The sequence below is a fragment of the Pelecanus crispus genome, chromosome 18 (genome assembly GCF_030463565.1).
Source record: "Pelecanus crispus isolate bPelCri1 chromosome 18, bPelCri1.pri, whole genome shotgun sequence".
NCBI classification, from domain to species: Eukaryota; Metazoa; Chordata; class Aves; order Pelecaniformes; family Pelecanidae; genus Pelecanus; species Pelecanus crispus.
Window position 1 is genome coordinate 21969 of NC_134660.1, and position 123699 is coordinate 145667.

General features: G+C 47.9%; 7 protein-coding genes across 20 annotated transcripts; 3 read left to right on the forward strand and 4 right to left on the reverse strand.

Annotated features, from left to right (window-relative positions):
• Positions 1 to 34972: 34972 nt before the first annotated feature.
• LIMD2 (LIM domain containing 2) lies at positions 34973 to 47763 on the reverse strand. 2 transcript variants are annotated; one of them, XM_075722769.1, is made up of 5 exons: positions 47641 to 47763; positions 39568 to 39704; positions 36881 to 36925; positions 36483 to 36622; positions 34973 to 35957 (listed from the first exon to the last, which is right to left on the reverse strand). In XM_075722769.1, exons 2-5 carry the CDS (start codon positions 39607 to 39609, stop codon positions 35798 to 35800), a joined length of 387 nt encoding a protein of 128 aa, XP_075578884.1. In that variant the 5' UTR covers positions 39610 to 39704; positions 47641 to 47763; the 3' UTR covers positions 34973 to 35797. The 2 variants fall into 2 exon arrangements, with proteins under 2 accessions (XP_075578884.1, XP_075578883.1); XM_075722768.1 differs by lacking the exon at positions 47641 to 47763 and adding an exon at positions 41803 to 41884.
• Positions 47764 to 50458: 2695 nt separating this feature from the next.
• On the forward strand, positions 50459 to 56519 carry LOC104027164 (E3 ubiquitin-protein ligase RNF113A). The gene is made up of 10 exons (XM_075722755.1): positions 50459 to 50558; positions 50905 to 50981; positions 51106 to 51210; positions 52634 to 52741; positions 53014 to 53123; positions 53328 to 53434; positions 54018 to 54107; positions 54998 to 55091; positions 55767 to 55873; positions 56396 to 56519. The coding sequence occupies exons 1-10, from the start codon at positions 50459 to 50461 to the stop codon at positions 56479 to 56481; spliced, it is 984 nt and encodes a 327-aa protein (XP_075578870.1). The 3' UTR covers positions 56482 to 56519.
• Positions 56520 to 57657: 1138 nt separating this feature from the next.
• STRADA (STE20 related adaptor alpha) lies at positions 57658 to 70191 on the reverse strand. 4 transcript variants are annotated; one of them, XM_075722811.1, is made up of 13 exons: positions 70161 to 70191; positions 69901 to 69985; positions 68523 to 68580; positions 67619 to 67647; positions 63908 to 64010; positions 63277 to 63398; positions 63056 to 63164; positions 62812 to 62935; positions 61728 to 61899; positions 60936 to 61040; positions 60531 to 60772; positions 59826 to 59868; positions 58938 to 59134 (listed from the first exon to the last, which is right to left on the reverse strand). In XM_075722811.1, exons 2-13 carry the CDS (start codon positions 69934 to 69936, stop codon positions 58982 to 58984), a joined length of 1296 nt encoding a protein of 431 aa, XP_075578926.1. In that variant the 5' UTR covers positions 69937 to 69985; positions 70161 to 70191; the 3' UTR covers positions 58938 to 58981. The 4 variants fall into 4 exon arrangements, with proteins under 4 accessions (XP_075578928.1, XP_075578927.1, XP_075578929.1 ...); XM_075722813.1 differs by lacking the exons at positions 59826 to 59868; positions 67619 to 67647; positions 69901 to 69985; positions 70161 to 70191 and having other exon boundaries at positions 57658 to 59134; positions 68523 to 68560; XM_075722812.1 differs by lacking the exons at positions 59826 to 59868; positions 67619 to 67647; positions 68523 to 68580; positions 69901 to 69985; positions 70161 to 70191 and adding an exon at positions 66818 to 66835 and having other exon boundaries at positions 57658 to 59134.
• Positions 70192 to 72167: 1976 nt separating this feature from the next.
• Positions 72168 to 83527, reverse strand: CCDC47 (coiled-coil domain containing 47). Of its 3 annotated transcripts, none has more exons than XM_075722645.1 (14): positions 82954 to 82993; positions 81395 to 81502; positions 80937 to 81202; positions 80721 to 80828; positions 79175 to 79349; positions 78731 to 78852; positions 78040 to 78105; positions 77033 to 77134; positions 76044 to 76154; positions 75377 to 75462; positions 73984 to 74042; positions 73159 to 73268; positions 72817 to 72984; positions 72168 to 72509 (listed from the first exon to the last, which is right to left on the reverse strand). In XM_075722645.1, the coding sequence occupies exons 3-14, from the start codon at positions 81195 to 81197 to the stop codon at positions 72429 to 72431; spliced, it is 1449 nt and encodes a 482-aa protein (XP_075578760.1). In that variant the 5' UTR covers positions 81198 to 81202; positions 81395 to 81502; positions 82954 to 82993; the 3' UTR covers positions 72168 to 72428. The 3 variants fall into 3 exon arrangements, with proteins under 3 accessions (XP_075578760.1, XP_075578761.1, XP_075578762.1); XM_075722646.1 differs by lacking the exon at positions 82954 to 82993 and adding an exon at positions 81694 to 81704; XM_075722647.1 differs by lacking the exons at positions 81395 to 81502; positions 82954 to 82993 and adding an exon at positions 83487 to 83527.
• A 359-nt stretch (positions 83528 to 83886) lies between these two features.
• Positions 83887 to 106073, forward strand: DDX42 (DEAD-box helicase 42). Of its 8 annotated transcripts, none has more exons than XR_012831717.1 (20): positions 83887 to 83965; positions 84811 to 84962; positions 85908 to 86144; positions 86979 to 87129; positions 87739 to 87800; positions 88829 to 88865; positions 90346 to 90495; positions 90777 to 90881; positions 91482 to 91601; positions 92697 to 92873; positions 93380 to 93508; positions 94374 to 94473; positions 95178 to 95225; positions 95772 to 95869; positions 97234 to 97510; positions 98184 to 98410; positions 99716 to 99826; positions 100614 to 100715; positions 101381 to 102597; positions 105888 to 106073. XR_012831717.1 is itself a non-coding variant. In XM_075722638.1 (19 exons), exons 3-19 carry the CDS (start codon positions 85924 to 85926, stop codon positions 102143 to 102145), a joined length of 2880 nt encoding a protein of 959 aa, XP_075578753.1. In that variant the 5' UTR covers positions 83887 to 83965; positions 84811 to 84962; positions 85908 to 85923; the 3' UTR covers positions 102146 to 104127. The 8 variants fall into 8 exon arrangements, 6 of the variants coding, with proteins under 6 accessions (XP_075578753.1, XP_075578754.1, XP_075578755.1 ...); XR_012831716.1 differs by lacking the exon at positions 105888 to 106073 and adding an exon at positions 103308 to 104127; XM_075722638.1 differs by lacking the exon at positions 105888 to 106073 and having other exon boundaries at positions 101381 to 104127.
• Positions 106074 to 106078: 5 nt separating this feature from the next.
• Positions 106079 to 112812, reverse strand: LOC104033364 (parathyroid hormone/parathyroid hormone-related peptide receptor). The gene is made up of 13 exons (XM_075722648.1): positions 112729 to 112812; positions 110927 to 111032; positions 110340 to 110450; positions 110094 to 110218; positions 109785 to 109879; positions 109215 to 109401; positions 108606 to 108759; positions 108383 to 108443; positions 107733 to 107799; positions 107336 to 107434; positions 106813 to 106950; positions 106680 to 106721; positions 106079 to 106438 (listed from the first exon to the last, which is right to left on the reverse strand). The coding sequence occupies exons 1-13, from the start codon at positions 112804 to 112806 to the stop codon at positions 106079 to 106081; spliced, it is 1623 nt and encodes a 540-aa protein (XP_075578763.1). The 5' UTR covers positions 112807 to 112812.
• Positions 112813 to 113016: 204 nt separating this feature from the next.
• Positions 113017 to 121441, forward strand: LOC104033362 (myosin light chain, embryonic). Its single transcript, XM_009485981.2, has 8 exons — positions 113017 to 113048; positions 116301 to 116555; positions 117418 to 117445; positions 117974 to 118123; positions 118691 to 118864; positions 119281 to 119358; positions 120046 to 120089; positions 121239 to 121441. Exons 2-7 carry the CDS (start codon positions 116457 to 116459, stop codon positions 120072 to 120074), a joined length of 558 nt encoding a protein of 185 aa, XP_009484256.1. The 5' UTR covers positions 113017 to 113048; positions 116301 to 116456; the 3' UTR covers positions 120075 to 120089; positions 121239 to 121441.
• Positions 121442 to 123699: the final 2258 nt, after the last annotated feature.

Sequence of the window (123699 nt, forward strand, 5' to 3'; positions counted from 1 at the left end):
ACACACACACACACACACAAACAGCGCCGGTCAGCCAGCATCGCATCGGCCAACGCGGACCTTTCCCGCAACATCCCCCAACTCGGACGCACCGCGGCGTTCCGCTCCCGTGCTCCACGCCCATTCCAGACTCGGAGGCTCCCGCTGCCATCGCTTGAGGCACCTAGGATACCAAGAGACACAGATACCATTGCGCTTGGCAAGAAGTCACTGGCCCTGGGCTGCTCCTCTCTACTACCCAGCTCACCTCAAATGCTCCTCCAGTCCAAAGGCAGCCCCCACAGAACCTGCAAAATGAACAACAGAAACACTTCAACCGACTTGCCATATAATAACACCACGCTATCAGAGTCCACCCCGGCCCATGACTGCCTCACCTTCTCGGACCGCTCGTCAGCATGCGGTGTCGCCCCTCCGAGCCTGTGTGCTGCACCTGCAAGAAGCCAAGCAAAAAGGAACATGCTGAGACACCGCTGGCAACATGAGCCCACCCGCACTGATCCCCATTTCGGCCTCCTTTACCTCCACAGCTCGCCCAGCCTCCGTCAGGTTGGGTGGCCGCATCGAGGCTTGCGCACCACCTGCGAGACCCAAACAACAGGGGTTGCCGAGAACTTCACCGGTAACACAACACCAGGAAAGAGAGCCACCGCTTCACACCACCAATTGCAGCTCACCTCACCCGAGTCTGCTCCGGTGCCCTCGTCGCACCTCACTTTGGACCTGCAAGTAAGAAAAAAAAATATCCATCCTGTAGTCCCATAGCCAGCAGTCACCTCTGCCCTCTAATACCATGCAACGACCCACCTTCTTACAGCACATCGCTCGGCTCTCCTGCATCGCCCCTTGGTGCCCACCTCATCGCTCCGCATCTGCAAAGCCAAGAATATACGAAACGCGTCACCCAGATGCAGAGCAATACATTGACCGTTCCAGAGGTCTTGTTCCCATTTCAAAATGCCATCTAGAGCCCAACTAGAGCCTGCCATTAAACAAACCAAAACAAAACCCTCATTGAGGCACAACACAGAAAAATGCCTTACCACCTTTGAGGTGGCACCTACTTCACTAGCCCCAAGCAGCCCCTCCCCACATGGCTCTCTAAAGAGCTGCCCGCACAAGCTGCTAATGGCTACTCGATCCTAGATGACCGTACAACCTTTGCCTCAACAGTCTTGGCAAAGTGACATACTAATCCTCAACTCTCACGGCTATTCCACCCGCCCCCGACTCTGCACCCCTGGGCAGGGCGGCTCCAAGCCAAACACACACACACAGCCCGACCGACACTCCACGGAACGCTACAAGCAACGCGGCTCAAGGGCGAGAGAAAACTCTCGGCAAGAAGGATGACAACCGAACGGAAGGCGCCGTCAGGCAAGCTGAACTGCGGGACCTTGATGCGAGGGGGCTCTACGGTGAGCCCCCACAGAGAACAGAACGTCACGGCCCGTGACAAGACCTTACTCCCAGAAGTACTGAGAAGACGGACACGCACAAAGCCTGGCATCAAGACCTAAGAACGTAACGACGCAGGGAACAAATCCCGCTCCGCAGAAACGGGTGCCTGCGGAGCAGAACTGCTCACGCAGCCGGGAACGATGCCGCAGAAGAGGACCATCCGGAAACTTCCGACACGCAAGAGCAACCCACGTTTTAACCTCGTAGCGCAGGAAAAGCGGCACCGGAGGGGTGCTATGGCAATGACTGCAGGGGTTCAAGACCCTAGGGGTGGCTTCTGAGGGGTGTGCCACACCCCTCAAGCACAAGCAGGATGCCAGGAGGCGAGGCAAGGCAAGTCTAAGACTCAGAAGACAGACCACACAAGTGACACAGACAGGCTGGAACCGCCCTGCCCAGCACCCCCTAACATCACGCTGGACGGGTAAGCCGCTGCTCCCTTGACCTGCCCAAAGGGGACCATCCTTGGACATCCCCCTCCCCTACACTCTCTTTGAAACCCCTCCCCTGCAATTGCCAACCTCACCACACACCCCCCCCACTGACCCCTCTCTTCTCCAGCCCCGGTGCCTCAACTTAGCTTTCAGACAGCCGGGAGTCCACATCCATCCTCGACAGCAACAGCCACAGTCAGCCCACTGGATTAATCCTCCCGTCGCCAGGCTCCTCTCCATCTTCTGCAAGGCAAAACCAAGCCACACACACACACACACACAAACAGCACCGGTCAGCCAGCATCGCATCGGCCAACGCGGACCTTTCCCGCAACATCCCCCAACTCGGACACACCTTGGATCTCCGCTCCGATTCCAGAGTTTGACACTGTCGCTGTTGTCACTTGAGGTGCCTAGGATACCAAGAGACAAAATTAACATTGTGCTTGCAATAAGTCACCGGCCCCCCGCTCCTCATCGCTACTACACAACTCACCTCACAGGCTCACCCATTTCCAAAGGCAGCTCCCAAAGAACCTACAAAACCAGAGATAAACTCTTCAACCAAAAGCCCTAATTACCTACAAAGCCCCTTATGGAATTACCGAGCCTGTCATCCAACAGGAAAATCACCATGGCATGACATGCGGGCTCAAATATCTAAGATAGACACCTTACAACTACAAAAACTGACAATAAAAACACAATAGAGGAATAAGGACCATAGAACATAACTGCCATTACTGACACTAGAGCAGACGTCATGGGGCACTTGGAGAGAAAAGAATGTCAGGGTAATAGAAAAAGCTCACGTGCCCAGGACTGTAATAAGAGATGAACCCCTGGGTGGAGACTGTTACCAGGCACTTAAGATACATCTTCTTAGAGAAATACCAGGTAAGACAGTGACACAAGCCTGCACAGAAAAAATATGCCTAGTCGATGCCTGTAAGTAGCAATGACCGTGACACAGGGACCAACAGTGAAGGGATGGACAGGAAAATTAAATCAGGAAGTGAAATAGCCAAGAGGCAGAGAAACATAGACCTCAGTTCTGGAGGATATATCTTATCATACCTTAATGCAGCTAATGCTTTCCGAGATGAGCCTCATCCAACACTCAGAGCCACGTGAAGCTACGCAGTGGCCCAGGCAGTTCACACCGTGTCTCACATGAATGCAGTCACACCTGCCATCAGCTGTGGCAAGACTGAAATAGAACAGGCCTCACTGACACCCAAAACTAACTGTGAAACTCGTCTGAGAAATGCTGATGAGCCCGCCTCCCTTTCCCAACTGTCCCCCGGTCCCAAAATTTCAGAAGCCCCTTCTCCTCTCCTGAACTGTCAAGGAAGGAAGGCTGCTCCTGCCCAACAACTCCTGCCCTGTATTTGCACCCCTAAACCCCCTTTATCAAGTGCTCCTTAGGAGCTGTTCTTCAAATCCCTATCCCACATGCTGTGACCACCTCCCATCTTATATCTTCCCATAGACTCTGGGCTCTGTCACAAGCCTGCAAAATAAGCAAAGTCCCAACACCTACAATATAAGTAAAATCTGCTATGAACCATAAAGATTCCAACAGTCAATTAGTACTCTGTGGACAATTGGGAAAGATAGTAAGCTGTTCCCTATGCTGAAAAGCATTATGGCTTACATCCCTGCCGCTTTCCTGAGAAATGCTTAAACTCTATATAAAGATATGTATAAGAGGCTCATCTGAACCCATAACTAAGTCATTTCACTAACAGTCCTATTAAGACATAATATCAGTAACTTACATGGTATACAGCAAAACCAACTAATTAACAAAGTTATGCCTTGAACAAAGTCAGGAAGTCCAGCAAAACACAAAGTACTTACAATTAGAAAAAACATAATTACTGTTAAGCCAACTAGCCACCCCTAAAAACCCAATACAAAATTATCAAACTGAGAAAGAAAAAAAAGACAGATGTAAACATACTTTCTATTATATATGAAGCTGAACATCAACAGGCCCTGAGTTCATTACCTCAAACAAACACCTCTGCTTCTTTAAACCTCAAAAGATACCTGCCCAAACACATAAAAAAGCCAAAAAAATCCTATTAAGGGAAAAAACAGGGGAATACTGATACTGCAGAAGCCCAGGAACAGAATGAGCTCCCTGAGCTGAGGCTGTGGCTTAAATACCCCAGGCCCCGCCCACCACCCCACCCACAATCACCTGGGAGAGGGGAGGGGCAAAACACCAGAAGGCATAAAGGCTGTCGGAGGAGCAACAGGGATTGCCTTACCTGCCATGAGATAACAGCATGCAAAGCGCTGAAGAGAGGAAGCGGCCCTCGCCAGAAACAACAATATCTGCTGGTTTACCACATCTACGGCATCAGCAATGTGACCGGGTAGGAAATTAAACTTCATTTATCTAGGGTATAAATAGAAAATGATAGATGCTATACTAAGCTATGTAGGAAAACAGCTTCTTACACGCAATAACAATGTTGCTATTGAAAATTATGTGCTTTAGCGTCCTATCAAAAAAGACCAAAATGCTATAGGGTTGGGCTTCATTTCTAGCAATACCACAGGTGCTATCTAACTGTGCTGGTTTCGCTAGTATAGCAAAATCTACTACTTAAAGGCAACATTTCCCCCCTTTAGAAGTTTCAAAATCTTCTTTTGAGACTTCTACCTCTCCTACAAAACCCAACTACACATTGAATAATAATATAAATGAACACTAACAAAATCACTACAACTATTATTAATCCAATTAGTTTCTTAATTAACAAAGATAAATCCGGAATCCAGGAAGTTAACCATTTCCAAACTTACCCAAACCCTAAGGACGTGTCGTCTTTCTGAATTTCATGAAAAACCCAAGTTTGTTCCCAAATCTTATTCAAATCCGTGGTTATCCTTCCCAATTGGTTGATATAGGTACAACAACTGCTGTTAATAATGGTACATGCTTCTCCTTGAGAGGCTAATATCATATCTAGTACCGTTCTATTCTGTATTGTAATAGTAGCTAGGCCTAAGGTAACCCAAGTTTGTTTACAGTCTGGTTCAAAGTAAAATACCCACAAACTCCATGTTCGATTCATGAATTGTTCTTTTTAAATGTTAACCGCAGAGAGCTTTCACTTGGTTTTTCCACAGTCCACTTATCTGGTGGAAGTCCCTTCTTAATCCGGGTGTAATGAATCCACGGTCCTATTCTGTCAGGCTTGACTGCAGTATACGTAGTCAGGAGCACTTGAAAGGGTCCTTTCCAATGTTCTTCTAAAGGTTCATGATTCCAGGTTCTCGGATAGACACGGTCTCTTGGTTGAATCTTATGGACTGCGGTATCTAAGTTCAAAGTTGTTCTCGACTGTAGGTACCTGTAGAGAGAAGGCAAAACCTTTCCTAGAGAGATCAAATATTCCTTAAGGTACTATTTTCCCATTAATTCTATAGATCCTGGCTCATGGTTTATACTTTGGTAAGGTTTCCCATATAATATTTCAAAAGGGCTAACCTTTTCTCTAGATCTCGGTGTAATCCTTGCTCTCAACAATGCCAATGGGAGAGCATCTGGCCACTTCAATTGTGCCTCCTGACAAATTTTATTGAGTTGTCTTTTAATTGTTTGATTCATTTTTTTCTACCTGTCCGCTAGACTGCAGCCTCCACGGTGGATGTAAATCCCATTTTATTTTGAATATTTTTGCTAATGTTTGAAGTACCTTTGCTACAAAATGTGGTCCTCGATCCGAGGACGTGCCAATTGGAATCCCAAAATGAGGTATCGTTTCTTTCAATAATACCTTAACTACCTCTCTAACCTGGTTGGTGGGACAGGGAAAAGCTTCTGGCCACCTGGAAAATGTATCCACCGATACCAATAGATACCGATACCAATAGATGCTGATACCCGCTTTGCCTGGGAAGTTCTGAGAAATCTATTTGCCAATACTTGCCTGGTGTATTTCCCTTTTTAGTTTTCCCAGGCGGAGGTCTAAGTTGTGTTTGCGGATTGTTTCGCTGACAGATTTCACGCTTCTGAATGATGCTCTTGGCTACATTTCCCATCCCTATGCTTAGAACATAAAGTTTAACGTTGTCCATAACAGCTTCTATTCCCCAACGTGTTTTCTTATGCTCTTCTTCCACGAATCCCTCTCATAACAGTTGGGGTCGCTACCGCTCAGTCATCGTTTGTAATCAACAATCCATCTCGATTCTTTTCTGCATTAAGCAATTTAGCTAACTGATTGTCCTCCTTATTATAGTTTGGTGGTCCCTCCAGGTTTTCGTATTTTTCAGGCCATATCCCAAGGACCTGTTCTGCTGCTGCTCTCTTAGCCGCCAAATCCACTTGTTGATTTCCGGCTACTTCAGGAGCATTCCAAAATTGATGAGCTTTACAATGCATAACTGCCACTCGCTTGGGCAGTTTGATAACTGGCAACAATTTTCCTATTAAGTATCCATAATTAACGGGTGTACCTTGTGATGAAAGGAGACCTCTCTCTTTCCATATGGCCCCGTGTGCAGGAACAACCCCAAATGCATACGTAGAGTCTGTCCATATATTCACAATCTTTGCTTCAGCAAGTTCTAGGGCTCTTATTAGGGCTACTAGCTCTGCCTTCTGGGCTGATGTATTAGCCGGGAGAGCTTTAGCTTCTAATTCTTGTATTTCCTTTCCTCCAATCACGATAGCATATCCTGCTCTCTGAACTCCATCGATAGCTTGACTACTTCCCTTATTTTTCACTTGCTCTAAAGCGAGACTATTAGAGTCCTTAACAACTAACCCGCATTCCTTCCAACTTTTCCAATTATTTCTTAGGGTAAAGAACAAATCCACATATGGCACTTCATCCCATTTTCTTTCTCATCTACAGAACAGCATCAACTCTAATACAGTATTATATTTCAAAGTTCCATTCTTTGGCCACTTTTCCTGATCCTCTAACGCATAGACAGGCCACCGCTGATTACAATATTCTATCAATTTATTTCGTGTCAGCGGATCCCCTCCAAACTTGTTCCAATTCTTTAAAATACAACCTAATGGGGAAGCCTTAGGTATTCCCCCTTCCTGGGAGGATAGCACATTTCCCATTCTTACAAACAGTACAATACAGCTTTAACGAAAATTACACAAAGTTACACAAAAGAGCTCTTACTTATTCAAACGATTATATACGATAATACAACCAATACCGATGCCACTGCGCACAGTAATACAACCAATACCAGCGCCGCTCGCTCCGGTCGTCACCGTATTAACGCAAATAGCCTTATGCAGCTGCAATACCAATAAAACCAATACCAATATTCCACCAACACGTGCTCCGATCGTCACGATTTACTTGGGGAACTGTTCAATATTAAGCAATATCTCTTAATTTCAGCTACGGCGTATTACTCACCGCTCCGGGGAATCGCTCGGGGAAGTCCCTGGATAAATAGTTCCGGTGCGCGCTGGAGTTCCCGCCGCAATCCCCGGTCATGGGTGCGAGCCACAGAAGTCGAAGACTCAGGGTCCCATCTGGGTTGCCAAAACCGTTACCTGGAAATAAAGTTCCCGAAACCAAAAATGGTTTTGCAAGGAGATATTGCTTTATTCTGCACAGGGTGCAAGGTGGAAGAATTCCACAAATCAAGCACACCAAGTTTGGATTCTATGCCCTTACTTATACATTGAACATACAATCTCCACACCTTTCTAATACATAATCATTAACCTGTCTTTGTGCGCTCATCTTCATTGGTTAACAGTTTACTCACATAGTCTGCGCTTGCGCAGGAGGAGTGTGTGTGGGGGTACTTGCTTCAGTCCTTAATTGGGTCTGTGGTCACAATCTCTCCCCTGCCCGAATTACCTCTTAGCCAGTTTCTCCTATTTTGTGCATGCCCGTTTGTTTTACCGTGCCCTTATCTTTGAAGGTCAGCAACCAGCCGCTTAGCCATCCTCCCTTCCTCCTTCAGTGTAGCAAAATATGCATTACTTCACTACTACTGTGGTGGTACATCCCCCCCCCTTCATTCTTCCGTTCTGTTTTTCCTCCTCACTTCGGCTGCTTTACAATCTCAGGAACTCCAGGCCGCAGCTTTTGTGTAGCGAGTTGGTCAGTTAATTGTACCAGAAACTCCTACATGGCTGAAGCAGAGAGCACCCCTGTCCCTATCAAGATCTTCATATTATGGCTAACGAGGGGAACGAGAACAGCTACCCCAGACAACCTTGAAACAGAGCGGTATCATCGCTGCTGGAATTCCAACAACAAGCCGACCCGAATTGTGGCTCGGATGGAAATTTACTGGTGATTAAAGTCAATCATCTCACAATCCGATAAACAGCAGTCCTAAGCGAGGCCCTTTGACGTGTCCTGGACTGCCACAGGCTGCACCAGCATCTCCCTCCAATCGAAACGTCTCTCAGAGTCAGAGAAAACTAGCAGACTCCAAAAGTCTGCTGCAACCAGAACTCCATTGCCGCAGGTCAACAGCGGAGCCTGGGTTGCTGAAATCCTTCACTCCTCGAGGCTCTACTCTCGCCCGTTGAGAAATGCCAAGGCATTAGACGTGAGTATTTCACTAAACTCAAGGGGGATTTTGAACAGGTATACCATTTTCATATATACATTCATATTTGTGAGTGTGCATGCATGAATCAATTTAAGTAGTCTGTAGATGTATGATTTAATTTTAAAGGCAGTTGTATACTGCTGCATTATTCTTATGGCATTACTGTCATAAACTGTTGACCAAGTCTGAGACTAAGAGTGGGCCCAGCCGCACCTAGACTCCTCTCTGAGAAGGAGTTTAGAAAGCAAGGGGGTCTATTCTGAACCTCGTGACTCAACGGGAGGGTTTCTGTATCCCCTACATACGATTTCTCCCCCCCTCTCTCTCTTGTGTAACCCAATTTCCTTTATACACTTTCCCTATGTACTAGATATACATATATATATATTATCCTTATTCCTATAAACCGTTGACCAAGTCTGAGACTAAGATTAGACCTAGCCGCACCTAGACTCCTCTCTGAGAAGGAGAATAGAAAGCAAGGGCGTCTCTTCTGAACCTCGTGACTCAACGGGAGGGTCCTCCTTATTCCCTATATACGCAATCCCTTTATGAATCATTCTAACTCAGCGTGATTTAATTTTCTTTTATGCGCTTCCGTGTAGTAATAGAGTGAACCTTGCCATCTTCGAATCTGTAACTAAGTCACTGTTTTGATCAATTTTGTCTAATCACTTTATGAATCATTGATGATTGAGTGCTATCAAAAATAGGGGGTGTCTCGTGAGAGCTCGGCAAGGGGAGCGCACAAGTTCTGAGGGGGCCCGAGAGACTAAAGAAGCCTCAGAGATAACAATGAGGAACTCCAAAGGGGATTTCAACAATGTACAGGTATGGTCAGGGGGCCGGGGGCTGAATGAAACTTTAAAAGTAACAGTGAATAAAGAAATAAGGAAAAAAATTAAAAAGTAGTGATAGTGAACTAAAACAAAGATGTAGAAAGAAAACTTTATAAGCAAAGGGATTAAGAACAGAGAGGAAAAAAGTAACAATGAGGGTCACCAAACTAAATAAATGAAGACATTGAAACAAAATTTAAAAAGTGATGAAGTAGAGGACAGGGAGGATAAAACCATGGAACTGGATAAATGGAGACACAGAGAGAAAATTTAGAAAGCAATGGGGTACTGGCCATACGGGTAAGAAGTTCTCCCTCAGGAGAGGGAGACTGATAGACAGCCACAGGCAAAGGACATTGGAAGAGCGACGGGCGCAGAGCAGAGGGAGTAACCGAAAAGAGAGACAAGTCACTGGTAGAGGGAGACCTAGAAATACAATTTTCACAAGCAACAGGGACAACGGCAGTGCGGGAAGAATGAAATAACAGAGGGTGGGGAGCTGGAAAGAGAGAGGCACAGAAAGGAAACGTAGGAGGTGACTGTGTACAGGGCAGTGCTAGCAGAAGAGCAAAAAGCTTTGGGGAGCTGGGCAGCCTGAAAGGGAAATGGAAGCAGGGGGAGATCTGAAGAAGCACGGCAGGATGGGCGCGGACACACAGAAGGGGACACGCGACTCACCGCAGCTCCTGGCGCCATCGGAAGACCTTCGCTGCCCCAAGGCTTCTCTCTCTGCCTCCGTCCCTTCCTCCTCCGCAGTGCCAGCTGTCAGACCCTCGCCCGCTCAGGAGCGGGCGGCGGGTGCCTCGATGCTCATCTCACAGCGAGGCTTCCCGGATGCACGGCGGCTCACGCGTGCGGCCAACTGAGGCACTGGGCTCCCGGTGCTGTGTGCTGGTGGTGCGCTCTGTCTGGGATGGCTGGGAGGGATCCTTCCTCGCTGTGGGGACCGGCCATTCCTTGCTGGAGGCAGCAGCCTCTGGAAGTTCCTTTGTTTCACACCTCAGCCAGCTCCAGCAGGCAGGCAGGCTCAGGCAGCCCCCTCCGCAGCAGGGCAATCCTCATCCTCAACAGCTGCTCCTGGGGCTGCCCAGACCTGCAGCCTTTTTAAAGCCTTGTCCCAGCCCTATTGTGACATCATGAGTCCCACCTGGAGCCCATTGGGAACAGAAGGCCATAACCCCAGCCCCACATCAACATGACTCCCTCCCCTGGACCCAACCACAGCTGGAAACGGATCCAGGATCCCAAAGGAGGCAACGAAGGACTGTTCCTTCAAGTGCATCTGAAATCCCAGCAGTGAGTCGGCTATGAGGCTCGGTACCCAAGGGCAGCAGGACAAAGGGAAAAGAGGGAAGAGGAAAGCAGGAGGAAGGATAGAGGAGGCGGAGAAGAGGTGTGGGACAGGGAGCCAGAAAACGGGATACTGTGAACAAGAGAGGGACGGGGAACCGCACAAGGGTGTCGAGAGATAAATGGAGGGCAACGAGGAGGAGATGGAGTAGAGAGCCACAGGAACAGAGAGATGGACCAATAAATAAGAGCGTGGAGGCAGGGGAGAGAGATGGAAGGGACTGAGCGGGACAATAGGAACAGCAGAGAGGGACAAGGAGAATGAGACACGCAGGCAGGACACAGGAGATGGAGACACAGGGGGTTTAAAACAATCGGGAACTGGATAGAGGGAGCCAGAAATCAAGCTACAAAAGGAGAACAAAGCAGAAAATTAAAAAAAAAAGACAGGAAGCTGGATACAGGCAGTCATACAAAGAGAAATTAAAAAGCGACAAACACAGCAAAGAATTAAAAAAATAGAGAACGTAAGATGGATAGAGCGAGAAATAGAAAGGGAACAGGACAGAGGCAGGCAATTTTAAAAATTGTTAGAGGGACCTATGTATACAGAGATTCAAAAGAGAAAATAAAAAGTGATGGGCTACAGGAAACACGAGAAAGAAAAAACGGGACAGGGAACTAGGTAAATGGAGACATAGAAATAAAATTTTAAAAGCAGCATGGTACATGACAGGAAACTATTAAAAACGAGGGAAAGGGAACTAGATAAATGGAGACATAAAAAGAAAATTTAAAAAGTGACAGAGTAAGGAAAACAGGAAAAAAATTAAAAATAGGGAGAGCAAACTGAATAAAAGATGAGAAAGAAAAAATCAAAAGCGATGGGACAGGAAAGAATTAAAAAATAGGGATGGGAGCTTGACAAAAGTAGACATAGAAGGAAACTAGAAAATGCAAAGAGGCATGGGACAGTCAGCAGAGAACTAAAAATAGGAACAGCAAACTAGATTACCGCTACATATAGAAACAAAATTTTAAAAGCCAAGGGATTAAGAGAGGAAAAAATAGAGATGGCGATCTAAATAAATGGAGGCATACGAAGAAAACGTACAAAGTGAAATGCAGGCTGCAGGACAGAAGGAATTAAAAATAAACACACTGGATAGGATAATAGTAGACATAGGGGGAAAAAAGTCAAATCTATTGGGAAACACAAGAAAAAAAACTACAAAATAAAGAAAGGGTGACAAAGAGAGACACATACAAAGTAAATGTAAAAAGCAACAGGGTACACGACAGACTGAAAACTATTAAAAAATAAGGATAGGGAGCTTGACTAAAGTAGACATAGAAAGAAAATTTCAAAAGCAACTGGGTAGAGGACAAACAGGGAAAAAAAAACAAACACAGAGGCAGCAAACAAGGTAAAAGTAGACATAGAAACAAAATTTTTAAAGCCAAGGGACTAAGACAGGAAAGAATTAAAGAATAACAACAGCAAACTAAACAAATGAAGACAAACAGAGATTGTAAAAACGACCACGCTAAGGAAAGATGAGCACTAATTAAAAAATAAAGATAGTGAACCAGATAAAGGTTGACAGAAAAATTTTAAAAGCAACAGGGTTTAGGGAAATAGAGGAAAAAAGTAAAAAATAGGGACAGCGGAAACAAAATTTAAAAGGCAAGGGCATTAAGGAAAGGAAAGAAATAATTAAAAATGAAGACATTGAAGGGAAAAACGTAGACATTGAAAGAACATTTAAAAAGTAACAGGGATTAGGGAAATAAAGGGAAAAATTTAAAAAGTAGTGACAGCAAACTCAAAGAGATGGAGAAAGACAATTTAAAAAGAGAGGGCACTAAGGAAAGAAGAAATTATTAAAAGAAAAAACAGCAAAATAAAGACAACAAATAGGATAAAAGTAGACAAAATTTTGGAAGCAAATAGGATTAAGGAAATAAAAAAGTTACATAATAGGGACATTAAACTACAACAGAGAAGTAGAAAGAAATGGAAATTCTAAAAAGCAATGGCAAAGAAGCAAGAGAAGAAATAATTTTAAGACGACAGCAAAGGGAAAGAAAGTAGGCATAGAAAGAACTTCTTAAAAGCGAGGAGGATTCAGGAAATAAAGGGGAAAAAACTAAGAAATAGGGACAGCACACTAAAACCGAGATGGAGAAAGAAAATTTTAAAAGTGACGGCACTCAGGAAAAGCGAGAAATACTTGAAAAATAAAAGGTTGACAAATAAAGACTGTGAATGGGATAAAAGTAGACAAAACAGCAAAGGTGATTAAGGAAATAAGGAAAACATTAAAAAATAGCAGTGGCAAACTAAAGAAACATAGAAAGAAAATTTTAAAAGGATGGCACTAAAGAAAAAAGAAAAAATAATTAAAAAACAAAGGCAGCAAACGAGATTAAAGTAGAAAATATTAACAGGCAAGGGATTAAGAGAGGAAAAAACTAAAAAATAGCAAGAGCAAAATAAAATGCCAACAATTTTAAAAGTAGTGGCACTAACAAAACGGAAGAAATCATTAAAAAGTAAAGGTACTGAAGGTACTAAAAGTAGGTGTAGAAAGAACATCTGAAAAGGGGGGAATTAGGGAAATAAAGAGAAAAAAAAATATAGGGACAGCAAGGTAAAACAGATAAAGAAAGAAAATCTAAAAAGCAAAGGCACTAAAGAAAGGCAAGAAGCAATTAAAAGAAAAGACTATGTAACAAAGACTGGGAAGGGGATGAAAGTAGATGTCAAAAAGTGACAGGGATTAGGGAAATAAATGGAAAAAAAATAAGAAGTGACAAAAAACTAAAAGGGAGACCTAGAAAGAAAATCTAAAATGTTATGGCACAGAAGAAAGAGAAGAAATAGCTAAAAAATAAAGACAGCGAACAGGATAACAGTAGGCATAGAAAGAAAACTTAAAAAGCGATGATCATTAGGGAACTAAAGGAAAAAAATTCTGAAATAGGGAAAGCAAACTAAACCAGAGAAGCAGAAAGAAAATTTGAAAAGCAACGGCACTAAGGAAAGACAAGAAATAATTTAAAAAATAAAGACAGCAAAAGAAAGACAGCAAGTGGGGGGAAAAGGCGAGAGAAAATTTTAAAAGCAACAGTGATTAAGGAAATAATGAAAAAAAAATTTTAAAAGCATCGGTGAACTAAAATGGACACGCAGAAAGAAAATTTAAAAAGCGAGGTCACTAAGGAAAGAGAAGAAATAGTTAAAAAAATAAAGACAGTAAAATAAACACAGGGAATAGGATAAAAGTAGAAAACAAATAGTCACGGGGAGTAGGGCAATGAAGACAAAAAATTTAAAAACAGGGAGAGCAAACTAAAACAGATGTAGAAAGAAGATTGAAAAAACAAAGGTACTAATGTAGACAAGAAATAATAAAATCAGCAAACACAATAAAAGTAAACAGAAAATTTTAGGAGCAAATAGGATTAAGGAAATAAGGAAAAAAATAATAAATAGCGACGGCAAACTAAAACAGAGGCATAGAAAAAAACTTTAAAAGCGAGGGCACTAAGGAAAGACAAGAAAGGATTAAAAATAAATACATCAAGGGGAAAAAGTAGACATAGAAAATTTAAAAAGCAATGGGTATTAGGGAAATAAGAGGAAAAATTAAAAAATAGGGACAGCAAACTAAAAGAGATGGAGAAAGAAAATTAGGAATTTTTTAAATTTAAAACACATGGGAATATAAAAGTGACAGGGTATACAACACAGGAATTAAAAAATAAGGATAGGGAGCTTGATAAAAGTAGACACAATGAAAACTGAAAAAGCAACGGGGTTCAGGACAGACAGGAAAAAAATTTTAAAATAAAGACAGTGAATTGGTTAAAGTAGAAAATTTTAAAAGCAACTGGGTAAAGGGCAAGCAGGAAAAAGATTTTTAAATGGGGACAGAAAACTGGATAAAAGTTGACACAGAAAGAATATTTAGAAAGCAAAAGCATTAAAGGAAAGACAAGAAAGAAATTTAATAATAAGGGTAGGGTGATAGAGACATAGGAAGAAAATTATAAAAGCGGAGACATTAAGGAAAGACAAGAGGAAGTTACAAAATAAGAATAGGGAGAAAAACAGAGACACGTAGGAAGAAAATGTTAAAAGCAAGGAGGTACAGGACAGACGAGAAACAAAAAAGACAGACAGTGAACTGGTTAAAGTAGACACGGAAAGAAAATTTCAAAAGCGACAGGCTACAAGAAACACAGGCAAGAATTAAAAAATCAGAACAGGAATGAGAATAGAAGGAAACATTAGAAGAAAATTTTAAAAGTGTGGGAGAGTATATGGAAGAAAGGGAGGAATTAAAATTTAGGAAAAGGGAGCCAGAGAAAAGGAATTATTGGAAGATAAACAGCAATGGGGCACAAGAAATATAGGGAAGAATTTAAAAAAAAAAAAAAATCAAGAAAGGCAGCTGGATAGACGGAGACTTAGAAGGAATTTTATAAAGCAACTGAGTACAAGAATTATAGACAAGAATTAAAACATTGGACAGGGAGATGGATAGAGGACAACGTAGACAGAAAATTTAACTATGATCAGGTACAACACACACAGGAATATTAAAAAACCAGGGACAGGGAGATGGATAGAAGGAACCATAGAAAGAAAACATTTAAAGCAATGGGGTACAGGACAGAGGGAGGAAGTAAAAAATAGGGACAGGGCACCAGAGAAAGGGAAATGTAGAAATAGAAATTCAAATGCGATGGGGTACAGAAAACACAGGAAATCGTTAAAAAGTAGGGACTGGGAGCCATAAAGAGGGAAACATAGGAAAAAAATGAATAAGTGAAGTGGTACAGGGCAGAGTTGGCAGGAGCGTAACAAGTTTTTGGGAGCCAGACAAGTAGGTGGGCTGGCAGAGAGGGAGACAGAGGCGGGTACAGGCAGGGAGGCATGCAGAGATCTGGGGAAGGGTGGCACAGACAGACCGGGACACACACGAGAGAACACACGACTCACCGTGGCTCCTGGCACCGGCAGGAGGCTTTCATGGCCCCAAAGCTTTTCTCTCCGCCTCAGGGGCGGATGCTGCCGCCTCCACCACGAGGCTTCCCGGCGGCTCGCACGTGCGGCCGATGGAGGCGCCGAGCTCCCGGCACCGCATGCTGGCGGTGCGCTCCAGCGGGGATGGCTCGGAGGGGCCCTTCCTTGCTGCAGGCACTGGCTGCTCCTTGCTGCAGGCACCTAGCCCGCAGGGCCCCCTTGGATTGCCTCCTTGGACGGTTCCCCTTCATCAGCTCCCTCGGGCAGGTGCGCCTGGACAGACCCTGCCCTGGCTAAGGGGAAGCATTAAAAAATAGGGACAGTGAGACGGATAGAGGGAGACAGAAAACTTAAAAAGCAACAGGGTACAGGATGGATAGGAAAATATTAAGAAATAATGACAGGGAGATGGATGGGGGATACATAGAAACTAGAAAGCAGCGGGGTACAGGAAAGACTTTTAAAGTAGGGACAGGTGGAAGACAGAGGGAGAAACAGAGAATTCAAAAAGTGACAGGGTACAACTCACATAGGCAAAAATTAAAAAATAAGGCCAGGGAGCTGGCAAGAGAGAGAAATATGTATAAAGAAAATTTTAAAACCTACAGGGTAAAGGAAAGACTGAGAAAAAAATTTAAAATAGGAAGAGGGAGGCATAGAAAGAAAGTTTGAAAAGCAATGGGGTGCAGAGCAAAGGGAGGTGTTAAAGAATAGGCTTATGGAGCCAGATAGGGGAGATAGAGAAATTAAATTTTAAAAGTAATGGGGTACAAGGTAGTGCAGAAAAACTAAAAAAATAGGGAGCGGGAGCCAGTTAGAGACACACGTAGAAAAAAATTAAAAGGCAATGGGGTACTGGGCAGAGTTGGCAGAGGAATAACAAGTTTTGGGGAGCCATACAGGTAAGTAGATGGGCAGCGAGGGAGACGGAGGAAGGGAGGCAGACATCTGGAGAAGAGCAGCAGAAATGGGCCAGGATGCAGAGGAGAGGACGTGTGACTCACCGCAGCTCCTGGTGCCGGCAGGAGACCTTCTTCGGTCTCCGAGACCCGGAGAGAAGTCCCGATGCTTCTCTCTCTGCCTCTCCCCTTTCCTCCTCTGCAGGGCCCACCCGCCTGACCCTCACCCATTCAGTAGCACGCAGCGAACACCTCGATGCTCCTCATCTGCAAGACTTCCTCGATACGTGGCAGCTTAGATCAACAGAGGCACCGAGCTCCCAGCACTGCGTGCTGGCATCTGCTCTGTTGGGAATGGCTCAGAGGGATCCTTCCTCAACGCAGGGACTGGCTGTTCCTTGCTGGAGGCACCTGCCTGCAGGATTCCCTCCTCAGCCCCTTCCCCTTCATCAGCTTCCTCCAGCAGGTGTGCCCAGGCAGCCCCCTTTTTAGCTAGAGCCCCGTCGCACAGAGGGGTGGGCCGCATCCTCAGCCTCACTGGCTGCACCTGGGACAGCCCCAGGTACGGCCCCACCTGGAGGCCACTGGAAACAGGTGCTGTTGCCAAAGCCTGTGGTGCTCCAGCCCCTCCCCTGCACCTGTCCACAGCTCCCTGCCCAGGGACAGAGAGAAGGTAGGAAAAGTTTATTCATTAATGCACCTCAGAAATCCCAGAAGTGAGTTGGCTACAATGCTCAGTGCCCAAACGCAGCAAGAAAGAGGGATAAAGGATAGAGACACATAGAGATGTGGGATGCCATGAATAAGGGGGGCAGGGGGGACAGACAGGACAACCGCATAGCCAAAGGAGACCAGAGAGATTGCACAAAAAAAATCAGGGACAGAGAGATGGAGAAAGATGTAAGATAGGTGGGGGGCATGAGAGAGGTGGAAGGGACGAGCAGGACAACAAGACAGAGACGAGACAAAAGACATGAAAAAATTTTAGCATGATAGGGGAAAAGAAACATAGGCAAGAACTACAAAAACAGGAACAGGGAGCCAGATAAAGGTACACATAGAAATAAAATTTCAAAAAGCGACAGGGTACGAGAAATATATGCGAGAACTAACAAATAGGGACATAGAAAGAGGGAGAAGTAGAAAGAAAGTGTAAACAGTGACAGGGTAGAGGACAGAGAGGGAAGGAATAAGAAGAGACAGGGAGATGGATAGACGTAGAACAAAAATTTTTCAAAGCAACAGGAATACAAACATCATACACAAGAATTAAAAAAGATATGCAGAGGCCCATAGAGGGAGATGTAGGAGGAAAATCTGAAAAGGGACGGGGAACACCACACACTGGCAAGAAGCTAAAATTAGGTCAGGGAGACAGAGAGAGGGAAAGGTAGCAAAAAAAAAAAAAAGCAACTGGGCTTAAGAAATACATGCAAGAATTAAAAAAAGATAGGGACAGCGAGCTAAAAAGAAAGTTTCAAAAGCCATGGGGTGCAAGAAACGTAAGCAGGACTTAAAAAATTAGGGACAGGGAGCCTGATAAAAAAGCTGCAGTGGGTTGACATTGAACAGCCACCGGATGCCCACTGAGCTGCTCTATTGCTCCCCCTCCTCGACAAGACGGAGACAGAAAATAGAACAGAAAAGCTTGTAGGTCAAGATAAGGATAAAGAGAGCGCTCACAAATTACTATCACAGGCAAAACAAATTAAACTCAGGGATATTAATTTAATTTATTGTCAATCAAAAGCAGACTAGGTTTATAACAAATAAGAACAAATCTAAAGAAAAACCTTCCACCCACCCTGCTCTTTTGTCCTCATCTTCACTCGTGACTTCTCTACATCATACCCCCGAGCAATGAGGGGGACAAGGAGTGGGGGTTGCGGTCAAATCATCGCACGTTGACTGTGCTGCTCCTTTCTCCTCACACTCTTCTGCTCCACAGCAGGGTCCCTCCCATGGAGCCACAGGTCCCACGAGGACCCCGCTCCAGCGTGAGCTCCTCTCCACGGGGCCGCAGGTACCGTGCTCCAGTGCAATCCCTCGATGGAGTTGCAGCTTCCTTCAGGCATGTCCACCTGCTGGAACTTAGGGTCCTCCATGGACCACGGTCCGTGCCTGCACCACTGTGGACCTCCACGGGCTGCAGGGGGACAACCTGCATCACCATGATCTTTACCATAGCCTGTCCCTCCTTCTCTGCTGACCTTGGTGTCTGCAGGGCTGTTTCACACGTTTTCTGTATCACAGCTTCTGTGCAGCACTTTTTACCCCTTCTTATATATTCATTACAGGGGCACGAGCAGCATTGCTGAGGAACTCAGCCTAGACCAGCCACAGACACATCTTGCAGCTGGAACTGGCTGTGCCCAACACGGCAGCAACTAGTGGTATGTTCTCACAGAACCCACCCCTGCAGACCTTATGCACACCCCCACCCCATCTAACAAAACCTTGCCATTAAACCCAATACAACAGCCATGGCCTACAGGGCAAAGAATGAGGATGGAAAAAGAGGGACAGGAAACCACAGAGAGAGGGGCATGGGGGCGGGGGAGTAGCAATGGGCTACAGGCCAGAGAAAGAGATGAAGAAAAACAAAGAATAGTGATGGGCCACAGGGCAGAGAGATGATTTTTAAAAGACAATACTGAGGTGGACAGAGAGAAACTGAGAAATCCCAAAAAACATTGGTGAGTTGAAGGGGGTGGCAGGGAGAGGAATTAAAGACTCAGCATGGGTAGCCAGACAGAGAGAGAACACTAAATGCAAAAATGGGCTAAGGGACAGAGAGGGAAGAAATTAAAACATAGGGACAGGGACCTGGAACAAGATAACCTAAGAAAGAAAAACTATATCTAGAACACATGGCAGAGTGTCATGGTTTAGCCCCAGCCAGCAGCTAAGCACCACGCAGCCGCTCGCTCACTCCCTCTACCCCGATGGAATGGGGCAGAGAATCGGAGGAGTAAGAGTGAGAAACACTCCTGGGGTGAGATAAGAACAGTTTAATAATTGAAATAAAGTAAATTAGTAATGATAATAGTAACAATATAATAATGATAATAATATACAAAGCAAGTGATGCACAATGCAATTGCTCACCGCCCGCCGACCGATACCCAGCCAGCTCCCGAGCAGCGATCGCTGCCCCCCCAGCCAACCCCCCCCCCCCAGTTTATATACTGAGCATGACATCATATGGTATGGAATAGCCCTTTGGGCAGTTTGGATCAACTATTCTGGCTGTGCCCCCTCCCAGTTTTCTTGTGCGCCTGGCAGAGCATGGGAAGCTGAAAAGTCCTTGACTGGCATAAGCAGTACTCGGCAACAACTAAAAACATCAGTGTGTTATCAACATTCTTCTCCTACTAAATCCAAAACACAGCACTGTGCCTGCTACTAGGAAGAAAATTAACTCTATCCCAGCCGAAACCAGGACACAGAGAGAGAGGAATTTAAATATAGGAACACAGAGCCAGACAGAAAGACTGGGCATGGGGGGTAATTGTAAGAGGCTAAAGGTCAGACAGGGAGTAATTTTAAAAATTGGCAGAGGAAGACAGATAAACAGAGAAACACAAAAATAGCAATAGGCTGCAAGACAGAGGATGAAAAAAAAAGGAACACAGGGAACAGGGCAGAAACACATAGAGAAAAAGAAAACAGAACACCAGAGAAACAGGGGGACTCGGAGAACAAGAGGAAGGGGGGGAGGGGGGGGCGCAAAACAGAAACACAGCAGCACTTAGAGAAAAACAAGGGGAAGACAGGGAAGGACCGGGATGCAGAACAGGAATGACACAGTCTCAAGGATCCAGGACTCACCACAGCTCCCGCTCTCAAAGCTGGTGGAAGAATTTGACAGTTCGGACACATGTCTATCTCTGTCTCTCTCCATCTCCCTCAATCTCCCTCTCCCCTGCCCCATGCAGCTCCTGACACTTGATTGTCATCCACTTAAGATAATAGATTGCTGCCTTATACCTCTTACAATATGAGGCTTCCCAAATCCATAGTGTAACATGCACACTTTCTACAGGGCTGCATTGTGCTTTCCAGTTACACATACAGACCCTGTGGTGCACCCTGGACATCAGATCTGCTAGACTACTACACAGAGGGATCCTTCCTCACCCGCAGAGGCAGGCTCTCTCTGCCCTGCAGTGGGAGGCAGCTGCCGGCTGGTTCCTCTTTATTTTATTCCTCAGCTGCTTTACCTGTCTCTGGCCACAGCACCTCCCGTCCACAGCCAGGAAGTGCTCCACCTGTCCCTTTTAGCCCCATGCCACGAGGAGACTATGCCACACTGCATGCACTCCAGGGCAATTCGGCTGCCCTGCAGCAAATTCTGCAAAAACTACACCACCCAGCATGCACTGGCAAACACATCATGGCCACCCGGCAGCCGACTGCAGGAACAGTACACCTCCCGGCATCCTCCAGGGACCTAACATGGATGGCCAGAAGCCCCACACCACAGAACTACAGCTGCTGGCATGCTCTGGGAAACAAACAGATGAGTGGAAGCCCTATGCCAGAGAACTACAGCACCCAGCATGCTCCGAGGGACCAACATGGATGCCTGGAAGCTCCTTGCCACCGGACTACCGCTCCCAGCATGCTCCGGGGAACGAACATGGACGACCAGAAGCCCCGTGCCACAGGACTACGGCTCCCGGCATACCACGAGAGGCAGCCTTCCCCGTTTTCTCATCTTGCGGGAACACCGTTCCCCGCAATCGCCGACACGCACGGAAGCCCTGCAGAGACCCCAGCACAGCCCCGTGCTCCCCAGGCCCCCCGGCCGCCTGGCTCCACCTCCGGTCAGCCCCCGCCGCCAGCTCTGACGGCACAGCACCCTCCCAAACCCACCGCTCCATGCCTGCGACATGCACCCTGCTGGCCTGGCCGCCCCCCCGCAGGCACCGCAGCCCTCCTCGGGCTTTGCCAGAGACCCAGCAGTCGATCGCCTGGCCCCGACTCACCTTCTCCCTTGGTGCACTCCGCTCCTCCCTTGGCTCACACCGGACCCTCAGGGCAGGGCAGCACCAGCCCCTCCACCGGCAGCCACCCCTTTACAGGGAGGGGCCCTGGCCATCAGCCTCACTGCCCGCACCTGGGGCTCCTCCAGCCCCAGCCCACAGCTGGAGCCCAGCAGGAACAGGGGGCCATCGCCTGACCCCCACAGCGTGTCACCTCCTACGCTGGGCCCCATCACAGCCCCTTGCGTGGTGCAAAGGGAGCGCAGTCGCAGCCATGAGGGCAAAGAAAAAGGCAAGTGTTTATTCAGTCACACACACGTAACAGGTCCCGGGAGCAAGTCTGCTCCGCAGCTCGGGACCCCCAACGCTCACCCTGCCCCTGGGACACCTCGGCAGTTGTTCCCGAAGCCACACTTGCTGGTTCAGCGGGGAACAGACGGACAATCGGCTGGCTCCCAGAGCGATGGGCTGCTGGGCAGAGGTGTACACTGACAAAAATGAGAAGCAGGGCACAGGACACTAAAAGAGAAGCGAAAAGTGGCAGCTGGGGACAGCACAAGGCAGGGAATGGGACAGCGAGAGAACGACGGGGGGGCCATCACCTGACCCCCACAGCGTGTCACCTCCTACCTTGGGCCCAGTCACAGCCCGGTGCAAAGGGAGCACAAATGCAGCCAGCGAGTGTTTATTCAGCATTCTTCGGTGATTCCCGCCCCCCTTCGGAACTCCCCTCCTGCCTTCGGCGATTCCCGCCTCCCTTCGGCACTTCCCTCCTGCCTTCGGCAATTCCCGGCACTCTTCGGCACTCCCCGACTCCCTTCGGCGATTCCCGCGGCTCTTAGGCAATTATCGCCTCCCTTCGGCACTTCCCTCCTTGCCTTCGGCAATTCCCGGCACTCTTCGGCACTCCCCGACTCCCTTCGGCGACTCCCGCCTACCTTCGGCACTCCCCGCCGCCCTTCGGCAATTCATGGCACTCTTCGGCAATTCCCGGCACTCTTCGGCAATTCCGTCCTGCCTTCGGCGATTCCCGGCACTCTTCGGCACTCCCCTCCTCCCTTCGGCGATTCCCGCCGCCCTTCGGCGACTCCCGGCACTCTTCGGCGATCCCCGCCGCCCTTCGGCGATCGCCGCCGCCCTTCGGCGACTCCCCGCCGCCCTTCGTTAATTCCCGGCACTCTTCGGCGATCCCCGCCGCCCTTCGGCGACTCCCGGCACTCTTCGGCGACTCCCCGCCTCCCTTCGGCGACTCCCGGCACTCTTCGGCGATCCCCGCCGCCCTTCGGCGACTCCCGGCACTCTTCGGCGATTCCCGGCACTCTTCGGCACTCCGCGCGGCCCTTCGGCACTCTCCGCCACCCTTCGTTAATTCCCGCCGCCCTTCGGCCATTCCCGCCGCCCTTCGGCACTTCCATCCTGCCTTCGGCAATTCCCGGCGCCCTTCGGCGATTCCCGCCCCCCTTCGGCACTCTCCGCCGCCCTTCGTTAATTCCCGGCACTCTTCGGCGCTCCCCGCCGCCCTTCGGCGATTCCCGGCACTCTTCGGCGACTCCCCGCCGCCCTTCGGCGATTCCCGGCACTCTTCGGCACTCCCCGCCAACCTTCGGCGATCGAGCGGGGCTGGGGCTGCAGTACCAATTATTGGTCACCGGGCGGCAGCACCGAGCCACGGGAAAGAGCCCCACTGCGCATGCGCGGAGCCGGAGCTCCACGACCGCATTCGCACACCACGTGGCAGCACAGAGCGCGGCAAAGCCCATGCGCGGGGCTGCCGCTGCGGGACCCGCTTTGGAGTGCCGGGCGGCCGCAGCGTCTTCAAAATTCTTTTCTGATTATTCCGCAGAATGAGAAATGGCTGCTACCTCAGTCCCGTTTAGACCACCCAAAGGCGGCAGCTACTGACTGCGGGGGGCCCAAGAGCAGGGCTTGTATTGCTCTGCCCGCTTCCCACTCGCGGCCCATGCGGCACGGTGTGCGCTGCTTCCGCTGCCAGAAGCATCCCAGGGCTCGACTATGGCAGCCCCGAGCAGCATCCGGCTGCTCCGAAAGCCTGGGTGCTCTTTCTGTCTGTGCCCCCTACATCCCATTACCTTGGAAGCAGAAGCAGCACAAGGAACCGCTAACGGGTTTTCTTTTTTCCCTTGGCAGTAAGCACCCGGGATCGCTGTATTGGTCTGCACGTACAATCCGCGTCGCGAGAGCGGCAGCAGCGAGCCAACAGATGCTGCAGAAAGGTTAAAGCAAAACGAAACAAAGCAGCAACACACATGGCATCCTCAAGGCAGGCAAGAAGAGACGAAAGCTGCTTTGTGTCAGAGGGGCAGATATGTTCATCGGGAAACAGCACGCCCAAGCAGACCGGATGCGAATGAGCAACACGCTGGGGAGGCCTGGGCCTCGCTGTTTTCTTTGCACCTGTCCTCACCTCTGCGCTGTCGGAACTCTGCTCTCCTCATCCCGCCTACACACAAGGAAGGCTTCCTGTGCAGGGCTTGTCAGTTAGCTAAGAACACGACGTCGTGTAGTCCGGAACGGCCCTTTAGTCAGCTGGGGTCAGCTGTCCCGCCCGTGTCCCCTCCCAACCCCTCGTGCCCACCAGCCCACTCAGCAGCGGGGCGGTACGAGGAGCCGAAAAAGCTTCGACTCTGTGCAAACGCTGCTCGGTGGTCGCTAAAACACCAGTGTGTCATCAACGCCGTTCCCAGCACAAATCCAAAACAGCGGAGGAGGGAGATGGGGGTGGGAGCGGGGTGCAGGGAAGCATCTGGGGGGCTGCAAGCAGCGCCCTGAGGGCCCAGAAGCAGAGGGGTTATGGGGGGCGGTGCCCAGTATGGTGGGGCGGAGGCGGGGGCACGTCCCCAGGGAAAAAATAACTCACCTGGGGGAAAACCTCGTGCAGGGGGACGCTCGGGTGGAAAGCGTTCGGGAGGGCAGGGAGACACATAGAGGGTGACGGGGAGGAGGAGGAGGCCACTGACGGACAGAGGGGTACGTGCGGGTGAAAAGGTGCACGGGGGGACACGTGTGGGGATGACCTACGCCAGGGGGTCCGCCCGGGGTAATCCACAGCCGATAACTCACCTGGGACAACCCGCAGCAGGCGATCCGCTCCGCGTAACTGACCCACACCAGATCCACGCTGGATAACGCTCAGCGGTGCTCCTCAAACTGCCAGCATTTCACCCCACATTTAGCCCAAATTAGGGGCTGGGGTTGGTTTGGGTTTTGTTGTGGTTTTTTCCTTTTTTTCTTTTTGGCTTTTCCACAATGGAAAACTGGCATTTGTTTGCTTTTTCCAAACATATTCAATTCTGGGGTTTTTCAGTGCTTTTCCACAACATAAAAATCGGTGATTCTTGCTTTTGGTTTCATTCTTGAAAAAGAGGGGTTCTTTTGGGCTTTTGGTGGGGGTTTTTTTTGGTTGGGTGTCGTCCCCCCTCCCCTTTCTTTCCGCCTGCACAACTCCAGGTGCCTTTGGCTTTCCCGAGAGCAGCAACGGCTTCAGAAATATTTAGACCAGGAACAAGGGAGAAAAATAAACCAGCTTCATCTCACGCACAGGAAAGCAGCAGACAAAGGGTCGGCATTTAGAGCCTTTACAGAAAACAGGCATTCTCCTTCCGTTCCTCAACCCATCTGTTAGGTCAAAATATTGCAACACTACTATGGCAGTATTGAGAGCAGGGAACAACGGCCCCGCCACTGCACAGCCTATCCTCCGATGCTATTTACATAGCAGGACGCACAGACAGAGGGACATATTTTTTTACACACACGACCCTGGATCTCCCGAAAAATTTATGCTTACCAAAAATAGCCATTTGGAACATACTGCCAAACAACATTTCGCAATAAAACTTGGATGTCTTTGACACATGCAAATTTCTGGTAACTTGCTATTTGCTTCTTGTTACTGCTGTTCTTCCTTCAGAAATTCTACTTGTAGCCAAGTGACTCGCTACTGGTTCAAGCATTTACCTTCCTGGTATTACCACCACATGGACACAGGCAAGTAACTTAACTGCTCTTCTAAAATTATCCAAATGAAAATTACAGCCACAAAAGAGGAGGGAAAGAGAAGAAAAGGAGAGGTCAAGCAGCAACAGAGCTCTCCAGGCTGCCACCAGTCAACACTGCACTCTTTTTAAAAAAAACAAACAAAAACCCCAAAAAAACCCAAAACACACCAAACATCAAAACCCAACACACAAAAAACAAGCAACAACAAAACCAAACCATGACATTGTATCTTTTTTTCTTTCAGAGCTCATCCCTGTCTCACCATATTGTCTTGTCAGAGCATGAAGCACAGGTGATGTGTATCCCCATGGCATTTGTATGTGATCAATACATGTTCAGAAAGAGTCCAGATCTCTGTGACTGGTATCATCCTTGTGGTTTTAATAACCATAACTCAGTTTTATTGACCAATGCATTTGTGAGGAAACTAATTAACTTCTAAACGTAGCCTCTCCTTGGGGGGGGGGGGTGGGGGGGGGAAGTGTTGGAGATGGAAAAAAAATTATGATTCAGAGCTCCCAACCATGAGGGAGCAGTGGGGAAATTAATGAAAGTGAAGACAAACAGCAGCAACATTAAGTGAAATTTGGCTTCAATTTTGATCATGTACTTTAGAGACTCTCCAGGTCTACACCTCAATCCTATGAATGACCAGTCCTTTTTTGGAAGGGCAAACTTTTTTTTACCTAGAAGTCCTAGATTGAAGGTTCCATGGAACGGAATGTGAATTGAGCCACAGGACAACATGCCAGCAACATTCTAATGAAAACAAACAAAAAAAAAAATCAAATGAAAGTCAAGTTCAAGCATCAGTTTGCATCACATTTCATTCATTACGCTTCTACTGGCATCTAGGTGCTCAAAAGTTAACCATACTGACACCACATGTTCCTAAAAATTTAGCTATGCATAAAAAAATAAAAGGCTATTTCCAACTTGCCCATAAAACTAGTATGAACAAACAGAAGAGAAACACTTGACCCTAACGAAAGTAACAGGTATATCTTTAATTTATTGCGAATGAAAGTTCGTTCTTTTACCTGAAAGGAAAACATTCGAGACTCCCAAGGGACCAATGCAGGAACGAGGCATGCTCCGTTAACTGCAATTTTTCATCAGCTTTTCTGCACTGGCAGCAGATTTGCCTTTTCTCTGGGTTTGACGTGGAGTATCTGTAGCGTTCTCGAACTCACAAAGGTTTCTCAGCCCGACTTGCGCCGAGAGCAGCAGAGGCTGCCCAGCCCCAGCAAGGAGCAGCCGGGGATGGGATGGGATGGGATGGGACGGGACGGGACGGGACGGGGCTGCCTCTGCTCACCCAGGCCGGGCAGGGGTTCGGCCCCAAAACCCCTCAACGACCCCAGTGCAGCGTTTGTCCCAGGGCCGCTTCCGCCCCCGCCGGCCCTGCAGAGAGATGGAGCAAGAAAACGTAGGGTCCATGAGCAGGACGGAGGGATAGAGAGATGGGGCGGGGGGAAGAAGAGGAAGAAGAAAGGAGGGACAAAGACAGTGACAGGACACAGGACACAGGACACAGAGACAGACAGAGAAACAGGACCGGGAGCAGGACAAAGGGATTGAGATATAAAGAAATGGTCAGATCTAGACAAAGAGACCAAGAAGGAAAAATTAAAACCACACCAGCAACGGACTAGAGAACAGAGATGGTGGAAGACAATAAAAGGGCCAGGGAGCAGGACAGAGGAGGAGAGAAAAGGAAAAAAGGGAGAGCCGGCTGCATGGGGAGGTATGGCAAGAAAGGACCGGACAGGCGGCAGGACAGAAAGATAAAGACAGAAAAGATGGGACAGGAAGCAAGACAAAGAGACAGTGAGAGGAAACAAGGGGCAGGGAGCAGAACAGAGGTGGAGAAAGCAGCATTGGGGCAGAAGGATAGAAAGAGAAAAAAGACAGGCAGAAGGATAGGAGATGGGAGGTTGGGGAAGAAGGTCAAGGAGGAGGACACAGATTATCAGAGAAAGACAGGGAGCAAGACAAGGTGATACAGAGAGAGAAAAAAAGGGACAGGAAGGCAGGACAAAGTGAAAGACGGGCAAAAGTTAGAGACAGGAAGCAGGACAGAGGGGAAAAAGCCTAGAATGGGTAGCAGGGCAGATAGATGGAGAGGGGAAAAAAAACCCAGCACTGGGCTGCAAGAATTAAGAAACAGACACAGGGGGCATGACAGAATGACAGAGAGAGAGAAAAGGGATGGAGAGTAGGACAGCATTGGAGGAAAAAAACAACTGGGATGGGCAGTGGGACAGAGAGATATGGAGAAAGAAAAAAAACTGAGAAAGAGAGAAAGGAAAGAAGGGACAGCCAGCTGGACAGGGGGATACAGTTAGAAAGAATGGAAGAGGGAATGGGGCAGAGAGAGAAAGACAGAAAAGATAGTGAGAGGAAGCAGGGCAGAGGGACAGCAAGAGGGAAAAAAGAAAGGGACAGAGAGCCGGACAGAGATGGAGAAAAAAGCAGCAGGGACAGAGGACAAGAGACAGAAAAAGCAACAGGGAGCAGGGCAGAAAAGAAAAAAAATATCAGGGCAGCGGCAGGATGGAGATGGAGAAAAAAAAACCTGGGACGGTCAACAGGACAGAGATGAATGTGAATATGGGCAGGGTGTGGGACAAAGGAATATAGCGAGAAACGATGGGATAGGAAGCAAGACAGAACTACAGACAAGAATCATGACAACGAGAAAGAGAAAGACCGAGAGAAGGAGGACCAAAAACAGTGGGGCAGGGAGCAGAGGGTGAGACACAGAATGAAAAAATCCAGTGACAGTGAGCAAGACAAAGGGACAGAGAGAGAAAGAGAAGGACGGAAGGAGAGCGATAGGAAGGCAGAGACACAGAGTGGCACGTACGGGCGCAGAGAGGAAGAGAACGCCAGGGAACAGGCTGGAGAAATTGGGGGGCGGGAAGAAACGGACGCAGATCGGGACAAAGAGATGGAAAAGGAAAAAACAGCGAGGGGCTGCAGGACTGAGAGGGAGGATGAAACAGGACAAGAGCACAGACAGAAAAGGGACTGGTAGAGCAAGTGAGATAAAGGGAGAGAGGAAGAGGGAGCAGGAGAGAAGAACAGAGAGGCAAGGAGAGGTACAGGAAAGAGAAGGGACGGAGAGGCGGGGAAAACAAAACATCGCAGCAGCAGCAGCATGGGAAAGAGAGGGGGCTAGGGGAGGGGCAGGGAGGGACCAGGACACACAAGAGGGAAGACAGGGCCCCGAGTGCCCAGGACTCACCACAGCTCTTGCTCTCAACGCTGCCAGGAGAATTTGCCAGTTCAGACACTTCCTTCTCCTTCTCTCCTCCCTTCCTCTTCTGTAACTCTGGTTGCTTGGCTGTCCTCCATCTAAGAGAATGCACCGGTGTCTTACTCCTCTTACGAGACAAGGCTTCCTAGACACGTAGCCTCACTCACTCATGCACTATGAGGCCATGCCGTGCTTTGGGTTACGCATGCAGACCCTGCGGTGCACACTGGGGGTCTGGTCTGCTGCGGACTACGAAGAGGGATTGATCCTTCCTCACCCAGAGAGGCAGGCTCTCTCTTGCCTGCAGCAGGAGGCAGCTGTCAGGCAGATAGCCTTTGATTTCTTCTTCTTTACCTTTCTCTGGCCTCTCCAGCTTCAGCCATGGCAGCTCCTGTCCACAGCCAGTAAGTGCTCCGCCTGTCCCTTTTCACCCCCACACTGCAAGGAGAGCGAGGCCAGGCAGAGACAACCCATGCAAGCCTGAGGCGGGTGCAGTCAATGGCATCCCCAGGGGAGGAACAGACAGCCACGTCCTTAGCGTGGCCTCTGGGAGAGGGAAAGAAGCAGCAATGACCACTATTAGTGTAGATCTCCCCCAGCTGAAGCCTCTCCTTTCACAGGGGCTTCTGGAGACACCGCTCTTTCACATTCGAGGGCCAGCTTGCAGCCTTCACAGCAGGGCTTGGGAGTGATGTGGGGCTACAGGACAGGCTTCAGGGGAGGTGCTGGAGCTGGGGGCAGGTGCATGGGGCGAGCAGGGCCGGGAGAGGCTCAGGAGGAGCTCTGGCGAGCTGGGGAGGCGCCCGGCATCTGCGCCTGGGGTATGTCCTCCTTCTTCCCCTCTTCCCCTCTATCAGGTCTCAGGTAACTCCCTGGGGCTGCCCTGACCCCGCTCGCCCCCAGCAGCCCGGCAGCCTGCCGCAGCGGGTGGCTTGAAGCTTCCCGTCCCGCCACCCCCGGGCGGCCAGCAGGCAGGACACACCCCTGCAGCCACCAAAGGGGCTCGCTCGCCTCACCGGTGGTCCTGGCCGTCACCCACCACCGCGAATCACGCCCAGGACACCGCCGTGCTGCGGCAGCAGCAAAAGCGGCGGCACTGCTGCTACACCGCGCTTCGGCCACGAGACGGCAGCAGCAGCGAGCACCAGGCGGGACGCGTGTGCCCAGGGGCGGCACCAGCGCTGCAGTTCCATGTTTTGCGCGCCAAGTGCCCGCCAAGAGCGCGCCCGTGGGGTGGCAGAGGGGTTTCCTTACCGGGAGGCAGCAACGAGCTCGGCAGCATCACCCGGCAGGCACCGCAGTACCGCATCGCTTTTACTGGCGCACAGCAGCGCGGGCCACGGGGACGCACCCGCGCATGCGCGGCTCCCGAGCTGCAGCATCCACTTCCGGTCGCCGGGCGAGCAGCGGCAAAGGCTGCAATGCGCATGCGCAGCTCGCGGGCTGCAGTACCGGTTTCTCGTCGCCGGCCGGCAGCATCATCCTAATGGTCCTGTCTCGCCAGCAGCGTTTATACCGCGCCGAGACAGTGACCTACCGGGGGTGCAGGGCTTCTATTTCCCTGCCCTCTTCCCACTCGCAGCCCAGGCAGCACCATTCATTGCCTCTGTACCAAAAAGCATCCTGGTGTCAGAGTTGGGGTGGAGGCAATGGGCAGGGGGCTGCGTGCAGGCAGCAGCGCGGGGGGCGAGAAGCAGAGGGGTCCGGGGAGGGCGGTGCCGAGGACGGGGGCGTGGAGCAGGGATGGGGAGGGGAGGGGAGGGGCAGCGGGGCACGCGATAGGAGGGCAGGGGATGCGGCGTCACGGCACGGGGAAGACTCCCAGTGACGGAAAGCCTCACGCAGTGTGACGTTTCCGCGGAAAACGCTTGGGAGGGCAGAGAGGCACGCAGAGGCGGACGGCGAGGAGACGGACACGGACAGATGGGGGGTGGGTAGACAGCTGCATGGGGGGACACGCGTAGGGGTGACCGACACCAGGGCGTCCACCCGGGGGAATCCACAGCGGCAGCGAGCTCGCCGGGCATGGCCGGAGCGGAGCTGCCGGTGGGTCAGGTACCCACAGCGGGTAACCCCCAGCAGCGCCCTTCACACTGCCGGCGTTTCACGCCAAATTTCCCCCAAATTGCTGAGGGGTTTTGGTTTGGGGTTTTTTTCCCCCCCCCCTCTTTTCCATAATATACAAATTGGGTTTTGTTTTTTCTTTTCCATAATATTAATTTCGGGGGGGGGGGGGGGGGGGGGGGGTTGCGCTTTTCTACAACATAAAAACTGGTGATTTTTCCTTTTGTTTTTGTGTATTTTTTGCTTTCCGGCTGCACAAATCCAGGCTGATTTGTCTTTCCCAGGAGCCCCAAATTGGGGGGGTGTTCCCCCCAAACTGGGGGTGGGCTGGGTCCCCATTGCAGACCCAGAATCAGGGTTTGGGGGTATTTTTGTGCTGTGGCAGCAGCTCCCGCTCTGCGTGCGCAGCCCCACAGGGTTAGGTCCCCATTTGGGGGAATCGGCCCCAAATCAGGATGGGAAAAGGAGAAGGGGCAGCTTTTGAAAATGCTTTTATATCTTCAATAGAGATCAGAGTTGGGATCGAGTTTTTAAATCTTTTCTATAAATAGGGTTTCTTTGCGTTTTAAAAACCTTATGTAGCACAGACATTTACATATACATGTTTAGGGAATATATATTTTATATATAATCTATTTACACTTATATATAATCTCTGTTTAGACTTATATTTACACTTTTATATATTTACACATATTTATTGAGACTATGTCTGTTTACACTTATAAACATCTATTTAGGCTAGCTGTTTAGACATATATTTTGACACTTTAATATCTTTTTAGATATTTAGACTTAGATACCTACTTACGATTATATCTACTTAGACTTAGTTATCCATTTACACTAACATATAAACCCTATCTAGATTACATATATCTACCCAAGACTTACTATGTAACACAGAGTAAGTGTACATAGCTCTATCTATTCAGACTTTTTTCTATTTTAAATTCCTTCATATATATCATCTTTGATTTGCATTTTAAACTCATTTTTTAATTTATATATACAAGTTATTTTTGTATCTTAAAACCCTATATATCTCTATTTGGAATTTTTTTACATTCATATAATATAGTAGATACAGGTTTTTATTTTGAAGTCCTTTTATATATAAAAATGAATATTATTTTTCAATATATATAAAAATGAGAGATTTTTCTCTACTTCAATGCCTCACACCCATATTTACAGTTTTTAATATTTTTTTAACACCCCACACACCCCCACCCCCAAATTTTCAGGCATTTTGGGGCTGTGACACACACACCCCTTTTTTGGGGGGCCCCAACAGGGACCACCAGGTCACGGCTTGAAAGGAACTTGAAGTAGCTCATCTCAGCACAACAGGGTGCAAGCTCTGTGCGGCATTCTTGAGTAGGTTGCAGGCAGTATCTATCCCCATGGCTCTTGCTTTGCTTGCCAGATGCTGCAAGCTTCTCTCTGAACCCATCTGTCTGGACAGCTTCTGTCTCGATACCACTTTGAAACATCTTTGTCCCATGGCATGGGGTGCTGCTGTGTAGTGCTGCTCAGCCTCACCACAGGGAGCACAGAAAGCTTCCCCTCACCACTCAAAGTTGATGGCTGGCTTCTGGCCACTCAGAAATTTTGAATAAAAAGCTGTTATAATGATTGGCAGCTATATATGCTGAGAACCTGCGGTCCTTCTCTTCATGGGCATTTACACTGTTAAATCTTACCGCCAACTGTGGGGTCTGAACATGCTGAATCCTGGTAACTCCATACATACAGATTGCTGGTTTAGACTGCCGTCAAGGGAGGCTGCTGGCAGCTGGAATGAGAAAAAGACAGCCCTTGTGCTTAAAGATGGAGATTTGAAGCGACAGCATTGCAATAAGAAGTCACAGCATCTGCTCAGAAAAGGATATTTGTACGTGTTGCCCAAAAGGTATGCTAAGGGTGTGGGTGATGCAGAAAGGAGGTTTCCAGTCCCAGTGGGGTAAGGCTAGCTCTCATCATAAAATCAGCTGGATTTTAGCTAACATTAGGGACAAAGAGACAACTGTTTGGGCATCTTTTTTTTAAGCTGTTTTACAGAAACCTCACAGTCAGAGACAGTTTAACCTGGGGTTTCTGTAGCGCTGCTTCTTCCGGTACACCCTGGGAAAGCATGCACTTTTGTTTGTGCAGTGAAATGTACCAGCCAGATAAGATAAGCTCGAAGTGTTTAAAACGTCTTCCCACATGTGTTACCACTAGGGTTTCCCTGTGTGCAGAGCCTGGCATGTTAATCGGAGAAGCAAGAGTTTGCTGTTCACTGCTTTGTGTGCAGCAGCCATTCTGTGAAATGCAGCTGTATCGAATGTCTCTCTCCCTGAACATGAATCTGATGCTTATCAGATTCGCTTCCCGCCCCTGAACTGTGGTGCCGGCGTCAGGTTGCTGCAGCCTGTTTCAGTGATACATAGCCTGGTCATTGGTTCCTGCTCTCAAAATCAGAAAAAGGGGCTGTGCAGAAAACGATCAGATAGCAGGCTGAAGATCTCGCACCTCTTCTGCTTGCACATGCTCTCTCCATTCCTGATACGTCAATGAGAATTTTCTGTGCCCATATGAGAAGGGGGTAGGTAGAAAATGGTGAGTGCTACTGTCTTTAGGCAAAATCCCAAACTTTAATTTTTGGGAGGGAAGGAGAGAAATGGACCATCCTTGTTCTTTTTGCTTAATGTTCTCTTTTTAACTGAAAGCCCAACATTTAAAAGCTGGGGGTCTTTTTCTCCTTCCCCTACAGCAAAATCATCTGGTATAGTTAAAAATGCTTTGTATCTGGTTGGCCTGCTGTCTGATGAGGTGAGGAAATTGGGAAGCAAGGCCAGCAAGAAACAGGAAGTAAAACCAAGGAGTTTGCTTTCATTTTCTAAGCCAACCTTAGGAAGGAAGGGGCCACAACCCAAACAGCATTGCAAGACCCTCGCCACAGAGCAGCAACCGCTTGGTTTCTGTTTTATGACAATGAATGCTGCAGGGCTGCTCAGGAAGCAGCTTTTGTCACGGTGTAAATCTGTTGCCTGCATGGTGGTGTGAGGAGGAGTCCGCAGCACCTGCATGATGGGGACAGTTAAAGCACTTGGTGAGGCTGAAACTCACTTGGAGCCTTGCCAGGGTCTCTGTTTGCATGCAGTCCCTGCTGTGCTGGCAGTGTAAATCCCCAGGCAGTCCCCACCCAGAAGAGCTGACAGACTTGCCCTTTAAAAAGCTCTTAACTAAGAAGGAGGAATAACTTGTCCAACAGGAGGGACCTCAGGTTCATCCAACAGGTATCTTCCCCAGGGTCAGGTGTGACTGCAGCCAGCTTTGGCAGCAAAGGAGAGCTGCGGAGATGCTGCCTGGCTGCTGGTGCACATCTAGATCCCCAGAGGAACTTGTATTGAGGGAGGAGTACCACAGTGACCTAGGTTAAGAACACATCTCTATACATACCATCTGTTCTTCTGGGGACTCCCTATGGACTACCCGTATCCATCTTTTTCCCCCTTCAATCCTTAGCTCCTGTTTTCATGGCTGCGTCTGGATTTTCCCAGACAGGATGTGCTCAGCGGCAGCTGATGTTATCTGTCAGTGATGGAACAGGGGCTCTTGCTGTTCATAGCAAAGGCTGTTGCTCTGCTATGTGGGCTCTAAAAAGCCTGATTCCCGTAGCATTTGAAAGACATGGGGTTCCCAAATTCTTACTCTTTCAAGCTAGTCTTAAAAATCATGTGTGGAGGAAGGAGGTAAATAGTAACTAAAGCCAGACTCACCTGCTTTCCCTGGTTTCGCTGCATTAGGCTCTCCAGCCTGGCAGGAGAGCTCTCACGTTGCGCTCATTCACTTGTATGGACTATACTGTCCAAACATCACAGCTCAGCAGATGGTCCAAACCAGACCTTGTGTTGCACCAGTCAGCCCAGCTCTGATGCCTGTCCTGCCCAGTGTGCTGGCTGCAGAGTGAATTGAGCCAGCACCTGCTTGCAGAGGCAGGGCACAATGTTTATTGATAGGGAGGGGGAAGCGAGTAAGCCACAAAATGTGTGCAGGGCAAAGGGGTGGATCTAATTCTCAAGACGGTGAATTCCCTTTGAGGGTGGTCTGGGCTCCATGTGGAAGCTGGCATGCAGTTACAGCTGGGGTGTGTAGCTCACAGGGTAGTAATGCTGGTGCACAATTTGAAATCCTGAGTTCGATCCCTAAAGGGGATCCCCAGTCTGCCTCCGTCATAACATTACACACGCGTATCCAGGAATTCTTTCTTGATCCTGCACGGGCAGAGGCTCTTTCCACAGTAACTGGGCAGTAAGAGGCAGACCCGACTGCTACGCCCACCTCCCCAAACCCCTGGGAACACAGGACAAGACAGGGAAGGCTCGGAAACCTTGTATTACAAAAATAAAAGAGCGCATGGCGCAGTGTCACACGTGAAGCTGCCGTGCCAGGCTCCAGCACAGAACGTACCGATCGAAGGCAAATATAAAAAAGACAGACACTGTTAAACAGTCACAGGGCAACATCCTTAAGGCTGAACAATCCCAGCTGAACTGAGCTGATGTAAACCAAGGACCCTCCTTATTCGGAGCCCCAGCAAGGCAAGATTGGTGTGGCAGGAGCTGGGAGCTCTGCTGTGACTTACAGGCTAGGTAAAGCCTCCAGATAGTCTCCTCCTCCATGGTGGCAGGCCTGAAACGTACGAACAGGAGCCTGCAGAGGGACAGCTTCCAGTCTGGGGGCTCTACCCTGGTCACCTCTGCCCTGGCCTTATGGCCTGTAGGACCCCCCTAAGCATCCTGCAAAGAAGGCTGGGCTCCCTCCCTTCGCTCACCACCCCACAGGCCCTTGGGTCCCCTTTGCTTTACATCAGCTCAGTTAGCCCCTGGCTCAGCACTGCTCCGTGCCGTCTCTGCTGGGCTCCAGGGAAGGGTGGGCTGGCCCCACTCACGCTGACTTGGTGCCGCTCTCTACCTCCTTGTGCACCCACAGCTCCTTGTGCTGCTTGCGCCCGAAGCCCTCGTCGTAGTTGCCTTTACTCTTGAAGAGCTGCTGGAAGTGGGGCTTGCAGTAGAATTCCCCGTGGAGCGCCGCATAGCTGCCCAGGCTGGGGAAGGAAGGCAGGGTTAGCTGGGCACAGGGACTCAGCTGCAGGCTGGCAGGGAGCATGTGAGGCTTGGGGGCACTGGGACAGGGGAGGAAGGAGGCGGGAACACGCAACAGGGGGGACCCTTAGAAAGGGCCAACTGCTCCCTCCAGCCAGCTCAGGATGTTAGGGGCTGCTGTGAGCAGCATTAAAGGTCTGTACAGAAGGGGTCCCGCAGGGCAAGCTCAGCCTTGGCTCTGTGTCATCTAGGAGGAAGCTGTGGCTCAGCTCTGTGTTACCTTGGAGGTCTCTCCCTGCTTTTGAGGGATAAAACTCTTTTTCATACCAGGTGGGCAGATAAGCCCTTTTTTGCTGTGATGAGTGGGCTGGGGGCCTTTAGCTACCCCAGAAGAGGAGGAAGACCTGTGATGGGTGGGTGGGTGTGCTATTTGGAAGGGCCTCCCCCACCCAGGCTAGGCAGAGCCACAGTGACACCTATCCACCTTGCCATCAGCAAGCACCGCAGCAGCCTCCCAGGCCACTCACCTGAGCTTGGTGTGGCAGTGCTTGCAGCAGAAGCAGGCATTGTGGAAGACGAATTTATCCGCCACCAGCCGCTCCATGGGATAGACGGTTTTCTGACAGGCAGTGCACATCTCCTTCACTTGTGCCTTCAGGCTGAAGGACTGGGCAAGGGGAGACCAGAGGGAGGGAGGATGAGCAAGGGGTTTGGGATATCCTGTGCCTGGCTCCCACCACAGCCCTCTTCCCTAACATTCATGCTGCCATTTGTTGGAGCATTGGTTAGCGTGAGGCAACCCCATCTCCCCTCGCCCTCCCTGTACCGCTCCACTGAAGCTGGGCTGGACCGGTGCTTGGCCTTTAGGCTTTAGGTCCTTCCCCCCTCGCTGTGAATCAGTAGGATGCGGTAAGATTGCAGGTACCTTGGAGCGCTGCACCGTGCTGCCTCCTGAGTTGTTCTTTGCCTCCTAAGAAGGGAAGAAGAGAAATCAAAATGAGAGCCTGGACTGACAAGCCTGGCACCGGGTTGCACTGAAGGAGGAGCAGCAGAGGATCAGTACGGTCAGCTGAGCTGCAGGACCTTGGGGCATGCCAGCGGCCTCTGCCTGGCTGTCACAGGCACACGGTGACCATCTCTGAACTCACTTGCGCAGAAGCCATGACCTCTGTCAGGTCCTCATGTGCAAGCTATTTCCTGTGCTGTGGTGCTCTTCCCAAAGAGAGGAGAAGGAAGAGAGGAAAATACAAGAAGAGTAAAAAGCATGTACATATTGCAGAGAAGGAACTCTGGGCACCAGGAGGCTCTGGTACTTGCCCGGGGCTGTGGGGGCAGAGCAGCCAGCTCTCTCATCCAGCACTGCTCACTGAGGCCTCTGTCTCAGACATAGGAGCATGGCACAGCTTTGCTTCTTCCATGGCCAAGGTATAGCAGACCTCTTCGGTGGTGGTAGCACCCAAGCACAGATCCAGGAGATGTCACAGTGTAGGCATTGCAGAGCACAGCCCAAGGGTAACAACTCTCCCACTGATGAGCAGCTCTCACCATCTGCAGGCATCAGTTACTGTCCTTGGCTACCCTGGCATTACCCCCCAAGGAATAAGAGCAGCAAAGCAGAGGAGCCCTGCTTCCACATCCCTGGGGGACAGTTTGGTCCTGTGGCAGGCAGAGAGGGGGAAAGGGCTTGCTGAGCTGCTGCAGCACAAGCCCCTGGCAAAACGCTCTCTGTGATGACCTGCACTGGCAAATTGTCACCTGCTGGCTTATGCATCTACTAACAGCAGCTCTGCTTTGGTAAGAGATGCTGCTCATGCTCCTTCTGGCCAACCAGAGTTTACCCCACAGAGCTGGAGAGTGATAATAAACCCTTCTCTTGCTGGATGTGCACAGGACTCTAGTAATGCTGCCAGTGAGGGTCTTTGCCTGCAGCCGGAGGGTGGTAGGCTGCCAGTTCCTCCAGGGCATAACTAGGGTGCCCCTCACCGTCATGGAGCACATTGTGCTGGTTCCCCCTCAGCGGATGTTTCATTTCTGAGTTCCTCCGCTAGCTCCGTTACCAGCCCGTCACACTGCTGTGCTGCACAGGAAACGCCTGCACTGCAAGCCAGAGTGAAAAGCCTTCAGCCTTGGGGGGTGGGGGGTGGGCAGGAGGGGCAGCGGGGCAGGTCAGAGTTGAAGACACGCTCCATGGCATTCCTCAGCTTGGTGGGGGTAGACATTACTCGGACCCTGCAGCTGTGGGAGGAACAACAGGGCAGAGACACCCAAACACCGAGTGCCTGTGCCCCTGCCGCCAGGATTTCAGAGCAGGGTCTCAGTGCATGCTCTCCCATCTGCAGCTGCAACAAGTCATCTCTTCCCAAATCACCTCCCACTCCTCCCCTTTGCTTGCCCCACCGTGCAGCCCCACAGTCCTGCACCCTCCCCAAGCTGACTGCACAGGCACCCACTGGGTCCTAGTCAGCCACCTGCAAGTATTTTAGCCGGCTTTTGCACTGATGAAAATGCTCCCTTCTTTCAAGCGATCAGGATCAAAGGGGTAAACACACTTTTAGCAAGGTGAACCAGCCAGGACCGCTTTACAACAGACTGGCTCACCCTCTGCACTGTTTGTTCCCAAGGTTGGGGCAGTGTGACCCCAGAACATCATCCCACTGCCTCTTTGTCCTTCCTCTTGCTGCTGGTTTGGGGCTGCTTGGCCAGCACTGCCCCTTCTCTCTGCCCCCAGGCTGATCTTCCATCCCCTGTTCCTCCTGTTTTATGCTTCCCCATCGTCTCTCCTTTGTATTTTTTGGAAACGGTTTGTCTAAGAGACACACAGGAAACTCTCACTTTACTGAGCTGCCTCTTCAGACGTTTCTCAGCTGCTCTCATTGACTCAGGTCAGGGACATGATTTTCCTCTCACTCCCACAAGGCTGGAAGAGTAAGCCAAAGTCAACAGAGGGACATGGGCAGCGAAGAGACTCAGGCCACGTAAAACCAGCTGCATCCCTTGGCACTGGTACAACAACCGCAGGTGCTCTCCTGGGGTTAGGATTTAATATACTGTTTCCAGGCTCAGCTGACCAGAGCTAAGGAAAACGTTGCCTCTTTGGAGCTGGAATACATCCATTCCCAAGGCTACAGGCAATCCACCGTTGCTCGTCACTTCCTGGCAGCCTTCTGGCTCTGATCAGGCATGCTATCTATTTCATATCTGATATATCCTCCCACAGGGAAGGGCCATATCCTGTCCCATCAGGAGATGTTCTTGAGCCTTTATGCTTTTCCATCTCCAATCACTCCAATCTTAAGCAGCTCACATGCTCTCAGTTGTGATCATAGAAAGCCATGGAAACACAAACAAACAGTCAGCAACCCGAGACGGGAGCAGGGTGAGCAGCTCTGTACGGACCAGAGCCTGGATGCTGGCATTGCAATGTGCTCAGCAAACCGCGCCTTCTGCTGGAACATTCCCATCCCCAGTTTTGTTGTTTGGGTAGCAGCGACTGTGCCTTTGATCACCCTAAAATGTCAAGTTCAGAATACAGCTTCTGTACACAACCCTCCATCCATGAGAACCAAAACCCGGTTTGAAATTCTCATACAAACCGCAGGGGATGCTACATACATGAGTTGGGGGTGGGCTGGCGGGTCCTGTGGCCTGGAACATGGTTCCTTCCCCTCCTCTGTCTATTTAATCCTGAGCTTGAAGTTTGTGGGCCGATGTTCCCGGGGGAGGTGTCTAAGACAGACCTCTTGCAACACCTGGAAAGGAAATGTCAACACAAGTGTGGCTGGTTTCATCACCCCAAACCCAGCAGCTGCATAACTCTGCAGGAGCTGGTGCGTGACAGCGGCAAGCTCGAAGCTTCCTCCATGGGGTCTCTGCAGCCACTTTGGTCTAGGGATTTCTTGAGGGATCCAAGATATTTAGGCATGCCAGACTGGACTGGCAGACAGGAGATGCAGGTCTGGAATACTGCTCGGTTTTAGGAAGCTGGCAGGTGATCAGGGGCACTGAGGTGAGGCTGGCATACAGCTCCGTAGCTCTAGTCCTCCTTCCCATACAAAGATACTGGGCTAGGGTGGGAGAGGGCTGCTGGAAACATGAGCAGAAGGCGATGTGGTGGCTTCTGCTCCAAACCCACGCATGGAAGGCAACTGCCAGGTGACGGCCAAGCTGTTAGCAGCAAGGCTATGGCTCCCAGCAGAGCCACTGTCCTGCCGAGGCAGCAAAACCAGCACCCAGTGTTTCACTGATGTAGCCACTAAAGGACTGGCATTGCTGGAGCAAGGACAGTGATTTTAGTCTAATTTTAGCCCAGAAAAGCCTTACTGAACAGAATAGATCACAGCTCAGCAGAGCGAGTGATGGGGCTTTTGTCTTCTCTGGGGAGCCCACATTGCCTTTAGGCTGAGACCCGTAAGCTGTGGCCTCTGTGCAATGTGCCAAGTGCCCAGGAGGATGAGTTTGTCAGGTCTTGGACCAATTTTAATGCAGCACAGGAAAAAAACCCACCAGCATTGCAAATCACCCCTTTTGGTAAAAATTAGCTGAAACGGCACTGACAGATCCTCAGGGTTTTTTCCCCATTGCACCCTACCTTCAAAACACCCATAAAAGGTCAGGTTTGATGGGCCCGGTTTTGCATATGCAAGACAGAGATGGGGGTTGAGCAAATGATGCAGAGGGAGGAGCAGAGTAGGGAATCGGAGGGTGAAGGGGTGGCTGTGCAGCTTTGCCATGATGGGGATGTGCTGGGGGCTGGCAAACCAGCACCCCCCTGCTCCTGTCTGGAGCTGCTTTCCTCTCCTCCTGAAACCTCTTGTTCTCATATTGTCACCCCAAAAACTTTCCTGCCGCCCAAGGGCTAGGGTAGACCCTGAGAAAGCCCCAGCGCAAAAGACATGCCAGGGTGGAGGGCCTGGGGCAGGGGACGTCTCCGCTATGCCAATCTCATGGTGACATTTGTAAACCGGCCCTGGGTTTTCGGGACTCTTTGGCTGCCTAAAACATGCCAACACCCAGCAGCTGACATCAGCCTTACATTGTGCTCAGCTGAGCACCCAAAGTCACTGCTTTGAGAATTGAGGTCTTTGCTCCAGGTCCTGAGCAGTAGCGGGTGAGCTGGGGTACCCCATGCAGGCCTGGGGGGCTGGATGGCCCTCGTCACAAACATTTCACAGCCTTGCCTGAGAATATGGCTCCGATTTTACCTAAATCACTTCCCGTCTCCTCTGCGGTTTGCTTGTTATTTCCTGCTCAACAAGCGGGGCGGATGGCAACACACAGGCGGCTGCTGCTGTACCCAGCATACGCCGGGGGCCGGGGCAGACCTTGCCAAGGAGCAGCCCCGGCAGCAGGGACTTGTGACCCAAGCCCACAGCCCCTCTTTGCCCCCCGTTCCCTAGGACAGGACCCTCCACCTCATGTCTCCAGGGTCTGCACAGTGCCTAGAGCCCAGCGCAGACCCGGGGGGCACCCCTCTGATCCCTACCCCATGCAGGCTTCTAATGCGGATGCACAACCCTCCCCCTTTTCACCTGCCTTTCACCCTCTCCCCTGCCTTTGCCACAAGCATCTCTCCACCCCCAGCTTACCTTCCTCTTCCCTCACAGCTCATCTTCCTCCCCTACCCCAGCCTTCTTTCCCTCAGTTTCCCCGGTCTCTCCATCATCCCCCTCTTGCCCTTCCCCATACACACATGCTCCCCGGCGCCTTCCACCTGCTATTTGTTCCTTCGCTTCTCTTGCCCCCAAACCCTGTTCCCTTCAATGCCATCCCACTTATCCTACTCCATGGCTTGATGTTCTCCATCCAGCCCCATCCTCTTAACATCCCTCTTCCCCTCTGTACACGTACCCTGCTTGCAGCTTTGTGCCCACGCTCTCCTAGCCTTCGTTTCAAATGAGAGGTCCCCTCCGGTGTAGCTGCCCTACAGGCACATGAGTAGAAGTCGCTAAATGTCCTTCCTGCCGAAGGACAGGAGGCAAGAGTAGAATCTCAAAGGGGAAGGGTGTGCTGAAGCAATAAGGGAAACAGAGCAAGTTAGAAAGCACAGGAGGGTTTCTAGGAGGCTCTCGGCTGCTGTCATCGCTCTTCCAAGGAGGCATTAGTCGGCACAGGATGGGATTTGAGCCCAAGGCAGTCAACACAAGCCTCCGTGAGCAGAGGAACACCAGTGGCACAGGCTTTGCTTAAGGACATGCTGCCACATTGATGTTACGAAGCCTTCACAATTGCTAGGGCAACCCTCCAGCACACAGGGAGGGGCTCGCTGATTTTCTGAGGAGCACAGAGGGCATCTGTGACAAAGCAAGAAAGCCAAGTCCGAGTCTCCACCGTGGAGGCTGGCACTGTAACTGCTAGACCTGACTTCTCCAAACCTCTGTTCCCTAAGGCTCTTAGCCATCTATGCAGCCTGGGAAGAGCAGGGCTGAGGACTGTCCCTCTCCTAGTCATGCAGCCAGCAATTTCAGGCATCTGGCTCAGGACAAGGTGAGAACCCCTTTGCTTTTACAGTCTCCGCTCTTCCTGCCCCTGTTGGGAACATCCAATGGCCAGTGTAAACAAAAACTCCCTTTCTCCAAGGGATCCAGGTTTGTGCTGTCTACTCAGGGAGACAGAGCTGCTTCTGATGGCAGCACTGGTGGCCACAGCATGACAGACACAGAGGGAGGTGGATCTTGGTGTGCTCCAGAGACATGGCACCACAGCCAGCAGGATGCACTTGGTGCCCGAGCGGCCAGCTCTGCCTGCCCACAGGTCATCACAGGCAGCTGCCAGTGCTGCTCTAGGGGCTTTTTTGGCGATCTCAGCAAGCTGATGTTTGACTGAGGACCTTGGGGTTGGAGCTTGTCCGGCATCCGCAGGGGACATGTGCCTGCTGCTGTTTAAGAGCAGCTAGAGAGGTGCTATGGCTCTGGGTATTCTAGCACCAAACAGGGAGCAGTTTGGGGTGAGGAAGGCAACATTCATTCCAGAAGCTGCTCGGTCACAGAGCTTTTGCCTAGCAGCCTCTCCCATCCCCTCTCACCTTCCTGCCTGACTCTGGGGGCAGTTGTAGGGAGAGGGAAGCATCTGGGGTGGCCCCTCAAGGAAATTCCCCAATCCCCCTGACCTGACTCTGAAGCATCACATTTCCCACAGCCAGGATGGGTGCAGGGAGCCTTTCACCCTTTCCCCTCACCAGGAGGGCTGCCCTTACTGCTGAGCCAGCCTGCTCCCAGCAGGCCTCCAGCCCCGTGCAGGCTAATGGCCTCTCCGAAAGCTGATGGGTTTCCGGCATTGGAAAGCAGTGTGACTGCAGAGGGCAAGAGGCCCCTCTTTGCCATATGGTTCCCATTAGCAGCCCTGTGAAATGTATGTTTACTGCTGGGATCACTGTACCATTGCAAGAGACTTTCCCAAAGGCAAAGTGTGGCATGGGGGATCCAGGCCCCTTCCTCCTCCCTCCTGGGAGGACGCAGAGTATTCCCAGCAGCATGGCAAGGCATGGGCAGGGGCTCAACACCTCAGAGAGGCTGTCAACCCTCTCCCCCAGGAAATCGTGGGCTAAGCCGATTGCTGTGGGGACTGATGTCCCTAAGATCAGGTGCAGGATTAGTGCAGCCTACACACAAGACAGCTGCTGACCCTCCAGCTCTATGGCCAGCTCAGCCCATGGTGTCTCTCAGCAGGACTGTGTGGGAAGGTGAAGAGGAGCTGGAAGAACCTGTCTCCTGAGCCCAGGAATCACCCAGCTCACTGGCCAGCTGGTCCATTTCTGCAGCCTATGGGCCTCACAGCCAATTCACACCAATGAAACAAAGTGTGGTGCAGAGCCAGCATCAAAGGGGCCAATGCCAGAACTGGGCACAGTGACCCCAGTACTGCTTCAGCTTGTCACGTGTGGGAAGAAACAGCAAGCTGCAGTTTGGGGGGGGGGCGGGGGGGGGGGGGGTGAAGGAGCAAGCCTGGTCGTCATGGCTCCAGCTTTAGCCATGGAAGACCCTAATTCAGCTTCAGATCTTGGCTCCTTGTGTGGCTTCAAGCCAACTGCTTGACCTCAACCAGTATTTGGGACCCAGGGCATGTCCCTGCTGGCTTGACATGGGGCAGAGGACTCCAGGGAGGAGCAGCCAGGCCACTGCTGTGGACACCACTACCCTGCTCATGAGGTTTCTGGAGAGCAGCCCCACCACACAGACCTGCCCCAGCCCACACCCCACAGCACAGAGCTACCTTCCACCAGCCTGCCCCACTAATCTGCTTTCCACCCACATTCTGCACCCAGGCTGCCTCTTGAAAGGCTGTCGGTGCACAGGAAATCTGCAGTCGAAACGCTGAGGGATGCTGACAAGGAATAGTTGTGGGGAGGAACAGGGCTGTCTTTGTCAGGGCAACAATGGAGGACCCACATGAGCAAGGAGGGAGCCTGAGGGAAGCCCCTGCCCACCTGCTCTGCTCTCCCACCTTTGTCCCTGCCTCAGCTTGCCTCCCCTGAGGAGGAGGTGCACAGCCCTGGAAGGACCAGGGGCAAGGGGGACCAGGCTGGTCCCCAGCCCCTGCCTCTCAGCACGGGGGCAGACGGGGCAGGAGGATGCTGCCGGGATTCATCCATTTTCCAGAAGCAGAAACTGAAGTACAGAGCAGCCCATTCCTGGGACCGTGGCCATGTTTAATGGCATCCGTTAAAAATCATGGTCTGAAGGGAGTCTCTGCTCCCTGGGATCTCGTACCTTCCTAGGAGTTCAGATACAGCAAATACAGCAGAAAACCTGCTGGGAAGATGAGAAGAGCCTCCTTCCATTTTGCTGTCTCTTCGCTATCCTCTTTCCTGCCTCCACCTAAATAATCGTTTCCTTGGGGCACTGTATCAAGTGCTTTCCTTAAATCCAGATTCACGAGGCCCTGTTGTTTCAGAAGTCAGTTATCATATCCAAGGAAGATACTGAGCCAACTTGACATGATCTGTGTTAAAACCACACTGCATTTTATTCTGCTTCCCAACACCATGTCTTTGATTACTCTTCCAAAACCTATTCTAGAAACTCACCTTTTCTTGTATTCCAATTAATGGACCTGTAATTGCCTGTAATTTCCTCTTTTCCCAAACATAACCTGTAAATGTTATGTTGGCTAATCTCCTGTCACGGAATATCACCTGTAAAACACCAGACTTTAGACTGGCATTTCTTATGTGGGTTAGCCCATATTTTAAGCAAAGTGCTGAAAGAACCCTGCCAGTCCCTCCTGAGAGCTTCTGCTGTTTCACCATCTGCAGACACAGCAAGAGCAGAAGTCCTGTTCCAGAGAGGCCAAAACACAGCACAACCACTTTCCACGGTCCCTGCCCCCACACCACCCCTGCGAGAACTGCTGCGTCCTCCTGCATTTGCTATCCAAATGCCGATTGTGTCAAAAAAGCGCACCACCAAAATGATATTCATAGGTTAAATCTCTCAAAAGATCATTCTTTTTGAGCTGCTCTATTTTCAGCCTTCACCTCCATCCTCCCTTTTAGGATCCAACATGCCATACAGCCCAGTACAGGATCTGGTGCTCTGCAAGGCCACACGATTTCAGTGTGCCAGGAAAAGCAAGCCCTGGAGAGGCACATCAGAGGTTGCTGAGGATCCTTGTGTCTGAAAACCCTTGAGCTGGCCATATGGAGAGGGTTATGGGCACACCAGAGGAGTGAGAAATATGTCTAAAGTGTGCTTAATATTGATTGCAATAACCCCTTCACCCAGATTTAATGTTTTCCATCCCAGAGCTTTTGCTAACAGCTAGGTAAGCTCTGCAACACCCCCAGATGGCAGATAAAAATGACTTCACTGGAAAGTGAAAGGCAGACACCTCTGAGGGAACATGGCAGCTACCTGACAATGGACAACAACCCTGCAAAAGCTGAGGATGGGCAAAAAGGAAAAGAAAAAAATCCACTGCCCTGTAGGACTGTAGGGGGTAGTTGTAGGCTCACAGGACTGACTCGCTGAAGGAAGCCAGAAGAGGAACTCCCTTCTCTAATGAGAAATCTCATGAGATTTTTGTTGACCAAAAAAGGTCAGGAACCTAGTTTTAAGCTATATGAAAAAGACGACGCATTCAGTCACTTCACAAAGCCCAAGAGGCTGGTTCTGACAGACCCTCACTTATTAACTGGGAATTTGCTTCTTGCAGGGTTCCCATTTAAAAAGGACATTAATGCTGGAGCCGCTTTGGACTAGGCTTGATTGGTTGCCCTGCAATTATTTTGTAATCTACATTAATAATGCTGCAGATGTGCTACTCCTGGCCAAAGACACAACAGCTCAGCTGGGGCACCCAATGTCTTCCCTGCGAGAGCCCTCACATGATGCCTTTGGTGGGCAAAGCCCAGTTTCCAAGGCATGATCCAGGCTGCTGAATTATGTTCTTTCAAAACTGATGCCCACCCCATGAACAAAAATCAGCAGAAAAGTGATCAAAAATATGATCTGTAAGGTAGCTTAGCTGGTTTTAACTGATCCAAGGGGATTAGACAGATCAGACTGTCTCAAAACATGCTAGTTACAGCACCGGACTGGGACTCAGGAGACCTGGGCTTGATTCCCAGCTCTGCTGCCGATTTTTGGGTGACAGTGGACAAATAATTTCATTTTTTTCCTGTTCCCTTCCCCCCCCCCCCCCCAATGAAAGCAGAGCTGCTCTCCTTTGTGAAGCCTTGGGAGATCCCTGGCTGTATAAGGTTTATGTCAGAGATCAGGGTATTTGCGTTGTTATTAAATCTCACAGTCATGCAACAGCCTCCCTAGGGAAGCGGTGTAAAGACCTGTCACTGGAAAGGTTTAAAGACAGGCTGGATGAGGTGGTAGGAGACACACTAGCGAGCATTAGCAGGCATTAACAAAGGGGGATAAGGGAGTTGGGCTCTAACAGGTTTTCTTCCATCTCTGCTCTTTCCAATCAGCTTAATAAAATGCATCTGTCCAGCCCCACTCTGGCACATACTGCAGCACACAAAGGGGGAATTACAGCCCAAATGGGAGGCGTGAGCGCCAAAACTCTGCACCCCAAGATGCCCGCTGCAGTGGATCCAGTGAACACAGGCCTCTGCTTGCTCTTGTCCCCATGACACGCTGGGTACAAGCCCCTCACCCCCTCAGCTCACGCAGGGCACGGGGTGCTCACCCCCCCTTCAGCAGCATTGCTCCTCAACAGGCTCCTGGAGCTCAGACAGCGTCTCCTTGCCCCCACCTGACCCCAGCGAGGCCACCCAGGGCTGAGAACGGACCCCCGCTGTGTTTCCCCTCACCCTGAATCTGCTTCCCGCGACCACCTTGGCCGAGCCTCCTCCTAAAGCAAAAAAGTTCCCAGCGCATCTGGGTGGGACCTCCTCCCGGGGAGCTGTGCGGGGGGGGGTGAGCCCCCCCCCCCCATCTGCTGTGTGGCTGGCCAGCAGTGCTGCTTGCTGGCGCTCTCCCTGTCTTTGCATTCCCCCCTCCTCTCCATCCCTTTCTCCCCGGGTGCTTGCCTCTCTCTCCGTCCCCACCGCTCGGTCTTGCTTTCTCCCCCCAGCGCCTGCCTCTCTTCCCACCGCTGAGCAGAACTGCGATCGGCAGCAATCCCCGGGATGGATGAACCCCCTCGCTCCCCGCATCTCGGGGACCACCCTTGTCTCCCGCCGAGCCGCCCGCTGCCTCTCAGCCCTGTTGTTCTCCCCAGGAGAAGGCTCACCATATGCCTGGGCTCCTCACGGCGATGCCGAGCAGGAGGGCTTCACCCCGGTAGGGTGAGTCGGTCTGTCCGGCCGTCCCTGCTGGCAAGGGTGTTCTTGCTCCCTTTCTGCTGGTTGCAGAGGCCGGGGCTGCGGGAGCGGTTTCCTGCGAGCTCCCCGGCCGCCTCCCGAGCCCTTTTATCGCCGGGCTGCCGCGGTGATTGGCTCTCGGCGTCCTACCGGCTTCCAGCCGCTTGCTCCTTTGTGTGAAGACAACCTCTAACCCCAAGCCTTCCCCAGCCCCTCTCTTCCCGGGCTCCCTCTCCCCAGCACCCCCCGAATCCCCACAACCTCCTTGACTTGGCTGCCGACCCCGAGAATTTTCCTCTCCGCTTTCCTCCCTGCCGGCAGCGTGCCCCCCCCCCCCCGCTTTAGTTAGCCTTTGCCCAGCCTCTCCCCCCACTCCTTGCCATGTTCTGCGTGTGCAGATGGGCTTCGTGCGAGACTTCAGACATGGCCTTGGGCTCTCCCCATGTGGCACTGACCCACTCGTGTAAGATTTCTTGCAAGCGTCCTGGAGGATCCAGGGTCTGCAAAAGCCAAACTTGTCCGCCCCGCCCCCAGCCTCAGCAAACTGTTTGCAGAGGAAGGGTCATATCAGGCAGCGGCAGGAAAGGGGGATCGCAATACCCCTAGCTCCTCACCCGCCCTGGGGGGGGGGGGGGGGGGGGGCAAGGCTGAGACGTGCTGGTTTCAGAAATCCGGGTTTTGCTCCACGGAGAGTTGATGAGCCGTGCATAGGAGCAGTGCTGTGTATGGTAGTCGGTAGATCTGCCAGGGCAGGTTCTCAGCGGGCAAGCAAAATTGCTGCCTGGAAATAAAGCCAGCTTCCCTTGTGCTGCCCCTAGGCTTTGGGATCGGGTGGCTGAAGTTTGGAGGGCTGGGATTTCCCCAGGAATGGGGCAAAATGTTAGGAATAAATAGGTTAAATATTAAGAGTTAAAACCTGAAGGGAACTCGGAGACAGTTTGAGACCAGCCAAGGAAGCCAGGATGGCCGTGAGCCAGCAGAAAGGCAGAGGGACCCTGTGGCTCTGAGGACTTCGCCTTAACCTCCCAAACTCTTCCAGTGGGGGATAAATGGAGGCAAAATATGCGATGGGTTGGTGGGAAGAGCTTTGATAATGATGATGCAGGAACAAACACGCTTGTTTAGGCTCCTCAACTCAGCATGGTGCCATTGGCAAGAGCTGAACGCCGTCTGGAGATGGCCCCGAGTCTGAGACAAGTGACTGCGCCCAGCACCAGAGGCAGGTGATCTTTGTGTGCAGAGTTTGTCTGTAATTCCCCGTACAAAAAATACGATTAAGGAATGTACGGCAGTGTTTATTAGACAAGGAGACAGCGGTGATATGATTTATCACCTCTGTCACTCTGCACTGCCCAAATAGCATCTGTGATGAAAAGGCTCGCTGCCACCAAGAGCAAATAAAAGAGTAATTTGACTCGATAGTAAAATTAGCTGTTGCTGAGCAGATCCAGACCCAGCAACAGGGATGGTCATACGTATCGTGCAGCAGGAGGTTGGCAGGGTGGCAAAAGCCAGTGTCCATCTGGGCATGGGGAAGAGCGGAAGAGTGTCCAAGGCATTGCCACGCTGCTCCGATACGAGGGCAGGTGTGCAGGAAGCCTGCAGCGAACGAGCCCCACTGAGAGCATGTCACCTGCGTGCTGCTCTGGGCATAAATGCACTGGCAAATGGGTCCTGTCTTCAGGCTTGGTCTGCCTCCCTTTCCCACAGCATCGCCCCACAGGGACTGGGTCTGGAGGAGGAGAGGGCTGGGAGCTCCTTCTGGCACCCACCCGTAGGGGATGCAGGATGGGTGCAGAGCTGGGGCCTGAGCCCATGTCCCATGGGAGCTCCCCTGGCACCAGAGTCCTTCCCGCAGCTGCTCTGCCTGCTGTGAGAAACGCTGCAGGTCCAACTCCCCATACATGCACAGGCACATGCATGCACACACATGTGCATGTATGTGGGCATATGCACATATATGCACACACATGCACATCCACGCATGCTCACCCACATGCACACACAAAAGCACATGCAGAGTAGCACGCTCATGCACTCTCACACATGTGCATGCACATGCACACAGGCACACATGCCTGCCCACACATCTATGCACATGCATGAACGCATGCAAGCGCGTGCATGCACACAGACACACACACGTGTTCACACACCCGCGCACACGCTCACACCCACGTAGACAGGGCTGTGGTCGATGCCAGGGCAGCACAGCCTGTGCAGGGGCTGGGGTCCGATGGTCTGCTCCACCTCGGGGTGGGCCCGGGTGGGGGTGCTGGGGATCAGCTCCTTTTCCTGTCGCTATGGCGACGTGGAAGGCCCCAGCAGCCTGCCGGGCCTGGAGGAGATGGAGGGGGAATGGGGATGGGGACGGGGGACGGGGGACGGGGGGGGGCGTGGCCCTCGCCCCTCGCTGCACCCGTCCCGCTGCCGGGCTCCGAGGCCGGGAGCAGGAGCCGGGGTGGCAGAGGGGCTGGCTCAGGCCGGGCTCGGAGGGCACAGGCAGTGCAGAGGGGAGCGGGGAGCGGCCCAGGGCTGCCCCGAGGGGCTTCAGCAACCGGGAACCCCCCGCCCACCTTGGCTCCCCCACCTCCTTTCCCCCGCCGGCAGGGGGCACCCCGCTCCCCGGAGCCCCGCCCCTCCGCTTGGTGGGCCCCCCTAGTCCTCCTCACACATAGGGGGCGCTGCGCTGCAGGGGCCGCCTTCGGAGCCGCTCTAGCCGCCGACGGCAGTGGTCAGCGGCGCAAGATGGCGGACGAGGGTTCTGTTTGCAGCTTCGTTTTCAAGAAGCGGGGCCTGGCGGCAGGTAGGGGCCGGCGCAAGCGGCCCAGCAGCGACCAGGAGCAGGGTGAGGGCTGGCGAGGGCTCGCGGAGGGCTCTCGGAGCCGGGCTGTTACGATACCCTGGGGAGGCGAAGGAGGGCCTGCTGCTACCCCGGAGCGCTGCCCCCACATGCTGGTGGTGCCTGGTGCTACCCCTCACTGCCCTCTCCAGCCGTACCGGTGTCCGTGTGGTGGAGGGGGTGAGAGGCTCCTCCCTGGCTGTGCCATTGCCCTCGGGGGTTCCGCCGGCTTCCCGCACCTTCCCGCGGGCGTCCTTTAGCCCGCGAGAGCGAGGAGGCTGCCAGCAGAGCCTGGACTTGGGCTGGGGTCCTGCCCACGGGCGCGCCCTCACCCCTGGGCTTTACCTCTCAGAGAGCAGCGGTGAAGAGGGCAGCACGGTGGTGCGAAAGGAGCGGCGGCGGGAGACCCACAACCCCATGATCCAGAAGGTAAGGGAATCACAGCAGGGCACTGGCTCCATCCGAGGTGCGTCCACAGTGGCCTGCCAAGCTCAAGCTAGATGCAGTGTTGGAGCCTTCCGTCCTTCATACGTGCTGTCTTCTTGCGCCTCAGACCAGGAGATGCATGAAGGAGAGGCCCGCATACGCAATGAGCAGCAGTGATGATGAGGATCCATCAAAGGAGATTGGAGTCACTTACAAATCGACAAGATCGGCGGTAAGGACCGGGCAAGACTGTGGTTCTGGGGTGTGAGGTCAGGTGGGACTGGCAGATCCTGCACTTGATAGAGAGAATTTGCCTCTGTGAATGTGGGATCAGCCATTCCTTCTTTTTTATCTATAGATGCCCCTCCCTGTCCCTTCCCTCTTAATAGGCAAGCACCTTGTGCTAGGTGTGTTCTCCTGATACCCCCTGCGTCCTCAGGAGGCCACTTAAGGTTGGCCTTTCCCTCTTAGAGTTGGGAATTAAAACCCCAAGATGCCACTGGACTTGCCCAACGTCGCACAAAATTTTCAGGAGAGGGAGCACTTGAATCAGGTTTGCCCTACCACTGGGTTCATGTTTTTGGTTTTAGACCATCTTCCTCCACAAAGAATTCAAGGTGACTTAGAAGGTGGTCCCATCTTTATCCTTGTGACTACTGATGGGGCAAGAGCTACAGAGAGAGGTCATTGTTTTCTTGGGATTGATGGGTGGGGTGTCCTGTTAACATCTGGAGTGGAGAGAAATCAGCTGTGAAGGTTTGGGCACAGCTCAAATTGCTCTTTCCACTGGATTCTTCTCTTAGCTCTCCTTTTGATCCAGTGAAGTTATGCTCATTGTTATAAGCCTGGGCAGGACATAAGTAAGATTAAAAGCAGGTATCAACACATGTTCCTCTTCAGACCTATTTCCTTATTGTCTGTGCCTCTGTATAAAATAGGAATAATGCCTAACAGCCAAAGCTGCAGGGTCAGTCTGAGGTCTCCTTGTCACATTAGAGGTTAATATGAATATAACCTCGTGCTGTAATTATTCACCCCTCTGGCTGCTGCCGCCAAGGGCGGGGCAGCATATTGTTAGCCCTGCTTGCTGTAGGAGAATGGGAAGGGAGCAGGAGGAGATGACAGCTTTGGGGCTCCAGAAGCTTTTGGCACATAAGTTGGATTTGGTTTTAATTGAGGTTGGCTGTAATTATTCTTCGGTTTCTGTGCAGCTGGTCCTGAAGATCTGATAAAAAACTAGGAATAGGTGTCTGTTCAGTCCATTAAAGAGGAATCTAAACCAGTCCACTGTGTTAAAACTGAATGTAAGCCACCCACAACTGGGTTACAAGTTCAGACATAACATCCTGCACATAGGCAGGATGGTCTCATGGTTGAAGTGTTAGACATGGGAGACCTGAGTTCAGCTTTCAGGTAAGCCGAGGCTGAGCGTGAAGGAGTAAAGTAAGGACAAGTGTTTCCTGCAAGCATTAGGCTGGATCCAGCCCATGGGGGATTTTCCCTGGCAGGTGCTAAGGGAAGGCAGAAACTTGTGGAAGGTAAAGCAGGCCATGTCCAGTACTTGCTCTGTGACCGACCTTCTAGGTAGTCAAGGAGCGATCTGTCTTGTACGGGTTTTGTCTTCGCTGTTGTCACAAGTTCCTCTTGCTTTTCAGAAACCTGTTGGCCCAGAAGACATGGGAGCCACAGCAGTGTATGAACTGGACACGGAGAAGGAGAAAGATGCCCAGGCCATCTTCGAGCGCAGCCAGAAAATCCAGGAGGTGAGTCAGCCTTGCTTTGTAAGAGTTAGTGCTCTACAGCAGGAGTACATGTGCTTTATTCATCCCCTTCTGCACACCAAGCAGATTTTGAGTCTCTTCCTCCCTGGAAATTTGAGAAGTCAAGAATATAACCCTTGTAAATAGGGGAATTTTCTGGCATCTTGGTATTAAGGAAGGCAGGGCTGGGAAGGGAGACTCGTGTCAGAGTAGTGAAAGCTAATGTGTCATGAAGCTTTCCTGATCCTTAATTGCCTTTCTCTTTGCTTTTCTAGGAGCTGAGAGGAAAGGAAGATGATAAAATTTACCGTGGTATTAACAACTACCAGAAGTATGTGAAGCCCAAGGACACATCGATGGGAAATGCCTCTTCAGGAATGGTCAGGTAGGTTGAGATGAGCCTTAGAGGACTGGGACCACAGAGGAGCTCAGGCACCATCCGCAAAGGCACCTGTTTGGGGCTTGAACTTTGCTGTTACTGCCAGCTTCTTTCTGTCTAACGAGTCCGGTGTCTGGTTCTGACCAGGCCCCCAGGGGCCATCTCCACTACAGCTGCGCAGCCAGCCTGAGCCTTCTCCCACCCTTTCAGAAAAGGACCCATCCGTGCTCCGGAGCACTTGCGGGCCACGGTGCGATGGGACTACCAGCCCGACATCTGCAAGGACTACAAAGAAACTGGGTTCTGCGGTTTTGGAGGTGAGTGGAACTTGCCTGCAGCTGAATACGTGCTGTGCCAGATCTGCAAGGGGATCCAGTCCAGCTTATGATCCTGTGTTTGTGGTGCTAAGATGTGCACATACTGGCTTACAGGCACTTGTTTGCAGAGCTGGTGTGTGATGCTGTTGAAAAGTTGTTTTATGTAACATTCTTGTCATTGGTGTTGGCCCTTCTGAAAGCTGATGGCCTGTAATCAGTGGTTATAAGAGTCCTGGGAGGGACAGCTGGGATGTTCCAGTGACCCACATTCCCACAGGTATCCTGGCTGCTGAGGCTATGTGAGGGATGGGATTTCCTGTTCCTTATCCCATTTCCCATGTGTGTAAATGCTGGAACTGTCACTGTAGCACACAGAGCACGATCTTCGTGGCCTGTCAACCCTGAGAGGGATCCTGTGCCTGCTCCAGGAGCTTGGTGCTGACCTAGAGCACAGGCAGGCAGGGAAGCGATCGGGTTTCACCTTCTGCTGGGCAAAGCTCAGGCTGCCCCTGAATGAAGTGTCCTGTTAACTCTCTACCCCACGCAGCCTAGCTGTTAATTCCTCTTTCTTTGTGCTGCTCAGACAGCTGCAAATTCCTTCATGACCGCTCGGACTACAAGCATGGCTGGCAGATTGAACGGGAACTGGATGAAGGCCGGTATGGAGTCAATGGTACAGCACCACCCCTTTGCTCTCCCTGTCCCTAAGCTAATGGTGGATGAGGCTACCAGGTCCTGCCTTTTGTCATGCTTAAAGCGAATGTGACTTAGGGATATTGGATCACTAAGAATGAAATGGGTCCTTTGCTGTCTCAAACTGCATGGGCCATGGGTCCAATTAATATTAGACAGAAAGGACTCTCTGTTCAAAAGCTGTGTAACTCCCTGCTGCAGGATAGCCTTAGGGCTAGTAACCGCTGACAGTGAAGAGCAAATGTGCTGATTTCAGATAACCACTGACTGTCACCAGAGAGAATTATTTCCTGTGGCTCTCTATCAAAGGATAGCACTGCTGTTGTATGGGTCCCAGCAGCGAGCTATGTGAAGCTGGGGAGATGTGACCATCTCCTGCCTCCCAGATGCACAGGAGGCGAGATGCTTTCATTCTATGTCACATCATTATTTCTTACTCACAGGGTCTGTAGCTGTGGCCCAAGGCTCATGAGCGTTGCTCATGAACCACTATGCAGTTGCGGGGAAAAAGGGGTTTCTTTGTTCAGTTGGAGCCAAAGAGTTTGGTGGCAGCTGGTTTGGAAGAAAATCTAAAAAATAGGAGGGGGCTGGAGGCTGTGTCTCTTCATAGCAGTGAGTGGGCAAGGTAGAAAAGAATTTGCTGTTGTGAGATGAGCAACAAGCACGGTGGCTCATTAGACCTAATTATATCTCAGTCCCACATGTGCTAGTGACTTCAGCACCACCCAGATGCCAGAGCTCTATTGTTTCCAGCAGAGATTTAATCCCACCTGCTATGCTCTCCCCATATTTAATATTTCATGCCCCACGCATGGGCTGGGCTGGCTGCCTCTGCTCTTGCTCCAGTCTGATTAACTTTCTCTTCTGCAGATGAGGAAAACTATGAGGTGAGCAGCGATGAAGAGGATATGCCTTTCAAATGCTTCATCTGCAGAAGTTCCTTCAAGAACCCCGTGGTCACCAAGTAAGCAGTTGTTCTGGCATGAGGAGCCAAGTGTCTGCTATCGATCCAGTTCACTAGTCATTCGCTGCCGAGGCAAATGCAAACACTGCCCACAGGCTGGTGGGCAGAACCTGCTTGTTGCCTGCTGTGGCTTTCTGGTGGGTGGGGAAATCCTCTGATAACCAGGGAGTCGCATAACTGCATCTGGAGCATCTCCTTGGAAGGGATGTCAAGCCTTTGTTGTCCAAGCACCTTTTAGATTTCCAGAGATGCTGCCTCATTACATCATCTTTCCCCTTAACCTTGAGACTTTGTTTTCATGCCTTCATTCCTCCTGGACACTGAGTGGCACACTGCATTGTGCGAGCAGAGAAACAGAAGCATGGGGAAGCCAAGAGCTTGCCAAGGATGAGGAGCAGGCTGGGGGCAGCGTGAACATCGCACGCTGCCAGCCCTCTCCCGCACTGCTGGCTGTCTCGCTGGGTACCTGGTGTCTGGAAGAGCTCACTGGTGACTCTGTGCCATCACTCCACATCAGTGAAGGAATGCTGAAACACCTTTCATGGGGACAGTGCTGCAGACAAAGCTCTGCATGCAGCTCACTTGCATCCCCCAGGGACCAGTAGTCAATAATTTCTAACTCCTGGACATCGTGGCTGTATCTGGTGACTTGCAGTGGCATGTTTCTCCGTACAGGTGTAGGCACTACTTCTGCGAGAGTTGCGCCCTCCAACACTATCGCAGATCCCAGCGCTGCTACGTCTGTGACAAGCAAACCAATGGAGTCTTCAACCCAGCAAAAGGTAACGGGCACCTGTGGGAGGGAGGGCTTTCAATGGCAGCATCTGGAGCAGCACCAGCTCCTGAGGTATCTTCTTGGTGTTGGACCTGGCCCTAAGGTGGAGCTCAGAGCTCTTTGCTGCTGGCAGAGCTTTCTTTAGAGCCAGGAGCCACTAAAGCATGGCCTGGGTGGCTCTGTAGGTGCAAAATGAGCATCTGTGCTTGCCCAGATGGGGAACTCGGGGTGTGTGACTTCTGGTGAGGGTAGGGGGGGGATGTGCTGTAGGAGTGGAGGCAGCAGCTTCTCTGATGCTTTAGTTGGCAGGTCAGTAACACACTGATGGATTCTGTGACTGTAACATCTGATGCTCTGGACTCGGCAAACGGTGGTAGCTCCTACCTGAGCCTTTGTGTAGGCAAGTGATTTTCGGTAGCTGCCCTGGTTCTTGCAGAGATCAGTGTTTACAGGACCTCAGCAGCACCTGGCTTTGGTGTGGGACAGCCCCTGCACCTGGAGTCTCATCCTGCTTATTCTGGTTTTTCAGAGCTCATGGCAAAATTGGAAAAACACAAAGGGGAGGAAGAAGAGGAAGAGCAGCAGCATTCAGACCATGGAGAGGACCCACAGTAGCAGAGCACCCTGTTGTGTATCTAGCTGAATAAAGCTTTCATTGGGGAGGGTGGGTGGTGGGGGTGGGAAGCTCATAGCAGCTGCCTTTGGGCCAGCAGCTGCGGCCAGTGCTTGTGTATCCAACCAGCAGCTACTAAAACAGTGTCCTGACTGTGCCGGACTCCTTGTTTGCTGCCCTGTGAAGGCACAAGCCAGAACAGGTAAGGTCAGACTCAAGAGTCATGGCTGAGTATGGCTGTCTGCTACCACCATGCTGCCAGCAGGACCGCCCCCCCCTCCCCCCCCAGTTGCCTCTGAGTGCAGCAGAGCACCTGGGGAAGGTGTTGAAGACAACAGTTACTTTGTAACTTCATTTTTTGACCAAGGTGCTGCTGTTTCACTCCTAACTTTGTGCTGATCCTCCTTGCTTCCTGCTCCTGCGTAAGCATAAAACGATCTCAAAGTTAATTTAAGTCCATAATCTTTGAGCATGTAGCAAGTGAAAGCATGGAGGCAGATGAGAAATACTAGCTTGCACCAAGTTCATCCTTCACCCTAAAAAAATGCTGACTCATGGGAAAGCAGGCTAGAGTGCTGCAGTTATTTGTGATTTATTATAGCTCAGTGTATTCCCTCCTGTCTCTCCTGCCTGCCTCTTGGTTCCTAGGAGAATTCAAGAGAGGCTTAAAACTTCAAGTGGGCAACACACCTCTCAAATCATCCCTCTTCTGTGAGGAAAACCATCCCTAACTCGGTCGCAAAGGTTTCATGCTGAGCAGTACTGTGCTTTTTCTTGCTGGAAGTATCAGCAATTCATTCCCTATCCAAGCTTGTGGGAGAGGGATGAGGATTTTCACAAGCTGCAGACTTTATAACAAGCTAGAAAATTAAGATCTACTTAGTATAACAAAATTAAATCAGGAGCCAAACCTGATCCTAGGGAGAAAGAAGTAGGCCTGTCCTATCTGTTGTAGCCTGCCCCTGGGAACACCCCTTCTCTGGGAGAATGCATTCTGCTGAAACTTTCAGAAAAGAGCAAGAGCACTTGCTTACAGCTTCTTGCTTTAGTCGAAATACATGTTTGAAACGTAAAGGCCAATGCAACTAACTGCGGTGAGCTGTACGAAGTACGGAAATCAGAAGCCAGCCTGTATCATCATTTGCGATCCACTCCATCATCTTGCAGAAATAGCAGACTTAAAACATCAGAAATATTTTATTTGTTTTGGCAAAAAACTAGAATAACAAACTTTATCTGGGTTCAAGTACAGTTTATAAACACAAGAAGGACCTGTTGCCAGCACCACTATTCCCATCAACCACACCTACAGGACTGGATTCTCAGTGCTTCATTAAAGAGTAGAAAGACCTCCAGCACCCATGGTCCTTGGAAAGGTCAAACTAAAAGCCTTAAATACACCTCCAAAAAACAAATACCAGGGAATGGGGCGGAGCTGCTACAGCAGCAGGGCAGAGTCACACAGCCATGAATTGAGGGGAGCCACGTGAGAAGCAAGCTTTTACCTGTCATTCAGTCAGGGAAGGCAGAACAGCAATGGTAAGAGAAGGCTTAAGATCAATTCTGTACATGACATTCAAAGAGGAATCGCAAGTAAAAGGACTTTAAGCACTAAAGTCAACTTTTCCTCTGTGCCAGGGTAAGTCACTGAGAACAAGCTGGTAGGAGTGTTACATGCTGTGAAACCAGCCCAGCTCACAGCAGGCTCAACTAGATGTGCTGTAGGGATAAAGAAGCTGGTACATTGCCCAGGTATACACAACTCACTTTGGTGAGCCAGGCAGCCATGGGAGGAGAGGCTGGAATGCCCTGTCTGACGTGGACTTCCGAGTGCTCGGCATCAAGTGAGAGGAGTCTCTTCAAAAGCTCTCTCCAGAACTGGAAGAGAAGAACCCAGTGCTGCACAGGAATGCCTGATGCAGCAAGTGTGCCTGGAATGGAATCGGGTTGTCTTCGATTGCCCATTTTCCATCACAAAACAGTGACTGAATAATCCCTTTTTTCCCCCACCCTCAAAAGTTACCCTGCGACAACACTGTAACAGTAATCTGACTAGCTGTAGTACAATGCCCAAAACCAAGAGCTGCCTGCCTCCCCTTAACTCTAAGGCACCCTTAAAAGAGAAAGAACCAAAGAGGGTAAGGACACACAGCCTTCAACTGTGAGACAAGGAAGCCAGTGATTTTTAGAAACACATAAATAGGAGACTCAACAGACTCACTCAACCCATTTGAGTGATCTACCAGTGCTCAGCTGCAAGAACTGGGGCTCTGGGTACTGTATGATCTGGAATACTCCACAGTTCCTTGGGGTTGGATCCTTTTCCAGCTCAGGTCTGTCCATTTGTTTCCAGGCTACTTCCTAAGTAAAGAGGCAGTTGAAGTTCCTTCCCAAGGACCTGTAAACTCTTCTATGTGTAACATTCATCACCTTTTATGAACAGGACCAATAAATTACAATGTCCAGAAAGCTCTGCCAGAAGCAGGCATAGTCCCCGTTTTTCTAGAATTCCCAGTCATCCACATCCAGCTGCTCCAGGTTTGATACCAGCCCAAAAATGCCACTGGGATCCTGGGGCCGCGTTCCTTCAAAATTGGTGATTGGGGTGACGGGGCGCAGAAGTTCAGGGAGTGCTTCAGAAGCACGGCGCTTGATCTGCACAGAAAGGAGAGAACTCATCCACTGCAATGCTTCCCCACACTTGCACATCAGTCAAGCGGCAACAATGTGTGGTTATAGGCAGAAAGTAAGAACACAGTATTATCCTCCTGCCTGCGCTGAGACACATGCAGGGCTTTTGCACTGCATCTTGTAACAAGAAAGTGCTTTGCATGCAGCGTTTTCAGCAGCACGTGGGTGCTGTTGTCCCGATGCTTCCCCCTGTGAAGCACCACCCTAACCCTCAGCTCAGAGCAAGCCAGACAAATCATTTCAGCAGCAGGAGAGCCTCTGCCTCTTCCCATGCCAGGGCTGGAGCTCACCAACCTGCCAGACAGCTCTAAGCAGTGCACAGGTCACATCAGTTTGGTCTCTTTAAGGACCGGGTTAGGATCACCTTGCCCCAGTACTCAATAGCCTGTGGGTGAAAAACTGTTCTGGCATACAGGACAGGCAGATTTGCATCCTCTGTTTAGATAGGGAAAAGATGCTTTGAAAACAGCCCATCCACCTCTGAGGACAATGTGAGGATGACCAAACTGCACTACAAACTACCAAACTAACAATCCTTTCAGATCACAGAAAATACAGCAACTTGACATTCCCACCCTCGGGTTCAGTGACACAGCAAGACAACAACTACAGAAAAGCCACTGTTCTTTATCTACAGATTAAATTAGTTCCTTACCTGCTTGAAAAAGGGATGATTAAGCAGAGTGCCTGCGCTCGGCCTGTAGAACGGAGTTAGAATAAAGTAAGCACACAAGAAAATGCAGCAGCGTTTGAAGTCAGGTAGCGGAAGAAAGAAAAGACCTGGGTCCTTCCTGTCTCTCTCATTTCTCAGCTATAGGCTATCTCCCTTTTGTAACCAGCAGCACTGTTTATTATGTTCACATGATGTTTTATGCAAGCAGTTCAACCTCCTGTACAAGTTACCTACTTGCACACCCCAACATTTATTTGGTCAAGGGAAAGTTTCTGAACAGTGTGGTATGCTAGAGAAGTTTGTCATAGCTAAAGACAACCTTACGCTCACTACCGAAGAAAATACAGTTCTTGGTCACTTCCCATCATTATTCTCCGCTGGCTGAACAGCAGACATTCGCAGCGATGGAAACTGGGTAAACACGGTCTCACAGGGTCCAGAAATTCAAGTTATTCAGCTTATTTTCCTGACGTGTAGCACCACTCTACCCCCCAAAGAAGGCTGCAAAGTAATTCTTCCGTGTCTCTTATAGAAAGTGCTCAAAGCGTTAACACTGCTCTTGTTTTACATACTTGGGACTGCTCTTCTCAATGTATGAAGCATGTCCTCACTCCACTATACTTTTGGAAAGAAAATTTTGAAATACCTAGTGCAGGTCTGTAGAGAGCAGCTTTCACCTGGCTTTACCTGAAATCGGGGTTCCGCTGGAGGCATTGCTCTACAAAGTTATGGAAGTAGGTGGAGAAGGTCCGAAGGTAAGGGTGCAGGGCTGGCTCTCCATTGGCCGCTCTCACGTTGCTAATAGCCATGCTCTCGCCCATCCCGTAGTTTGCACTTGAACGGGAGGTTTTCATGGTCAGTTCATCAGCAGGAATTGTGGTGGTGTCTAGCAGGCAGGGAACAGTTCCATTCAGCTTTTCCAAGAGCATCTGAAAGAGAAGGGGCATAAGCAACATCACACACGCAAAGACTAGACAGTTAAGATTTCTCATGCAGGTAGGCACGGCACCCCCCTGAACACAGGTTCACATCCCAGTGCAGCAAAGCAGTGCCAGGATGAAGGATGAGAAATGAACAGCTTTGCAGCCTCACCTGAGTAGAAGGCATGTCTTTAAATGGTACGTGTCCATTTGCCAGCTCACAGGCTGTTATCCCTACGCTGTAAATGTCAGATTTTGCATCGTAACCTTGGAGATTCTAGATGAAAAGGAAAAGAGAAATTAGCCTTGTGGACTTAGATGCGATTGCATGGGCAATACCCATGATTCAATATGCAGAACAGCAAACCCAAATGATTAGAGCAGAAATAGTACAACCCACATATAGGCTGGTTTATTGTGGTGGTGGGTTTTGTTGTTTGTTAAAACACACAGTTAAGGGCAACATTTATTTAAGTGCTATCAGCTACCTAGGAGGGATGGCATCCACCTTAGGGTACCGGCATCTAATGTAACACTTTGCTAATGGGAGAATCTGTAGAGGTACCCACAAGAAAACTACTTAGTCAAATAGATCAGATCAAATTCTACCCACTCGCCGTGCGCCCACCCCAAATCTATTTCCTGTAGCCTCTCCCCTTTCTTTTGCTTGCATTCACACACCTTCCTCTAGAGGGAAAGAAAAGACAATGTCGTAACCATGGGCTTCTCAGCAATTGCCCCTTCTGATGGGAATACAGGTTTACCCTTGCTAGGGGTCACTGGTTTTAAGGTAAAAAGCACAGAAAAAAAGGATAGAGCTCATCATGAGAAAAAGTAACCCTGTGGCTTTTGTTGTGTCCCCCTTAACACCACCACTCAGAAAATTATACAGAGATACCATATGTCACTAAAAATTACCTGGTTGTTTTTTGGTTTTGTTTTTTTTTTTTTTTTTTAAACACACCTGCTGCAAGACTTCAGGACTGAGCCAAGGCAGGACTTTGATGCTGTATTTGGGAAAGTCATGAACAACTTTGAGTCGCTGCCCATGGTTGATCATACTTAGATTACTTCGCAGGCCAGAGAGGTACACCTTCCCGTCTACAGAGATCAGGATATGGCTGGCTTTAACACTCCTTGAAAAAAGTAAAAATAGTCAGCTTCTCTGGCCTCAAAGGAGTTACGTTCCTTACAGCTTTCCCAGGAAGACTGAGTGCAGAAGGGCACTGCAAAGGATTTAAGGCAGCAATAGGTAAGATGAATTTCTTTTACGGTACATACAATAAAAGTCGTAACCATTAATAACCTAGAACTTTCAGCATTTCAAATTTATTCTCACAACAGAAATACTTATCAGAGAAGAGGAAAAATATGCTAAGGGATGGACACAGAGATTTAGAAAGAGATTAAGAGAAGTTGTCATACTAAAGAGAAATTCATCCTTAGCGAGCACCTATGGAAAGGACAAAAGCCTACTACTCTATTGGACAGCTAAATGCTCAGGGCAATACTTGATCAGCCTCCTACCAGGAGGCTGAGACTCGTAACTATCATCCTGCATGCTGTACAAAACCATTCTACAAACATTAACAGGACTCTATTCACCCATTTTGCAGGTTCCCAAAGAATGTTTCTGTGGCAAGGAGAAATGCAGGACTAAAGGTTATGGACCCAGGACCTTCAACAGTGACAAGGCAAATCCCCCCCCCATCACCACCACTGTCAGTCTCAGTTTGGAGACTATCAATAGTGTCTGAACAGAGCCTTAACAAGTCAGCCTGTCAACATGACCTGCGGTTGTGCTTTTAGATACATAGTGGTCTTTGGGATAAATTTGTTCCACAGTGACACTTTCATGCAGTTTAGAAAGATCAACGATACAATTTCCCATGAGTATCAAACCAGCTTGCTCTAACAGCAAAGTAATACAGAACTTGATAATGTGTTCCGCATCTCTTAAAGTATCCACTCTGCTCTAATGATGAGTAGTATTTCTGAGAACTTCCATCAGAAGGAAAATGGATGGCTTTTTTTTTTTTTTTTAATACCTATGTACATAGCCCATGTGGTGGATGTAGTCAAGTGCTTTCAATACGCCTTGGAGGATATATGCAATAGCCAGTTCACTCATCCCATCCATAAAATGGGTACAGATTAAATCTTTTGCAGAACCTAAAAAGAAATAAAACACCTCTTAACTGGTCAGGAAAAAAAAACCCAAGGATACTTCACCTCTTAAATTTCATTTCACAGAATATGATGGTCAGACAAAGGTATTGCCCCTCCACCTACCATAAGCCATGAAAGACGTCACTACCCATAGCTCATTGTCAGCTATGAAAGTTGCTTTGTATGGCACGATGTTAGGGTGGTTGAAGAGCTTGGAAACATGAAGCTCCCCCTAAAATAAGATATTTTGATTCCATTTAGTAAATGCAGAAATATGATAAGCACTGGTCTTGTGGTCTGTCCTCTCCTAAACTTGCATTATGGTATTAGTGGATTCATGTTACCTGCAAGAATGTGACCATTTCATTTGTGCAGGCCTCCAAGTTCACTCTTCTGACTGTGACATACTCTGCTGTGGGTTTATACTTGGCCAGGTTCACAACCATCAAGTCTTCAAAGCCTCTGCCTGAAAGAAAAGACATCAAAGCTTCAGCAGTATTTCTGGAGAACTCATCCAGTCCTTGACCCTTAAATAATCTTTACACTCATTTACTGAAACTATTTTTTGCCTTGTGAAAAAGAGCCATTGTTCCATCAGATACCACCTGCCTTGGCATGTATCCCATCAAGAGAAATCCTCCTAGCCAGTAATATTATCCTGTCTTTAAAGCTCAGAACCGGAGCAGAAATAAAATTACTAGTCCACAGCCCCACCAAGGACAGGGACAGGTTTCAGGCTGCTTCTGCTGACTTTGTACTTCAGTCAGTATCATTAACCCATCACATGCCTCTTTCAGTTGAAAGCCTTTAGGATTGGCATCTCATTTTTTATTGAAGTGATTTTAAAATCAAAGAGGACAGGCATCTAATGTCAAAAAAAAAAAAAGCAATCAATCAAGAAAAGGCCAACAAATCTGCAGAAGTTATTTTCTTTGTGAAGCAGATTTCCGATCCTCCAGCCCCTAGCAGTATTACCTATGATAGTGAGCAACTCGTAACAGCTGCTGTCTGGTAGGAAGTTGCTCATGGTGTCCCTTTTAGGGGAAGAAGCTATCGACTCGGAGCTCGCCTCATTTGTCTGGGGGGAAAAAAAATAAAGTCGGGTCAAAAGAAATAAAGATCATGTGCTAGAAAAATCACCTGCTCCTTAGATTATCATACACCTCAAAATAATAAGACAGTACTGAATACAGAAGAGATAATTTAATTGCTGTTAAAATAATTTTAAATAGTTATTTATCAATTGAAATCCAGGAGATGCCTCATTTCAGAAGATCCAGATAACTGTGTTTCAAAACATGTAACCATAACGGGTAGGTTCTTAATTACTGTAAGCTAGAATTTCTTTAGGAATATTTGGATAAAGCCAATTACTATTCCCCAGGACAGCTTAAGCACTGCTTTATAGTAACTACCTTTCTCCCATTAATTACAACTTCTGTGCCACCATCCTGTTGCCTAAGCAAAGGCCAAAGGAAAGCTCGTTTATAGCACTTCTCTGCACTGTGGCAGTCAGCATTCCTGTCTGATGCTGGGGCTTCGGGTTTTCAGCTGCTCATCTGTGATAACATCAGCACAGCTGAAGCTGCTTAGCTGAATGGTAGAAGCGATGAACCGACTTAGCCCAAGATATGAAGATCAGACACACATGAGAAGAGAAGCTCCAAATGAAAGCAAAAACTTAACTGCAAAGCATTAGTGCTTACAGGAAAAAAAAAAAAAAAAAGAAAAAAAGAAAAAAAAAAAAAAAGACCCCACACCACATGGGGAAGCAGAACTCCCAAGCCTGTCAGCATTTCTTCACTACATCTGACATAAAGCTATCTCCTTTGTTTACATACACATCCATTTTTCCAAGCAGGATTTTGCAGAAGACAAACTTCAATGTTCTTGCAAGTTCCATTATACTTTCCAACTCCCTCAAATTTCCAAAGTCACAAGGAGACCATCCTAACGGCAAACCAAATTTATTTGGTGTCTAAGATCAAATTCAGTTATCTCAAATTTCCAGCACATTAACTCCTCCTGACATTTGGAACTCCAGCTCATTTTTTCCACTTCATCAACTGCAAATGCCCTTTATCAGACCTTTTCTCATGGTACATGAAGCAGAAAAGGCTTGTGCGTTTTACTAGGGTGGCAGCAAATACTCTTTTTTCCATCCGTGAAAGATGGAAACAACAGTGACAGCTGAAAAACAAGGAACTTGCTGTTCTACACTCAGTCCAGGGTAAACGTAGTGCATCGAGCACAAACATAGATTTGCCATAAATTACCTTTGGGTCCCTAAGTATACTTTGGGAGTAAACTAAGTCATGCTTCCCAAGTTCCACCTTTTCAACTGACTTTGAACAGCACACATTCTACCTCTCTCTGCCTAACTGAAAAATACACCCATTTTAAAGGTAAAGGCAAAAGTTAAGATTTGTGAACAGTGCTATGGTATAATTTCAGCTCAAACAACTCCAGCACGGGAACTCAGTCCTGTTTCAGGATAGCTAACCCCTGAGATCTCAGCAGTCCCAAATCCTTTATTCTAGTCATAATGCTACACAGTGCTGTTCCTTGGCTGAGAATAGGCAGCAACTTTCCATTCACGATTTCAAAATTCTGTTGAAGATATCTGTCAATTCTGAGCTCAATTGTATCATTCATTACTTTTTTCAGCAATTTCACGCAGTCCTGTCAACAGCAAGATTGCCAGGAGAGACACACAGGCAGATGGAAACCTCTGAGGCAGAAAGGCACCACCAAGGAAATGAAAGCAGGAGGCTCTGATAAGCAGCGTTATGGAGCAATGACAGCTGGTGAAACACTGAGCAATATGCAAGTGGTTTGCTTTATTAAAAGTCCACTCCAGATATAGCATAAGCCAACAAAACGGATGCAAAAAAAAAAAAAAAAAAAATTTAATCTTACTAATGGTGTAGGCTGTGTCAACAGTAATGGCTAAATACTGTAAATTCCCTTTCTGAAAGTCTTCCAGTACATCAGAGGTCTTCACTCACCTCTGCACGTTAGCAGTGAGCAGTAACTATGAGTTAATGCAAAAGGAGCTCTACCAGAAATTTATCAACATCATACAAGAGTTTTTTAAAAAAAAAAAAGTTAAACTGAAATGTCATTTATGAAATACTGCAAAAAAACTCCTCAGTGGTTTCACACAGGACAACTTTTGGTGTATGGTCAAAAGCAACAGCAGCTGCAAAATGCAGTCACATATGACTAGCTTTATGGCATGACATTCACTAAGAGCTAGCTTTCTGGCTTGTTGATCTGATTTTAATTTGAGATACATTTAAGGAAATTAATGTTTGAAAGGCAACTACTGTTATAAATGCCGTAAGAAAATCAGTTATGGGATGCTAGCAAGGATCTGCATTTGCCAAATGACGTTTATCTGAATTAGGAAGAGGGAACGTTGGTTTTGTTCTGCTGCCTTCCTCTCCAACACCTCATTCCCTCATTCGCTTTCAGCATGACCAACAAAATTTTTCCTCCCATCCCTTTCCCCAAATTATTTACCTTTTTCTATAGCCCTGCTGGAAAAAGTAAGCTTTTATTTAGATGTAAAAATCATAGTAAGGGTCAGCAATACCACTGCAGAGGTGACCAAACCCCAAGTGAACACTTTAACAAAACAGATGCTAATCTCAATTTGCCTCCAGTCCAGAATATGCATAACACTCAGCAATTTAAAAAAAGGTGTGAATTTACTTGACTTTATACAAAACATTCCATATACATCTCGTATTTTCAGCTTTGTTTGTGCCAGTAAATTACAGACACTGGCGCAAAAATCAATTATAAGCAGCTTGAACTGACACAGTTACAATCAAATCACACTTAATTCATGTTTGTAATCAGCTTAAACTAGAGCAATACCTGCATGCAGAAATGTTTCAATATGGTGCGGGTAGGTGGGCAATCATTTAGACAAACATATGCTATCGTAAGTTGTGTTATTTACGAGCATTTTTCATTATGAACCAGACAATGTGCGATCAGGGCCTGCAGAAAAAGCATTGAGGTAAAGTTTTCAGCTGCCACACTTTGGCTATACATTTTTGAACAGACATTCCATGTTTGCAAGTGATTTAAGTTTTTAAGAGGCAAAGCTCTCCAAGCATGCATGGAATTAGCTCTGAAGACGACCAGACAACAGGAGGTAAAGTCACCTCAAACTGAAAATTACACAATGCTTGGTTTTGATGTTGGAGCCTCTGTTGTGGCTGCTCTACAGGGAAGAGACAGGAAATTGGAATAAATGTGTTCAGAAGGGAACACTGGTTTTGCATTGCCAACATAAGATTTTCTGGGCCTAGTTTTCAGAAGTCCCATAAACAAACCTCTTCCTTTTAGAATAAAAGAGAGTTCTAAGAGATTAGCATCTCTGAAGAATCAGGTCTAAATCATCTCAAAAGGGAGACCCTTGGGGGGCTGGGGGAAGGGGGATGACAACACAAATACAAGTCCAGGAGATTAAGTTTAAAGTTTTGACTTGTCACATACAGTTTGAAAACCACACACCAAAATCTCCACTCCAGGGTGAAACCTGTTTCCACACTCGTAGAGGTAAATATACAGATGAAATATATAACTAAGATAAAAAGAAAAATCAAACTTCCACAAGGAATAATCTCCATGCAATGAACCACAGCACCACAGCCTGCAAAAATCACTTACTTTTCTCCGAGAGTCACCCGGAGGCTGCTCTGGAGTAAAAAAATTAGTTGTTCACCATGTTGTGTTCAACAGATACCCATTAAAAATATAGTTGGAAAACTGAGTAAATAACCCTGCATGATACTTTTTGATACCAAATACATACAAGATTTTTTTTAGACAAGGGCATTTAATTTACACATAAGGTTGCAGCACTAAAAATTACCAAATTGTAGTACAAGTATGGGAATTAAAGAGATTTAAATAGTGCTACTGTAAGGTGACAATTTTGTATTATACCTCTAAACACATGCAAAAATGACATATCTACTTCACTTAAATACAGAAGAAACTACCTAAAGTTTATGTAAAGTAGTGAAAATCCTTCTACTCCACCTGGAAGCTCAAGATCTAAACATCTTTCATATGCTCTGATCACCTTCTGGGTCATGATCAAGAATTCTCCATCCTCATGGGCAATTTTTCTCATTATGCATAAAGCAGGACAGAAACCAATCAGCTCTCCTGCAGGCACACTGAGGAACTATCATGAGAGTTTCAACATCCGTTTTTACTCAGATAATTACAATTAACCTTCCCAAACCCCAAATCTATCTTTTGCATAGGAAAAAAATTGTTATGGTAAGAAATACAGAATGCAGAGTCTGAAAATACTGCTGCCATCAACATGAAATTGATTTCAAAATAACTTGCTAGATCTTGGACACTTCCATATTAACTTTGTATGGTTAGCCAGCTTGAATAACCAGACCTGGTGCTAAAACCAGATTTATTCACCTCTTTTACTGTTAAGGTACATATTTACAATCAAATTAACAGACCTTGTGGCTAAAATTTTATTTCTAACAAACAACATTTCTAACAACGTTTCTAACAAACATCATCTAATGAGAGAAAAACTTACCTCCAAACAGTTCGAACTCTCTTAAGCCCTCAACAATGAACTTTTCAGACACCCACCGCTGAAAGAAAAAAAATAATCCCCCAGATGATTAGTTATTCCATCTAGAGACAAGTTTCTTTTCCCCCTCCCCCACAAAAAACATAAGACAATCATAACACTTCAAGGATTCTACTGTGGTCTGAAACTGACTAGCTGCAACATCAGAGTTACATCCTTACTTTCGACAAGGATGTTGTCTTCTTGTGCCACTATGATGGCATACACCCAGCAACCGCACAGGTGCTACTGCTTTTCCTGGCCAGCATGCACTTGCAATAAAGTTAACGTAATTTTAGATGATTCAAACAAGAACCTTTATACATGCACATACAGCAAAAACAATAAGCATACTACAACTCCCTTATACAGGCAAATAACAGGGTTTTTTTGGGTGTAACAGGTGTGAAAAAAGCTTCAACTATTTACAGTGAGGTGATGTCTTAGAGAACTTCTATGTTTTGGCTACATATCTATTGACTGAATGCACAATCAGAACATCAATATTTTAAAGCTGCTGTTCTCTTCCAGAATTCATGCTTAAATTTCACAGCAAGCATTAGGTTGTACAGAGAAATATTTCTACCACTCCATTCAACTCTGTGATACAAAGAAAAAAATACATACACATGCAGACATAGCACACAGTAGAATATGCAATTTTAGGCTTGCAGAGTCTTGATCGTGAAGTTAGCATTAAATAAACCACCATAAGCATTCCCATGGCAGAATTTGTCTACTTGGTAAAATAACTGAAAAAGACAGCTTATGTTGTTTAGTGCAAGGGAAGCCAGTCCTGGAAAGCACCAACAAGTCTTTAAGTGACAATGACTCAAAAATGGCATTGTTATACACAAGTTTAAGGCATTAAAAGTAGCTTTCTTGCATGAAACTTCCCCACTTAAAAATGCAGAATGAAAAAAAATTGTTGTGTTTACTTTTCCAATCTAAGTTAAGTTTAGAAAAAAACCCCCACAAACAGAAACTGTCAGTGGTGCGACACAGGTGAGGCAGGAAAACTTCTTAAAGAAAGGTATGAAATAATCAGCATTACCGCGCTTTTCCTTAATTGCGATGCTCATTACAAACCCCTTGCACCGCACAGAAAGGAGATACAGGCGTGCAAGCGATAAACACTTCAGCGCAGGTTTGGTTTGTTTTTTTTTTTTAACTAGCACCTAGTTTACACACCGATACCCTGCCGCATAATTAGCGCGTCTTAATGCGACTTCAAGGTGCTTTCCAGGAGGCCGGCCCCGCCGCGGCTCCTCTGCATAAGCGCAAGGCAGGCTCTACCGACACGCCGGCGTCTGAGGGAAGCGGGAAGGTGTTCAACACTCACCCTAATCCGTTCGGGTTTACTTACAAGAAAAGACATGGAATCCACGTTTGTGTTACCACACGCAGCTCGTGAAAGAACGGGCAACCTGCAGGCACAAGAGCGGGTCATCCCCTCACGCCTCAGCCCGGGATCGGGCTCCGGGCAGTGCTCGCCCTGAGCCCGGCAGCCGCAGGCCGCGAGGGCTCCCCCGGAGCGCAGCCGGCCGGCAAGCGGCGGCCCCGCAGGGCAGCGACCTCCCCCCGGGCCCCTCGGCCCCTCACCCGCTCCTCAGCTGCGGCCGCCGCTTACCGGCAGGAGACGCTGCGCGTGTGACGCCAGCACGCCGCCACGTGATGCGGGCGCTCGCAGGTCGCGGCGCGTGCGTGACGCCGCCTCTGAGGCGCACGAGCGCCCGGAAGCAGCCGGCACCATGTTGGCTTCCTCAGAGAGCGGCCCAGGCTTCGCCCCCGCGGCCCGCTCCTGGAGCACGGCGCTGCTGCAGCGCCCGCACGGCCCCGTCGGTAAACGCAGGGAGCGAATCCTCCCATCTCCACCCACCCTGGCCCGCGCAAGGGGGGACACCTGCGGCTACGGGCCCTCTGCCCCAGCAAGCACTGCCCTCACCGGGAGCAGCTCCCGCTTGGAAAGAATCGCTTCCACCAACATTACAGCAGACGTAACACCAGCTACTCTGTGTTTAAAACCTGTGCTGAAACCTACCCGGGACAAACGAGGCTGCCATTACAGACTTCACATTGGATTAAGCTTGCAACATTAAACACCCACAAGTAGAAAACTTCATGTATTCCATTCCCTTGTATCTAACCCATGTATACGTTTTACACATACGTCAATCATGCCCACAGGTGACCTAATACTGTTTCAGTCCCTTGTTTCTAAAAAAAGAGACTAAAAATCACTTCCATTCTACTGGGCTTAAATCCCTGAAGAATCCATACTGTGTATGGAAGGCTCTAAGTTTTGTGCCGTCACAAGCTTGATGCAAATAAATACAGAGAGATTCTACTGGGTGAAAGGAACATGGAGTCCAGCCAAGTAAAGTAGGCAGGTGGAGTGTTTCAATTCTATTTTACTCTTCATTAGATTGTTCATTTGAACGTTCATATTGCAAAATTAGCTGCCATGGCCCACAAATGTATGGGACTTCAGGAAAGCTATCCACTTACTCAAAAGAGCACAAACTAGTATTTCCTTTCCGAGAACTTCGTGAAGCAATACGGCATTGATCTTTAAAGCCAAATAGCGCTAAAATTTCACATCATCTACATTAGTTTTGGTTTTACATCTTTTTACTAACCGTTATAAAATTAATCTATTTGCATGTATTAGGTGACAGAATTTTGCTTTTAAATCTGTGTGGAAGTTTAAGCAATTGCTGTTTCAACAGCAGCTCATTCTTATTGCCTCAGAACCAAGTTTGCACGAAGTATTAAACAAGAAAATGCAAGACACCGTCTCCCCACAAAACTGCTAAAAGTCTGTTACAAGCAACAATAAAATGCCTTCTAGACAGGAAGCATTTATAAAATGCAGAGTGCTCTCAATTAGCAAAGTGTTTGCACAGGGGCATTCACTTCATTCTCCCCATTTCTATTAAAAAACCTGAAGTGACCATTTACCAGATGAAGAGAATGCATGTCCTCTGAAACGTTTTTACTTGCTTGGGGAAATTGGCAACTGCAGACACTTCACTGAATCTAGCTTCTGGCTGAAGTGAACTAGGCAGCAGCTGCTGAGATCAGGAGAAAAGTTTTTGAGGCAAACTTGTACAGTTAAAAATATTCAAGGAAAGGTAGCTGAAACTGCCAATTCACCATGTGCTCACTCCTGAAGAAACACCACACTGACATTAGACTTCACATTGTATTAAGCTTGCAGCATTCAAAACCACAAGTAGGAAACTGTTCATGTATTCCATTCCCTTGTATCTAACACATCTATATGTTTTACACATACGTCAATCATGCCCACAGGTGACCTAATACTGTTTCAGTCCCTTGTTTCTAAAAAAAGAGACTAAAAATCACTTCCATTCTACTGGGCTTAAATCCCTGAAGAATCCATACTGTGTATGGAAGGCTCTAAGTTTTGTGCCTTTACAAGCTTGATGCAAATAAATGCACAGTAAATGCTGACTGTGCAGTTTTCCTCCCCTTAAGTTTTATCCCCTTGCCTCCCAATAACAAAAACCAAAGTATGAATATGTTACCAGCACATGGGGAGAGGTTTACAGTCTTCCGTTTTTAAAGAACAAATGACAAAAAGCATTCAAGAATATAGCAATGTTTTTTTTAAAACAGGCAAGTAGCAAAAATCTATACCACCTGGAGTAAAACTGCTGAGACGAAGCTCTCTACATACACCTGCATGTTGCTGTAATACTTAAATAAGTAACACCAATGCAAGGAACATTTCTCTTAATGGCCACTAGTGTTCAGAAGAAGTGTAAGAGTATGGAGTTAAGTAGGTCTTTGTACCCTGTGAATTTAAATTCTGCAGGTGGCACTGAGACGCTTCTCACAATGGAGTCACATAGCTTTCACTTTGATTTGCTTCATCTTCATCTGCTTCTTCTCGAGTTTCTTCTGCTCACGCCGCAAAGCGGCTTCCTGTAGGCAAGGACACAGAGATCTGAATGAACATCGGTGATCTCTTCAAAGAGCAAGCTGAGCATTTCAGAAGAGCCAAATAAAAAAAAGACCTCCAGTACTTGGGTTCACATCTCTAACCACGTGAACTGGCTCCTCACTGGGAGCCTTTGCATGCTTCAGAAAGCAACAGCATATACCCTGAAAGTTGTCTGCCTTCCAGCAAATAAGAAATCTAAGTTGGCTGTTGCTGGTATACCTACAGGCAGCCCTGGAGAAATCGTAGAAGTCTGCCAGTAGCTTGTAACAATCTGAAAATCCACCTCACCTCCAGCCGACGCTGTTTTTCAGGATCCTCTTCGTTCATGATTCGCTCCTTCTCTGCCCGTTTTTTCTCTTCTCGACGGGACTGGGCAGCCTCCTGTCTTTGCACATGAGTCAGTTTAAGGAAGTTCTCTTCCACGCGAGCCCTGTTCTTGTCAGCTTTTTGTTTACCCTTTTCACAGAGAAAAGCAAATGCAGTTAATACAGATTTCCCCACGAGCAGGATGCAGTATCTCTGGCAGTCATATTAGAAACGCAAGGCTCCCAATCTTAAGATTAAGGATCCAGTGGTAATGGTTGCAATTTCATACAACATTCAGACAACAGAAAAATATACACTACTTACTTCTCTGTTCAGACGGAACTTCTTTGCTTTGTCAATAGAGTAGATAACCATGCTCATCAGAGGCAGCAAAGACTCCATGTCCTTTGGGGAAGTGTTGCCTGAACCAGGCACTGAAATAAAACAGTTTCTTGTTAATTCAGAGAGGTTGGCAGAATTTTTCTACTTGCTATAACGCTCTTTCCTTATTGCTCACACCGTTCATGAAAGAAAGATGTTCTTATCCTCTTCTTTAGAGAGGACATAACTAACTAAGAGAGGCATTTAGCTTTGGAGATTGCATTTAGATTCCTCACACAATTATTTCCCACACACAACCTTCTTGGCTTTATTATTATGGAATACAAACATAAGGCTTGAAATCAGGCTCTGACATTAGCTTCACTTGGAGCAATGGCCTTGAATTTTGAAGAGAACTATGGCCTTGAATTTTGAAGAGAACTACGGGCCTTTTCCGGAATAGACTCCCGACAGGCTGGTTTTATTTCAAACCAGGGTTAACCAAGTAACTGTGCAAGGTGTGTGGCTTAAAAACAAGCCATCTTCCAATGGTGACCTAATACAACCACCACCAGTAGAGAGATGAGTATGACCTAAGATCAATAACAGCAAGATTGAGTATCCTATTATCGTGACGATGTGATGCTCAGTCCCCAGTGTTATTACTGCCTTCTGTTTACCGGTTAATCCAATCAATGATCCTGTTACAGGCACTGAAGTCATTCATCATATATTGTTTTCCACAGATGACAGAACTGGAGCATGTGACTTGCACAAAGTGCAACACCCCCCAGATACACATACACACATGTATGCTCGTTCTCTTACCGTTAAATGTAAACAAAAGTGTCTTTTTAGTTTCGGGCAGTTTTGTAAGCTGACCCTCCCTGGTAGGAAAGAAAAAAGCGGCTGGAATGAGTGAAGAAAAATACAGACATACAAAATACCTAACATTGTTAGGGAAAACCTCATCAAGAGCCAAGACACACTTGCAAACTACTCAAATAAAATAAACAAGATTAAAAGCCTGGCTGTAACCCAAATGTAAGTTTCAAACTAATCAGATTCTGGAAGTGTTTTACTCAAAAGCGTGCAGTGAAAAGGCATGAATGTAAAAAACATACTAGCAGCACCATTCAACCCGATTGTCAGAGGTCATCTGAGCTCTGGCATCTGAGCCCTAAGAATGCCTGTATATTTTTAATGACATTCAGTTTTACGTATGCCCTGTTGTTTATACTACTACAGATCTTATATAAATATGCTGGCGGGGGCAGGGGAGGAAACACCCACAAACATTTTCTAAAGAATTCAAGTCTTCACTGCCCAAAACCCCACAGTATTCTAATGTAAGAAAGTCAGACCTATGTTTCACAGATCCTCCAAAGCCTAGCAATTTCAGTGCAGGGTACATATACTCCTGTCTTATAATTAAATCAAAGTATGTTCCTTTTTTTGGAGGGCAGTTTCAGGTTTTGATATGGATCATTTATTTATATGCCTGTGAACATAACACACCCTTGCAAAAACCTACATGGTAATTGAGGTAATATAAATCACCCACCACTTGGCAATTCTGAAGCAGTAGCTAAAAGCACCTCAAGACTAGGAGGCTTAGAGAAACAGAATAGATACTGCATCTGTGTATTTCTGAAGCACAGCTGAGAATCAACCTGAACAAAAGTACCCAAGTGACAGATTCAGCAGCAGAATGTTTAGCTGTATCAGCTAAGGAAGGGCAAGCAGCCTTGACAGATTTTTTTTTTTTTTTTTTTTTTTTTTACACTGCAGACTTTGCTTAAACCTAGTTCTCAATGCATTCAAATAGCATCCGAGTTAATGTGTTGAGTTCTCCTGCTGCAGTGTTACTTCTCAGCCCTTAAACTCTAACATGCCATACACCTTTAGTGGGATTACTCAGTTGTTTTCCACGCAGCTGTGTACGCTGTAGCTGCCAGGCATTATCTGAAAGTTATTTGTAGCTGCCCAAACTATAGCGTAACCAGCACACAAAAATATTAAGGCAATACAGCACCTTGATTTTCTAAACTAATGCAGCAGTTGGAAGCATTGGGTGTGTATTTATTCACCTCTTTCACCTTTGCTCCCAAATTCTCTTTGTGTGCATTCCAGCAGGCTTCACAGTGCAAACAAGTTTGTCAGCCTCTATTTTGCTTGGTGACAATAGCTACTGGGAGGAGAAATCTAGCTTTATACGTACTCTTGCATAAGTTTTGGACCGGAGAACTGGTCCGAGAATTGGACGGACTCAATCTTGTCAGCATAGTGCGTGAGGAAATGTATCATCTAAAAGAGAAACTGGGGTTAGTTTTTCCCAACACCAATCCATCTGCAGCCTACCCACTCCATATGGGTTTGCCAAAGCATCCATATATCACTCGGAAAAATGCTGTGCTCAGCTTCCCACGACGACACTGAAACTTAAACTGTCAATTTTTTTAGCTTTTGCCAGAAGGGGCCCCGATGCATGGAATTAATGTGAACAACTCGGGTATTGGATATAACTCTCATTTGGGATTTTCCAATTCATTTGATAACAGATGTCAGCTCTGAGGACCTGCAGACGCACCATCAACACCCTCCTTCAAACTGGCTGTTGAAGCTAACTTCCAGGCTCTGAAAGGCAGCTTTAAGTCTGCAGTTCACATTAGACTAACAGTTGCTATGTAAAAGGAATAAAGACGTGAGAATTACATCCTTCTTCCAGCTCTTAAGCTTCCTTAGGGTCTTGATTTCTCTAGATCTCACTAGGGCCATTTGGCTCTCCTGTTGTGATGTTCACAGGGGATAAAGATTAGAACTTCTTTGCATAGGCTGTAAGTGCCAGGGTTACCAAGGAAGATTTGTACCCATTCATCCAAGATTACCTTAGCGTCCATCATTCCCTCTGTGACCTCTCCCATCTCTGACAAGATAGCCAGCGAATCTGGAAGCCCATATTTTGCACCAGACTTAGGTTTATCACTGCAGAACTCACTCTGTTTCAAAGAAAACAAGGGGAAAGAAATAAACACAAGCTTCTAAGTATCTTATCAAACTGAACTGTTCCAGCACAGTGGGACCCCTAAAAGTACCCGATAAGAAACAGTAATAACACACTAACTCAGTCAGTCAGTCTGGCTGGGGACATTTCAAGCATAAAGTAAACCATGCAGTAGCAATAGTCTTTAAGTTAGCATTTCCCTTCAATAGTGAGTCCTTTAAGGAAAAAGATAAAACCATTGTAATACATCCATGCTGGAATGCTCAGTGTTGATTAAGGCATTTTGCTTCTACTGTTTGGTAACAGAACAAAAACAACTGACATCATACCAACCACACTTTAGTGCCATTACTTGAGACAAGTTATGAGAGAAAAGACTTGCAAACCACTGCTTGTTATCGCTGCATTCTTTGCAAGCTTCAGGGCTTGAACATATGGGAAGTTTTAATTTCAGATCACATAAAAGCAGATGACTTAGACCCAAACTTTCCACACCACGTATCACTAATTAAGTTTACTTCTCAATCCTTGAAAAAGTCATTTGTGCAAATTAAACGAGGTGAAGGGACACTCGTGCGTATCCTGACAATATACTTCAGCCTCTCCTAAACGAACTATGCACCAAAAGGAAAATGTAAGCCAGTTTCGATTGCCTCTTTTCTTGCAGTTCTGACAGCAGTTGGCTAGCACTTCAGATGTTTGATGGCATTAGACTTTCATCCATTAGATGAAAATGCCTTTTCCCCACACACTAATTCCAACAGGTCAGGCACAAGTTTTCAGCTGTTCCCAAGAAAATAAGCAACCTACAGCTCACAGATTCTTATATCCCATTATTTATCACGTTAGTAGTCTCAATGTGAACGTACGTACCAGGTCCTGCATCTCTTTCTGAAGTCGCACCAGTGCTTTTCTTGTTCCAACAGCAAACACATAGGTGTCCATATCTTCATCATTCATTGTTACTTTTATTTGCTGCGGGAGAGAATGTTAATAGCCTTGGTCAGATTTATACGATGTACTCTGCCTTCAGACTACTGGCCAAATCTATGTCTCCTACGACTTCAATGTTCGTCTGACGTTTTGATTCATAAGAACAAAAACTAAGCGAGGACATAACAGCTGAGATTAAGGTTGTTGATTTAAAGCTTCTCAGTGTGTCTTAAGGTAAGGTAGCTTTTTAATTTTATTGAGTACTCAATTCAGTATTCTGGTATAATGCTACAGTGTAATGACAGTGACTAGAACAGCAGAATTGTAAGAGACTTACTTGCAGTGCAGATATCCATTGCTTAAGAGCAACTGCCCACACCTAAATTAAATATTTTTTGTAGATATAATTAAATACAATTATAGATACAAGGAAAGAGTATTCACAGTGCACACGGCCACCGTTCTTCCAAAATGTAACCTCTCTTGGCATTTATGTGGTTAGAGATTCCCCGCATCTCCAAGAGGAACGGCCAGGCAAAAAGTAACGTTACAGGATACAATATCCAGGCCAGCATATGCATTAAGTAGCTCTGTCCAGGCACACTGAACAGACAGAAGAACAATCATTAAGTATTTCAGATCCTAAAACCACTTTTTGTCAAGATGAGGTCTTGAAGCATGATGGACTGTTCACAAAACCACTCAAACAATAAAACTCATAGATGAAACAATTTCAAGCCATCAGCAGTTTGCATTTCACAGGCAGAAAAGAAATACAAATTACTCTTTCAGATTTCTTCAACAGTTACTGAACTGGAAGATACGGAATACTATACAAAGACACCTAACAGTTCACTTGTGTGTCATAAGAACAATCAAAAGCAGCAGAGCAAAACTGAAGGAATGCAACAATTTATCACAGCTAATCTAAAGGGCTGAGTACATACCACTTGGTCAGAAGCTGGCCTCATCATGCGTGCAAGAACATTCAGTAGGTCTTGTCTCTTGAGAAACTGGAAACACAAGTTTGTAAACACAGAAGAAGATAGCTAAATATACCTCAAGTGCAGCACATCATTGGCAGATAGCAGTGGGGCTCAAGGAAAAAGAGGACAGTTGTATGTTTTTCATAGAATAATTTAGCTTTGAAGGGCCCTTTAGAAGACACCTATCTGGCCCAAAAGCAGGCCTACTTTCTGCATTAGATGAGTTTCTCGGGGCCTTGTACCCTCAAGTTATGAGCTGAACCGACATGTGGGGCTGTCGATCCCAGGTGCAGGACTTTGTATTTGTCTGTTGTACTTCATTGGATTTCCTGTTGGTCCATTCCTCCCGCACGCTAAAGTCCCTCTAAATGGCAGCTGGGCTCTTCAGCATCTAGTTACCTCTCTTTATGCTGTATTTCTGGTTTCTATACTCCTTCTGTAAGCATTCGCTCTTACCCTCTTTGATGGGCAGAATACGGGCCTGTGCAGACCTTTAGTCTTCCCTTCCTGTGCGCATATTCAGAACCCTGTCTCTGAATGCGACCGAGAGTCTCGAGCTAGGACTCCCTGTTGCTCACACTGGAATGAAAAAGCCTCTAGAACCTGAAAACTGGTGACAGGTAAACAGCGCTACAAACTCACTCATCCTTACCTTTAGCTGGATGAGCATTCCTTCACAGCACACCCTTCCAGAGCACCACAAGTTATATATGTGTTCATTTTCTTGATTTAGTTTCCCAGTGCTTGTAGCTTCTTTATTAGTGCCATCATCCCCTGAAGAAAACAACAGTGAAAGAGAACTGCAGTCTAAAAATCACAAATTTAAACACAGAAGTTCATCAGTATCTTAGAGCTCAGTTGTTGCTGGGTTACTTTAGTATCACTGTGATGTTTCTGAATAATTTATAACACAACACCATAATCTAATTTCAGGTCTGGAAGACCGGCACTCTATTTGTCTACGCACAGAACTGTCATTAGTGCTATCATGCACCTGCATAGAAAAGGTTACTCTTCTCTATAGCCTCCATGCAGGTCTGAAACCAGCTTTATTCAAATAAACTAAAAATGGATCCATAGTCATTATGGAACTCACCAACAAGAGCAAAGTTACTTTCCAGCAGCTCCCTGTGAGTATTAAACCATGCATGAGCCAAACGGTTGTTTTTGTTCTTCCCAATGATGTAATTCATGATGTAAGCAAGAAGACCTGTTACCATCAGAATCTCCATGTAATAACTCTCCCAGCTGTTTTGAAGGTGAGCGGGGACCTACGGTAGGCGAATAGAGACTGGTTTTTACATATTGAATGAGTAGATTCCATATATACAAGTAATTTGGAAAACGCAGAATACTGGAGAAGCTTCATCTCAAACACAGCAATAAGCTTCACAAAGGCAACGGGACAAGAGCTAAGCCTACATAATGCATTTGGCTCTACTGGGACACAGTAATCATACAGGAAACAACTGATAATAGCATTCCCCAAAAAACTGGCTAATACAAACAAAATACTTCTCTCTTCCAAGTGAGCCTGTGCTAGCATGTATCCCTCTCGGAGTAGTCAACAGCCCAGTATTTCAACCCAGATCATTTGAACTTGATGCCCTGCCCATCACAGCATCATCCAATTACTACGTAACTTCTGCTGAAATCTAAAGTAATACTCAATGTCCAGGAGCATTTTCAGGATGCCACCAAGAGCCACAGACTGCGTGGGGGAGTAGGGAAGCCTGCCTTACCTTGCCATCTTCAGAGAATAATTAGCCGTTCTGCTAGCACTGTGTCACCCTTCAGTCATAAAAGCAACCAAACCTTCATTTTCACTACCAAGGTCAGACATAATACTTAAAAAGAGATCTTAGGGATAACAAAAATGCAGGCCTCAAGCACCTGATCATTCTGTAAAAGACTCTCTTGGGAGGCAACAAGAAGGTAATACAGGGTGGACAGAGAGACTGGCTTCAAAACCCATCAGAGGAGTCAATTTCTAATCTGAAATTTTAGCCACAGACAAGCTAAAAATACACTATGTTTATTGTAAGCATATCATCCTCACAACCTCTTCTTCATGTGTTGACAAAGCACTCGGACATTCTGGGATGCGTGGTTTTTCTGGATTAAATAAAGCTCATCACTGTAGCTCCTCCACTTCTCCCCCATAGTCATATGGGTAAAAGAAGCTAAGTCATAAAATGCTTTGGTCAAAACTGTGTTTCAAAAGGTCTGTTTTGATGAAGAATTTCCTGATCTATATTCCAATTACAATTCTCAGTTTGAGCACAGAATAGAGCATTCATCCAAGGATGGCAATCCTAGCAGCTTCAAAATAGAGATCAACAGACCAAAGGCACCTGCCCTGGCAGTTTTACTTCAAGAGTTGTTATTTAAAGTAGCATAAACCAATACAGAAGAGCATAGAATTCGGAGCTGGCATACCTGGATCATATTCTCCTGCTATCCTGTTGCATTATTTCAGGCATTTCTTGTCTCCACGCTTCTCTTGTTAATTCAAATACCTAATTCTTTGGGACAGATTCTCTCTTACGTGTATGTTTGTACCAGTGACATTACTCACATACCACCTTAAAAAAGTAAGTGATATAACACCAAATACAAAGCAGATCAACATTTATACCTACATTAACTATTGTTATGGGGTCTTTATTTTTGCCGGGAGATGCATCTGGTTTCTCTTCATAGCCTTCAAACTCCTCATCATCATACGGTTCACTCTCGGTATCGCCTTCCTAAAGGACAAAATCACAAACAGCATGAAAATCCAAAAAGATAAGGTGAGAAAGAAAGGTGCAGAAATACTATAAGCAAACACATAGAGGAAGGAGATGAGGCGTTACCTGTGCATCTGCGTCATCAAAGTCTTCCTGATTCTCATCCTGACCTTCAAGCTCTACAGTGGCTTCTTCTTCATCATCTTCTGTAGTGATGATCCTCTGAGGAGACTCTGTGACTGCATCTTCATTAACGTCTTCAAATTCAGCAAAGTCATTATCATCATATTCCATAATGTCATCTCCATCCTCAAATTCATCATACTTTGCCAAAGAAAAACTCCACGGGATGAACAGGACAGCAATAAAGATATGTAAATTCTTCATTTTCACTGAAAAAGAAAAAAATTTAAAAAAATATCAAACATTGCAAAAAATCCTTATCAATTCTGTTAGATCACACCTCTAGTAATGCCCAACTTCCATGAGCAATTTAAAAATACTATCAGGGGTCAGACCAGAGAGAGAAATAAACCGCTGCCTGATCTTGCCATCTTCTGTATAAAGAAAGTGAATACTCTTACAAGAAAAAATAACTTCGAAGGTGAGGTTCTAGACTCTCTTGCTTGTAGCAGGAGCAGCTGAGGCAGCAGCAAGTTCACATCTGTCCAAGCTGTTCAGATGAGCAAGTTCTGGAAGCAGAGATGTTCCGCTATCTCTGCTTAGACTCTCCAATAGCATCTCTCAGTCAGTCAGCATTGCCAGCTCATTTCAAAGACCACACATTGTGCCTACTGTTGTTATTAATTAGCAATTAGACACAGTCAGATCAATGAATGTGTAACAACAGCAGTCAATCTTAAAAGAAACCTAATTAATTTACTTTAAACAGCAATGCTCCAATAGCCTCTGCTAGTTTAAAACTGCTCGTCTTTGGTTTTCTAGACTGCATGCTCAGAATCAGGTCCCGCAGCATCTCAGCACTATTTCTGTTTAGAGACAGAGACTTTTTGTTGTAAGGTCAAAAAAAAAAAAAAAGAAGAAGAAAAAAAAAAGCAGGAAGAAGATGGATATTGCACTGGTCCCCAAAACAACAGAGTAAACTGGGGCTCATGAGACCAAAGCACGCTCTGCAGATCTGCTAGAAACCTGCAGAGACAGTTTGTCAGTTCACCTCTTTTTTTTCCCCTCAGCTTCCTATGTCTTTTCTGCTTGTTCTCAAAACAGTCCCAGTCTCCCACTCAGACTGTACATCACAGGAAATTATACATTACCAAGGTCCAAACTAAGAGCCTCAAAAGGCAGTAGTAACCCTAACTACTGCATTTCACAAATAGCTACAGAGGATCGGCTGCATCAGACTTGGCAGTGAGACTCACTTTACTCCCTCCCGCAACCAGATGTGAGTGGGAACTTGAATGTTAATGGGATTATTTCCTTAAAAATTTGAAATAGAAACAATTTGTTTCTAAATTAGACCAACACTCCTCTGACTACCACATGCAGGGAACCCACTGCTATGAACGAAAAGAACGGCTAAAATAAACGCCTTTGTCAAAGACTTCTCATTCTAGCAAAAACCTGACCAGAACATGTTCACAAGAACATTAAACAAGATGGGAAGTACAGCAAGGAAGAGCCCAGGAGTTTAGCACATTGTTTGGGTACATCACAATTTTATGTGAATTTAAACAGAAAAACAAAATGCTATTTACATAAGACAGAATTTGCATTCAGAGGTTAAAAACACCAGGACAACAGAGCCACCTGCTCAACCAAACCCCAACAGTTTCACAATAAGAATTTCAAGACTATTGGAGTATACCTACTTTCAAAAGACCCTACAACTCCATAAACACTTATGCAAAATAAACTTCTGCAACTGATTCCAAAGAGACAGTTGAACTAGAGATGGCTGAAAGCTAGAACACACTCCTGACTCGGCCGTCTCTGTCACAAGGCAGAATGGGGTCTAAACACAAACAACTCCACAAAGCAAAATAGGCTTTGGCAGGCCCTCCACGATCCGCATGCCACCAACTTCCCCTTGCAAGAGGAGCCGATTCATCCACCGATCTCCAACAGGCAAGAGGGAAGGGAGAGGCCGCGGGCCCCAGCAGGTCCGGCCCCCACAGGCACCCACCAGCCTAAAGCAGGAACACCCACGGCAGGTGCTGCTCGGCGTCCCGCCGTGCCGCGGATCCCCTCGCTCCAGGCACACGCCTCCACTCCCAGCTCCTTCCAGGGACACAAGTCAAGGTTAGCGAGGCTGAAATTAGCTCCCTGCTTCCCCACCGCCCCGGGGCGCGGGGCCCTCTCTCCTGCCCCCCACGCCCGACTCCCCACAGCCCTGCCCCGCGTCGCCGCTCTCCTTCCCCCTGTCCCCCTCCCAGCCCCCGAGGGGCGCTGGGGGCCCGAGGCCTCCCGGCCCCGCTGCCAGCGCCTCCTGCCCCCGCGGAGCGCAGCACGGGGCCCGCGCGCCCGATTCGCTCAGAGCCAGGCCGCCCCTCTCGGGGGCACTACGGGGCCGGGGGCAGCCGGTAACGGGGAGTGGGAAAGGGGAGGGGGTGAGGCTGGCCGGGCAGCCCCCGGGAAGGCGGGAGCAGGCTGCTCCACCCCGGCAGAGCGCGGGACTGCCGCCGCGGAGGCGCGGGACCCGGCCCGGGGCCGCGTTACCTGAGTCACGCGGCGGCGCCGCCGCTGCCGCTTAGGCCCGGCCCTCGCCCTCCGCTCAGCGCCCGCCGCCGCGGCCGCAAGCAGCGCAGCCTGCGTGCTTTGCGTAGCGGGGAGCATGCGCACTGCGGGCTGCCCGCGGCGGCCGCCCGGGCTGCATGTGCCCAGGGGCGTGTGTATGTGTACGCGCGTGGGCGGTGGGCAGGAGAACCCCCAGCCTCCCGGCTGAGGAAGCAGCCGGACCCCGGCAGCCCCTGCGTGGCCCCGGGGCTGCTAGCGAGGACGGCCCAGGACGCTCACGTCTTGCCCGGTTCCACCGCCCTCCTCCCGCGGCTTCAACCGCCGCTAGCGCGCATGCTCCGCGGGGCGCGCTACCTCAGCGTGTCACGTACGTAGGCGCGTTGGTGCGTAGGTACGTCGCGTCTCCACCCCCCGCCCCGGTAACCGGGGAAGCGGCGGCCAGCGGCTGCGGTGCCCGAAGGGTGAGTGAGGGGGCGCGGGGCCGGGCCGGGTGGGGCGGGGCGGGCCGGCGCGGCGGCTCCTCCCCCGCCGGCCAGCGGCGCCCCCGGCGGGCGGGAGCTGGCGGGACCGCGGCCTAGTGTGGGCTTGGGCAGCCTCGGCCTGGCCCGCACAAAGGGCCCGCCCCCGTGCCGGGGCCCCGCGGCGGGAAGGGCTGTGAGAGTCCCCGCTGCCGGCCCCGCGCAGGGCCCGGTGCGCCGGGAGAGCGCGCCGCGGTGAGGGCGGGCTGCGGCTCCCTCCGCTGCGCCTCCCCGGGGTAGGGGGGCTCTCCGCGGAGCCGAAGAGGGGCCGCCTGTCTTCTTTCCTGCTGTGCCCAGGGAAGGGCGATCTCGGTGGGCGGGGGGTCCCTCCACTCGTCAACAACCGCCAGAAACGGGAGCAGCTAAGACATATTGCTGCGTTACCCTCGGGTCCAGGGGATCCGTAGAAAGGGTCCGTGCCTTCGCGTTTGCTCTCTCTGAATGGCATTCGTAGGGAAGCAGAGTCTCGACAGTTAGCCTGTGGTTTCACGCTGCGTTTCATCGCTGTCCTGTAGGAACCCTCTCGGTGTTTGCTCACTAGTGGGCTCCGTGGTCAAACAGGACAAATTTTGTACGTTTGCAGCCGTATGACAGAATAAAAGAATAATTGCTTTTATTTTCTGGGGTGGTGGGAGGAAAAAGAAAGTTGGTAAGTACAGTGAGGAATAATCCTTAAAATCAGATGTGATATTTTAAAAGATTACCTGCTGTCAGCAGCAGAAGTGCAAAGTTACATCTTTCATCCGTTTGTTGTACATTTTGATCTCTTATCTGCCACACATCTGCAGGTGTGAAAGTTGCAAGGTGTGTCAGTGCAAGTGGGAGAACAGGACACCGGGGTCAGCTGCTACCATGGAGAACTGAACAGCAGAGGTTTTCCCCAAAGTCTCCTAAGGAGCTCTGGTCTAGACTTGAGATTTATTGAGCAAGTTCCAAGCTGGTAAATGTTCTGCACAGGGAGCAGTAGGAGTATTTGCTCTCAGATTATTTTGAAGTTGCTTCTCTTGCCAGCAAATTCTGATCTCATTGGAGGGTTCTCACTGAATGTGAGCATTTGTTTAATAAGACTTGTAGCCTTTGGGCCATCTAATTTTAATGCTCTTGAAAGCAGTGGGTGTCATACTCTTTTTGGCTGCCTTAAAGGTGTGACTTACTTGACCATACAGGTGAAATAATTAAATTACTTAGAATGGAAAGTGTACGTCTTAGTATATCAGTTCAATCTTCATCTAACTTAGAAAACTGAGTTCTGGGCAGGCATGTTATGTGGAGTATTTAAAATGTGGTTTGAAAAATTTAGGTTAGAGAACATATGTATGGCTAAAGATGCTTTCTTAAGAGGAAGAGGGAGTTGACTTTTTGGCAGAAGTGTGCCTTGTCTCATAACGGAGCAGTGTGCTACTTTGGGCCCGCTTTTCTAGAGATGTCTGGATTGCAGTAGTGTGGTATTTACAAAGCCATGAAACACTCAAGGATGGGACTGTATGGACATGCAAACTATGTACCGAGTTAACTTTTCATCTCTTGTTCCTCCCGATGTTCAAAGTTCTGGCCTTGGGTTGGTTTGTCTTAGGTTGCAAAACAGACAAGACAGGCAACAGCTTAAATATGCTTAAGTAGTTATTGAGGGACATGATCTGTGTTGGAAGACAACCTCTTTGTTTTATTCTTTTTTGGAATTGTGTATACATTCATACTTACCAGAAAAGAACAAAGCACGAACAAAGCACAATCCTTTTTGAGAAACAGATCAAACTCCTATCAGTCACATTTCCACAAGTCTCTATCGTGACTGAAGTAATCCGTGTACAAGAAAAATTGTGACAATTATATATAACTGCCTAAAGCAGAAAGGGCATTGATTTGTCTTTTCTGATTTTAACAGATATATTGAGGACATCATGAATTGGAATAAAGGTGGACCTGGTACTAAGAGAGGCTTTGGTTTTGGTGGATTTGCCATAACACCTGGAAAGAAAGAGGAGCCTAAGCTCTCTCAACAGTCTCATAGTGCTTTTGGAACAGCCGGTTCTTCTGCTGCATTTGCAAAATCAGGACCTCCTCAGCTGCCTTCTTTCTACAAAATTGGGTCAAAGCGAGCAAATTTTGACGAAGAGAATGCGTAAGTAGGGTTATTTCTTGTGTTTATCTAGCTCTAGATTTTAGTGTTTTAAAAGTTTCCAAGGTCAGGGCAAATATCTGTGACATTTATGAGGCTTAGTTATTTAAAAAAGCCTGATCAAGGATAAATACCCTAACACTGCATTCTGCTGTAACAGAACCCCGGTAGCTTTACGGCAATAGTATCAAGAAAAACTGAGCTAGTCACCTGCAGGAACTCCCATCCCTGCTCTGCAGCAGACTTTTGGTGTCACCCTGGGCCGATTATTTACCCTTTCTCTGAATGTCAGCCCGTCATCTGTAAAATGAGAATAACAACACATCCTTGCCTTTAAATATATTTAAAAGACTGTGAGATACTACAGTAGCCCATGGAGAGCTCTCCTCCTCTAGCTTTCCCCTCCCTAAGAACATACCTCAGCTGAGCCTCAGTCAGCTCAATCTTATTCACGCTCCGGTGTGTTCAGAATTGGAGCCAAGCAGGATATATTTGGGAGTCTTTTGCACAGGGAAACATTCAGTTCCACATTTCTTTACTAATCCTTCTATTAGCTGCATAAACGTGTTGAATAGGAGGGAGGTCAGAAAAGCATCCTATATTCACCAGCCTGGGAGAGCCACTCAAGAAGATGAATTTCAGAACGTCTATTTGTCCTACCACCACTTTTAGCTTACAACATGAATAATTGCAAATAAATAAATCTCAGCATCTTTCTCCTGTGTACATACTGACTTATTATCCATCTCTGCGTGGGAAACTTGACTCAGAAACCATGAAAGAAAGTATGCTGCTGTAGACTGTATGCTGACTGGCCCGCTGTTCATTTATTTTCAGGTACTTTGAGGACGAAGAGGAAGATTCCAGCAATGTCGAATTGCCATACATTCCTGCAGAGAATTCCCCCACTCGCCAGCAGTTTCATTCCAAATCAGCAGACTCTGACAGCGATGATGATCCTCTGGAAGCATTCATGGCTGAAGTGGAGGCAAGACCCGGCTCGTGAAATGTTTATTAATTTCTGTGGCCGTACTTCTCTCCAGTCAGGAGCAGCAAATGTCACTCATGGCTTTGGCAGCTGTATTCAGAATGTTACTTACCTTTTGGTTTTTATGCAAGATGCTGCGTTAATTAGAATTCAAAGGTGGATTAGATAGGGAGAGGGTGGATATGTTTTACAATAGCTTAACTATTTAACTGTTTTGAGCACGTCAAGGCAATACAACAAAGAGCTTTGTGTGTCTCTGAATATGAAGTTAAGGTTTTGTGCATTTTTCACTACCTGAATTGAAATGATTTGTATTTATCGTGAGCTGTTCCTTAACTACAGTTCCGTTACTAGCTGGATTCCATCACAGTGTTTTCAGGAGGAATGCGGAGAATGTATTTTTTCAACATTGCAGCAAAATGGCAGTATATAAATTTCAAAGGTATTAGTAAGAGAATTTATTTAGCATAATAGGATATGGAACAAGAGAAAGTTTAGTCCAAAAACTATTGTTTCTGTGGCATGATGGTCTAGTTATGTAGGAACATTTTTCCCTTCCATGTTTTATTGTCTTGGTTTTTTTAATGTTGTAATTTTGTGACCTGTTAGGATCAAGCTGCTCGAGACATGAAGAGACTTGAAGATAAAGACAAAGAAAAAAAGAATGTTAAGTAAGTTGCCTTTTATAATTCCCATGCGTGCCTGTGTCTTGTATGGTGCTAAGAGAATTCCAGTGCATTCTGTTGATGATGATTTTCTGTAGACACTATAATATATACCTAGTAAACAGCATTAACTAGCACATGATATCCCCCATGGGTAAAGTTCTGTGCAATGAAAATTGAATAATAGGAGGGAAGAATCCATGGCGGGATCCTACGGTAAAATGTAACAACACTGAGAGTTATCTCATGTGGGAAGCCTTTCTAGGCCACACAGATTGGGGCAGCACATTGTACTACTGCCACCTTCCAGATCAGCCTGAAATGTTTTTCGTCTTTCCCCATCCTTGCAGTCATGAGGATGGTTTGGTTTAAAATTGCATTTATGTGAGCAAAATAACTCAGTGCTGCTGTACCTGTAGTACTGGAGATTCTTCCAAACTTGAACTAGGTTTTAAGACATTCCCTATAAAGCTGATATATTAGGTAGCACGTGACTATTGGGATACTAAATTTGGAGTTTAAAAACCATTTACATTTTTGCAGCTTATCTATCTGTTTTGACCAAGGAAAATAATTATGCTGTTGATTCTTGGTACAAACGTCAGATACATTGGTAGAATTTGCATTGCATGGGGTTGATCAGATTATACGTGGTCCTGAAACAGAACACCAGATCCAAATCACCACCTGGGGAAGTTCTGAACTGGATTTGCACTTCCTGGCTCATATTCCTCTTCAGTTATGGGACTTCTGTAGCATCGAGAGCTTAGACCAGGATGATCTTTGATGTGGCTTCTACTGGGAAGACGGAGTCCTAATCTTTCAGTCTCATTAATTAATGAGACTTTTGCAGGGTCACTCTTATGGTTGTCACCAAATATGAAAGCTCCATGGGTTGGGATTATAAACGTTACTGAGTTGTTAGTGTTGTGTCTTCCACGAAATATGGAGCTCAGCACTAATCAAATGAAAGTATGGAGCCGAGTATGTGGAACACTTGCAGGGAAGTTTTTTTTCTCCGCTTGTTTTTCCAGGGGTATTCGAGATGACATTGAAGAGGAAGATGACCAAGTGAGTTCCTATGCAGTCTTTCTATTTTCTTGTTTTTTGTTTGTTTGTTTTTTCTTTTTTTTACCTTCCCTCCCTAAATCTATAACTACTAGGTACAAACAATACTCCAGTATTACGTGCAGTATCCGGACAATCAGCAGGAAGCCGAAGTGGTTACCCTGCTGCCTCTACCCTTCTAGGTGTTTCACTAAAAAAAGGAAGAATATTAGGAGACAATTCCCTTCTTTTTCACTCTGTTTAAGAAGATTTTTTTCAGTCAATTTGAATTTCAACTTCCTGTATAGGTTTTTCAGTATTTGAGGGTCTCATAAAATTTGAAATTAGCAGAATCAACTAACATGGAGCACCAGTGAGAGGCTGTTAAACTGTGGATGCTATTTGCAGTGAAATTTCATGTCTGTTAAGGGCAAGAATCAGGCTTTTTGCTCTTTATTTTTGGAGGAGCTTCAGTTCTGATTGAGGATTATAAGCACCACCATAACAGAAACAATAAACAAAGTGGAAAGACTTCATTTCAAAATGTACCTTACTACTAAGTTGCAATTAATAACTATTGTGTAACTCGCAGTAATGCAGAGCATGGAAGGGTTGTCTGGCCTCTAGGCCTTTGTTTCCAGTTTGGTGAGTGTAGCTGTGCTAAAGTTTGAGCAAAGGTGACTTACACTGGTAGACAGCTGTTGTTCGAGTGTATTATATGCATTATCTATGTGATAATTTGCCATGCAAATGGAAAAGCCAGATGACTATATACATTTCTTTGTACATGAACCTTGCTTTAAAAATCTGATCTTAGATATTTGCCTGAAAGTCAAGTGAGACTGGTGTTTTCTCCATGAGAATGCCTTGGTGTGCCAGTGAGATTCTGTAAGATACGTACATATTTGTGAGCTGTAAGAATGGCAGGTGACTTCTAACTTGGGCTTGCGTTGAAGGTCTCTGTGAAATAGTTTCTTTCCCGTTTGCTGTTGACTCTCACAATGAAAAATAGATATATTTTCATTTCTTAGAGTCTAGTTCGGGGAAGCGGAGAAACTATCTTTGGCGTAGTGTGTTTAAAAAAAATGTAAACATCATCTGCTTAGTAACGTTGTGTTCTTTGTTTAATAACCTGCAGTGTTTGTACTTTGTTCACGTGATTCATAGATTCTTCTATAACAAGTCTTGGTAGAAGGAGTTGTTAAGCAGACGTGTAAGAGAAGAAGTTAGTTTTTTAAAAGCATTTTGTGGTCTAACTGACACTATAGTTATTTTCTTCATTTGTACTTACTGTCCTTCTTCTGGACATAACTGTTGGTATTTATTAGAAGAACCAGTTCTAGTGATTTCCGCCGCCCCCTCCTTCCCCCCCCCCCCCCCCCCCCCCCGCCTTGAACGATGGGTATGAAAGCAAACAGCCATCTAGCATATACACAATTTAAACAAATGTAGTAGTATTTTTGCATCCTATTGTATGTGATTTTACTGATATGTTTTGCTGCAGGAAGCTTATTTTCGCTACATGGCTGAAAACCCCACTGCTGGTGTGGTCCAAGAAGAGGAAGAGGATAATCTGGAGTATGATAGTGATGGGAATCCAATTGTACCATCCAAAAAAATCATTGATCCTCTTCCACCTATTGACCATTCAGAGGTAGGAAGTTTATTCCATTCTGTTCTGTCTGAGGCATTCTAGAAAGCAGGTGTTAAGAAGAAGATTGAAATATGGTTCTGTCCCCGTACATCAGTGTTGGCAGGTAATATTTCAGTGCTGTGCCACTTGAGATACTAAAGATGCTTCAAATGACTTCATATTAAACTAATGTTCTTGCAAATAATTAAGAACTTTTTCTTAAAAGGACCCTTCCCCTCCAAAACTAAGTGTACAGAGAGAAAATCTTGAGTCCTGGACTAACCGAGTAATTACCCTTGCAGATCGAATATCCACCGTTTGAGAAAAATTTCTATGATGAGCATGAGGAGATCACCAGTCTCACCCCGCAGCAAGTGGTGGAGTTACGTCATAAGCTAAATCTCCGGGTAAGCTGGTCACAAAACTATCCTCCTAGGATCTTCTTACTCATGGGTTTTTTTTGACTGTCTTAGCAGTTTTAATGAAGATTTTCACAGGAAACTCCAGCTTTTGAATACCAGGCCTCTCAGATACCTTCAGTGACTTTAATTTAAGGGAGCTTGGTTTTCCTCAGCAGTTCTTGAAAGTCTTCTCTGGACTTGTCAAAGTGGGCACCCAAGATTGCCAGTTGCGTGGTTGCACTTGGACTAAAGAACTAGGAATTGAAACTGGAAATACTATATGCAAGAATTATTTCTTTGCTATTCGTGACATGGTAGTGTGGTGCCTTTTTATGAAGGGGATTATTTGGGGAAGGAGACCAGTTATACAGGGAGGTAGATGTGATGCTTAGTAGCTTATGTTGATTGACAGTTTATCTAAATTTTTATACCGGAAAGTCCTGTTTACACAACACGTCTGGAATTTGCACCTAGTTAAACTTAGGTCTATTAAAAAAATAAAAAGCTGTTTTCAGAGGTAGAGAGACACTTTCTTTCATTTTTGTACAGATTGCTCTTTGTTTTTCTCTCGCTGTTCACAAACAAAGATATGTTTCTACTTCTAAGGTCTCCGGTGCTGCTCCTCCGAGGCCTGGCAGTAGTTTTGCTCATTTTGGGTTTGATGAGCAACTTATGCATCAAATTAGGAAATCTGAGTATACTCAGCCCACCCCTATACAATGTCAGGTGAGTGTTTTTGCTTCTCTAATATCTAAACCGAATCAATAGAACACATGTGAAGGTCCCTAGTGCATCTGAGGATGTATGCAGTTCTAGTTTCCTATATAGAGCTGTCACGGAGAAGAATAATTTGTATTTTTCCAGGAAAATGGCTTTGATATTTTTTATATAGAAGTTTACCCATGTTTTTTCTTGTTAAATGACCACTGTAAATATATCCATATTCTTTTCTTCATTTGTGTCTCGGTGAAGACTGAAGAACATGCAAGTGGCATCTCTTGCTTATAGAAATGTATGAAAGATTTTTAATGTATTTTTTTTAGAAGTTGTGTTAAAAATAACCATACCAGTAGCTGAGTAAAGAGCCATACGTTGACAACCTTATTCCTTTAAACAGCTTATATTTGAATGTCTTGTAACTAGAAGAGGTATGCAACAAGGCATTTTTTTAGTTTCTTTTGGCAGTTAGAATAAATGCCCTATGAACTGGACCATTTAACTGGTCATTCCTTGGAGAGCCATGCATGCAAAAGGGATTCTATTGCATATGTAGATTGATTGCCGTAAGTAATTATGGTTATCATTAATGCGATTATAACCACACCACTTCAGATGCTTTTCTTGAAGTATAAAAAACTACATGGTGCTGTGTCCAAGGGATGTGTATTAGGACCTTAGTCCATAGTATTTGTAAAAACCTGTGGTTGAGAGGTCCTTATAGTAACAGCAGGGATGAACTGAGGACTTTAGCACTCACAATGCTTACAGAAAGAATAGGCTTATAGAATTTGTTTTTAGCGTTCTTACAGCTGGACAAGATGCATTTGTGGGCATGTAAATATATCCTTGGGACGTTGTACTGTGCCCAAACATTTATTTTATATAGGACGCCAACAGTCATAACATGATAATTGCTTCCAGCCCTTAAAACAAACCAATTCAGATCTGAACTTGGCAATAAAACTGTGTAAGCATTGATGTAGGTTGATATGAGTCCTCTGTAATGTGCTTTTCTCTTGTTATTCGAGTTTTCATGTTATATCTAGCACAAGAGTATGCTAAGGTAGGCATAATATGGGTTTAGAATCTCCTTATTTTTAGGGTGTTCCAGTTGCACTAAGTGGCAGAGATATGATTGGGATAGCTAAGACTGGAAGTGGAAAAACAGCAGCCTTCATCTGGCCAATGTTGATTCACATCATGGATCAAAAGGAGCTTGAACCAGGGGATGGTCCCATTGCAGTGATTGTATGCCCAACCAGAGAGCTTTGCCAACAGGTAGGTGTATAGTAAGCATATATGTGCCCTATAGTGTTCTTACAGAAGATGACAAAATTCTGGGCAGAAATATCAAAGAACCTCAGTAAACTAGTTGAAAAAACTACTCTGTGCATTAGTAGCATGTCTCTAATTTAAGTTCACAATTCTCTCTTACACCTCTTTTTGTTGAAGGATCATGACAAATCTGAAATTGTAAATTTTTGCACAGTGCTCCCATATTATTTCTAAGTATTAAGAATACTGTGGATGTATTGCCACAAATTGTATGTGTAAAAGAATAGAGCCTGCAGGTTAAATTATGGTTGGATGCCTAAACAGGTTTCTCAAATTATTGGAAATTATCCACAAGTATTGAAGTATTCAGCCCTGAGGATTTCTGAATAATTTCATTAAGTTATTAGCTGAAAAGTGGATTTTGGGAGCTGGACTGTATTTCCAAGGTAGGTATATTTTCTCAGATCTGTCTAACATGAGCTGTGATGTGCTTTGTTTAAAATTCTCAGATCCATTCTGAATGCAAGCGCTTTGGTAAGGCGTATAATCTGCGCTCTGTAGCTGTGTATGGAGGAGGAAGCATGTGGGAGCAAGCCAAAGCCCTCCAGGAGGGGGCAGAGATAGTTGTCTGCACACCAGTAAGTACCTGTATGCAGTACAATTTTTGTTGCTTAACTGAAGCTGAGACAGATTTTTAATGCCATTGGTGATGCAGAATTTGTTCTCTGATCACTGAAATCTAGGTTCTTCACAGGTTATCAGATGTGGAGAGGAAATCATGCTGGGATTATTTGTGTCCCAAGAGAAATTGAAAGAGATTCGATGTGATTTCCAATAGAAGACAGAGTAGCAAGCAAGATCTGCTTGAATCAGTGTCAGTTGTGTGCAATACCAGCTTCTGATTGCTGAGCCTTAACTTCGTGAAGAAAATTCCCAGAATGTCGTGAACTTGCGTGCCATCTTACTGAATCGGTGTAGAGCCTGTGGCAGTAATACTGAAGGGTTGAAACATTGAATCAGAATGGATGTTGATGCTGAACCAGTGGTTTAAATGAGCACCGCTGTCAGCTGACTTTGCTTATTGCAAAAAGTAGTTACGAACTTGGGCAAAACTGGTTGGAGGAAGGTTTATTGTGGCTATTTATTGGGGTACTAGGCAAGAAAACAAAGAACTCCTGCATGAAATATTATAAGATTAAATAGCCAGCTCACAATTAAAATTTAATTGTAATGAAGACAAGGGAATTTTAGGATCTCAGCACTGTCAATCTTGAAAATCCAGTCCTAAAATTCAGCTTGTCGGGTATAGTTGATGAGAGTTTTAGGAATCTGTTTCTGTGACTTGAATACTGACACTTACTTCCAGAGTGAAGCCTTGAGGTATTTTCTGTTCTGTCTCTGGTAGGTGAGGATAAAAAGCAGTTAAGTGCTTGAAGATTGCGTATATTAACATTTTTTAAAACATGTTTTTAAAACTTGTTGTGTTTTTTTTTTTTTTAATAGGGTCGTTTAATTGATCATGTGAAAAAGAAAGCCACAAACCTTCAGAGAGTCACTTACCTTGTGTTTGACGAAGCTGACAGAATGTTTGATATGGGTTTTGGTATGTAATGAACAAAGATCACTGTTTGGAAAACAGTGGTGACTAGTTCCCAGCTTAGTAGGACTGTTTATAACCCCTGTAGCTTCATATACTTGAAAATACATTAAGAAAATAATTTATAGACAAAAGTTGTATTTCAAGGTCTAATATCTGTTGCTATAAAGAGTTCAGCGAAGTACTGCTGATGTTGAAGTCCAAAAACCCTGATTTTTATCTTGGAGTTGCTGAATAACTTCTGGGCAAAGAAGCTCAGAACTTCTGTTGCTTTGGTTCTGTGTGTACAAACTAGTGGTGTTAAAAGAACTTTCTACTTTATTGGAAGAGGTTTGGTCATTCAGATCTGGATGATTTTGAATATGTGCTCAAGCATCATGGGACGCAGCAAAGATTTGACAGTACTATAATACTGCAAACGGAGGGAGACACTTGTAAGACGTACAGCGTATGCACAGACTCAGCTAGGATCTTTGTTTGTGGAACATTTTGCTGAAGGAACTTCCAAAAGTTTCTTCGTACAGCAAATGCACTTCCATTGTGCAGCAAAAAGCACCTGGAAGTCACAGTATAACATTAAGTATTGAGTGAGAGGCACTCATTCATTCTATGGTTATTGGTTAAATAAAGCAATGAAGTTGCATTTTGAGTTATTCTACTAAATAATGGGTGTACAATGTTGATTAGAACACTTTCCCTCTCCGTTCCAGAATATCAGGTCAGATCAATTGCAAGCCACGTACGTCCTGACAGACAGAGTAAGTATAAGCATGTTTCAAACTAAACTCTGGAGAGTGAAGAAGGCTATATGGTGGGCTACCAGTTAAGAATTTGGAACGGAGCTTGGATTTCCTGTTCTTGACGCAGCCACACAGTGAGACTTCCGTGAGAGTCCGCTGGTTTTAATTCTCAGTGTGGGCTGCTGGAAGGGAGCACTTGTGAGTGTGGTTAAATACCCATACTTGTTCATCAGTCTGTAATCCCTCCACAGACCTTACTCAGGGAAAAGATGATTAGCTGAATTAATATTAGTATGCTTTTTGATCCTGTGTTCTAAGCTGCCATGAAGGAACGTTCACAGCGGTGCCAGTTACTATCCACATCTTGTTTCAGATGCCATGAAATGTGTTTCCACTTTGAGGTATTCTAAGAGTGTGATTGATACTTTTCATTAGAACTGGTAAAACACTGTAGCTTCAGATCACTGACATCTAGTACAGTTGCACAGGTCCTCATTCACAAGATCTGTGCAGTGTTAAAGAAAATGTATTTTTCAAGGAGTTCAAATACCATTTTTCTTTTAGCCCTCTTGTTCAGTGCCACTTTCCGTAAGAAGATTGAGAAGTTGGCTCGAGATATTCTGATCGACCCAATTCGAGTTGTGCAGGGAGACATTGGAGAGGTAATTCCACATTACTTCTGAGACAGTCGGAGAAATGAACCATTCTGTTTCTGTTGTCTGAAATTTATGTTAAACTGCAGTAGTTACCATTTATATTTAAGAGTAAATACTTTGTGCTTAACAAAAAATAGTAAGGTTTTGGTTTTGTTTTGTTTTTTTTTTAATTTGATTGAGCTTTCTTTCTGCCAGCGAATATTGTTCTTGTAGCGATGGGAGGTTTCATCAAGGAGTGAAACAACATTAATGTAGTGATTGGTTTTTTTTTTTTTTTTAATTAGGCTGAATCAATGGGTATGTCCTTTTGTTTTGTCTCAAAACTATAAATAAAATACAGGTTTTGCAATGAAGGATTTGAGACGTAGACTGTAATGTCTTTCAGCTGGTTTATGTGGGAATGTTGATTCTATACTTCCTTGACAGCAGCAGCTGAACTATTAGCAGACTAGGGATTTGGTAATAAGGCAATGAAGTGGGCAGATTACACTTGCTGTGAAGAGACTTTGCTTATAATATATGAAAACTGTTGAGAAGTTGCACAAGATGCCTTCAGTATATTCTTCTTTTAACCAGTTCTCTGCATTTTTTTATTTTTTTTCAATCACAAATGTGAGGTATCCCTTTATAACAAAAAATCAATGGCTACCCGAAGGCCATTCTTTGTGGAAAAATGTTTTTCCTAAACATTGCTTAAGAAAAGAAGCAGCTTTCCTAGCTCAATCACATGGTTTCTTTTCTTTGATCTAAATTACCACTCTATTATGACAGCATCATCCTTGAAATCATTAATATTTAAATGTGTAAAAACTAAATCTTTTGGAGAAACTTCCAGATAGTGCTGTGTGCTCCACTGCACTTTTATTACTTGCAATACGGAGTGTATAGGGAGTCTGTTTATACCTCTGCTCTTCCTGACTCCGAGGACACGTCACAGCTCACAGGGGTACTTTCTCTGATCTGCATATGAATAACTTTTACTGATGAACATCCTCTCCATCTCAGACCCTGCTCTTGCACAGTCTATTTTAGATGTTAATAGCATCTGTGACAAGAGCATCTAAATTGCAAGTACCTGTCTTTAGATCAGTACGGTGATAAACTGCATCATGTCAAAGACTGCACTGTGCCTCTCTCAGGTTTAGGAGAGAGTAGCTCATTTAATCCCTGCCTTTTCTGCACTGTGAAAATGAAGTGGTCAGCAGTTAGACAAGAGCTGAAACCTCTTTTAAAGGAGAATTTTGGTCCCCTGCTTCTCCACTTTTTATTCTCACACTTTTTAAATTCCTGGTTTTATTCTGCCATCTGTGTGTGTTTGCCGTACTGTCCTTTCTATCCTGCGTTATTGCTTGTCTTATTTCTCCCCTTAGGCAAATGAAGATGTTACTCAAATTGTGGAGATTTTCCCCTCTGGCCCTAGCAAATGGAACTGGCTGACTCGACGCCTCGTGGAGTTCACATCTTCTGGGAGCGTTCTCCTGTTTGTCACCAAGAAGGCAAATGCAGAAGAGCTGGCTAATAACCTCAAGCAGGAGGATCATAATCTGGGGCTGCTTCATGGTGACATGGACCAGAGTGAGAGGAATAAAGTAATTTCAGAATTTAAGAAAAAAGGGATCCCGATACTGGTAGCTACTGATGTGGCAGGTATGTGGCGTTGTAAGAAACGGCAGCTCATACAAGTTGTGGATCTCAGCAGAAAGGCTAACACATGTCAGTGGAAGGCAACAAGGTTGGCTTCTACACCTGCTGGGCACTGTGTTCCAGGTGGTTTTCTGGAACTACACGGTGTTAGCAAGGGGATTTATTTTTACAGTCTTCTAATGGTGTTTAAGTTGCAGTGTGACAGATATTTTTTCATATACAGAAAGAAAATAAGCTGTTTCTTAAGGAAGTAATTGCTGTTTGTTAATCAGCTGACACATTATGCATGCTTAAATGAAGAAGAAATGGACACACTTGAAGCCTTCTCTAGAACAGCTTTTGTACTCAGATGTTCAGCTGAACAAAGTGAATTTCAGTGTCCTTTAATAAAGCGCTCTCTCTTCCTTGGAATAGCAATCATTTAAGGAGATCTCTTCCATTTCCAATCCAGTGAACTTGGGGATCGGTGTAACTTACACTATTCTTGGAGAAGATATTGCTACATTTAAGATAACAAAGAGTTTTAGCCTATGGAGGGTGTCTTAACTGGGATGTGTTCCTGTGGAAACTCCTTTTGTATGCTGGAGCACAGTGAAGCGATAAGCTGGTATGAATGGGATTGCTTTGAGTTCGTTTAGGATAATCGCACTTACCGCTATATTGTTCTTTATTACAGCTCGTGGGTTAGATATTCCTTCCATTAAGACTGTCATCAATTATGATGTGGCTCGGGACATAGATACACACACCCATAGAATTGGTCGTACTGGCAGAGCAGGCGAGAAGGGAGTCGCCTACACTCTGCTGACTCCCAAAGACAGTAACTTTGCTGGTGATCTTGTCAGAAATCTGGAAGGCGCTAATCAACATGTTTCCAAAGAGCTGTTGGATCTAGCAATGCAGGTATGAACAAGGAAAACTCCTTGAGTAGAGGAAGGTTTCCTTCCACGATTAGCACAAAATCAGGAGCTCAGGGACTTGTTTCTGGCACCATCATGTGTTCGCAGTGACCTTTTGGCAACCTATACTGTTTTTAAGCAGGCTTTCTAGTGTTTTTAATGGCCTGTGAAAGAATCCATGAAGACATAGATTTTGGAATGCAGTATGTAGTCTATTTTGGGGTCAGGCACTGCCTAGGAAGTTAGGAGCTGTAATCTGGCTGATGCCAGCAGAGCACTCCAGCTCCAGTATCTCATTACAATCAGATTTTTGATACGCGTTTGTGGCAGGCACCTGGGAAATGGAGCTTAGTTGAAGGCTAAACTAGAAAATAATTACAGGGACATTCACTCTGTGAGATGGTTATTGCTTGATCATTATACCTGCTTGGCAGTGCTGTATGGCAGGTTGCTATATATAGGTATGACGGGCAGCTGAAGCAATTGTACTTGCACCGCTGTACTCGTCAGCTCTTTAAGTTCTTTGCTGCCTGTGTAGCTGCAAGAGAGCAAAGGCTTTTTGGTAATCCCCAAATTCAGAGATGGATTAGCATGCTTGCGGCTTCATTGCCAAGCAGATTGGGCGCTAGCTGCTAGAAGTAAGTATTTTTTTTTGAGGTACAGAGGGAGCATTTTCGGAAGGGACAGAAATTGTGAGGCAGACCTTCACAGGCTGCCTTTGGGAGGACAGTATAGAAGCTAAGTGGCTTGGCTTACTAGCTTCTTCAGGTTTGAAGAAACTATAGGGCATAAGAAGAGGTGCAGCCAACCATTATTTAAAAACTTGGTAACAGGAGGTCTGGTTGGACTGCCCTTTCCAGACCACTGCTTCTTGCAGGAAGTTTTTCTGTGACAGAACCTCATTTCTCCTTAGCGGGCCAGTGGGCTAAATCCATAAAACCCAAGTATGAGCAAGTGCAGAGCTCCCAAGTGAATGGCATTAGAGATGGCATTTATTCCTGGGTTTATTAGAATGCAAACCCCCAAAACTTTAACATGGATGAAAGTTCAGGACAAAAAATTAGTTTTCATAAAAAGCATTTGTAACAAAAAGCTTCAGACCCACATGACCGAACTGCCTACAGCTTAGTTTCAAAGCGCTATAGTCTGTCATGTCCCATCCCCTTGCAACAGCTCTATTGTTGAATGGGAAACAGTGCATATTTTTCTTTTGAAATGCTCAAAATCCTTCTTTTCTGAGCCTCATTACGTGCATTTATGAAGCTTCTTATTCCCTGTGTTGAGAAGCAGTTGTCCTTCCTTTGTACAGAATCCCTGGTTCCGTAAGTCACGTTTCAAAGGAGGAAAAGGCAAGAAGCTGAATATTGGTGGTGGTGGCTTAGGCTACCGTGAACGTCCTGGTCTGGGATCAGAAAATTCTGTAAGTAGAAGTTATTTACAGATTCTTGGAACTTTTAAACTTAGTATTGACTACTCTTTAATTTGAAAAATCTTCTCAGTACTGGAGTATGGCCTCTGCATCCAAAGGTTTTCATGGCTCACAATCTTTCAGCGTTAGTATCGGAAACATCTCAAGTGAAACTGTCCTGTGCTGTTATCCTCTTGTCAAGAGCTGCCTGCTTTAGGGCCAGAGTGAACCAGAAGGTTTGGAGTTTCTTCCCGAAATAGACCGTCCATGCAAAATAAATGCTAATAAATTATTCGAAAAGTCATTTCCAGGCTAATTCTTGGCAGCAAAAAATCTTGCAGCATTGGGAACACTTCCTAAGGTGTGTCCATGCTAGGAAAATAGCTCATTGCCAACGTGTATGGGGACAGAGTTTAGCTGTAGACATGTTGAAAGCACATCATGTTCAGCATCTTTCCAAAAGTCACAGCTGAAGTCTTGTTCACACTTTTGTCTCGGCTATGACCTCTGTGAAAATCTCCCATTTGATTGCATTTTGCTTTTGCTTGTACTGTAAGGAGCTAGGAAATGCGGTTATGCTATTGACTCATGAGTCATTAAACCTTACTGCATCTTTACTTTTCTGTCATCCTCAAGGTCATGGGGCAAACTGTTCTGCTGCTCAGTGCTCTCCAGAAGTTCATCATCCTTTTTAGATGTATTTCCTGAGTGCAGGGTCAAGATAGATTCAGAGAACAGTTGAATTGGAAGTGTCTGTGTTGGATAAATCTCTGCAGTTGTCCTTTGTCTTTTTGCGTAGGACCGTGGAAGCAACAACAGTGTGATGAGTAACTATGAGGCATACAAGCCATCCACTGGGGCAATGGGAGACAGACTTACGGCAATGAAAGCAGCTTTTCAGGTTGGTTCGATCACTTGTACTCCAAGTTCTAACTCAAGAGGAAAGGATGTAACACGGAAAAATTTTACTACTGATGATTCAAGACTTTTTTTTTTTTTTTTTTTTTTCCCCGCCCCTGAAAATGCAGAAACCCTGTTGACTTCAGGGAAGTTGAGTTTGGTAGTTGTGGCCATGTCTCATCCACTTGGAGCACGCACTCAGCATTGCAGTCCAAAGTGGGAGAATTAGTATGCAGGCTGGACTGAACATGCTTGCACAAAGTTAATTTGCCAAACTTTTGTTTTCTGCTGCCTCTTTGCTCTCTTTACCTTTTGGATTCTGCTCCTAGGCTTGATCCTATTTAGGTTGCTTAGCAGCAATAGTGTAATTGCAATCAAAAGAAATGGGGAACAGAGAAACCCTTTCTCTTCAGTGTAAAAATTAACCCCACTATATAGGAGTTCCCTTGTTTCTGTGGTCTGGTAGCAGATGTCCAGTACTAATTCTGTGTTTGTAAGCACTGCAGGAATGTAATCACTCCACGACTGACTTTTTATAGGAACTCTTTTTCCTATGGGCTCCCCAGATTTCAAGACAGGCTTGTATATGCATGATGACTGCATGTTTTGTGGTGCAGTGTAGAGGCAAACATGCTCTCTTTTTTTCTTTCTGTCTCTTTCCGGCAGTCCCAGTATAAGAGCCACTTTGTTGCTGCAAGCTTAAATAATCAAAAGACTGGAAGCTCCGCTGCTGGTGCTAGTGGCTGGACCAGCGCTGGGAGCCTGAACTCAGTACCGACGAGTTCAGCACAGCAAAATGCTGCAAATCCTGACAGCCCAATTGCAGCCGCTGTAGCAGCAAAGGGTGTTCCAGGTTTCGCCAACACGGGGCATTTGAGTAGTGTTCCCACCTTTCCGAGTGTCGGAGTACAGGGCTTCAACAACACAAATGCCAGCACCAACAATCGAGAAGGCATCGGCGGCAGCAGCAGCACTGGTGCTGCTGCTGGTGGTGGCGGTGGTGGTGGCAGCAGCGGTGTTGGTGGCGGTGGCAGTGGTGGTGTTGGTGGCGGCAGTGTTGGCGGCATTGTCAGAGAACGATACAACGACAACCGGAACAGTCGCCACAATGAGGTCCCACGCCGTGGAGAGGGTGGTGGTCGCTACAATGATGTGCAACGCCATGGAGAAGGAGGAGGTCGCCACAGTGACGCTTACCGCCATGGAGAGGGCCGACACGGCGACAACCATCGCCACAGTGAAAGCCGGCACTTCGCTGATGTGGGCAGTGGCAATCGCAATAATGGTGATAGCAGGAATAGCAATGAAGGTAGGAACAACGAGAACAGGAATGGTGAGAACAGGAAGGATGCCAACAGCCGAGACAACAAGACAGATGGTTTTGCTGTCCCAGAGCCCCCAAAACGTAAGAAGAGCCGGTGGGACAGTTGAAAGCTGGTGTTTCACAACCTGGGATCTCTGCAGGTAGTGTTGTCTTTTTCCAGAGGATTTCTTGGGGGTTTTGGTAACTGGTTGCTGAGCAGCTGGGGGAGGAGAAGGAAACCATGAAAACTCCCCATGCAAGTCTGGGCTGGTACATCTGCGGACAGATTCACTATAATGATGTGTACACGCAATGCTTAGTCAAAAAGAAATAATTTTGATAAAGCTCCCTGGGTTCTGCTTTTAAACATTCAGTGCTCAAGTGACTCTGCTGGATTTAAACAGATCTTCTTGACAAGAAAGAAGTTGTTTCACGTCCTTGGAACGTTAAGAAACTGTTGTCCATAGAAGTATAAAGCAGTCTTTTCTTAACCAGCGTTCACATTTAAAAAACCAGTCCATCTAGAGATGCTCAGGACCCACCTGTTAAACATTAATCTTTCAGCAGTTTGTTCAGTATGGTGAGTTCTTCCCCAGTCTCTTCTTTTCACATATTCTCTTATCCCCAAATAATTTGGCCTCCAGATTGGCCCTTACATGTCTCCCCATCAACTAAGAATGTATCGAGTTGCGTTGCTGAAGGTGGGATGAAGCAAGTTGACCTTCCTTTCCTCTTTGGTTTTTTTTTTAATTTTTTATGAAGCCGTTCAAGGGATCCTTCTCCAGCCCAGCTAACCACAAATTCACATGTAGTGTAGGGTGGAGTCCCTGGCTTGTTTGTGGTCAGTACATCAATCCCAATCCCATTGCCCAGGTATTTTTTTGTCTTTTAAAGAGCTTTTTCTTTCTTAATAACCTTCATTTTGGTGGAAGCCTGCATAGCAAACTTGTCTCTGCTGTGCCTACATGCCCTCTGTTATGAGAGGGTTGAGTGCTTTCTTCAAATTAAAAACAAAAAAGGGAAAAAAATGTAGATACACCACAACAGTCGAAGGGTGGTGCGCCCCATGAAGCGTAGCTAAATGCAGAGGCTTCGTTCAGAAATTCAGGGACCTGCTGCTCAGAAGCCTTTAGGGAGAACCTGAAAAGCGATCGATGAAGTGGAAAAGCTCAAATACTGCCCCATATTGGACACATGTAGTTAAAACTGTAAAATCTGGCTTGACCATTTTTAACTCATTGTGTGCGTTACCTGTTTTTTAACTTTTTTTTTTTTTTTTGCACCATAAAGGTAAGGAAGAACTCTTTTGTTGAAACATGTCAGCACCCACCTCTGTCTTGTTTCTACTGAAAGAAGTATCAGAAACTGTCAGGTTTTTGTGACATTGTGATGTTTTCTTTATCAGCTGTGCATTTACTTTTTGCTTGCTCTAGTAAATGTTTTATTACTGGGACAAAAACATCTAGCATGTGCTTTTTATTCTCCACTTCTTCCTTTGGCTGATCTGGCATTTGGATGGAGATTTGCCTGGCTGGAGATTTGACTGCGTCCCTTTCTTTCACCAGCAGTTGTGGATGTAGTTGATAAAAGACTTCCTGTGTTTTTCCTCAGTATCTTTTACCTCAAAACTGTTATGCAAACCCTATTTTAGCTTCAAAGCCTCCTGGGGAATAGATTTTTCTTCCCACTTGTAAAATGGAGGATACAGCCCAGGGCATGTTGCTCATCCCAGCCTTTCATGGAGTCATTGGTAGAGCTGGAAAGAGAACTCGGCAACAGTCTTGTGATCTGACTTGCATATGTACTGGTTTCAGTTAAGACAGCAACTTGATTACTCGGGACCCCTCACTAACTAGCTCTAATATGCTGGGATTTTTTTAAGAATAGCTTTTGCTTGAATGGTCTACTCGTGGTCTAGGCAGAAACCTCATTGCGCTGGTTTGAGCTCTGCATATTTAGTATTAAAACAAGGATTTTCCAGGGCGGATGTGTCAGGGGGTTTAAGGAGCATCTGTTGAGTTCCCCTTTCCTTATCACGCTTAAAGTTTATCACTCTGCACAATTAAAGATTTGAGTTTCAAAACAAACTAAAAAATAGGTCCATAGTCTGAAGCTGCCATCTGCTCCCTCCCTTCCTGGATCTCAGCTCGCTGCCGCTGGGAACTGGCCCTGTACGTGGCTTATGCTTTGGTTTCTCCCCTTCTTTTTAATGCATCCCTCTGCTGTTCAATAGGATTATGGAAATTCCTCACCCCTCTCTCAGCTACCGGGAGCCTCTTGAGACTTGAGTGAGTAAACATCGATCGCTGACAGAGAGCTATAAATGTCACTTCACAGGTCCATGTCAGATACATAAGAGGGTTGATTCCTTCTCCACAGAACAAGGTAGCAGTGTGAGCAACATGCCAACTACCCCGAAAGAGAATCCCTCTCCTTACAGTGGCAGGGGGTGCTGCTTTCTTCTAAAGAGACTGGAGCACAACTCACAGCTGAGCAAATCAATTACAGGAAGCTCAGGTTTGTTTGTAAAGTGTAACCCTGGGATTCTGCTCCTGCTTCTGTGCCTGCACATCCGTCACCCCCTCTGCCTCTCGTCCCCTGGAGTGGGGCAAACACTGACACCACCCAGCTGTGCTGAGGGCCCTCTTCCACCTCGTACAGCGCTTGCTTTCTTGGATGGGAGGTGGTGCGGATGTGCCTGATTCTGCACCATCTTCTGGACCCTTTAAAGAATATGAATCCTAGAGCCCTTCCCTTCCCTGACACGCCTCCCGGCCTTCTGTCTGGCTGTCCCTCCAGTGCTTTCTAATCCTTGTGGCTCGCTTTGTATCTTAGCCTTTCACTGGAAAATCTGGGAATGCACAGAATTAGTTACATGTTCTCTGTCACTGTCTTCATCGTGAAATTACTGCCTTGAGGGAATGTGTCTCATTAGAGCAGGTAGGAAGAAAATTCTCCATGCTACCACCAAGCAGCTGTTTAATTTTAACTGGCATATGTACCCCTTCTCCCAACAACATTGTAATTCCCCCCTCCCCTGAGGTCTGACTGAACTGTCTGGGCTGGGCATTGCAAGCTCCATGGGAATGTCTTTTCCCATCAGGGTGATGAGCTTTCCCAGGCAGTGCACGTGTGGCAGAGTGGGCAGGGGGAAGTCGGGGCTGCTTTGTCCCCGACAGCGAGCAGTGAGAGCAGGCCTGGCTGGCTGTGAACGTGGTTGGGTTTCCAGCCCTTTAGACCCTCTGCTGTCCTCCAGTAACTGATAGCTGTGCGTAACACCATTGAGTCTATGATGGAGTTTGAGGACAGAAGCAAGCCGTACAGACTGACTCTTTATTCACTTTTTAGCCTGCAAAAAGATTACAGGGCCAAGGCTCTTGCATGGAGCGGTCTGTGTGTTCACGGACAATCACGCTGTAAAGCCTGGGGGACCCAGGCATTTCACTGTGCCCTTCCCAGGCCATGAAGCTTGGCCTTCCTCCCTGAGCTGATTGTATCCCAGGGACTCATGCTCCCTGTTTGTGGCTGAGCGTTGCATGCTTCACAGTACCTGCAAGCTGCACAAGGATGCAAGTAACGGCAGGGTGAGCTGCAGAATAGCTCTGTGGGCAGTATTCACTCTGCCTGCCCTGGGCTGTACAATGCAGGAATTGGTGCTAAACAGGGGAGTCAGACTTCAGGACTATGGGCTCACTGAATTGGCTTTATACGTGCTGGAGCTGAAGTCACCTTCCAGACTGTCGAGGTAAGACTGAGCCTGGAGGATTGTTTCCTGGTGATGATTCAAGGCTTTGCATGCACAGACATCACTTACATCAATCACTTGCATGTGGAAGGGAATGAGCTTTTGAACTGGCTGTTCATTTTTAGGCCAGGCAGATAGAAGGAGTGAGAGCACATGGTCCCTTTGCATGCTGGCTGTGAGGGAAAAGGAACTGTGTTGTTCCAGTTCCTATCCCCTACCCTGACTCTCCATGCAAGCATAAAAGGAGCCCAAAGTGTGAGGATCAGCATCTTTCCAGGCACAGCTGGATGTCCAGGTGGGAGAGACACTGTTCATTTCATAGCATCGTCTCCAGCTCTTTGTTTAGGTTGGGGTGACACTGATTCAGGTCCGTTAAGTTCACTATGTTTTCCCCACAGGCTTTCTGGCTCATCTGGGTTGGACAGGGCAAAAAGTTATCCGAGGCAAAGGAGCTGGGGATGTAGCCCGGCAGGCTGGCACAGGCAGGGAGCAGCAGCCCCCGCTGCTGTGTGCTCCCTGCCCCTCGCCCCATGAGGCTCATGCTGAAGCTTGTGGTGGCATGGGAGGCCAGCCCACCATAGCAGCAGCTCCCCGCTGCGCTGGTGGCACGCGCCTTCTGCTTGAAGTCCAGCGCCAGGCTTCTCCGAAAATGAGCTTTCTTAATCTCTGCCTGCACCTGAGGAAGAGATTGGAGATGGCTGCTGGTGCCCAGAAACAGCAAAACAGGCATCCCTTCCCTTTCCTGTGGTTTTCACTCCTAGTGACTTTTTTTTTTTTTTTTCCCTTTCCAAATCCTACTGAGAGGGATGGATCAGAGGATTTTTTTCTGGTTAACCCAGCCTGGGGGCTGCGGGTTAACTTCCCCGATCCTAAAGGGGCTAGAACAGGGAGCTCAGCTGCTTGCACTTCTAACTTACCTCCCCATTGCAAAAGCAGTAGATAAAAGCCACAAAGAAACCCTGCCAAAAGAGACAGAGGTGGAGTTTGAGTCCTGAGCGGGGATGCTGTACGTGTGCCCCCCCGGTCCCTGGACGCCCCATATTGACATACCTGAGAGGAGTTAAAGAGCATCTCGTAATGCATCTGGATCTGCCACAGGAGCCCAGAGACTTCGGTGTAGGGCATGGCCATGAACACCACGTAATGGACTCCAAAAAGCGGCATCAGCACCAGTGTGGACTTCAGCAGCTTCCTGAGAGGAGAAATGCTCTAAGCTGTTAGCCAGGACCTGCCAGCCAGCCTGCACCCCCCCTTGCAGATATTGGTAAGCGTCCTAGCGAAGAGGACAGTCGCTTTAACTGCTGCTGCTGCCGCAGCTGGTTTGTGCATAGCTATTGCACAGTGTCCAGCTTAGAGAAGGGAGCAGGCAGAGCTTGAACTCCTGAGCCTGCTGTTTCAATTAAACTGAGCTGCCAGAAGTGCTGGCTGCCATCGTCCTGCCACCCCTCTTCACTCCTGCAGCCTTTCCTGCGCCTCTGCTCTTTGTTCACAACCCTCTGGGGAGCTGTTTCAGCTAAACAGACGGAAAATGAGTCAGACCAGGGCCGGGGCATGGTTTTGCTGCTGCCGGCACTTGCCTGTACTGCTGCCGGGGGTCCAGCTTCCCTGTGTTCGTCTCCCAGAGCTTGGAGGCCAGCACACGGACAATGTTGAGGAAGAGGAAGAAGTTCACCTGCCGACAAACACCCACTGTGGTTTTGTTGCACGCAGTGACCTCAGGTCTGCCCAAGCAGCCCCCCGGGGCAAGGACAGGCAGTTCTGGGTGAGCTGCAGGCAGGGACGTAGGGGTGATGCTGTGGTCAGAGTGTGGAGGGACCAGTGCCCCTGGATCCCTCTGTATAACATGGGTCCTGCCTGGGTGCCGGGGTGGCTGGGGGGACAACCCCAGTGACCACAAGTGAGTGGCTCTGGGTCTCTGTCAATCCCCTTTCCCCAAAAGGGATTGGGAGATTCAGCCACGGGATTCTTACCACAATGGCAGCCAAGATGGGAACCTGATAAATCCACTTCATGTTCCCCGCGCTGAGGTCCCAGCACCTGAAGAAACCAGTAAAGAAACACCTTGAAGAAACCTGAAATCACTGGTAAGAAAAATTGCTGGCTGATGGCTCCCTGTACCCCTTCAACCAACATCCCTGTCCTCCCACCCTTCACTCCCTTTGTGGAGTTTGTGTAAATCTTTTCAGATTTACAGATTCAGCAGCCATGCTACAAGCATTCATAACCATTATGGTGTTGCAAATCAGTTTTAAATTAGCATTAATATTCCTGAGGGCTCCTTGACCAATTCATCTAAAACTCCTGCTGTACATCTGGTGACCTTTCTCCTTTTAAAATGCTTAGTGTTAGAACATGCCCTTTAGCATTCATCTTTGCACTGTTTATTGATCAATTTATGGTGTAAAGCTGCATCCATCTTCCTCCCAAATGCAGAACAAAACCACTATCAGTCTGGATTACCGACAGTTTTATGAACAAGCCTTGTACGTGTGTTTGCTCCTCTTGTTCTTTTTGGAAAATTTTCATTTTCATAAGTTTTGGTGCCCACAGATATTTTGCTAGCATTTGCAACCAGTCTTTCCCTCCCCAAAGGACTGTCGAAGAAGGTGGACCTACGTACTCTGTATCCGCCAGGGAGGCCCTGACGCTGGTCCAGACAGACACAAACACAGCAGGGAGACCTGGAGAGGCAGGAACCAGAGTGAGGAGCATGGATGAAGCATCATGTTTGCAGACCAAACCAGTTCCTGGCAGCTGGTCTGCATCCCACTGCCCTTTTCTAGGCACTCAGTGCCACTCATCCATAGCTGATGCCACAGCATTGGGTTGGGGTCCATGCTTACCCCAGCCAATGATGATGAGGACCCACAGGTAGTTCTTGTTGGAGAGGAAGGCCATGAAGATCAGGCTGTGCAGGTAGAGACCTTCCACCAGGATCCAGTAGTGGTTGGTGGCCAGAAAATAGAGGAAGAGAGTCACCACCACCTTGCAGCCAACCTGTGGATATATAGTCAGAGAGGTGCCCATATCAGGCTGTTCCCTGAAAGCAAAACCTGGTGACTTTTGCTCTCTGGCCAGCGAAACCCAGGCTGTGCCCCATGCATGGTTCATGTTCCTCCCCTTGCACGGACCTACATCTCCCCTGGGATAGCCCAGCATCAGGTGTAGAGCACGTACTCTAGGTATTTCCCATATGAGACCTATTTCCCATATGAGGGCACTCTGAGCTCAGAGTGTGAGACGTGTGTCCTCTGTGGCTCTGATTTCTACTGTGGGACCAGGATGGGGAGAAGCTGGGTGGAGCTGCAGGTGGCCCTTCATACCTCCCCAACTGCACCACCTCTGAGCAGCACAGCCCTAATCTGGGAGGGTCCCAAGCGCATGCCCTTGAACCAGGGCTCCTAAATCCCATTTTCCCCTGATCCTGCCTCCGGTCTCGGCACACCACTTGCCAGGTGGCTCCGCTGTCCTGGTGAGGGACCCATTTCTGCCTTGAAGTCATCCTCTCGCATCTTCTCCATCTCGCTGGCCAGTGTGTCTGAGTAGAGCACCATGTCCTTCACGAAGATGCTCACCGCCCGGCAGATGAAGGAAGTGAAGAGGTGGATGTGGATGTAGTTGCGTGTGCAGTGCAGGCGCCTACGGAGAAGGGGTGCGACACGAGCCCAGCCCCGGCTGCCCAACAAGCTCATCACATGTGGGCTCAGGCAACGGGGGAGTCCCAGAGAAGGTGCGCTCCAAGGTGTCAGCCCTCCCATGGGCACAGAAACCAGACCTGGGGGCAAGTGGGATGTCAACCCCTTCAAGAACAGAGCGGAGTGGATGGGGAGCTGGTCATACTGGGGGTGTTTTGGGGCTTTGGGAAATGGTCTGATGTTTGTGCTGGGGTTTGGGGCCGGTTTCCATTCCCTAAAGGGCTGCTCCCTCGCGGGGGGGGGGGGGGGGGGGGGGGTCGTGTGAGCAGACGGTGGGGAAAAGACGGTTCTTCCTGACAGGGGGATGGTTGTTCAGCTCCTCCTTACTTGAAGTACGACAGGATGCAGATGGCAATGATGAGGGAGCCCAGGGAGATGGAGTAGCCGACGGTGTACATCATGTGCAGGCGGTCAAACACCTCCTGGAAGACAAGGGCTGTGTTCCACGACCCCTCTGCAGCCCATGCCCCCCTCTGCCCCCGGCCTCTGGGCTGAGAGCACGGGAGGAGCAGGGCTTGTTTGGGGAGCGGAGGGGGAAGAGCCCCCTGCTCACGGCAATTCCCCTGGCCTTTGCTGCATGCTTCCCTGGTCCCCATCCTGACCCCTTTTCCCAGCACGTCTGATGAGCAAGGTCACCTTTTCGCGGCTCCGGCTCTCGGAGGAGAAGAGCAGAGCACATTCAGTGTAATTGGCCCAGGTCTTGTTGATGCTGAGAGCCATGGCCCAGGTCCCGTAGGCACTGCAGTACCTGTAGGCATGACCTGGGAACGGCGATGGGTGCTGTGACAGCGGCAGGACCCACGGGAAGCCCAGACATGTCCCTGTTTGGTGGAGGATTATCACCAAGGTGAGGTCGCTCTGTGCCCGGATGCAAGCGCTTACCTTTATGGTTGAAGTCGTAGATGTAGTCGGGGCAGGGCACTGACACCTCCTGGCTGGGGGAGCCCTTTGGCCAGCAGATAATCCCATCCCACTCTGGAAGGCAGCTGGTGTCTGGCCAAAGAGCAAAGACACATCTCACTTTGGCTTCAAACAGGGCCACGTCATAACTTCTGGCATCCCCAAACGTGCACTGGACCAGGGTGAGGAAAACGTGTTGCCGTGCTATCACCCTTGGCCTGCAGAGCAGGGGAGGCTGAGGCGGGGCTGGGGAGGGGGACATGTCCCATCGTGTCCCACCTCCTCTGGGGGGCGGGGTGGGAATCAAGGCCCCTCCACATGCTCTCATTTGCAGTGTGTACAGGGCAGCCCAGGCTAGCTAATCAGGGTGATGATTTAATTAGCACCTAATTGGGCCCAGAGCAGCCATGGTGCCAGGAGCTGCACAAACCCACACCAGGACCCTGTGGCCCCCAGGAGCTGCACATTTCCCTGGTCCCATCCCACTCCCATCAGGGGGGAAAGCCTTTCCCACAACGCCGCCAGCTCCACCGGGGCTGGCTCACCCATGCTCAGGGAAGGAATGCTACCTTTGATCTTCTCCTGTTGGGCTTTTATGTCTCTCTGACATTTCTCCTTAGCTTGCACGAGGAGATAGATCTGCTCTTCTTTTGTGAGAACATCATCGGGGTCAACCTGCCAAGACAAAGCCAAAGTGATGACCCCCCCCCCTCCTCTGCATGGCTTGGCTTGGGCTAGAAGCGTCAGATGGCAGCTCGGCTCAGGTCTCCTCTTTGTGCTCACAATTTAGGGATTAATCCTCCCTGGGAAAGCTCGACCCACCCTGGTGATCTCCATGTCCCCAGAGAGCCACCACCGCCTGCTTGGTGATACGAGCCACCCGTGGCCAGGATCCAGGAGCTGGGAGCGAAGCTGCTCTGTCCCAGCAGCACCCCGAAGGTGGTTGATGAGACACCCACAAACGCTTCCAGACTCGGGGCAGGACCAACGTCACTTCTGCTGCTACAAAATGCCCCGTTGCTCCCTACCACGAACCCGCTAATTAACACCAAGTCCAAAATCACAATGGGCTCAAGGGCTGTTACGGGACCATCATCTCCTGACATGGAAACAATGCTTTGCTGAACCCTGCAGCATGGTGGTCTTGCCTGCAGACTCGTAGCATCAAGCAGGATCATCCTTGGAGCAAGAAATGAGAGTCAAAGCCAGTGCAAGAGATAGGCAGGGAAGACAGTAGGACACGTGGAAAATGGATGTGCTGGTAGGCAAAGCTAACGGAGCAGCCGCAGCATGGCTGGGCTCTCCCAACCCTCCCCAGGCAAGTCAGGTTTATGCAGCTTTGGGTATAGTCAGATGACACGGGGAAGAGAAAAGCACTGCCTACCTTCCTGCTCTCATTTCTCCCTCTTGCAAGGCTGAGGCTGACCACAAGCCCCCCCCTTCCACCCTGTCCGTGGTCCACTGAGAAATGTTCATGTGTCTGTGCTAGAACTCAGTGGCATGTCAGGCTTCTGCCCTGGCACTTCCTCGCCCACCCCACCAGTGGTGCTGGATGTCCCCGTTGCCCATGCTGAGCCCTTCAGAGCCGGGTCTGGCAGCCCCTGGTTGAAGTGGCTGGCCAGGGCTCTGCAAACAAGCGGATGCCCAGTGCTGGGAGCAGTGTGATGCAGACGGCTGCAGCCTGTGGCATCTGCAGCCTCCCAGTCGCACCACACGTGCAAACGTCTTTTGGAACGTTGTGGGTTGAGCTGCCCAAAGGAGTTTGGAACTGGGATGAGGAACCAGCTTTGGAAGTGAAAAGGAGCCGGGATGCAGGGGGATTGCGTTGGCTCTCAGACTGCCCACAGGTGAGCACAGCCAAATCCTGCTCCAGAGAGGAGACCCTGAAACTCCCATTCACACTCTTCCCGAAAGCAGCTGTCTGGGTGGGTGGATGGATGGGGGGCTGATGAAGGATGTAGGGCAGGAGTGGAGGTCCTGGGGGTGCATCAGCAGGGTGGGGGCCCAGCTTTGGGAGACACATTGGGTGCACCCAGCTCTGCCCTCACCACCTCCCTCCAGCCTTGCCTGCACTGACCGTAAATTGCCCCGCTCTTTCTGTTCCCCCGATGCCTCTGAGGCAGCGAACCCTGCCCTGGATGCGTCCAAGAAATGGAAAAACCATCACATTGCGGTGTCTCCATGCTTGCTGGAAAGCTTTTAGTGGGAGTGGAGAGGCTCTCCTCTCCCGCCTGGCTTCTGTCTGACAGCTCTGCAGAGTGGGACGTACAGCTGGGGGGCACACAGCCCCCAGCCAGAGCGGGTTGCACAGTTAGCAATATTTAAAGCCAGGAGAGGGACCGGAGGAGCCCATGGGGCCACGCAGACTTACCAGAGCCCACACAGAGCTCAGGAGGCAGCAGCAGAGGAGAGCCACCATGATGCCTCCCACGGGGATGGATGCCTCCATGGTCCCACCACACCGCTCGAATGGGGACCTCGAGGACGGTGAGCTGGAGAAAGCAAAGCCTTCACCTGGGGGCAGCTGAATTGCTGCTGGCCCGGGGCCGCAGGTGATGGAGAGGGCTGGCACGTTCGGCAGGACAAAGCATCTTCTGGGAGCACCTTCCCAGCTGCAGTCCCCGTTGAGGCGAGGTGGCGGCAGGGGCACAGCTCGTCCCTGGGTTCTCAGGGCTGAGGGAGCACCCAGAGGTAAGTCCCCTGTCCTGGTGGGCACTGGCCCAGCAGTGCTATAGGGAGCCGCTCACAGGCTTACCAGGCAGGGGGTTTCCTCCCCCCACCATGCTTGCTGCTATTCAGTCTCCGTGTCTTGCCTGCTTTAAGCAGCTCCTGGAGCATGTGCAAACAATTCCCGTTTGGATGGGGATGGCAGAGGTTTATTGGCTTAGCCCTAGGTGCTAAAATCCTCTGCATTCAAGGCAGATTCCTCTTTTCAGAAACTTCTCTCACTGCCTGGTGGCTCATTTTTCAGCTGTCACAGCATCCCCCCACTGCCCCCGCACTGCTCGGTCCCCTCCAGCCCCAGACTGGTCTCAAGGAGCTGGAGGATCTTGGGGAAAATCCCAGCTAAGTGGCTGGAGGTAGGGAGGCAGAGGGTGCAAGCACGTGAGCATCACCTCAGCACTGATGCTCCCGAGATAGGATGTCTTTCAGGCAGACGCCAGTTTAACCCTTTTCCTTCTCTCAGGGTTGGGGTGTGATTTGGGGAGACGTGCTGGGATCAGTCCTGCTACTAAGACAAGCACCTCAGTGCCTTTGTGCATTTGCTTTGCAAAAGGACCTCACTGCACAAGTGCATTTAGCATTCTGTGGAGGGGGGCTGATGGCTAAATCAGCACAGCTCCTGCCTGCAGGAGTGGGCCGGACAGATGGACGGTCCTGGCAGCAGGCAGTTTCCACTCTGATGGGTGCCTCATGCAGCCCATGAATGAGGTAAACCAAACAGGCAGGGCTGGTGGGTCAGAGCTGGTCCCACCACAGCTGACGCCATCCCCACCAGAGCAGTCCCTTGTCACCTGCATCCCCACAGGGAGGCCCCAGGGCTGTCCCCTGTGCTTTGGGATCATGCGGATGCCCAGCTTGAACCTGCCAGCTCGAACACCTTGTGTCCCTGCAGCAGCCCGGATGACCCCCTGCAGAAACGGGAGCGTGGGGGGTGGGGGTGTCCTTGTTCCCCAAGCAGGTTGTCATTAGTGGGATGAAGCTGAAATTCACCAGCCCAGTGCCAAGCCCTGGGAACAGCAGTCTCCCAACCCAGGGCCTCACCCCTAGCCCATGTAATCCATGGCCAGGTGCAGTTATTGCTGTTTCCATAAGGGCAAAATCCTGCACAGGGCAGAGCCCCTGGAGCCTCCCTCGGGGTTTTCCTGGCCAGGCAGCTTGTTCTGGTCCCAACCACGAGCCCTCATGGCTGCTTGGAGCAGGGTCAGACTTCTGCTCAGCTCCTGCGGTGAGGGAAGGCATATCAGCCGGCTGAGAGGGCAAAGCAAATCCAAATGACAGCACTCAGGAGGTGCTGCTGCTCCCTCTGATTAAATCAGACAGGAAAATAAGCCTCTCGGTTGCTTTCCCTGCCACAGCAATCAGCTGTAAATCAAGGAGGGATTGGAGGGATTAGGGGCATCTTGGGCAGCTGCCCATCTCCCCAGCCCAATTTAGCCACCACCCCAGCCCATTGTGTGGGTGCTGACACCAGAAGGGACAAGCAGTTAAATTGCAGGATTAATGTTTTCTTGAAGGCTCCTCTGGGTACTGATTTCTGACCCAGAAGCTGCTGGGGAGTGAGGACAGAGTTAAGGTGAGGTTATTTTGGAGTCGGATGGATGCATGTATGGATGGATGCTGGCTGAGGGGGTGGCACCAACACTCAGGGGCAATTTGATTCCCACTGCAGGCGAAATCTGACCCAGTCTTCAAGTTTGCAGTTAGCAAAATGCGTTGGGTTTGGGTGTTTGTTTTGTTTTTTTGTTTTTTTTTTTTGCTGAATTACTTGCTATATTATAGAGAGATCTGGAAAGCAATCATTGCGAACGACACACACCCAAGCCCCATCATGCAGCCCCCTCAGCTCCCCGAATCCATGCTAGCAATAATCGTGAGATAATGGCAGACAGCAAATTTCCCAGCAGTTTGCGGCTGCTGCCTCCTCCTGAAAGACCCCCATAACCTGGCTGGTGATGGCTCAGCCTCCAGCTTTTAGCAGCATTTCAGCAGGGAAGAGGCTGAGGGGGCTCTGGGCACAGGGCTGAACTGGTGATGCCCCCTGTTCCCATCACTCCTAGCCCTGCAGCAGCTCCAAAACAGCAGGATTAGACCTACCCGGTCATGCCAAGCTGCTGTGATACAGCATGACCTGAACCAGCCTGACTCAACAACCTGAAAATAAAAATATAACTGCATTTTCTATATCTATGTATAAACAAAACTTAAATACATACATATATAATGTGCATATATATATATATGTACAAATATAATGGATCAGACTCCGGCCAGGACCTCGTAGCTCTCGCACCAGGACTAACAGCATTTCACAGGATCCTGTTCCACCAGTGGCTTACAACTATCCCTGCTGCCCAATTTAAGCAGGCACTGGCCAGAGAAATGAGGCTGGGCAGCATCTCCACAGCAGAGAAGATGCTCTCATCTGTTGCAATTAATTTTTGCCCATTTATTTCTGTTACCAAAATACCAGTGCAAACTGGGCATGATTTTTCCTTCTCCTGTGCTCTGTCGCAGTCTGGCTATATTTAAGTTGATGGTTTAGGATGTCTCAGTGTAATCCTTGACCCCATTTTCTGGGATGCTGAACCTCGATGACTTCTGCCTCTTCTGCAGGTCTTCAAACAATTGGGAGAGGGTAAGAGCAGGAGCACCTCCCACTGGAGCTGATGAATTAAATGCCTGGCTTTAAGCCATCCTTTGCATTACCCTCATTAGCCATCCTGACAGAAGTGAGCACAGATTCTTGCCTGCAGTGTGGCCTTTTCCAGGGCACAAGCTCAGCCTTGGGGAGAGATTGGGGCAAACCAGACCCTGAGCACGAGGCCAGGGGGATCGTTCAGAGAGGACTGAGCTCCTTTGAAGCAGCACTTCATAAAATTAAAAAGGGCTCTGCAGCATCCACCCTTGCAGGCCTCCCTAGAAACAGACGCGCTTTTCCCGTGGGTATCGCGTCAGGTTTATCAGCCGTTGTGTTACTATTTTCTTGCCAGGCGCTCAGGGCCATTTGCGTTTAGGTTTTCAGTGATCATTTAGCAAGTGGCCCCCATGCAGCCCACCCGGTGCAGGTGCTGGAGGGGGAGATGTCCCTCCTTTTGCTGGGGGAGGGGGGGGACACAGGGACACGGGACACAGCTGGTGGCTTTGCCGCTTCGGGAGCTGATGACAATGGGCAATTGTCAAGTTGGGGTCGCTCTTGTTTGAGTTTTCTTCCTTTTATAGTAAGTAGAAGTTGCTCCAGCCGCTGGCCTGCCCCTCCGGGGTGAGGACAGGGCTCCATATATAAGGGAAGGAGCAGACTTTGCCTTTCATCCCTCCATTCAGTTGATTTGCTGGGCAGCAGGACTCATCCCTGCACCTTTGCAAAGACCGAGCGTGATGCCGCTCAAGAAACCCGACACGAAGAAGGAAGCAGCCAAACCAGCTTCAGCCCCAGAGCCACCCAGAGAGCCTGCCTTTGATCCCAAGAGTGTGAAGGTGAGTGATGAATGAAGACATCGCTGTCTTTCTTCGTGCTTATCATCTGCCAGGCACAGGCAATGCAACGTGCCACGCAAACAGCATTCACCAGGCTGAGAGCCAGGGTTGGGAGGGGAAAATTATCAGATTGCATTGAAACAGTGGGCTGGGAATGATGCTCTCCTCGCTGGGAAGATGTTTCAGTCTTCCCCCATCCAGCCCTGCACAGCACTCACCCAAGGAAACTGCTTTGCACTCGCACAGGGACACTGCTGCCTAGAGCTCCGGCTGCGGAGTCAAACACCCCACAGGTCCTGGCTGAGACCCTGTGTTGGGGCCTTGGCAGCATTAAAAAGCTTTTATGCCACCCACTGTCTCCATCCTGAAGAATTTGGCCGCCTGCATTGTTTCCTCCACATGAGAGCATCTTTTATCCAAGTGTCTGCAATGGGAGTTCACTTTTTCTGTGATTCCCCAGGATATAGTTACATTTTTAAGCCAGAGCTGTGGCAGGAGCGTTGCTAATAGCAGGCTCAGCACGGAGGCTGTTTAATCACTTGAACTAGGGGTGAAGCCTTGAAACAACATCCTTTCCACCCAAAACAGCCCTGACTGTGGTCCGAGCATCCCCGCTGCCTGCCCACCCCTTGCCTGCTGTGTTGCTGCCGGCTGTGCTTTCCGTAGGGATCTTGGCTCCACAGCAAGGGCAGGAGCACTCCCAGGCATGGCATGGCTGGACACAGCATGGATACAGCCCCCCCGCCCCGAGCAGTCTGTGGAGCCTGGGGAGGGAGATGTTCAAACACAGGGGAGAGCCCCTTTGTTACCCCCAGGCAGTAACACAGCCCTCATGCCCAGCTCTGTTCTCTTCTCTCAACAGATTGAATTCACTGCAGAGCAGATTGAAGGTAAGTGCAGATTCACCTTCTCCCAGAGATGGCACTAGAAATGGGGAGTCTTTTTACAGGTAGTTTTTCACAGCAGATATGACAGCTGAGGCTCCACACATCAAATCCCCTCCTGCGGAAAAGCCCGGCAGGATCCGGGTACCCCCATTCCCCCGACACGCTGCTGATCCTCCAGGATGGGCTTGTGACGTTTCCTAGCAGGCAGAAGGGACATATGAAATCAGAAAGTCAGTGCTGCTAGTGCAAGGTGGTACAGGAATCCCAGCAGGATTCATCCAGCCAGCTCTGCATGGGTGGCAAAAGCTGCTCAAGAAGCTGAGCGACTCATTGAAGGAGTCTGGCAAGCTTTGGTGGCTCATTGCTCAAGCTAGCGCAGGGCTGCCTGTCCTGGGCAGCAGCGACAGGTCCAGAGGGCACCCGCCACGCATGTGTCCATCCCTTCCCTGCCCACCAGGCAGGACTTGCTCCCAGCAGGGTGGGAAATGGGGCCAGGATGGCAGAGGACATCTGAGCTCTTCTTCCCTGCAGAGTTCAAAGAAGCCTTCAGCCTGTTTGACCGGACACCCACGGGAGCCATGCGGATCACCTACACGCAGTGCGGGGACGTCCTACGGGCGCTCGGTCACAACCCCACCAACGCAGAGGTCCTGAAGGTGCTGGGCAAGCCCAAACCAGAAGGTGACAGCAGGTGCCCTGGGGCAGCAGGGACAGGGTGGGACAAGCAATCCCTCTGCTCCTTGGCAGCAAATGAAGGATTACGTCCCCTGTAGGAATAGCCCTGCAAGATGAAAGAATTAAGAAAGAAATGACGCAGAGAGGCTTCATTCCTGCAAAATTCCCTCACTCATCCTCCCCGTACCATGGCTGATATAAGGGCTAGGCTGTCCTCAGCTGGGGATGGTAGCAACTGATGATTAGCAGACCATATCCTGAGCTGGTGCAAATTGGTGTAACGTGACCGGTCCCAGTGCAGCCACATTGCCTTGGTGGCAGAGAACCTACCTGCTGGTTTTAATTTTTGGCTGATATCGGCAGTCTATGTGCAGTCCCCAGATGTTAATACTTTATTCCTCGTATGGATCTTCCCATCTCAACCATAGTATACTAATAGTCCCATAACTTTGTGGGGTTTCTCTCCTGTACTCAGATGGAAATGAGACCAGGAAGGTCAAGCAGGAGGTCCTCAGAGGCTGACTTCAGCCCGATGAAGTTAATCTCTGACCCCATCTCCTCCTCCCCTTCCAGAAATGAACACAAAGATGCTGGACTTTGAGACCTTCCTCCCCATCCTGCAGCACTTCACCCACAACAAGGAGCAGGGCACCTTTGAGGATTTTGTGGAGGGGCTGCGTGTCTTCGACAAGGAGGGCAATGGCATGGTGATGGGGGCTGAGCTACGCCATGTGCTGGTCACGCTGGGTACGGGCTGGCCCTGGGAAGGGGAGCAGGACACCCCTAAGCTCTTTCTGGGCAAATGGCTTGGGTTAGTTTGCTGGTCTCACAGCTTGGACAGACCCTTTTTATTCTGCTGCTCATAGGCTTTTGTAGGAGTTAATGGCTTCCTGAATATGTGGCCTTTTCCATCTTATGCCACAGCTTCATGCATGATCCAGGTGAGATGGAGAGTCCATAAAATCCTCAATTATCAGACAAGCATTGCAGCTTGGTCTTCTCTCCACAATCTCCCACCAGCATTCCTCAGTCTGTAGTGGCACACAGCTCCTTTTTAATTCCCTTCTCCTTCCTCTTGGTGGCTTTGGCTCTCTGGAAGAAGGACAGGAGGGTCCTGGTAGGCTGAGAACCCTTCCCCTCACCTCTCCATCCTCCTCCTCTAGGGGAGAAGATGACAGAAAGCGAGGTGGAGCAGCTCATGGCAGGGCAAGAAGATGCCAATGGCTGTATCAGCTATGAAGGTAGGAGCAAGAGATGCCCATTGGGGCCATCCCAGACATGGTCATCTTGTCCTAGGGTGCAAAATGTGTTCTCTGTGAGGACACTGGTGATCGTTGAGAGGCAGGTGTGGCCCACCCTCCAAAGCCTCTCCGAGGACAGCTGTGAGACATGTCAGCTGGAGTGGGAACAAGGCATTTGTGCCAGTGATTTCCAGTAAAAGCAGCTGAAGACAGCATGTTTCCAAGGGTTTCAGGACTGTTTGATCCCCAGTTTTGGCACTGTTTTGTTGTAAACTATCAGAAATAAACAAAGCCAGCACCTTTCACAGCCCAGGCTAGTTGGGAACATTTGGAGATTCAGATCACTCACGACTCCAAGAGGGTGAAAATCTGGCAGAGGGGGTGGTTAAATCTGGGAACCCCTAAAATTGGAGAGCATCGAGGAAAAGAAGGTACCCATTTCCCCTGGCCTCAGAAAACTGGGGATAGTGGTACCGTCTCGTCTCCAAGAAGGGCTTGGTATCACTCTAACCATGTTTGGGATGGCGTGCGAGAGGTGGGAACAGAAGGAGAAATCTCGGCCCTGGCAGAGCGCATCCCCTTCGTCCCTGGGGTGCCCCATGCTCTGGGTACCCCCTGCTGCCTCTCCCATGACAGCTCACAGCATGCTTTGACTTCTCATGCTTTCCTTTCTCATTTCCTCCCCAGCTTTTGTCAAGCACATCATGTCTGGCTGAAAGATGAAACTTCAGGTGAGTTTATCAGGGTCTCCTGCTGCTTATGCTGAAATTGGAAATCCTGCATATAACAGCCAGGGGTGGAGGAACCAAAACCCAAACCCCACAAGCAACCCTGTAGTGGACTAATGCCACAGGAATAATCCCAGCTCTGAAAGCACAAAAAGCTGTGTTCGTGATAACAAACCTCATTTGTAACTCATGCCATTTAAAATTTATCGGGACAGCATCAGCCCTGTGACTGTCAGTCGTGGTCTGGTTAATTGTGTCAATTCTCTGCTCAGAAAGAAAGAGGTTGGTGTGGTTTATGGTGGTACATTTTCTAGCCCATCAAGAGCTCAGGTGGTCATTAAACAGCAGCCCGTGGAAATAAATATTTTAAAACTTGCAGCTGTGAATTACTTGATGCTAAGAAAATACTAAGTACTTAGAGAGGAAATTTCTATACTGCTGTGCTAATACTTAAGAAATATTAACATTCTCATTAACATTAGAAAGAATATGGAAAATGTACCATCGATGCTTGTTAAGCTTTTTGTGTTCCTTTAAGTCCGTTTGAGGAAAACAGAGAAACAAGTTTCTTTTAGGGTGAACTATCCCTCAGAAATCCAGTCAATTTAAAAGAAAATCCAAAGTACTAAGAGCTGGCCTGAGTCTCCCCCCCCTGCCAGTTTCTTATGGTTTCATTATCTTGCTTACTTTTCTTAAACATTTTACCACTCCTCAGCTGTGTGAAAGGTGACAGGCAAAAAAAAAAAAAAGAAAAAAAAGAAACAGAATGGAAACAGAATGACCTTCAGATACTGCTAAATACACAAATTAAGCCTTTAAAAATCTCTTCTTTTTTTGCCCTCTACAAATCTCTTTAAACATCAGAACGTTAAAATGGAGGCAGACAGAAGTCTGAACTTTGAATGTTCAGCATCCTTTTTCTCTTGTTTCTAACCCATTTCTCTCCAGTTCCTGTTCATCAGCTCAGCAATATAGGTGGTTAGGTGGCAAATGCTGCCAGGGAGATTTAATTCTACACAAAACTATTTTCATGAAACAGTGTTTTTTTTAATGGTGTGGAATTGTGGCTATTGACATTTTGGGTTCATCTGAGAAGGAGCATTCTCATCTCAAAGATTCATTACATTAAGCCTTCTCATGCTTATCTCCCAGGCTCTCAGAAATGTTTGAACCCGCCTGAGCACCACAAACAGCGAGATTCCTCCATCCATGTCCCTTCCTCCCTGAATATTGCACATCTGCCGAGATTTTTCACATGAGCCACCATGAAGAGTTGGCCTCCATGCATGTGTGCCTAAGCCTCATACAATAGGACATCTGCCACTTGCTTTTAAACCTTAAGTTATTCTTTTCAGATTTTTCCTGTGACATTTGACTCATTAAATTTTGTTTCTTCCTCCCTTAAATGGTACCTCTGCTTTGGCTTTGGACTACTCATTGAAGTGGTAGATGGAGGAGACCCCTCGGTCTCCACCAGCAATTGGAGATGGCAGGATGATCCCACAGAGAGGGAAAAAAGCAGGTTTTATGACCACTAGATGTGAGGGAGGAGTTCAGACTTGGGGGTGAGGGTCTTTGTTCATCACGCCACCCTCAGTGTGGGGCCAGGAGCTGGGCTGCAGTCTGGCCATGTCTTGCTGATGGAGGTAGGTAGGCCTGGAGCAAAGTGAGCATGAGGGACAGGTTGCATCAGACACAACCCTGTTCTTAGGAGGTTCTTCACTTCCTCTCTGCCCTAAAATCAGCCCTTTTATGGACCTGCAGCTCATCCACCCTACAACATGCTACGCCATGAGCATGACCTCCAAGGCCAGGCTGGACTGCACTGTGGAGCAAAGAGGGACCTGCTTGGCCCTGCCACTGTCCCTGTCACGGAAAAGACCAGCAGGCACCTCTCCTTCATCAACATGCTGCCTGTCCCAGCCAAAAAAGGCCAGAGGCCCCTTAAAATAATCAAAACCATCAGAGAAAACATTAAAACCATTCTTTTTCTATATCATTGACGGGTCCAAAAGTCTAGTTTTGAAGGGTGGTTTTCAGGAAGTTGAATCCTGATGAATCAGCAAGGGGGAAGGAAAATGGGGAAACGATGGGTATTTCTGGCCCAGGTCGCACCTCCACCCTCATGGCATGGGATGGTGGGCTCCTGGGGTGCACGTAGTGTCCCGCCTCGGATGCAGCGCAGCCAGGACAGGCTCCCTGGACAGTTCCTCTCCAGGCAGGCAGCGTGTTCGCAGCCAGAAGCTGTCTGGGGGCTGTGCAAAGCAAGCTGGTGGCTCTCTCCCTCTTTCTACCTGCAAAAAAAAATCATCGTAGCATCATTAGAAGTGGTGAATAATTCATGACAGATAACTCAGCCCTCCCATCAGCAGAACACCTGGGAGAAGAAAACGTTTTTCTTTGATTTGTTCCTCATTCCACTGTTCTCACTCCGTGACTTTGACTAGAAATTGAAGGCATTTTGCTCTGATGTGGTTGACTTCAGCTGCCACTTGCTCATTTCTGTGCAGCGACTGAGTAACAGCTGCTTTCAATTCCCACTGCTTAATTCAAACACTCATAAAAAGCAACATAAGCTGTTTATAGATGCAAGATTAGATTTTAGCTTCTGTCTGTGGTATTTCTACAGCTTCCATTAGGGAGAATCTGCGCATCTTGCATCTTTAATGTACTATCTGTATTTTAACATGTTAAAGGACCGCGGTGACAGGGTGAGAAAGGACACTGCTTGCTGCACACTCACTCTGGGGTCACGTTTGCCCTTGCCACTGCCACGGCGTTGGCTCCTGCAGAGGAACGTGCTGTTGCAGAGAGGAACCAAGCAGAGGAGACGCAGGGGACCTGCCCAGACTTTCAGAGGAAATCCATAGCAGAGTCTGGGGACCCTGCTAGCTGTGATATTCCTGCCCTGGAAAGCCAAGAGGCTGTGCTCTCGCTCCTGTACATGGTGTACAAGCCTTGTATTTGAGCCGCCAGCTTCTGTGCAGACAGGAATGACACTGTAAATTAAAACCAAAGAGACTCTTGCAAAGAGACAGCTAGAAAGAGAGCAGTGGAAAATGGAGAGAACTGAGAAAAACGTGAGGGCTGTGAATCCAGCCTTTGAAGCACCCTCGGGGTAACAGCCAGCCATGCTTCCCTTTGGGGACCTGTTCTGTCTCTTTAGGATAAAGCAGAGCTGATTTGTACCAAAGCAGGTTGGAATGATGCACCTGAACAGGCGCAGTATATATAGCTATATACCTCTATGCATGCCTTTGTGCCCTGCCTCCTCCTCTGGAAAAGTGAGGATCCTGGGGAGGAGACAGTTTTAGTCCCATGGACGTTTATAAAAAGCATCTGTGGACATCCATGAGTGACCCCCCTCACGCAGACCTGCACTTCAGGACTGAAGGAATCCCTATAAATTGAGATGTCCCAAGACAATAGTCAACACTCTGTCCTTTTATAGTTTGGACACTTTACTTGGAGCCCAGGGGACTCTGAGGAGAGGTAAAAATAACCCCCTCACTCTAAGGAGAGCCTATGGCTGTGTCTCCTCAGGCTGTGATAAGACAGAGAGAGACTCATACCAAAGATGGTCTGGATGTCAGGAGAGTTCGTGCTGAGCCCT

What these genes read in the sequence shown, in the direction of transcription:
- STRADA (XM_075722811.1), bottom strand. Translation starts at nt 69,936, where the DNA reads ATGTCTTTTCTTGTAAGTAAACCCGAACGGATTAGG. An exon ending in AAGACATGCCTTCTACTCAG is followed by an intron (nt 60,773 to 60,935) that starts GTGAGGCTGCAA and finishes CTTCTCTTTCAG; the next exon opens with ATGCTCTTGGAAAAGCTGAA. An exon ending in CAGCGGAACCCCGATTTCAG is followed by an intron (nt 59,869 to 60,530) that starts GTAAAGCCAGGT and finishes TCCGTTCTACAG; the next exon opens with GCCGAGCGCAGGCACTCTGC.
- LOC104033364 (XM_075722648.1), bottom strand. Translation starts at nt 112,806, where the DNA reads ATGGAGGCATCCATCCCCGTGGGAGGCATCATGGTGGCTCTCCTCTGC. An exon ending in CTACGACTTCAACCATAAAG is followed by an intron (nt 110,219 to 110,339) that starts GTAAGCGCTTGC and finishes CGCCGTTCCCAG; the next exon opens with GTCATGCCTACAGGTACTGC. An exon ending in ACTGCTTTTGCAATGGGGAG is followed by an intron (nt 106,439 to 106,679) that starts GTAAGTTAGAAG and finishes TCTCTTCCTCAG; the next exon opens with GTGCAGGCAGAGATTAAGAA.
- CCDC47 (XM_075722647.1), bottom strand. Translation starts at nt 81,197, where the DNA reads ATGAAGAATTTACATATCTTTATTGCTGTCCTGTTCATCCCGTGGAGT. An exon ending in GAATGCTCATCCAGCTAAAG is followed by an intron (nt 78,106 to 78,730) that starts GTAAGGATGAGT and finishes TTGTGTTTCCAG; the next exon opens with TTTCTCAAGAGACAAGACCT. An exon ending in ACTTTTGTTTACATTTAACG is followed by an intron (nt 73,269 to 73,983) that starts GTAAGAGAACGA and finishes GTTTTATTTCAG; the next exon opens with TGCCTGGTTCAGGCAACACT.
- DDX42 (XM_075722638.1), top strand. Translation starts at nt 85,924, where the DNA reads ATGAATTGGAATAAAGGTGGACCTGGTACTAAGAGAGGCTTTGGTTTT. An exon ending in AATTTTGACGAAGAGAATGC is followed by an intron (nt 86,145 to 86,978) that starts GTAAGTAGGGTT and finishes ATTTATTTTCAG; the next exon opens with GTACTTTGAGGACGAAGAGG. An exon ending in AGATAGTTGTCTGCACACCA is followed by an intron (nt 93,509 to 94,373) that starts GTAAGTACCTGT and finishes TTTTTTTAATAG; the next exon opens with GGTCGTTTAATTGATCATGT.
- LIMD2 (XM_075722769.1), bottom strand. Translation starts at nt 39,609, where the DNA reads ATGTTCCAGGCCACAGGACCCGCCAGCCCACCCCCAACTCAT. An exon ending in CCAGCCCACCCCCAACTCAT is followed by an intron (nt 36,926 to 39,567) that starts GTATGTAGCATC and finishes TTCCCTTCTTAG; the next exon opens with GAGGCAAAGAACAACTCAGG. An exon ending in GCACGGTGCAGCGCTCCAAG is followed by an intron (nt 36,623 to 36,880) that starts GTACCTGCAATC and finishes CCCCTTGCCCAG; the next exon opens with TCCTTCAGCCTGAAGGCACA.
- LOC104033362 (XM_009485981.2), top strand. Translation starts at nt 116,457, where the DNA reads ATGCCGCTCAAGAAACCCGACACGAAGAAGGAAGCAGCCAAACCAGCT. An exon ending in TTGATCCCAAGAGTGTGAAG is followed by an intron (nt 116,556 to 117,417) that starts GTGAGTGATGAA and finishes TTCTCTCAACAG; the next exon opens with ATTGAATTCACTGCAGAGCA. An exon ending in TGGCTGTATCAGCTATGAAG is followed by an intron (nt 119,359 to 120,045) that starts GTAGGAGCAAGA and finishes TTTCCTCCCCAG; the next exon opens with CTTTTGTCAAGCACATCATG.
- LOC104027164 (XM_075722755.1), top strand. Translation starts at nt 50,459, where the DNA reads ATGGCGGACGAGGGTTCTGTTTGCAGCTTCGTTTTCAAGAAGCGGGGC. An exon ending in ACAAATCGACAAGATCGGCG is followed by an intron (nt 51,211 to 52,633) that starts GTAAGGACCGGG and finishes CTTGCTTTTCAG; the next exon opens with AAACCTGTTGGCCCAGAAGA. An exon ending in AAGAACCCCGTGGTCACCAA is followed by an intron (nt 55,092 to 55,766) that starts GTAAGCAGTTGT and finishes TTCTCCGTACAG; the next exon opens with GTGTAGGCACTACTTCTGCG.